The sequence below is a fragment of the Leopardus geoffroyi genome, chromosome B2 (assembly GCF_018350155.1).
Source record: "Leopardus geoffroyi isolate Oge1 chromosome B2, O.geoffroyi_Oge1_pat1.0, whole genome shotgun sequence".
Taxonomy (NCBI): Eukaryota; Metazoa; Chordata; class Mammalia; order Carnivora; family Felidae; genus Leopardus; species Leopardus geoffroyi.
This window is the reverse complement of record NC_059332.1, coordinates 134,805,070-134,931,298: the sequence shown is the minus strand read 5'-3', so window position 1 is coordinate 134,931,298 and position 126,229 is coordinate 134,805,070. Positions and strand designations below refer to the sequence as shown.

Genomic DNA, 126,229 nt, shown 5'->3' with positions numbered 1-126,229 from the left:
CAAATCCCACCGTGAGGGAATGCACGGAGCCAGGCCCAGCTACTTGTGGGGCCTTGTATGGATTTAAAATGCAGGGCCCCCCAAGGGCGCCCGGGTGGCTCCAGCTAAGTATCTGGGGCTCAGGTCGTGATCTCACGGTTCGTGAGTTCGAGCCCCACGTCGGGCTGTGTGCTGACAGCTCGGAGCCTGGAGCCTGCCGCGGATTCTGTGTCTGCCTCTCTCTCTCTGCCCCTCCCTCGCTCGCACTCTGTGTCTCTCTCTCTCTCAAAAATAAATGCACGTTAAGAAACAAATTTAAAAAAATGCAGGTACCTGTTCAAACGTGGTCAAGAATGTCAAGACAGCACAGCATTCAACCAAGCATGGGGTCCTTCTAAGTGGGGGTGCCCTGTGTGCCTGCCTACCGCCCACGAAGCTGCCCGGTGTGGAATTACCAAGTGTGCAAGGGAACATTGTGCACGCCCAGAGTGTCGGAGCCCAAGATATGATGTGCACACTTCATAGCTGGGAAAGGCCACATGTGTCCAGGGAGGGTCCTGGTGCCCCCGGGTCTCCCCCTCAGGGACTGTCTCCTGCACCCCCTGAGGACTGACTGAGCAGACCTTCCTTGGCTTTCTCTGCCCACCTCTGACAACAAGGGGCAGAAGAGGAGAAGTTAAGGGTCCTGGGAAACCAGACGCCGGACCAGCTCTGTCCGTATGAGTACGAGAAGGCAGTGGGGGTGGGCCCAGCTGGGCAGCGAGTATACTGGTTTGTATTGGGCAAGGCTCTTTGGGTGAGGGCATGGCTTACAAACCAAAGGTCAGGAGGCCAGGGGCGGAGGCGGCCTCGGGGTCGGCTGCAATGAGGGGCTTGAACCCTGTCTGTCCGAATTCTCTCTTTGGTTTTCTTCTGCATGTGGATTATTCTCTCCTTCTGAGGTTTTCTCTGCACAGCGAGGGCCACTGTGTTGGCAGACCCAGGCACGTGTCCTTCCAGCTGAAGGACTTTCAGCCTCAGAAAAATCCTGGGAAGAATTGAGTGACCTGACTTGGGTCATGTGCCCAGCACTGAACCAGTCACTGTGAGGTGTTGCCCTAGACGCAGCTGGGTCTCACGGCCCTGTCTGGCCCAGATGAGGGCACGTATTGTGATTGTCAGCTCCCGCCAGACCCCACACGGTTGGTGGGGGGGGGGGGGGCGGGAGGTTTAAGGGGATGCCGGGCTCTTCCCTCAGATCTAAGAAGCGGGAACGGTGTCCAGGCAGACAGAACGAACGCCAGGCAAAATAACAGCGCTCAAATCTGGACTCTGGGCCAGGGTTTAGGATGGCCGCACCGTCCTCCACCGCCGGCTCCGGTGGCACCGGAGAAGGGAGCCGCTGTGTGTCTTCTCTTTCTCGCTTAATCGGGAAAAACCTTCCATCCACAGTCAGCACAGCTCTCTGCGGGAGCAAGTTGGAGGGCCTGCTGCTACAGGGCCTGAGCGATCGTCGTCGTGCGCATCTCGCCACTCCCGGCTTGCAGCCAGATGAGCACTTAGGTGGGAGACTGCCAAAATGCCCCGCAGAGGAGGAAGTGGCTCTTCAGAGTCAAAAGGTGACCTTGTTCCCTTTGACTCACTTCTGAACCGATGCCCTCTAGAACTCAGGAAGCTCTCAGGATCGGAGCGCTCAGCCCAGCCGCTGGCAGCTTCGCTGAAAAGGGGGGGCGGGGGGGGGGCCCTGGCCCAGCTTGGTAATTACTTGGCTCCGAGTTCCTGGGGGAACAATGTCACCTCTCTGTCCTTATGGAGGAATGACATACTTAACCCCAATGCCCAGGAACAGGAAAGGTGTGGTAAATAAACAGAAAGGCAAGTGGGCCACAGGGCTCAAAAGCCAGTTGAATGCCATATATATAGCGACGGGCTGGCTGGCTGACGCTGAGTGACACTGAGTGACACTGACTGGGTGGCTGACAAGGTCTGAGTAATCACTCAAATCGGGTTAGTAAACCACAATAGTTGCGACTTTGCCTGAAGTCCAACTTACTGTTGAAAATGGCGTCTGTGTGACTAAAACAAGCTGCACCAAGCCTTACTGATGCTGTTCTTGTTGGGGCAGTGGATGGAGGCTTCTTCCCCCCAAAGGAGGGATGGGAAGCACAGGATGGAAATGAGGTCTCCCTCTTTGCGCCGGTGATTTTTTTTCCAGTCCGGCCCCCTTTTCCTTTCTCTGAGACTGTCTCTAGCCCTCGTTTTCTCAAAGCCCCTTCTTCCTACAGAACCACCTTCTCAGTGGTCTTTTGGGGGCCATGTTTCACTTGATTGTATGTAACTCCTCTGCTCTGTCCTCTTGGGTCTCCTGCTCCCACCGCTGCCCTCAAAGCTCTCCGGGCCTCAAAGCCCTTCTCTCTCCCCTTCCTCCATGAAGTCTACCGGGGCCATTCCAGCCCTTGTGACCCGGTTCTCTTCTCGGATTCTTCACCGCTGTCCTTTCCGGGGCTGGACATTTCCCACTGGCCCAGGGCACCCTTGGAAAGATTTTGCTCTGAGTAGTTATTTGCTGTTCATCACTGGACTCTTTCCTTGTATTTGGGTGTGTAGACCATGCACATTTGAGAGGGTTGGGGCTCTTGTCTTTAGCCTTGTCTTTCCATCAGCTCTGAGGCCAGTCAGGACCAGTGAGGTTGTGTCACTGAACCCAAACAGTCCCAGATCCCAATGGCTAGGACCACAGGGTTGTGCTACATTGTGCTTCAGGTCTGCCTGGAGGTTAGCCGGGGCTGTGCACGCAGAGACCCAGGCTGAGGGAGGATCTGTCTCCAGCTTCCAAGCGGGCGGAAGAAGAGAACGTTCTCAAACGTGCACCGATCCTTAAAGCTTCCAAGTAGATGGCAACACCTGTCTGCACGGGGCAGGAGAACGCGAGCCTCCTGCTTAGGGTAGGCAGAATGGCACCATGATACTTTGTCTGTGGTGGCCAACAGTGAATTATTGATTGATTGAAAGACTTGAAGGAAGAAATGAGTTAAATAAAACATGGTACATTCATTTAATGGAATCGTATAAGCCACTAAAATGATATTGCTGGAGGATGTTAATGACAGAAAACGTTGAGCATAGATTATGAAGTATAAAAGCAGATTATAAAAAAAGAATGTGCCATATTTCTCTTTTATTAAAAACGCATATTATATGGGGCGCCTGGGTGACTCAGTCAGTTAAATGTGTGAGTCTTGATTTTGGCTCAGGTCATGATCTCACTGTTTGTGGGATCGAGCCCCGCATGGGGCTCTGTGATGACAGTGCCTGGGATTCTCTCTCTCTCCCTCTCTCTCTGCCCCTCCCCTGCTCACATGCTCTCTCTCACTCTCTCTCAAAATAAAATAAACATTTAGTAAATGCATATTATACTTATAGAAAAGAAATTCTCGAAAAGGTCCACAGGTCCAGATGGTGAGATTATGAGGACAGGCAACCTCTCCTCCTTTTGGTCTTTATCTATTTTCTAAATCTTCTCCAGTTGATCGCTTTCATAACAAGAAAAAAATTTCTTGCTAAACAACCCAGCCTTTTAAAAAGTGGTAAAGTATACATTCATCGTAAGAGATGCAGAAAATTCAGGCCCCTTGAATTGACACGTGAAAACACCAAAGTTGAGATCTTTCCAGACCTCTTTCCATGTATGCGTGCATATTTCGTTGAAAGCGAATCCTCACCCGCCAGAGCCTGGAGCGCATGGGCTGAATGTCAGTGATCTGATGGTGCCCGTGAGCATTGTGCTGGTTCCATGGCCAGAAAGTCCTGTGCAGGCCCTGGCTCCTGGGCCACAGAAGTCTGCCAGCTTCTGTGGCTGCTCTGTGGAAGGCCCACCACGTGTGGCACCCTGGGTCCCAAACACGTACATTCGGGCTCGTGATATCGCAGGCAAGGAGGTGGCACTCGCTGTGGAGAATTTGGCCCTGGGGCCTCACGGCCTCGTTGCTTGGGAAAGGAGGAAGATGGACGTTTCCCCATTCTCCGTTTGTGTTCTTTGAGTTGGTTCTGCTCCAGGGAATTTTTTTGGCCAAGGCAAGTTCAAAATAACTCTTCATGATCTGTTTGGTGCAAATGCAAGTTGATTTATGGCTTTGCTGACCTTTGATTCACTGGCAAAGCACTGCCTGGGGCCCTGGGGAGATTTTCCTTTGCTTGTTTACCCGGGGTGATTTAGGAGCTACAGTGCCAAGAAGGTTTTCCTATTTCTTCCACCCCAGGACTTGACCTTGTGGCCCCTGCCCTCAGGGCTCACACCCTGGGGGACTCAGCCTCAGATCGTGTACAGACGGACAGTTAACCTTCAGATGCCCTGGACCATGCTACTCATTCATAGTCTCTGGCTTTTAACCCCTTTCAAGAGGTCCCCAGAGAGGGGTGCCTGGGTGGCTCAGTCGGTTAAGCGTCCAACTCTTGATTTTGGCTCAGGTCATGATCTCACGGTTCGTGAGTTCCAGCCCTGTGTCGGGCTCTGTGCTGACAGTGGGGAGAGCCCGACTGTCCTTCCCCCGCTTACTCTCTCTCTCAAAATAAATAAATAAACTTAAGAAAAGAAAAGAAAAGAAAAGAAAAGTTAAAAAAAAAAAAAAAAAAAAAGACAAAACAGGAGCGCCTGGGTGGCTCAGTTGGTCGAGCGTCAGAATTCGGCTCAGGTCATGATCTCATAGTTCGTGGGTTCGAGCCCCGGTTCAGGTTCTGTGCTGACAGCTCAGAGCCTGGAGCCTGCTTTGGATTCTGTGTCTCCCTCTCTCTCTGCCCTTCCTTTCCCTGCTCACACTCTCTCTCTCAAAAATAAACATTTAAAACATATATATGTATGAAGTGTATTTATAGGTCGTCTCTTTATTTTTTTAAAGTTTGTTTATTTTGAGGGAGAGAGGTGGGGGGCAGAGAGAGAGAACCCCAAGCAGGCTCCGCAGTGCCAGCACAGAGCCCAACGGGGGGGCTCGAACCCACGAACCATGAGACCATGACCCGAGCCAAAACCAAGAGTCAGACGCCCAACTGGCTGAGCCACCCAGGTGACCCAGTAAAGCTCTTTAAAAGCAAAAGAAACCTGTAAAGAAAATGTGTTCCCAGAAGAACTGACTCTGGAGGGTTCGAGGTGGACTGGCTCTCACCATGGGCTGGTCCCAGCTTCTCCTTGTCACCTTTCTGTCTTGTACCAAGCCCAGCAGGAGGCGACCCTGCCCCGTCTGTGCCCCCTGGAATGTGCTGTTCCAATGTGCCCACCTCAGCCTGAGGGGCAGCTGGGGTGGGGGGCGGTCTGTGGAGAGACCACAGGGCTGCTGGGCCCCCCTGTGGAGGGCAGTGGCCTGTTCTGGCTGTTCCACCCTCACTCAAGGAGGGTCCTCTGCCTGCTTCAGAGGTGGGCTGGTGCTGGGCCCCATCCAGGCTCTGGTCTTCTTCCGTCCCCTTCATGGACACCCCGGAGGAGAAATCCCAGACCGTGGCAGCCCCTCCTGTTTGAGTCCCAGCCACCAAAGCCCCAGAGGAGGTCGGTGGGGGGAGACGAGGAGAGGAAAGCCTTAAGTAGGTGCTTCCGGAACAACTGGAAAACGGAGATGGCGGTGGGGGGTGGGCATGGGAAGCGGAGAGGGGAGAAAGCGGCAACAGAAAAAAGAGAAGGCACGAGAAAGTACCACCTTCCAGTTCTGGCCCTGAGACAGACCACCGCTGATTTTATACCTACTTGTTTTTACCTAGCATTTTCCAAACAGTGTCAGTATCCGTGAAGTCCTGGGGCGATACGTTAGCTACAGTTTCCCCAGGAGACATTGAAATCAATAGGTAACAGAAGCCATTTCTACAGAGACAGAAAGATGAGCGGTTTCCTGGGGCCGGGGGCTTGCTGGGAGAAGAAGGGGATGAGAACTAAAGGCATGGGTTTCGTGGCGGGGTGGTGGAAATGTTCTAAATTTGACTGTGGCATCGGTTGTACAAGTCTGTGCTAAAAAGCATCGAATTGTTCACTTGAAAGGAGTGAATTGTATGGTATGTGAATCATACCTCAATAAAGCCATTACAAAAGCGAAACGAAAAAGAAAGAAAACAAAGCGCGTCTTTGTGAAGCCTGGATCTCCCTGCACCTCTCGGCGGGGCCAGGACCGCTTTGGAAATACTTGGCAACGAGAAGTCCACGGCCCTTTCCAGTTCTGACATCTCGGGGCTCTTGCTGAAGCTGTACCGTGAACGGGGTGAGTAGGGAGCCGGCGTGTGGCAGTGGAAGGGACCCGACTGCCGCCTGGCTTTTCGAGCTAAGCAAGCAGTGGCCAGCCGTCTAGGAACCAGAGAGAGCTGTGACCCACAACGGTGTTCCTACCACATCGAGGGCTCAAAAGCAGTGACCCAAGGCAGCTGCCAAACATCCGTCAGTATTGCACCACCGAGAAAACATCTGGGATCCAAAGTTGCAGCTGCCCTCGGCCTCAGAGACAGTCAGCCACGAGACCGCTGGATACTTCTGTGGGTCCAGGGCTGGCTTGGTATCGACATCGAGGCAGGAAAATAAACTGGAGCCTCTCAAAGCCCCTCAGATGGGGCGGGGCTCCTGGGGTGACTCTCATCCAGGTTGCCCGAGACTGGCCCGGTTTTAGCATCGAAAACCCCACACACCCAGGAAACCCTTTGTTTCGTCCGGACAAACCGGACAGCTGGTCACCCAGATTCCTCACAGACCCCTGAAAGCAAAGGGCCAGGCGGAAAGACTCCTGGAAAGGCCACGAGAACGGCTTTCACTCTCCCTCTGCTCCGATAGCCACAGTGACTGAAAGGAGTCCTGGAGAAGGGAGAGAAGAGGGTCTTACTGAAAGCCTGGCAACCCACTTTCCAGAAACAGAAAAAACAACAAGAAGCCAGACTTGAGAATCAGGCCCTTGGCCAGGGCAGCGTGGCCACTCCTGGCCTTTGGGGAGGGGTCTCCATCACAGAGCCACCCGTGGGGCCCAGCGGGCACTTGCTTCCTTCAGCTCCCATGCTCACCCTTGAGGGGGTAAACTGTCACTGATTGTGATGTTTAATTTCATATGTCAACTTGACTGGGCGACAGGGCACCCAGATATTTGATCAAATATTCTCAGTGTGCCTGTGAGGGTGTTTCTGGATGAGAGTTGGTAGACTGAGTAAAGGGAATCGCTGTCTCGAATGCGGGTGGGCTTCATTTAATCAGGTGAGGGGTCTGAATAGTCCAAAAGGGCTGACCATCCCCTGACTTACAGAGAGTTCTTCCTGCCTGACAGCCTCTGAAGGCATCAGGTCTTCCTGGGTTTCAAGCCTGCCAGTCTTTGGACTATACTTTGGCTCTTCATCTTAGGCTTTTGGACTCAGACTGGAATTAAACCATCGGTGCTCCTGGGCTTGTCAACTCAGCTGCAGATCTTGGGGCTGCTGGTCTCCATTATCATGCAAGCAAACTCTGTATAATCTCTCTCTCTCCTATTGGTTCTTTTTTTTTTTTTTTTTTTAATATTTGGTGTTTATTATCATTTATTATTTTAATTGTTTTAATGTTTATTTCTTTTTGAAAGAGAGAGGGAGAGATAATGCGAGTAAGGGGAGGGGGGCAGTGAAAGAGGGAGACACAGAATATAAAGCAGGCTCCAGGCTCTGAGCTGTCAGCACAGAGCCCCACGTGGGGCTCAATCTCACGAACCAAGAAATCATGATCCAGCACAAGTCAGACCATTAACCGACTGAGCCACCCAGGCGCCCCCTATTGGTTCTTTTTTTGAAAAGCCTTAATACACTGATGAGTCCAGTTCTCTCCCTGCCCTACTCAGTCAACGACCTTCAAATGAAGATGTTGATTTTTGGTAATTTTGAAAGACTCAGGCTGGTGATGATGTCAACGCCAAGGCAAGGAAGCAGTTTCACTAGGGGCTAGTTCTTGTGCCGACTTCACGAATTTATGAATGGCTGTGGCAAGAAAGGCCCGCTCCTCCCCTGGTCTTGCCTGTTTGGGGAGTGGGTACTCAGTATACTCACTGTCCTGTGTGGACGTGTCAAACGTTGAGTCCGTTTTGTTCTCAGTCTCAAAGCCTCTGGAAAGCTGGTAAGATAAACCCTAAGGTCTTGTGGGGCCTGACATACTGTGAGCTTTAGACACTGACCCCACACAGCTAGCGTCACTCACCAACTTGCTCTGAAACAGGAAAGAATACGAGTTCCGACCCCATGCAGTCTTTCTTCTTTTTTTTTTTTTTTTTTAATTTTTATTCATTTTTTTGATAGAGACAAGTGTGAGTGGGGGAGGGGCAGACACCGACTCCGAAGGGAGCTCCAGGCTCTGAGCGGTCAGCACAGAGCCGGACGCGGGGCTCGAACTCAGGAACCGCGAGATCGCCCAACCGACTGAGCCACCCAGGCGCCCCTCCCATGCAGTCTTTCTTACCCGACTGCAGAAATAGTTCTTGGCCTGAAATCTCACTTCAAATGTGGGTCTAAGGTGTTCTTTTTAGAGGACTTCAGACACTGCCAGGACGCCGGGAGCAACCTTTTTCAGGACGCAAACCTCGGTGCCCTTAACTCCCGGAAGAGCAGGAAAAGCACAATCTCTGAACTAGGTTAGGTCTTCTGGGGAGTGTTCATCGGCTTCAGCTCCCTGAGAAAGGAGTTGGTCAAATAGAAAATTCCCCAGTCAGAATCCTTCTCTCTCTTTCTTGTAAGAGCAGCTGGAAGACAAGCCACCCAGCTTAGTGTCCCTCCACCTCCCCACCTCGGCTCCCCAGACTTTCAGACCCAGGAGCGCACACAAGTACCGACCCTGACCATTAGGTGTCACTGTTGTACACGACATGGACTGACCTGGGCTCCGGACGATTGACCGCGCTCCAACTTGATCCGCCTTTCCATTTCTGCATGACCGTGGGGTTCCCCAAAGTCCAGCGGTGCCCAGCCTGAGGCCAGTAACCAGTCAACAGTTGACACAAAATACAGGTAAAGCCCACCTGGGCTTTGCACTCTGGCAGTTACAGCTCTTTGTGATGGAGGATGTAAAAGCAGTCGGTATGGTGAGCAGCCGGAAGGGCAAATAAAAATATTTTTTACCGTTGCATTTTAAAATTCATAATAAACTATGTCAAATGTACAGGAAAATTACAGAGAACATTACAAGAAACCCTTGAATTGAATTGCCATGTCTGCTTCAGTGTTTTGCTTTGTTTTATATATGTATTCACAAACATTGTATAGCAGCGTTCTGTGTGTTTTCAAATTTTATGTAAATATTTCCATTTCTATTACATCATTTTGCAAGTTGCTTTTACCACCTCAACCATTATTTTTCGTTTTGGGGGTTTATTACTGTCGCTGTAAGTAGCTCTGATTTATTTATTTGAACCACTGTATTGTATTCCATTGAATCTCCACAACAGTTTATAAAATCATTGGCTATTTCCAATTTTGTTATTACTGCAGGTAAGGCTGAAATGACAATGTAAAAACAACTTTATTTAGGTATAACTTACATACCATAGAGTTTACCCACTTTATTAAAGTATACAATTCAATGGCTTTCAGCGAATTTACTAAGTTGTGCCACCATGACCACAGTCAAGTTTCAAACGTTTCTATCACTCCCGTGAGACCCTAGAGCCCATTTACAGGTACCAACCCATTTTCTGTGCAATGACTGTTCTCACACAGGTCTCTGTGCTCATGTGCGAGAGAATCTTTCTCTTTCCACCCAAGAGTGGAATTTAAAAGGCCATGGACATACACATTTCAATTCTCAAATTCTGCCTCATTTCGCATTGTGTGGTTGAAACAATTTCCACTTTTAAAGCAGTGATGTGTATGGGGCACCTCAGTGGCTCAGCCGGTTAACTGGCAACTTTGGCTCAGGTCATGATCTTATGGTTCGTGGATTCGGGTTATGATCTCACGGTTCGTGGGTTGGAACCCCACGTCGGGCTCTGTGCTGACAGCTCAGAGCCTGGAGCCTGCTTCTGTGTCTCCCTCTCTCTTTGTTCCTTCCCCGCTCGTGCTCTCTCTCTCTCTCTCAAAAGTAAATAAACATTAAAAAAAGAAAATAAAATAAATTCTCTCTTCTTTAAAAAAAGAATAAAGCAGCGATGTGTAGACTTCTTCTTTGGCCACATTAACATACTTCTTTTGTCCTTTTCTTTAGTTTTGTTCTTTTCCTTGCCAATCTGATTTTAACCATATTGTTGCTTCAATTTGCACTTTCCTAATTTCTTTTTTTTTAAGTTATTTATTTATTTTGAGAGGAGGGGAAGAGGCAGAGGGAGAGAGAGAATCAATCCCAAGCAGGTTCCGTGCCATCAGGGCAGAGCCCGACATGGGGCTCAATCTCACCAACCCATGAGATCATGACCTGAGCTGAAATCGAGAGTTGGACACTTAACCGACCTAGCCACCCAGGCGGCCTTTCCTAACTTCTATCTGTTGATGTTTGTTGGCTATTTGGGTTTCCTCTCCTGTGAATTGCCTATGAATGCCCTTTGCTCATCTTCTAATGTATTACCTTTTCCCTATCGATTCGTAGCAGTCTCTTATGTATACTGGGTAATAATTTCTTTTTTCAGTTATACACTTTGGAAATATCATCTCCCAGTCTGTGGTTTATTTAAACTCTAGGGACTTCTGGACAGAAGTTATACATTTTTATGCAGCCAAGTAATCAACAATTTTCTTAGTGGTTTGTGCTTTTCATGTCTTAGGAGAAGTATTTCCCTATCGCAAGGTTACAAAAATATTCTTTTGTATTTTCTTCTAAAAGTTTTAAAGTTTTATATTTCACTTTAGGTCTTTAATCTACCTATAGCTTGTTGTTGTGTGTGGTGAGGAATTGTTTTCTCCAAGTAGACATGCTATTCCTCTACCAAGCCCCATCCTGTGTCACCTGTTCATCTGAGCCTGTTGCTAACACCACAGCATCTCGGTTACTATAGCTTTAGAGCGAGTCTTGATATTTGGAGTGTGACCAAGCTCGATGAGGGCAGGAATTGCTGACTGTTCTGTTAACTGCTCTGTTCCCATCACTTCCAGCTAGAGTACACAGTGTGTGCTTCCCATTTGTTGAATAAAGAAATGAGTGGATATATAGTAGGGCACGTCTCTTCTCTCCTTTTTTTCTTTTTCTTTAGGAGAGTCTTGGCTGTACTTGGTCCTTACTTGTTCTGGATAACGTTAGGATCAGCTGGGCAAGTTCTACAAAACACGTTACTGGACATTTTAGTAGAATTGTCTTGAGCTCAGAGACTAATTTGTGGGAAATTGACATCTTTATAGTCCTGAATCTTCCCAGCTAGGAACATGGCATATCTCTAGACTTATTTAGGTTGTCTTTATTTTCTTTAGTAGTGATTTGAGATTTTTCTCTACAAAGGTATGCATGCATATGTTATTGAAATCATTCCTTGGTGCCTTGTAGTTTTTGTTGTTATTATGAACTGGTTCTTTTTTCTTTACACTTTCCTACAGTTTTTCATTGGTGTTATTTATTTTTGTATGAACAAATCTTGAATTTCCTGAATGTTTTATCTACATCTACGAAGATGATTACATTTTCCCTTTTTATCTATTAATATACATTTCTAATTTTTTAATGTTGAGCCATCTTTGCATATGGGAAAAGCCAGTTGATTTTCTCCATTAGTGCTTACCAACAGAAGTTTCTGTGATGATGGGAATGTTCTGGTCTGTCCAAGAGAGTAGTCATTACACATAGGTGGCTATTGAGCATTTGAAATGTGGCTACTGTGACTGAGGAATTGAACTTCAAATGTTTATTTATTTTGAAAGAGAAAGAGAGTGCAAGTGGGGGAAGGGTGGAGAGAGAGGGGGAGAGAGAATCCTAAGCAGGCTGTGCACAGTTTGACACGAACCGTGAGATCATGACCTCAGCCAATGTCAAGAGTTGGATGCTTAAACCGGCTGAGCCACTCAAGTGCCCCAGCACGGAACTTCAATTTTTACTTAATTTAATTATAAATTTAAGTAGCCACCCGTGGCTCTGGTTGCTGTACAATGTCCAGCTGTGTGTGGTGCTGGCCTGGCATGTAGCTTTGGGTTTATCTTCTCTGTCCTCCTCGCTCGAATGGGCTCTTCCGGAAATGGGATAAACAATGCAAGGCTATGGCTTTCCTTAGGGAAATGATAAAAAAGCAACTGAAGCTGAACCCAAATCATGATGAAAAAGTCTCAGTGAAAAAGTCACATGATGGCTGGAAAAGCCACCACCCCAGGCTTTCCTGCTCTGTGCTCCTTCTCGTGAGCAGGGGACTCGTGCCCAACCTCACGATAACCGCACGATGCGCACATCCACTGAAGACGCCTAACATTGATTTTCCTCTGGAAAATAATGTGCGTGTACACTGCATTATGAAAGAAATACATACTCATTATAGAAAACACAGGAGACACTAGAAAATCAAGGAAAAGATCAACTGTTTAACATTTTGGTGTATTTCCTTCTGATACGCTTTCAACATACAAATTTTTGTTACTGTTGGTTTGCAGATGTATAGTTGAGATCATTCTCCAGATATGATTTAAAATTCTGGATTTTTCTCCTTATAAAATTATAACATGAGCCTTTTCTCAGCTTACTATGATCTTTGTAAACGTCATTGGTTAGAACGATAGCATAACTTCCATATACAATTTACTGAACATTATTTATTTCTTTTTTGCCAGAAGTATATATAAGTGTCTTTGGCTTAAAGCTCTTTCACCATTTCAAAAAAAATGTTTTTTAACATTTATTTAGTTTTGAGAGGCTGAGACAGAGTGTGAGTGGGGGAGGGGCAGAGAGAGAGGGAGACACAGAATCCCAAGCAGGCTCCAGGCTCCGAGCCGTCAGCACACAGCCTGATGCGGGGCTTGAACCCACAAACTGTGAGATCACGACCTGAGCCAAAGTCGGGTGCTCAGCCGACTGAGCCACCCAGGCACCCCACTTTTTTACCTTTTACCTTTTCAGAATTTACCCCTAGTGGAATTACTGGAGGCAAGCAAAGTAATTGATATTGGAAGCCCTGCTATGCCTATTGTCAAATTGCTTTCCAAAAAGGCAGGTGAATTTATACCCTCCCCAGAATGCACGAGGGCCTGACTTAATCACCCCCGCCAGCAAGAACTGATTAGAAACAAAACCGCCCACCCACCAGCAGCACCAGCACACCAACAACTTGATAGGAGAACAGTTTAAACTCCCCATCTTTGATCAACACGTGTTTCCTCTTTGGTGAACTGTCTATTCAAGCATTTTACCTACTCAGTCATCAAGGTCTTCGTGCTTTTTATTTATCATTGTAAGAATGCTATACGTGTTGAATATGGTAATCTTTTGTCTGCCTTGTTTGTTGTAGACATTTCCCTCTGTTTGCTTTCTAGAATTTGGCTGTTTTGATACACTGACATTTCACATTCTTTTCCAGCCCCTTTCCCCTGTTCTTCTTGACCACGACGTGCAGGGGTGCTGGTCAGGCCCTTCTTTTCTCACCCTTTCTGCTGGTGACCCCACTACGTGCTTGAATCGTCATTGACAGGAGCTGCCTCTCCAGCCTGAAACACACTCAGGGTTCAGCAACCCGCCTCCCCTCCCCCCCCCTCCCCCCCACTGCTCTGTCCCCAGGACAGCTCTATTCAGTGGTGCATGCTCTAAACCTGATGTCATGACTTTCCCTCCACACCTCTTCCATCTGTGTCCTGTCTTCACTGCCTACCTGGCTGCCAGAAATGGGAGGATATCCTTGACCTTCCCTTCTCCATTTCCTTGTTTTTTAAAAAAAAATAAATATATATTTTTTAGTGTTTATTTTTGAGAGAGAAGAGAGAGACAGAGTGCGAGTGGAGGAGGGTCAGAGAAAGAGAGGGAGACACAGAATCCGAAGCAGGCTCCAGGCTCCGAGCTGTCAGCACAGAGCCCGACACGGGGCTCAGACTCACTGTGAGATCATGACCTGAGCAGAAGTTGGACGTTTCATCTCCTGAGCCACCCAGGCACCTCAAACACTTTCTGCTTTTAACGTCAACTATCCCATCCATTCTGCTTCCTACCTGCCCTTTCTTTGCTTCTGCTGTGATTACACCCATGGAATTCTCTCCTGGACTCCCTGGATCACCACTCCAAAACTTTCTTTTTTTTTTTTTTCAACGTTTATTCATTTTTGAGAGAGAGAGAGAGAGAGAGAGAGAGAGAGAGCTCGAGACAGGGGAGGGGCAGAGAGAGAGGGAGACACAGAATCTGAGGCAGGTTCCAGGCTCTGAGCTGTCAGCACAGAGCCCAATGCAGGGCTTGAACTCATGAGTGGTGAGATCATGACCTGAGTTGAAGTTGGACGCTTAACTGACTGAGCCACCCTGGTGCCCCCCCCCCAAAACTTTCTTAATAAAATGTTTTACATGTATAAAAGTGCAGAATGTTATATCATATACTTAAGCATGCTAACATTAGCCATTAAATGTATCAAATATTTAAAAGGATGTGCGTACTATAGATATGGTTGAAGCCCTCTTTCTGACTTTCTGAATCCTGTCATCTGTCTTCTCTCTCTGGGGGTAACCACTATTCTAAAGCTGATGCCTACCCTCTCTTCTGTTTTTTTATAGTTCTACCATATACACAGAAGTCTGCAAATACATACTATTGTGTATTTAAAATAGTACATAAAGGGTACGAAATGCCATATCATCCTGCTTGCCACTTGCTTTTGTCACTTTGCCACGTGGCTCCATTAGCACAAGTGGCTCCGGGTTATTTCAATTGTTCTATAGATTCCATAGTATGAACTTACCCATTCACACATTGTTCCCCTACTGGCAGAATTTAGGTTATCCCCTCTATTCTTCTTGCATGACAAAGTATGCTTCAGTAAGTGTTCTTATATTCATATTCTTGGACTGGGGATGAGCGTCCACAGGGCACCTCCCTGGAGGAGTATTGCTGACAAGACACATCCTCAAACTCATTAGATTCTACTGATTTGTCCTCCGTCTGGGCTTGAGAGCTTTGTTCTCACATTCTCACCAAAAAGGTATTGACAGCTTTTCTACTGTTGCTAAGTCGATGGGTGTATGACTCTCATTTCTCTGTGGTTTTATTTATTTATTTTTAAAATTTATTTATACACTGTAAGTTTTTTTTTTAAATTTTATTTTTTTCAACGTTTATTTATTTTTTGGGGGACAGAGAGAGACAGAGCATGAACGGGGAGGGGCAGAGAGAGAGGGAGACACAGAATCGGAAACAGGCTCCAGGCTCTGAGCCACCCGCCCAGAGCCCGACGCGGGGCTCGAACTCACGGACCGCGAGATCGTGACCTGGCTGAAGTCGGACGCTTAACCGACTGCGCCACCCAGGCGCCCCTAAACAATTTTTTTAAATGTTTATTCATTTTTGAGAGAGATAGAGAGACAGAGAGTGAATGGGGGAAGGGCAGAGAGAGAAGGAGACACAGAATCGGAAGCAGGATCCAGGCTCTGAGCTGTCAGCACAGAACCCGACGTGGGGCTCAAACCCATGAACCGTGAGATCATGACCTGAGCCGAAGTTGGATGCTAAAGCAACTGAGCCACCTAGACGCCCCTATTTTTTTTTTATTTTAATTCCAGTGTAGTGTTATATTAGCTTTGGGTGTACAACATAGTGATTCAACAGTCCATTTATTAGTGTTCATCAAGTTAATTGTATTCTTAATCTCCTTCCCTTATTTCACCCATCCCTCTGCCCACCTCCTCTCTGGTTACCATTTGTTCTCTATAGTTAAGAGTCTTTTTTTTAAATTTCTGTCTTTTTTCCTTTGTTCATTTGTTTTGTTTCTTAAATTCCACATATGAGTGATATGGATATTTCTTTTTCTCTTACTGGCTTATTTCATTTAGCATTATACTCTCTAGCTCCATCCATGTTATTTCAAATGGCAAGGTTTCCTTCTTTTGCATGACTGGATAATATTCCATCACACACACACACACACACACACATACACACAGACACCCCACATCCTCTTTATCCATTCATCTATCGAAGGACACTTGGGCTGCTTCCATAGTTTGGCTATTATAAACAACGCTGCTATAAACACAGGAGTGCATGTATCCCTTTGAATTAGTGACTTTGTATTCCTTGGGTAAATACCCAGTAGTGCAGTTACTGGATCTAAGTGTAGTTTCTATTTTAAACCTTTTGAGGAATCTCCAGACTGTTTTCCAAAGTGGCTGCACCAGTTTGCACTCCCATCAGCAGTGCACCAGGGTTCCTTTATCTCTGCATCCTCACCAACACTTGTGTCTCACGTTTTTTATTTTAACTAGTCTAATAGGTGTGTGGTGATATCTCATTGTGGTTTAATTTTGCATTTCCCTGATGATGAGTGATGTTGAGATTGTTTCATGTGTCTGTTGGCCATCTGCACATCTTCTTTGAAGAAATGTCTGTTCATGTCTTCTGCCCATTTTTAAAATTGAATTCTTTATATTTTGGGTGTTGAGTTGCATACATTCTTTGTATATTCTAGATACTCTTTGTTGGTTGTGTCATTTGAAAATATCTTCTTCCATTCTGTAGGTTGTCATTTAGTTTTGTGGGTTGTTTCCCTCACTGTGCAGAAGCTTTTTATTTTGATGTAGTCCCAAGAGTTTGCTTTTGCTTTTATTTGCCTTGCTTCAGGAGACACATCTAGAAAGATGTTACTATGGCCGGTGTCGGAGAAACTACTGCCCCTCCTCTCTTCTAGGATTTTTATGGTTTCAGATCTTAAAACATTTCGAGTTTATTTATGTGTGTGATATAAGAAAGTGGTCCGGTGTCATTCTTTTGCTGTCCAGTTTTCCCAACACCATTTGGTGAAGAGGACTGTCTTTTTTCCATTGGATATTTTTTCCTCCTTTGTCAAAGATTAATTGACCATATAATTGTGGGTTTATTCCTGGGCTTTCTATTCTGCTCCGTTGATCAATGAGTCTATTTTTGTGCCAGTACCATACTGTTTTGATTACTACAGCTTTGTAATACAGCTTGAAGTCCGGGATTGTGATGCCTCCACTTTTGTTTTTCTTTTTCAGGACTGCTTTGGCTATTCTGGGTCTTCTGTGGCTCCATACAAGTTTTAGGATTGTTTGTTCTACTTAATGTGAAAAATGCTGTTGGCATTTTGATAGGGATTGCATTAAATCTGTAGATTGCTTTCAGTAGTCTAGACATTTTAACGATATTTGTTCTTGCAATCCATGAGCGTGGAATGTTTTCCCTTTTTTTGTGTGTGTCATCTTCAGTTTCTTTCATCAGGGTTTTATAGTTTTTAGGATATAGGTCTTTCACCTCTTTGGCTAAATTTATTCCTCAGTATTTGATGATATTTGGCACAACTCTAAATAGCGTTGTATTCTTTTTTCTTTCCGATGCTTCATTATTAGTGCATAGAAATGCAACAGGTTTCTGCACACTGATTTTGTATTCTTGCAACTTTCCTGAATTCATTTATCAGTTCTAGTAGTTTTTTGGTGGAGTCTTTTGGGTTTTCTACAGATAGTATCATGTCATTTGCAAAGAGTGAAAGTTTTACTTCTTCCTTACCCATTTGCATGGCTTTTATTTCTTTTTGATTGCTGTGGCTAGGACTTCCAGAACTGTGTTGAATACAAGCGGTGAGAGTGGACATCCTTGTCTGTTTATACTGACTTTAGAGGAAAAGCTGTCAGTTTTTCCCCATTGACTTATGAGTTAGCTGTGGGTTTTTCATATGAGGCCTTTATTATGTTGAGGTATGTTCCCTCTAAACCACCTTTGTTGAGGTTTGTTTATCATGAATGGATGCTGTCCTTTGTCAAATGCTTTTTCTGCATCTATTGAAATGATCATATGGTTTTTATCCTTTCTCTTGTTGATGTCACTGTGGTTTTAATTTGCACTTTCCTGTTTACAGTGAGGCTTAGCTCTTCTCCCTGGAGCCTTGGCTGTTGTGTTTTCCATGTCTGAGAAGTGCCTGTTTGTGGCCTTTGCTCATCCAAGAGCCTCTTGCCCCCCTAATTCATTCTTTATACTTGCCGCCAGAGCAGGCTTCTAGAAAAGGACCACTCTGTTTAGCACCCCCCTGGGCCTCTCAAAGCCCCAAACTCATGATGTGGCCACAGAGCTGCACATCCAGCCAGTACCTCCTGCTGTGACCTTTGTGCAGGCCACACTCCCTTCCTCTCTCTGGACCCCAGGCTGCCTGGACTTCTGTCAGTTCTTCAGATATGCCACATCTTTCCTGCCACAGGGCCTTTGCATCAGTTTTCTCTGCTCCTGCCCCACCTCCCCTCCAAACTCCTGAAATTCTCCAAGCCCAGAACAGCATGGAGTCCCAGGGTCCCTTCCCCGGTCAGCGGGCTCCTGGCAGCCTCCCTCCTCCGGGGTCCTTCCATCCCACCCCGCGAATCTGAATCCTGGAAGCCCGCTTGTCTTGTTTATGACAGAACAAGTGACTGGGCACACAGGTCCTGGATCTCTCCCCAGCCTGTTCCCCTCATTCAACTGGTGCCACAGCCACCCCATCTCTTCAGGCCCTTGCTGGATAAGAGTGGTAAGAGTTGGGAAGGTAAGACAGCGTCTCAATATATCACGAGATTTAAAAATAACATATAATGATGGGCACTGTCACCCAAGCCATCTGAGGTCCCTTACTGCTGTCCGTCGGTAGAGATTCTCTTTCATGGCTAATGAAGACCTTTCTGAGAAGGTGATTAAGTCTCATACACACTGTGCTTCCCAACAGAAAACAAAACGAAGCAAATCAGGGTGCTTGATTCCCCCTCCCCCGGCTTTACTGCTATATTAGAACATTGCGTGAGCGTAGGACACAGGATGTGATGATTCCATTCTCGTCTATATCGTGAGATGAATACCCCAGTAGGGCTAGGTAACACCACCACCGCCTCACATATTTACCCCCCCTTCGTTTGTGGTAAAAACATTTAAGATTTACTCTTTGAGCGACTGTTAAGTAGACAGTACAGTCTTGTAAACTGTCATCGCCGGGCTGGGCAGGAGATGCTCAGAACGGATTTCGTCTCAGAGCCGGAAGTCGGTGGCCCTTGACCGACCCACCCCTGGCTCCGTGTCAGAGTCTGGCTTTTTACGATTCCACCTGTAAGTGAGATCATATGGCGTGTGCCTTTCTCTGACTCATCTCACCTAGGCCGGCTCCGTGTTGAGTCCCCTTGCTCCCCAATGGCCAGGAAGAGCACCCTGTCCGACTGTCGGGGAGCACCCCCCGTGGGAGCTATCTAAATCTGCCTTTCTTTGACAGCCGGCCGTCCTTGGAGCTCAAGGTGGAGGTGGGAGGGGGATTTTTCTGCGACAGCCGGAGCCATGAACCCCTCGGATCTCTCCCTGCGGGAAGCACAGATGACAGGCCCAACTGCTCCCCTCTGGGTCCACCGCTGTGTTTGCCCGAAGGCCACTTTTCCAACGAGCTGCTCCCAGCCAAGGACAGCATGGCGGGAGCACTCATTCAGCCTCTTTCCTGAGAGACAGATCTCCTCCGTCAGAGGACTCAGCCCTCTTTCCTGCTCTCTCTCCTCCCGCATTGCCCTCCAAGGTTCTCCTGTCGTCTCCCGCGTCTTCCTTCTTTATCCTTCAGGGCTCTGCCCCCAGGATGTGTCTCACACAACTCACCAGTCTTTGTAGCTCCTTCTCAGAGGACCTGAACCAGCACAGGGGACACGAGAGGGGCTTAAGGACTGGACGGGTCACTCCCCAGAGGGCGAAGAGGGCACCGTCCTGAGGGGTGTGTGAGGCAGAGAGTCCCTGGTACGTCGTGGCAGCCCCATTATGAAGATCCCGCGGTGGTGACCCGAGGTTGTGGGACCCATCCTTCGGAGGGGGAGACCGGGGACCGTGTCTCCAGGGGGAGCCGTGTTAGCTGGTGACCGCTGCCCGTATTGAGGCCTTGCAGAAAGATAGTAAGGACGGAGGGCTCTTAACGAGCACAGAGAGGGTGGGCGTGAGAGCCAGAGGGCCTCCTTGCAAAGACGCCTCTGTCTCCTGCGGGGGAAGAACGGACACAGCTGAACAGTGAATGGAGGACCCGAACGTCACAGAACTTGAGAGACGTTTCAGAACTTGGTCAAGGCAGATCCGTCATGTCGCTAGACTCATTGCCCTCACTGGAAAACCTGGCCCGCAAGCATGGGAGGGGGACGTGGCATCCCCATGGGTGCCTCCAAGAATGTGGGTTCTGCAGAACACCCCCCGCCCCGAACCCTCAGGGCTTGCAGAGGTGGCCAGCCCGTCCCTAGTAAGAGAGCACGTCCCCTGTGCTGAAAGACGCTGCAGAGGCCTCTGTCCTACAGAGCTGACTCTTCTCCAGCCTGCAGACTGATAACTAGGGTTCGATCCCAGCATAATTGGGTTGTATACAGACTGCACTTGGCCAGGGAGGAGAATGATTATGTTCCAGAAGAAAAGAATTAGCTAGTATGCACAGGATGTAGGGAGTATCTCCGGCATTGGATGTTGAAGGGCTTGATTAAGGGGGCTAGAATTTAAAGTTGGAGAAGCGAGAATTTATTGATTGGGGGGCGCTTTATTGGACACAGGATTTAACACTGTAACAAGGCCTCCAGGGGAGAGGGCAAAATCCTGCTGAGGTGGCTGCTAGAAGCCTGGGAGTGTGGTGGCCAACACTGAGCGAAGTGAAAATGTCCGAGTTGCCCCAGACGGGAAAGGAAGGAATAAAGAGACAGAGGGGGTGGTCATACTAGAAAGCATATCTTATTTGAGGCAGGAAGACTGGGAGGACAGAGAAAATGTTCCAGAGAGGACTCCAGGCCATTAGGAAATGCACTGATACAGGGACCCAGCATCACTAGGAAGTTCAATGGTAGCTTTCCTCTGCAGCCCAGGGTTGATGGCAAAAGGGATGGCCACCCACCCCCATGAAGTCACAGAGGCCATGGAAGCACTAACCGCCAGAAGCTGGGAGGTTGCAATCACTATAATGACCAGCCAGAGGGAAGGGGTGGCCATGGGGACTTGGCTGGCAAGAATCACAGAGGTGGTTACTAGATCATGGGGACCCTAGAGCCAACTCTTTCTGTAACAGAAAAAGTCAAGAATGGAAGAGCAGAAAGCTAAGGGAAGTTGCCTAAATAGAGTCGTGATGTACTTTAAGTGGAAGGAGAAGTGGCCCAAGAGACTAATACTGATCTCTGGGCAGCAGTCAATGGCCTGGCTGTCTGACCAGGTGCCTGGAAAGGAAACGACTGGACGATGGGAAAGAAGGAGGTCTGGGGTAGAGGCACGTGAAGGGTACATGGAAGTCGGCATGAAATCAGATTTTTGTACCACCCATTATGTCCACTGGAAGAGGCATTGAACAACGGAGTAGACAAGTACGCAGCCAGTTGACATCGGTCAGATTTTGTTCTTGACCCCCTGGAACTGGCACGATGGGCACATGAATGGAGTGGCTATGGTTGCCACGATGGAGGTTATATATACGCCCAGCACAAAAACTGTCACTTACCAAGGCCAATTGAGTTACTTAACTGCCTCTGACTTTCTAACCTGTCAGCACTTGAGGCCGAAGTTGAGCCCGTGATGTGGCCTGGTCCTCTTCCTCAAGGACAACCACCAGCCCCATTTGGCCCATTGTGTGGGGAGGGCTGTCAAGGTAGATACACATTCTTGGTGTGTGTTTGCCTTCCCTGCCCCCAGAGCTTCAGCCAGCTTCCTCATCGGGGGCTTCCTGGATGCCTCACCCATGGGCACAGAGTCCCACACAGCAAACCTAAGACAAGGGGATGCTCGTCACAGAGTAAGAGCTGTGGGAGCTGATCCTCAGAGCCATTGGTCCCGTCACACACTGCACCAGTGCAGAAGCAGGTGGCTCCGGAGAAAGGACCCCCCCTGACTGCTCAGCTGGGCACTGGCTCGGGAGTAGCATTGGGAAAAGACGGAGCCATCTTTTCAGGCATTAAGCAGTTCAGGCATTAAGTCAGAAACCTGTCCAGGGCAGTGACCCCAGCTAGGGTACACAGGGCTGGGAAACGAAGGTGGGGGGAACAGAAGTGGCTCCACTCACCAGGAGTACCAGTGACCCATCCGAGATTGTGCCCTTCTCATCCCCCAACTTTGGGGTCTCCAGGCTTGCAGGTCCTAGCAGGTCCCACGGAACTATAAGGTACTGCCGTGGCAGGGCGCTGCGACCCGCGTCTCCAGCGACCAGCAGGTGAGGCGTCGCCGTCCCGATGCGCGGGAGGAGGCGGGGCTGCGTTTTACAGATGGGACCAGGGAGGTAATGTGTGTGGCGCCCCGACGATCCCTGCGGCCACCTCCTGGCACTCTCCTGCCGCACAGACGTTTGCAGCCCTCGGGCAGGGCCGCCAAGGAGAGGGGGGAGGTGCGGATCGCACCGCCGCGGCCACCGTGCAGACCTGCCGAGGTGACAGCCTTGGTGAGGGAAACTTAGAACGGACGGCGGAGGAGAAAGGGGCAGCCGTGGTTGTGGCCCCGGGACCTCCGCAGTGACAGGAGCCAACCTGGTCCTCGGGAAGGGCGGGTGGGAAGCGCGCGGAGTGAGGACACTGAGGTCTGCGACGCACAAGGCCGGGCGGTGACAGCGGCAGGCGAACCGGCCCCTCCGCGCCCAGCCTTCCGGCGCTTCCCGCCGGTCTCCGAGCATCCCCCGCCCCCTCAGCTCCACCCTTCCCGGGCCCCCGCAGCTTCGCCCCCCTCCCCCGCCCCGCCCGCCCTTCCCCTCCCCCTCGGCCCCGGCGCGCCCCCCCAACCCCACCCCCGCAGCAGCTCCGCCCCCCTCTCCCCGGGCTCCCCCGCAGCTCCGCCTGCCCTTCCCCCCTAGGCCCCGCCCCCTGCCCGCCCGCCGCAGCCCGGCCCATTCCCCCTCTTTCCCCCCAAGCCCCGTTCCCCTCCCTTTAGGCTCCCCTCGACCCCGCACCTCGCAGCTCCTCTCCCTGACCCCCCCCCCCCGCACTTGGTCCCCCGCAGCTCCTCTCCCCTCCCCGGGGCCGCGGCCCCCCACCCCCTCTCAGCAGCTCCGCCCGGCCTCTCCGCAGCTGGGGCCGCTCTGCTTGGGAAGCTCTACCCTTCGGCCCCTTCAGTGGGGCTGAGGGTCTATTGGGAAGTTTACAAACGTGGAAACAAAAAACAGACTTCAAGCCGAAATCCATTTTGCTTTCTGCGAATTCAGCGCATTGTTCTCGTTTTTCTCACGTGCCCTGGATCACCGAAAGAACCGGTGGTGGCTGGGTGGGGAGGGAGCTGGGGGCTCGGCATGTGGGAGCCACAGGCACACAGGGCACCGCAGCGGGCTACCCTGGGGGCCGCGCGCCGTGGGGGGCACCGAGCCGGTTACTTCGCCGCAGCTGCTTGGGTTCCAGTTAGCGCCTGGCGAGGGCGGTGGGGACGGGCCTCACTCCAGTTTAATGCCCCTCCCTCCACAGCTAACCGGTGGCGTGTGAACGCCTGTGTGCTCACGCAGGGGAGGTGATGGCTTCACGTGGGTTTTCAAACCGCCCCTCCTGAGATGGAGTTGAGAGGGGCCGGTGTGGGGGGTGCTGACGGCGCCCCTCGAACCCAGAGACCCCCCCCGCCCCCTCCCGACGAACCGTGGGGTCCTCTGCTTGGCATTCGTTGCAGCGTCAGGTGCTCGGGAACCCGCCCCACGGTGTTTGTGCCGTCTTTTGGAATTAATCAAAACTTTAATCCTCTGCTCTAGCAGCTTCTTTTGAACTGTGGAAACACCAACCTTGTAAGAAAACAGTTCTTCTGAAGGGAAAACTGAAAACAGCTTAAACTCCTCTCTGTCAAGTTTTTTTCCGGGTGAGCAATGTTTTCAACTTAAAAATTCCCTTGTAATTATGCCTCTGCGTGTACTGGTGCTTTTCTTCTTGCTTGCCTTCCATTCTGTTTATTCAGCAGTTAGGAACGGTGCCACATTGGACTCAGCTGGTGAAAGACGCCCTCATGATGTGCTTAGAAAGCAAGAACGTGGAGCCCAAGGAAAGAAACCACACGTGTGGTTTCCCCAACACAGCACTAGGTAGAAGGGAATCATCCCTTTGCGATGCCCTCCACTCTCCCTTCCTTATTAAAGACAACACTGACGGAAAGACGGCGAGAAAGAAACAAAAAAAGTCAGATTTAGGAATCCATCCAGCTTTCAAAAGAGAAAATCAGATGCTGCCCCGCGTACCACAAATGCAAGATACAGAGCGTGCAGTATTTAGAGCAACGTGGACGAGGCTTCAGGGAGCTGGGACACCGATGCTGCTACTTGCCTGCTTCGCTTGCCACCCCGCCTCACCCACAAACCAGTTCTCAAGTGATTAAAAGCTACTGTTCTGAGCATTTAGTAACACCCCTTTGACTAATGAGGTTCTTTACTATCTCACAAAGCAGAAGCCAAAGAGCCTTGAAGTTTATAGTTTTCAGTGAAGGCGATGTTCGCTCCCGTACAGAAATTTATTCTTCTGAATTTGAGCATTTGCTACTTAGGAGAGAACCTGAAAACAAAATCCTGTAAGACTACTCTCAAAGCAATTGGGCAGCGTATAGGGAAGGCACATAATGAGCCCGGCGCTGTGACAGCTCAGTCATGGGAGATCCCAGGGGACAGATGAGCACGGGGATTAACACTGGGGCTTCTTCACTGTTACGTGACCAGAACTCAGAATGTTTGGCACATAGGAGTGCGTTGTCGGGGTGAATCAAAAAGAAATCAAATTTCTAAGTCAAGGTTTAACTTGAGAAAGCAGGAACCTCTGATAGTTGTTTGGGATTTGTCAGCCTAAGATGCTGCATGGGAATGTTACCAGAGATGTTAATTTTACAGAGAAGAGAATTATAGAATTCAACATGTATTTTCATGAAAACACACCTGTAACTGGGAAAACTAAAGGTGGGTAGCTGCCTGGAGAATTCTGTCTGTGCTGAAGGCCAGAGGTGGTGCCTACAGTGGGAGCATCGTGGATGCTGGGGACGCTTTATGGGACATCAGACGGTGGCTGCATGGGCGTTGAAGCACCGCCAGAACAGAGCAGCTCTTACCTCCCTGAGAATGAACGATCCTGTGGAAGAATCAGAAGAACCAAAGTACTAGGCTGGTGCTGATGTTGGTCTACACACAGCAGGGTCCACTTGGCCTCTTCACAGAGCAGAAGCGCTCACCGATTTCACGCGAGCTCCCTAAAAGAACACGACGCTACCAACCACAGATGGCCCCATGCAGTTGTCTTGCTCGGCATTAATTCAGTAGTGTTACAGTTTGAGAAGAAACCCTGCCAGGTATATTGGTCACCAGGTAGCTAGTGGTGATAGAGACGAATTGGTATCTATCCTACTAAGACGAAATTGTGAATCAAATCCGAGTTAGCAACAGGATGGATCATGGACATTCCCCAACTGGATTATGTCGGGGAGTTTTTAGCTTTAGATATGACGGGGTTGTACTTTATACCCGATCATTACTAAGGAAGCATCTAGTGGTAACTTGTTTTGTGTTTCTGCTTTTCCACTTATTTGCCTTTCTCATACGTGTCTGTTTGTCAGGATGCAGGAAAGGTATTGAAATATATACCAGATGCTTTCCCTCCTAAAGCTTCTTTTAAAACAAATTTCTTATTTTAATTTATATACTCTCATATACATTGCATGATTTTTATGTAACAAAATGCACCCATTTAAAATTTTTTTAATGTTTATTTTTCTTTGAGAGAGAGAGAGAGAGAGACAGACAGACAGAGCACAAGCAGGGGAGGGGCAGACAGAAAGGGAGACACAGAATCCGAAGCAGGGTCCAGGCTCTGAGCTGTCGGCACAGAGCCTGATGCGGGACTCGAACCCATGAACTGTGAGATCATGACCTGAGCCGAAGTCGGATGCCTAACTAAGACACCCAGGTACCCCCAAATGCACCCATTTTTTTTTTAATTTTTTTTTCAACGTTTATTTATTTTTGGGACAGAGAGAGACAGAGCATGAACGGGGGAGGGGCAGAGAGAGAGGGAGACACAGAATCGGAAACAGGCTCCAGGCTCTGAGCCATCAGCCCAGGGCCCGACGCGGGGCTCGAACTCACGGACCGCGAGATCGTGACCTGGCTGAAGTCGGACGCTTAACCGACTGCGCCACCCAGGCGCCCCTAAATGCACCCATTTTTAAACGAATTTTGACAAGTGGATACACCCATGCAGGCTTGCCACAGCCAAGATGTGGAACATTCCCATCACCCCACGCAAGTTCCCTTGTGACCCTTTTCAGTGAATTCTATCCCCATTTCTCCTGTCACCACAGTTTTGTCCTGTCTGTAACTTTATATGAACGAAACCCTACAGATGTACTCCTGTGTCTGGTTTTTTTTCACGCCTCTCAATGCACTGAGATTCATTGATATTGTTGCACCATATTTGTCCCTTTTTGATGCTAACACCCCCGATGCAATGATAGACCACCATCTGTTTATCCCTTTACCTATTCATGGAAGTTTGGGTTGTCTCCACTTTTTGGCTCCTATGAATACAGCTGCTATCAACACTGATGGACTTACGTTTGCATTTCTCGGGGGCCAACCACCCAAATTATTTTCATGGCTCCTTTTGCTCACTGAATCAAGTACACTCTTCATCTTGTTTCGCAGAATGGTTCAAATGACCTCTCCCTCCCGTGCTCCCCTTTCAGCCAAGTGAGGTTACCTGCAGATCTCCGCGGGGCCCCTGCGGTTTTTGGGCTCCACCATGGTTCACTCTATTCTCTGCATTTTGGAGCATCTTCCCCCGCCTCCACCAGATCCTCACCCACCATTTGGGTCCCATCTCAAATGCTTCCATCATAAATTGTCCCGGAGTCAACCATTAGAAGTCATCTCTCCCTTCGCTGAACGCTGTACCTCTGTGGACAGCACTTGCCTTCCGCTATAATTCCGGTTGATTCTCATTATTTGTGGTGGTTGTGTCCTATATAGTCTTCACAAACACTGAATTAGCAAGTACTAAATCATTGCTCCTGGGGCAAATGCAGGCTGAGGTTCCCACAAGGCCCTGCTCACATCTTCATCAACCAGTCAATACATTGTTTTATATGTGTTTCTGTTTAATACATTATTGATTCACTAACCCTGAACTCACAGGCTGCACAGCACTATGGCTTAGGCCCGAACAAGATGCATTTTCTCTGTAAGACATGTCACAGCCTGCTTGCACTAAGGAGCCCTGGACAGCAGCAATATGCTTGGAGGTCATTTAAATTTTTTTTTTCAATGTTTGTGTATTTATTTGAGAGAGAGAGAGAGAGAGAGAGCACAAGTGGGGGATGGGCAGAGAGCGAGGGAGACACAGAATCCCAAGCAGGCTCCAGGCTCCGAGCTGTCAGCCCCGGGCTCAGCCCACGGCTCGAACCCACAAACCGGGAGATCATGATCATGACCTGAGCTGACGTCTGATGCTTAACCGACTGAGCCACCCAGGCGCCCCTGCTTGGGGCTCATTTTAAACAGCAAAATCGCCAAGAAAAAGCACCACAAACGTGCAGCACGTGTCACTGGCTAGACCGTAAACACGGACCCTTGTTTGCAGTAGGAAAGTCCAAGCAGGGAGGCAGAGCGTTGGAACCTTGTCTGACCTCAGCTGGGAACGTGAGCGTCAGGAGCCGGAAATGTTTCATCGACCTGCACAGGTCACGAACGGCTATAGCGAGCAGGCAAAGTCACAAGCTGCGCAACGGCAGAACGGTGAGGGCTGTGCGTGCACACATTTGAGTGGGGAAGCATTTGAGGGAAGTAACAGAAAAACAGTTATGCGAGCTCACCAGATTTACGGGCTGAACTTGAAATTTGCTGTGTGTCTGCTACGTGCCAGGCCCCCGCCGGGAGCAGGGTGCACGGTGGTGACCACAGAAAGAGACCTCGGCCTCACACATCAGAGGAAGAGTCGGAAGACTGGCCAAGGAGGAAGCAGCACAAGTTGGAAGTAAAGCGTCTCCTAAAATGTAAAGATGATTCTAGAGACTGAGAGCTGATAACTTACCGTAGCCACTTTGGAGGAAGTAGGAATAAATATCCATTCGCAGGAGACGGAGAAGCCTGAAGGCAGCATGTCGTGGTGGTTAAAAGCGGGACGGGAGTCAGAGGCCTGAGTGGGAACTCTGGGCCTGAGTCTTACCAGCTGTGTGACCCTGGGCAGGTCACTTAATCTCTCTGCCTCAGTTCCTGGTCTGTAAAATGGGGATATCAGAACAGCTAGCTCTTTGGGCTCTTCTGAGGATTACACGAGTTCATATTTGTAAAGCATCTAGAATCGTGCCTCACACAGTGAGCACGTTAGTCCTATCTAAAAAACCGTCAGTGCCTGGGTGGCTCAGTCAGTTGAGCGTCCGACTTCGGCTCAGGTCACGATCTCACGGTTTGGGAGTTCAAGCCCTGTCTTGGGCTCTCTGCTCTCAATGCAGAGCCTGCTTTGGATGGCTTTGGATTCTCCATGTCCCTCTGTCTTCTCCTCCCCCACTAGTGCTCTCTCTCTAAATAAATAAATAAACATTAAAAAAATGAAATACTGCATAGCAGACAATTTATCTGCTGAAGAAGGAGATCTTGTCAATTTGATTACATCCGTGAGAGGAAACAGGTAAATGAAACATGAGGTAGTTACTTCTACTTGGCTAGGAAAATGCGCTCTTGGCCACTCAAGGATGTGCTAAGAAGAGATGCTCTGACCCCGCAAGATTGAATCACAGTTTGGTCCTGGGGCTATGCATCAGGATGGCCATTCTGCTCCCTCACCAGAAGACAAGCATTAAGCCTATTCTCTACGCAAATCAGGATGCAAGAGGTCCCACGTCCCACCATACTCCATAAAACACGGTAGAGGAAGCGAGACCCTCACTAAAACAGATGGTGTAAGGAAAGACTGAAGGCAGTTCGTCATTCTGTCTAGAGAGGACAAAGCCGAAATGTTACCAACCTGCACTTTCTGAGAATGAAGGACTTTTTTCCTCAGTATCACGCCTGTAGAAAACAGAGGAAATAGAATCAGTGACACTCGTTACAGCAATAAAATCCTTTTACTTGTGGATGGACGGGTCTGTCAAAATGCCATGAAAATGAAAGCCTTGTACGACTCTGGGGAGGGGGTCCTCACGATCTCTGCACTGCAGCAAATGTGGATTCCACAGCACAGATGCTCAGAGGAAAAAGTGACAGTTGGCCTAAGGTTTTCAGTGAGTCCTGCTTTTTCTTTATTTCACTTGTCTTAGAATGTGGGGGCCATTTGTTCCATGTAATGTGAACCCACTGCATTTAACCATAGGTTATTAATGGTTATGAATGATGGAAGAGAGATTGTGGTTGGTATAGAGAGGAATACAAGTGTGCAAGTTCCAAACACTTTGCTGTATGTTTTTGCTTTTTGCTATTAAATATAATTGTAACTTTGGGACACTTCACAGTCTTAACAAAAATCACCTATGATCATTCACTGCAATGAGATTGTGTGTACGACTTCTCATTCAGTGGCTTCGTAGAGCCAGGTTGCCCGGGTTGGTAGTTCTAAGATGTGTAGACTGTTCTATGGAAAGAATCTGGTTCTTCAGCATATGGGTTTGTGAAATAATTCTATTAAAAACCCAAAAGGTAGTTAATTACTGTTGGTAATAGAACGTACATTTGATGGCACTCATCACACAGGCAGTGTGTTGGTCCTACATACACAATTCACAAATACACTCTCTGCTATCGTGCACGTGGTCAGAAGCCTGCCTTTTCACCTTTCTTGGGAAAAAGGAGGAGAGGGTTATGACACCTTCTTCATTCAATTTTCTTTTTTCACCCTTCTCTTGACCAGTGTTCTCAGAAAAAAAACAAAAAAAAAAACAAAAAAAACAAAAAAAAAAAAAACAAAACTCTGTCACGTCCCTCTGCTTCAGTTGTGAGTTAAAAAATTTTTTTGATCCTTATCATGTCTAAGAACAAGAAGCCACTCAAATATCTGACTCCAAGAAAAGGCAAAATTTAAGCTTTGAAGTAAAATCAGATAGAACAGAATCAGGGGCCTCAATTTCAAATGCCAATGTCTGTATTTTCCAGAATATCCACAAAGGTCTCTACTTCTCCACACAGAAGATAATTGAAACATCCTATTATTTTGTTACATTTACATATCCCAATAGCATTGTGCCATATCCTAGTATTTTAAATGCAAAGCATTCCTATTAACTACTGGCTGGCCTGGGAATCTGTAACTTATATCGGTCCTATGTGAAATATAGCGGCTGTACCCATCGTTTAAATGTTAGAAATGGCCCTCAATCATCATCATCACCGTCAACGGTTACGGACCTCTTTCTATGCATACGGGGTATTTACTGTGGAGACACAAAGGGCTACGTCTTAATACCTACCCTGTCAGTTTATGAATGGACAGGTCAAAGCAGCAATAAATGCCAAGTGGGCAAAAAATATAGCAAGTGCCACAAGAAGGTAGCTTGGGAAGGCCTCATGACCTTGACCCCTGACCTGATCCTTAAAGGTTTAAACTCAGAGAGAGGAAGTGGAATGGACAAAAGTACCTTGGTGGGGATGTGCCCTAAGGCTAAGGGAAGTGAACAGGCTGATTGTTCTAAGAGTATTCCGTTGGAAAGTTAACAAACCATCCTGAAGACAAGCTACAGAATTTTACAAGTAAACCCAGTCAGCTTATTGTCAGGAAACAATAAAGATTTCTCAACAGGGGAGCATGGGCATGGTGTTACCTCTAACCCTGGCTGCACAGTTCAAGGAAGAGTAAGAAACAGGAGGCAGAAGAACCAGTAAGAGCAGTGTGAAAAAGGCACTTAGCTGTAAGAAATGACGGGTGGGCTCACAGGTGGGAACGGAAGTCTGGTTTTTTGTTTTTTTTTTTTTTTCTTTTAAAAATCTCTGGAAAGCATTTCCATGGCGGAAGTATTTTAGTGTTTGCCCACTGTGCTATGAGGGTCAATAAACACTTTTGGAATATAGTTTGGGTCAGAGGAAGGATGTATTCCTGCCCTAAAGGGGAAAAAAAGGAGGTAAAGTAGGGGATTGGTAAAGAGAGAGGCTAGAATGGCGTGTACCTTCGGTCAATTTCAGCCTTGAGACAAATATGCAAATGTGCAAACAATGGAGTAAGTCCTTTGAAGAAAGTGTTTATTTTCCTGGAGAAATCATGTCATACTCCACCATAAAATACACGTTCTTTAGATAGCTGGACACACAACAGAAATATAAACACAGTTGATCTTCAGGTTAGCCTTTGATAATCTTGGCCAAACAAGTAACTTTTTGACATTAAAAGGCAAGAAGTAATTTAATCGCAGTGACCGAAATCCCAAATTCTGGTCCACCGTGATGTCCCTAGGCCACTTCAGACAAATAATAGCAAACTTACCGTTTCATTCATTCACACTGATGAGAAAAATGCATCAAAACCCATTCAAAAACATGACCCACTGCTTAAGGATAGGGAAGTTCCTAGTGAGAAGGGGTTGGCTCAGATAGTTTCACCTTAAGGCTCTCAGCACCCCTGTGAGGCAGGCTTAACATAATTAATATAATTATCTTCATTTAACAAGGCAGGGAAATAAAAGCAAGGAACTATCCTAGGGTTACAGGGTAAATCTAGGGAGATGCCAGAATTGGACCTCAACTGGCCTGATTCTTAAGATGCATGGTCTAGGGAACAAGGTGCCATAGTGCTAAAAATGCAAATGCACAGAGTATAGAGTTGTTAACTCACTATATTTTATCCCTGAAACTAATAGAACACTGTATGTTAACTATACCGAAATTAAAAAAATCAATAGCCTCCAAGTGCTTTCACAACCTTTCTAAAGAACTAGGTAAGTCAATCAACCATTATAACAGGGCAGTTCTATTTTTGAACCTAGAATATAGGAAGAAATTTATAGTTGCAAAGACAAGGTATTACAGCAAGCATTCCTGTATGATTAACTACATTCTCTTAAACAAAACAAAAAAACAAACCCAGTCTATTGCATACTGAGGGCTGGAAAATCCTCCTTTAACAAATATAAAGCTACAAAATTGTGTTTTCTTTAGAAGTCTTTTCTCTCAGTTGCTTTACTTCAGATGGAAGCAATAAAAACTAAAATGCAGCCTCAAACCATGTCATCTTCAAGTAACATGGATATAATAATTGTAGCTTCTAAAAACTGGAGTCAAAAATATGTCTGTCACAGAGAAATAGAAGTACTTTGTAATATCATAAGGGAAGTTATGCTAACACCCAGCATGAAGGTATTAAATCTGGAACGGCCTTCAGTGCCCTACAGATTTAACATCATTTTCTAAGGCAATACAGCCAACTTCAATCACTCAGGGACTGAATATTATAGCTTACACCTGTTCACTTTTTAAACCCATCACTGCTCACTGGACTGTCCCGTCAACATTTAACTGGGATAGAGGTATGATGAAATGTCAGGGAAGTCTGCGGTTTAAAAATGCTTTAAAATACGTTTAAAGTTAATAACCAACATAGTTTTGACTACCTATGGATATGATTCTGTGCACAATTTCAATTCTCCAATATAAAGTCAATATTAGACTGCAGATTCATCTAGATTGGTCACTTAAAAAAGTAAATGGGGGGTGCCTGGGTGGCTCAGTCGATTGAGCATCTGACTTCAGCTCAGGTCATGATCTCACGGTTTGTTGGTTTGAGCCCCGCGTCGGGCTCTGTGCTGACAGCTCGGAGCCTGGAGCCTGCTTCTGATTCTGTGTCTCCTTCTCTCTCTCTGCCCCTCCCCTGCTCGCGCTGTCTCTCTGTCTCTCAAAAATAAATAAATGTAAAAAAAAAAAATTTTTTTTTAAAGTAAATGTAAATTTTAAAAGAAAAATTAATTTTCATACTTTCACAAAAACCTGCAATATGACATGCATCTTTGCATAATGTATTAGTTATAAGAGCATATACTGGCCACTATTGTGTTAATATAAGCTTTTCTGAGAAATCCAGGCTCCCCGAACTAACTGCCCACCTCACCTTTAAATAAGAGAACGTCAACACCCAAGGATAACAGTGATGAGAAACAGAAGTCCATCTTTCCATCTGAGGTTCTTAGTGTCCGTAATTCTATTTTAGTGCAGTAATTCTTGAAGGTGGTTTCCAGACCACCAGCAAGTCCAGGCCTCATATTCCTTGGCAAAGGGTATTTCTGTCTCACTAGGTTTAAAACACAAATCGAGGCAAGGCAGGGCTTTCTACGGTTACGACATAGATCAGCAAACGCTACTTTCTTTTTTTCATGCTCAGAAAAACCGACTTACATTTTTCGGAAAGTCTTAATATAGAGATTCTCTTCAAGAGAAGCACCACTGGGATCCCCAGCACCTACACATTATGGGATAAAGTAGATACTAAGTGACTCCTCCAGCCTAATGGCCCAAGATATCACGCTTCCAATGAGGTAAACGGTAAAAACCCAAAAAGAAATGAAAGGAAAAGCAGTAACGACGAAAAAGAAGCAGTATCACATTGTTTTTGGCTCAGCTGAAACAGGGTCGCTTTCTTTCATTAGTTAAGAAGCCTGAGGAAATGGCGAAAAATCATCCAAGAAATGCAGTTGAATGCCATCTGTCACGAGAAGACTCTAGGGAATGAGTTCTCTCTGATTTCAATTAACTATCAAATGTTCGGCTGGGGTAGAAACTGTCTTCTGTCCCACAAACTTTAAAAACAAGTCACAAAATCCACATTAGAATATAAGTTTTTTAATTTTTATAAATAACTTATCTGTTACAAAGATAGTTTACCCAGCTAAATCACAAAACCATCAACTCAAGATATCCAAATTACGTTTTATTAATAAAACAAGTAAAAACTGATTTATCAATCTTCACATAGAACTGCAGATGAAGCTGAAAAACAAGGCCTAGTTTTAAAACAAAACGTATCAAATGTAAGGGCTTTGGGTCTATGGGCTAATTAACTAGGATTGTCCTGTTTCTTCCCATATACAAGATGCAAAGCCCGGAAGTCGAGGCTCTGACATTCATACAGATCACCTGTAATAATCCTGCCTATTTAAAAAATATCCATTTGCAGACATTTACAATGGGTGACAGTCAACATTATCTCCTACCTTTTTGCTACATTTCAGCACTTCCCTTAGCCCCGTTCTAAGCACTGATAGATAATTTCATAATTCTGCTCTTAAATGCATACTGTTATTTCTTTTTCTTGATTTCATTTAGTTATATACATTCCCGATCATCTGAATATTTATTTTCCTTATAAAAATAGATCATCAAAATAAAGAGATGCTTGAGGTTGCTTCAGTGTTCAAGTTTGCTTGTTTTTCTTTTTTCCAGCTTTCCTTCAGTTGTCCTAAATATGACTAGCCTCGTTTTATAAATACGCATGATACTGCCACCAAGTCAGGTTTAGAAATGGACTGCCCCAACAGTAAAGCATTTAAACTTCTCCCCACACCAGGGCTGTAGGTACGGCCGCTGTTGCTGGTTTTGCAACCTGTACTTTCCCGATCGTAATCTCCCGGGAGAGTTCTGTGGGACACCAGGCAGATGAAGCAAGCTCAACCTTGTTGCTCTGTCAGTGGGTTAAAAATACCTTTTGTTTTAAGCTTCCCTGTGGGAGATCAAACACCGTTGTGCCACCCACTGCCGAAGTCAGTACAGATAGTGTGACTTGTCGATGTAAGTCTTGGAACATTTCCTGCAATTCACTGGGCAGCATCTGAATGTCTTCACAGAACATCGGCACTCATGAGGGCAAAGTACAGAGTGAGTAGAGGAAGGTTATTTTGTGCACAGCTTCATTTCATTAATGCTTTTTTTTATTTTAAGGCATTGCTTCTCTCAGGTAAGGCTTAAAAAGGGACATGATCGTGCTTAATCACTAAAAGGAAAAAAGAAAATTAGTTAACAAAAGACTATTACACTATACATATAGAAATATAAGAAAATAATAAAGAAGAAAAGAAATCACTTAAAGCAGACTCGAGAGATCTGTACAGTAGGAAAAGCTTTGGGATATTTCACTGCATGTTTGTACAGACAATGCATGCTGCTTTCCTTTTCATCTTTAGAGCCCAGATGCTGGCTTCACAGAGTGGAGACGTTTTCAGGGAAGACAAAGACAAGGCCAAGAGTACCACAGATTCATGAAGTTCTTCCCCCATCCATTGGCACCATGCGGCAGCAAACAGTTTTTAAATAGTTAAACCTTGTTCCTTTTCTTCATGTTTGTAGTGTTTCACCGAAAGCTTTAAAAAAAAAAGCCATCGTTCTATTCCTTCCTCCTGTCAAAATTCAGTAGTGACATGAGGGGGAAAAGGTACTGGGAACACCTAGGCATTAATAGATTGAGAATTATCCATAACGGGCTACTGGTAACACTGTACATGGTTAGGCAGCGGGCAACCAAGTCTTTCAGCAGATTACCTTTCATGTGATGAATTTCAACTGCCCATGACATTAGACTGAGGTATTATTAGCTCTGTGGGCTGACATTTACCATTAGCACAACACCATCCTGTCACACCTTCAATTTGACAAAATCCTATGTAGCAGTGAAACTTTTCCCCTGATGACAGACTAGTTTCTTGAACTTCAGATGTGGTTTTAGAGATATAGGGCCTTTTGGCTCAGAAATGCCTTGGCATCTCACACTGTTCACAGCGGATTAAGGCTGGATGGTTCAAAAAAGTACAGGCAGTACAATTCCACTGAGCCCCCTCATCATCTTCTGTGTCTTGAGTCTTTGGTGTTTTGATGGTGGACCTTTGATCTATAAGGAAGCAAAAGAATGATTTTAGAAGCAAAAAGCACGAAGTCATCAATTACTGGCAACTTTAGACACCTGTAACTGCACAGCAGGAAAGCAGCCTGTCAAGCAAATGAAGCCTCGACCCGAAACTGACACAAAGCTCCGTTCTCTCCAACCTCTAGGGAGCCGGTGCTCTGTGCCGGGGAGCCAACATGGACATGACGGGGTCACCCCGCTATGTCCTTCAGGGGAAAAGAGCATCTTTTCTCCAATTTATATATAGCAGGAGAAAACCGAAATGAACTCACAGGGGACCCAACAGCAAATTCCCATGTCACCTTAAGACTGGGAAAAGATATCCATCGTACTGCAATACTGACAAAGTTTATATCTCATTAATGCTAGAGTTTCATTCCCCACTGAAGCAGTATTTTTATTTCTGTTTTCTTCCAGGAATGGACGTTTTTGTTAAACGTCCTCTATCTGCTAAGAATGTAAGCCTTGACCAACACAAATAAAAATAAAAAGATGAGCTAATTTCTCAAATCCTCACTATGTATCAACAATAGACTTGGAGAAGCAAATTGAGTATAAACATTTTACCATCCTTTATCTCTCGGTTCATTTTAAAATCCTACTTATTATGGAACAGTAGAAAGAACAGGAGGTGAAGTTCTGTTCCTGGGTCTGCTACTCATTCATGACTTTGTTCTGTGATCTCAGATAAACCACATACCCTCCAGGTCTGATCTTTCTCATAAACTAAAGCCACTGCAGCTCTAAGAGGCCGATGTTCTAGACTGTTTGAAAGGATTAAGGTATCTTAAATATCAAGAATAATTATATTCCTCCAAGGCTGTATCTAAGATGAAATTACATTTATGAAACTACTCTTGTGGGAATCCCATTAGAAATGTTAGGATAGAGTTGCTGCAAATTATTCAGGGAGGTTTAAGGTAAAAGAAGGGCGTGTTGCTTGCTGGAATCTCCTGCTGAGGTTTACGATGTAAAGATTCAAACTATGTTAAAATGCTGTCTATTAATTTGCAAATTCCACCTACTCTACTGAGTTGGTAACTAAATGATAGCTTTTCAGGTAACCTAAAATACACACTGCGGTATCTAGTAGATAAAATATAGGAAGTCAAGTTTTCATAACAAATTTAAAATAATTAAGTGATGTTTGGTATTCTGTCCCCCTTCGGCAGCATCTTTTTTACTGATTAGTCTGAAAGAATACTTACTTTATTGCAAAACTGTCGACTTTCAGGCATTGGTAGCAATTTTTAGGCATAATGACAATTTTTGCCATATGCACGAGCAACCGAAAGTGTTATTTATACAGTAATTTTCTTTAAATTGAGTAAGTTAAAAATATCTAATTAAGGGTTTTGTAAATGAAAATATTTGAAAAATCAAGGGTCTGAAAATACTAGTTAATGTTTCCTACCCACATTAAAATAAATAGTTAAGATTTATTTTGACATTTTACCATTTAAAATGATTTCACATTTCATACTTGGGAAACACTTTTATTGAATAATTGTTTTAATCTCGGGCTCCATCCTACTTATTAGAATCTTTTGGTCTCACTTAGGTGTTAGAAAACATTCCTACCTGGCACATTTAAAAAACTTTGTCTATCCTTTTTGTTTAACTACAAAAGTTTTTAGGAAGGGGTACTATTTGTATTAACATTTCAATCTATTATTAAACACCAGCATTATCTTCATTATTTAGATATCTAAGGTAATCAATAGGGGACCTACAAATTAAAAAAATTTTTTTAAAGCTTTATTTATTTATCTTGAGAGAGACAGAGACAGTAAGGGGTGCGAGTGGGAAAGGGGCAGAGAGAGAGAATCCCAAGCAGGCTCTGCACTGCCTGTTCAGAGCCTGATGGGGGCTCGAACTCACAAAACTGTGAGATCATGACTTGGGCTGAAACCAAAAGTTGAATGCCTAACCGACTGCGCTACCCAGGCGCCCCTAGGGACCTACAATTTTTTTTTTTTTTTTTAATGAAAAATCTCCAATGGTTTTCTTGTATCTGCACAATCTCATTTGGTACTTAAACTTACCAATCTTTTTATTAGAGGTATTTGGAAACCAGAATTTATTTTTTTTTAATTTAATTTTTTTTTTCAACGTTTATTTATTTTTGGGACAGAGAGAGACAGAGCATGAACGGGGGAGGGGCAGAGAGAGAGGGAGACACAGAATCGGAAACAGGCTCCAGGCTCCGAGCCATCAGCCCAGAGCCTGACTCGGGGCTCGAACCCAGGGACCGCGAGATCGTGACCTGGCTGAAGTCGGACGCTTAACCGACTGCGCCACCCAGGTGCCCCTGGAAACCAGAACTTAAAAGGAGGAAGTTGGATTGCAAAGGATGGCTTGTGATTTCCATACTAATTTTAGCCATTAAAAAAAACAACAACACTGCAGTGTAAAGCAGAACTGTAAAATCATTTCTAACTAAATAAACCTCTAAAAATGAAACTAATAAATAATTCTCTATTTTAGCCCTAAGGGAAGAATGTTTGATTCTATATTTCCCCAAAATAGCATACAAATTTTTATCTTTTGCGAACAAGCTAGTAAGAGTTTTTCTTCTTTCTTTTTTTGGAAATAATAATATGCCATATTTCATCATTTGACATGTTATGAATGTTTTAAATTGAAGGATAGTTGGCATACAGTGTTCTAGTAGTTTCAGGTATACAACATAGCGATTCAACAATTCTATATATTACACAATGCTCATCATGACGTAGTTACCATCTGTCACCGCACAAAGTTACTACAATATTGACTATATTCCCTATGCTGTACTTTTCGTCCCTGTGACTTACTTGTTTTATAACTGGAAGTTTGTGCCACTTAATCTCCTTTACCTATTTTGCCCATCTCCCTCCACCTCGGAGGCCATTAGTTTGTTCTCTGTATTTATTAGTCTGCATCTGTTTTGTTGTTGTTGTTGTTGTTGTTGTTTTGGACTCCACATATAAATGAAATCATATGGTATTTGTCTTTCTCTGATTTATTCACTTAGCATAATACTCTCTAGGTCCATCATATTTTCATGAATGATAAGATTTCATTCTTCTTTATGGCTGAATAATACTCCATTGTGCACATGTGCACGCGCACACACACGCCCCACATCTTCTTTATCCATTCATCTATCAATGGACACTTAGGCTACTTCCATATTTTGCTTATTGTAAATAATGCTGCAATAAACATAGGGATGCATGTATCTTTTCAAGTTCATGTTTTCATTTTCTTGGGGTAAATACCCAGCAGTGGAATTACTGGACTATATGGTATTTCTAGTTTTTGAGGAACTTCCATACCGTTTTCCATGGTAGCTGTACCAATTTAAATTCCCACCAACAGTACACAAGGGTTCCCTTTTTTCCCACATCCCCATCAATACTTGTTATTTCTGGTCTTTTTCAAATTGAGTTTTTAATTTTTACTTCTTGTCTTTTTGATTAGCCACTCTGAATGGTGTTACTTCATTATAGTTTTGATTTGCATTTCCCTGATGATTAGTGATTTGTAGCATTTGGAAAAAGTCTACTCAGGTCCTCTGCCCGTTTTAAAATTGGATGATGTGTGGGGTTTTTTTGGTGTCCAGTTCTATGGTTCTTTACATTTTGGATATTAAGCCCTTATCAGATATACTGCTTGCGAATATCTTCTCCCATTCAGTAGGTTACCTCTTTATTTTGTTGGTGATTTCCTTGCGGTGCAAAAGCTTTTTAGTTTGATGTAGTCCCAGTATTGCTTTTGTTTCCCTTGCCTGGAGTCACATCTAGAAAAATGTTGCTAAGGCCAATGTCCAAAAGATTATTGCCTGTGTTTTCTTTAAGGGATTTTATGGTTTCAGGTGTTATATTTAGGTCTATAATCCATTTAGGGTTTATTTTTAAGTGGTCCGGTTTCTTTTTTTTTTTTTTCCAGTTTCTTTCTTTAGACACATGTAGGTGTCTAATACTCTCAATACCATCTATTGAAGAGATTATTTTTTCTCCATTTATATTCTTGCCTCCTTTGTTGTAGATTAGTTGATGATATATGGGTGGGTATTTCTGGGCTTTCTATTCTGTTTCATTGATCTATGTGTCTATTTTTGTGCTGGTACCGTATCTTAAAATCTGGGATTCTGATACTTCCAGGTTTGGCCTTAAGATTCGTTTGGCTCTTTGGGATCTTTCAGGTTCCACACAAATTTCAGGATTATTTGTTCTAGTTTTATGAAAAATACTATTGGTATTTTGATAGGGACTGCACCGAATCTCAATGTAGACTGCTTTGGTAGTACAGACATTTTAACAATATTAAGTCTTCCAATTCATGAACATGATACATCTTTCCATTTGTGTTGTCTTCAATTTCTTTCATCAATGTCTTATAGTTTTCAGAGTATAGGTATTTTTTCCTTCTTGGTTAAATTTATTCCAAAGTATTTTACTTTTCTTTGATGCAACTATAAATGGGATGGTTTTCTTAATTTCTCTTCTGCTACATTGTTGCTAGTATATAGAACTGCAATAGATTTCTGCATATTAATTTTGTATCCTACAACTTTACTGAATTCATTTATTAGTTCTAACAGTTTTCTTGGTGGCATCTTCAGGGTTTTCTATATATAGCATTATGTCATCTGCAAATAGAGACAGTTTTACTCCTTCCTTATCAATTTGGATGCCTTTTCTTTTTCTTTTCTGAATCTGCAGCTAGGATTTCCAGTACTATGCTGAATAAAAATGGCAAAAGTGGACATCTTTGTCTTGTTCCTGATCTTAGAGGAAAAGCTTTTAGCTTTTCACCAATGATTATAATGTTAGCTGCAGGTTTGTCATATGTGGCCTTTATTATGTTGAGGTATATTCCTTCCAAACCCACTTTTGTTTAAAGTTTTTTTTTTGATGTTTATTTATTTTGAGAGAGAGAGGAAAAGAGAGAATCTCAAGAAGGTTCTGTGCTCTCAGAGCAGAGCCTGACACAGGGCTCCATCTCATGAACCATGAGATCATGACCTGAGTTGAAATCAAGAGTCAAACGCTCAACTGACTGAGCCACCCAGGGACCCCTTGTTCAAAGTTTTTATCATGAACAGATACTGAATTCTGTCAAATGCCTTTTCAGCATTTATTATGGTGATTATATGGTTTTTATGCTTCATTTTGTTAATGTGGTATATCATGTTGATTGATTTGTAGATTTTAAACCATCCTTGCATCCCTGTAATAAATCTCACTTGATTGTGGTGAATGATCCTTTTAGTGTATTGTTGAAACTGAGTTTGCTAATATTTTGTTGAAGATTTTTGTATCTATGTTCATCTGGGATACTGGCCTGTAATTTTCTTTCTTTCTTTCTTTCTTTCTTTCTTTCTTTCTTTCTTTCTTTCTTTTTCCTTCTCTCTCTCTCTCTTTCTTTCTTTTTCTTTCTTTCTTTCTTTCTTTCTTTCTTTCTTTCTTTCTTTCTTTCTTTCTTTCTTTCTTTCGTAGTGTTTTTAAAAGGTCTGGTTTTGTATCAGGATATAATGCTGGGCTTGTAGAATAAACTTGGAAGTTTTCCTTCCTCTTTTATTTTTTGGAATAGTTTGAGAAGGATAGGTACTACCTCTTCTTCAAATGTTTGGCAGAATTCACCTGTGAAGCCATCTGGTCCTGGACTTTTGTTTGTTGAGAGTTTTTTGATTCCGGATTCAATTTCGTTACTAAGTTATTGAAATGTTCAGATTTTCTGTTTCTTCCTGATTCAGTCCTGGAATAATGTTTGTTTCTAGGAATTTATCCATTTCTTCTAGGCTGTCGAAATGTTGGCATCTAATTTCTCATAGTAATCTCTTATAATCTTTTGTATATCTGTGGGTGTTGGCTGTTACTTTTCCTTTTTCATTTCTGATTTTGAGTCCTCTCTCTTTTTCCTGATGTGTCTGGTTAAAGATTTATCAATTTTGCTTATGTTTTCAAAAAACTAGATTTGGTTTCATTGATCTTTTCTATTGTTTTTCTTAGACTCTATCGCATTTCTACTCTTATCTTTATTATTTCCTTCTTTCTACTAATTTTGGTTTTGTTGTGTTTCTTCTAGTTCCTTTAGGTGTAAGGTTAGATTATCTGAGATTTTTCTTGTTTCTTGAGGTTATATTGCTATGTTGCTATAAACTTCCCTCATAGAACTGCTTTTGCTGCATCCCAGAGATTTTGAAACTGTGTTGCCATTTTTATTTGTCTGCAAGTATTTTTTTACTTCCTCTGTGATTTCTTCATTGATGCATTGGTTGTTTAATATGTTGTTCAGCCTCCACATATTTGTTTTTTACCCAATTTTTTCCCTGTAAATGACTTCTAGTTTTATAACATTGTGGTTGGAAACATGCTTCACATTTCAGTTTTAAGTTTACTGACACTTGTTTTAAGGCATAATATGTGATCTATCCTTGAGAATGTCCCATGTGTACTTGAAAATATGTACTCTGCTACTTTTGGATGAAATTTTCTGTTAAGTCCATGTCATCTAATGGGTTGTTCATAAGCCAATGTTTCCTTATTTTCTGTCTGGAAGATCTATCCATTGATGTAAGTGGGGTTGTAAAGTTCCCTACTCTTATTGTATTACTATCAATTTCTCTTTATGTCTCTTAATATTTGTTTCATATATTTAGGTGCTCTATTGGTGGGTGCATAGTATTTATAATTGTAATATCCTTTTGTTGATCTTTTTATCATTACATAACACCCTTTTTTGTCTCATTAGAGTCTTCATTTTAAAGTCTACTTTGGGGGCACCTGGGTGGCTCAGTCAGTTAAGCATCTGACTTTGACTCAGGTCATTATCTTGTGGTCCGTGAATTCGAGCCCCGTGTTGGGCTCTGTGCTGACAGCTCAGAGCCTGGAGCCTGTTTCGGATTCTGTGTCTCCCTCTCTCTCTGCCACTCCCCAACTCACACTCTGTCTCTGTCTCTGTCTCTCTCTCAAAAATAAATAAACATTAAAAAAAATGTTAAAAAAAAAAGTCTACTTTGTGTGATATAAGTATTGTTACCCCAGTTTGTTTGTTTGCTTCTATTTGCACAGAGTATCTTTTTTCATCCCTTTCAGTGTCTTTAGGTCTGAAGTGAGTCTCTTGTAGGGAGCATATACATGGGCCTTGTTATTTTATCTATCTAGTCACCCTATTTCTTTTGATTGGAGGATTTTGACCATTTACATTTAAAGTAATTACTGATAGGGATGTACTTATTGCCATTTTGTTGTTCTCCGGTTGGTTTTGTAGTTCTTCTCTGTTTCTTCTCTTGCTTTCTTCCCATGTGTTGATTACTTTCTTTAGTGTTGTGCTTGGATTCCTGTCTCTTTACTTTTTGTGTATTTATTATTGGTTTGTGGTTTGTGGTTAACATTAAGTTCATATGTAACATCCTAAGTATTTAGCAGTCTATATTAAGTCAATGATTGCTTAAGTTGAACATACTCTGAAAGCACTACATTTTTACTCCCTCCTCTATGTTTTATGTAGATATTATATTTTATCTTTTTATTTTGTGAATCCCTTAACTAATTTTCTTTAGATATAATTGATTTTACTTTTGTCTTTTAGCCTGCATACTAAGCTCTATAAGCAATTGATCAACTATCTTTGCCATAAGTTTGCTTTAACCTGGGAAATTTTTTCATTATTTTCTTATTTCTAGTTATGGTCTTTTCTTTTTTGCTTAAAGAAGTCCCTTTAACATTTCTTATGAGGTTGGATTAGTGGTGGTGAACTCTTAAGTTTTGTCTGGGAAACTCTACCTCTCTAATTCTAAATGATAATCTTGCTAAGTAGTATTCTTGGTTGTAGGTTTTTCCCTTTCAGCCCTTTGAATATATCATGCCACTCCCTTGTGGCTGCAAAGTTTCTGCTGAAAAATCAGCCGAGTCTTATGGAGTTTTTCCCCTACATACAATTAATTCCTGTTCTCTTACTGCTTTTAAGGTTATCTATCTTTAATCTTTGACATTTTAATTATGTGCCTTGGTGTGGACCTCTTTGGGTTTATTTTATTTGGGACTCCCTGTGATTCCTGAATCGGAATGTCTGTTTCCATCCCCAGGTTAGGAAAGTCTTCAACTATTATTTCTTCAAATAAGTTTTCTGCTCCTTTCTCTCTCTCTTCTCCTTTTGGGATGTCCATAATATGAATGTTACTATTTTTTTAAATTATTTTTTTAATGTTTATTTATTTTTGAGAGAGAGAGAGAGAGAGAGAGACAAAGAGAGAACAAGAATGAGTAGGGGAGGGGCAGAGACAGAGGGAGACACAGAGTCTGAAGCAGGCTCCAGGCTATCAGCATAGTGCCTGATGCAGGGCTTGAACTCACAAACCGTGAAATCGTGACCTGAGCTGAAGTTGGATGCTTAACTGAATGAACCATCCAGGCGCCCCTGAATGTTACTATTCTTGATGTCCCGGAAGTCTCTTAACCTATCCTCTTTTTTTAAAACGTTCTTTTTTTTCTTTTGCTGTTTAGTTTGGGTGCTCTCAATTACCCTGACTCCAGATGGTCTATCCATTCTTCTGCATCCTCTAATCTGCTCATTCCCTCCAGTGTATTTTTCATTTCAGTAATTGCATTCTTCAACTCTGATTCTTTTTATATTTTATATCTCTTTGTCGAAGTTTTCGCTGAACTCATCCATTCTTCTCTCAAGTTCAGTGAGCATCCTTATGGCTATTACTTTGAATTCTTTATCAAGTAGATTGTTTATTTCTGTTTCATTTAGTTCCTTTTCTGTAGTTCTGTCTTTGTTTGTTTGGAGCACATTCCTCTGTCTCATTTTGTTTGATTTTCTGTGTTTATTTCTATGAATTAGGCAAAAGAAAAAAAAGACCTTTTTCAGTCTTGAAGGAGTGGCCCTGTGTAGGAATGTCCCCATAAAGATGTGTGTGCCCGGCAGCTTTGGCTGGCTGGCTGGAGCCTGTAGCAGGCGTGAGCGGAGACCCAGGGTACTCCATGCAGAGGTGCCCTGGTAGGACGGCTGGAACTGCAGTGGATGCAGGCTGGGCGTCTACCAGTGCGCACTGCATTGGGGCCCTTTGCTGGGATGGCTGGAGCTCAGGTAGGCATAGGCGCATGGGGCCATTTTGGAAGGATGGCTAGAACTGGTGTGGGAAGAGGCCCGAGTCTTGCTGAGAGGGCAGGTTGGCTAGACTTTGCTCCCATTTGTGCTATCATAGTGGTGGGAGAAGGTAAACATGGTACTTGCTGGCACTTCTGACCCCAGAGAGTTGCAGCAGTTCCTTCACCATTTGGTGGATGCTCTAGGTTTGGTAAATGGGTTTTCCTCACTTATATTCCCGTTGCCCTTTAAACCACATCTTTGTTTTATTTTCTGTTTCTCCTCTGGGGCCAGGTGGGCAAATCTGTGCGTGGGCTCCTCAGTGCTATCTCCCCCTACTGCAGTTTGTAGTGTAGGGGGTGGGGTTCCCATGGTTCCTGTGTGTCTATCTCTCTTTCCAATCTCTATGTGGTCCTTCTACCCTTCTACCCTACCTGTGCAGAGCTGTTCAATGAGCCCCCCAGTTCTTCTTCAGGTGGAACTGCTCCATACATATGTAGGTATAGATTTGGTGTGTTTGTGGAAGAGGTAAGTTCAGAGTCTTCCTAGGACACCATCTTGGACCCCTTCCCTTGATATGTTGTAAATTTAAGGAAAGCCTTCCCATCCTTTGCTTTCACCGTTCCACGTTTCCCTACTTCATATCACGAAAAACTTCAAGCATATACAGTGGTGGAGAGAATGGTAAACTAAGCCCTCATGTACTTATCCTGCTTCAACAACTGTCACGACTGATTCCATTTCATCTCCTTTCCAACTACCTTCCATCTATACTCCCTCCTACCCTCAATACGTAAGTACTGGATTAAGTAGAAGTAAAACAGGAATCTTTTTATAAGAACAATTCTACTTTTTGAAAGAGAGTGAAAAAATTATATTAAAGCAACTTATTCAGAGTCTGAAATACCCACTTTGCTTATTTTAAGGAGCTAGGCTATGCCACTGTTTTCTTTACTCTATTTAATTAACATCCAAATAGCATGTAGTATTTTAACCACTGCTTACTGTGACAAATGCCCTAATCTCACTTTTGCTCCTCTGGAATAATAGTTCATTGCATTCCAGCTAACTATGTTTAGAAACGTTTAAATTAAAAAAAAAAATGATGATACAGCTAGGCCCAATACAATTATATTTAAACAAAAATGACGGAGTGGAGAGAACTCCACTGAGTGCTAATGTGAAAAGTCTTCTAACAAACCAAAGAGCTAGTAACATACCTATTCATTCTTGTTATCATTTCTCTCTTTTAATTCCTAGAGTAAAAAAATCCACACACCTATTTTGACATCTTAGTTTGGTGTGCATACGGTCTGATTATCAATGATGTAAAATGATAGTAGGTAAAAAAATTTTTTTTCACACCCAGCGTGGAGCCCAATGCAGGGCTTGAACTCACAAGCCTGAGATCAAGACCGAGCTGAGATCAAGAGTCAGATGCTTAACCGACTCAGCTGCCTAGGTGCCCCTTAGTTTTTAAAAATGATTCATTTGGAATTTAGAGTATTTTGATTATACAGAATTATGCATCAACAGAATACTCATGAAAACTAAACTTCCCTAAGGTATCTTCTTCATTTATCTAAAATTTTAAAGAGTACAAATTTTTGCACCTGATGATTTCTTTTGCCAAGACTTGCTGTTTTAGAGGGGTATATAATGAATCCTAAGGACCTGCATATTACTTTTAAAGAGCTAAGTACATAACACTTTTGAATCCTTTCCCATCCCCAGCATATAAGTGAAAATAAGCAACTATCTTCCTGATGAATTCATCCATGAATGCTAATGTTTGAAGCACTTCTAGAGTAGAAGGTTGCTAAAAACAAAATTTTCTAAAATCTTGTTTTTCAAGATGTAATGGTTTTCACACTTAATGGAGACACTAACCTTTGGGTTTTGGTGGCACAGGACCTACAAATCCAATATTGTCATAAAAGTTATGAATAGCGCTGGGATTAAAATGTGGTCCTGAAATATATAAAAAGTAAATATATCAATGTTTATAGCTCAAAAATACTTAATTTTATTTTTTCAAAAGCAAACATATTCTTTCTAAAAAAGATCACAGTATAAATAGAAGAAATGTCTTTCATTTATTTTGCACTTCTAATCTCAAATTACATGTAAGGATGTCAGAACAGCTGAAGAAGGTGTAATACAGTACTCACAACAGAGGTCTAAGTGGTAAATGAGGGAAGAAGCCAAATTAAACTGTAAGACAGTGACAGATGTAGAACTAGACCACTATTCCATGTGACAAGTTAAAATAACTTAAAATGTAACAATTTAAAATATAATTTCAAACAATCAAACATGGTCTTAAGCAACTAAATAAATAGCTTGGTTCCAAATAAGTATTAAAACCTTACACTAACGTAATATAATGGTTCAGATGTTAAATAAAAGGAACAGGTTCAAAAACTATAGTTGCTAGACCGGCACTAAATTCCTTTTTCTCTCTTTAAAGTTAAATATGGCATTTTCTATGAATGTCAAACATGACTTATTAACATTTTAAAAGGAAACACAACCACCATCTTTCAGTTTGATGGATTTTTGGCACACACTCAAGAGTAATTAAGGACTTCTTTTTTGTTGGCTTCCTTCCTTTTTTCTATCTTTTCCATTTCATACATTCTATTATTTCCCTAACTTCAGAATTAGGTTTAAGTTATAAAATTTCCTTTCAGCTGTCTATGGAACTGAATTAAACTGTCAAGATTTTTTTTTACTACAATAAGCAATTATGGCTTATCACTAATAGCTCAAGCTTCATAATAAGTTGTTCTAAAAAAGTACAGGCCATACTTTTACTCTCTTTTATTAATTAAGACAGTGCCATTAGGGTGGGGATGCCTTTTAATTACGTTTTTTAAAAAAAGCATGATTCTTGAGAGGTAAAAGGAAAAACAGCAATAGGAAAGAGACATAGGCATACCTCTATTTTAATCTTAATAAATATTACAATAAATATTATAGATTCTACTAATACATAACAGTAATACTTTTGATGGCACAGCCAGACATACTAATTACTGTCTTCCCTTAACACACGACTAAAGCGGGTTTGAATAATACAAATTTTATCAAATTACTCCTAAACCAAATACATAATTTCTTTTGGAGTGGGGGTGGGGAAGAAAAACACAACAGTTCTTTAGTACTATCTGGCTCCAAAGTCAAATCTGAGACAATAAGCTTACAACTGAGAAGTTTGTTTTCAGCCACAGGAAAAGAGTTGATAAATTAATACAATGAATTTCAGTTGAGTATGCACTGAACTTTACCTCGGGCTTGAAAAAGATCAATTTCTTTGGTTAAGCAGTCAATGTCAATCTGGAGTTGTCTATTACAACTTCTCAATTGCTGCATTTCTTCGAGCTGAAAAATAATTCCGTGTGAGAAGGATCTACATTGGATTCTCTTATCATTAGGTAAGAAAGCGTGGAGTTTGGCAAGGGAAGGTAAGGGCAAAGAAACAAGTATGAGTTAATAGGAGCATTTCTAGAAAACTAGATCAACTCTTTATACTTCTGACAGATTGCCTATTGTCATGTTCCCAAGCACAGAGGTCACAAGAATTACAGAAAGACTTACTGAAGGTATTTGGGATATGGAATTTGATCTTTTCAGGCGCCTTCGAGTTAGATTATTTTCCATTTCATTGACCTCAGATTTTAGTTTATCCAGCTTTTTCTTTTGAATCTCAAGTTCTCTTTGAAGTCGTTCCATTCTGGCCTTCTGGTGTACCAACAGAGCTGCAACACATATTAGCAAACATGAGGACCCACTCACTTCCGTCAATTAACCTTTAAGCAGCTTTGGGAAAACAAATAGTGTTTCTGTGACAATCAAGAGTATGCCAAGAATCCCAAAGATACACTAAAACAAAATATTTTGAGTTTGAACACTTAAAATTTAAAAAATTGTAACTTGAAAATTATTTTAATTATTTAAGCAGACAAATGTTGCTACTCATTTAAAGATTAGAAAAAAACCGGTTTGGTTAAACGCACTTTGTGGCTAAGGACAGCATTTATAGCCTATTACTTCTATAAAGTCTCCAGTCTAGTTAATTAACCTACTCACTCTTATTTAACTTGCGTCTGACCCTCTGAAAGATAAGACCTACTCCAAGAAGCCTGACATGTTTGGACTATGCATAAGGTATTCTAATGTGAACACTTTATGGACATTTTAGAAGAGAATGTGGGTTAAGCCAAATCCATTTTGATGAATGCCAACAAATAAGACAGACTGATTTCTTTTTTTTTTTTTAATTTTTTTTTCAACGTTTATTTATTTTTTTGGGGACAGAGAGAGAAAGAGCATGAACAGGGGAGGGGCAGAGAGAGAGAGGGAGACACAGAATCGAAAACAGGCTTCAGGCTCTGAGCCATCAGCCCAGAGCCTGACGCGGGGCTCGAACTCACGGACCGTGAGATCGTGACCTGGCTGAAGTCGGACGCTTAACCGACTGCGCCACCCAGGCGCCCCAAGACAGACTGATTTCAATCCACATGAATATTAACATTAAAGTGTTAAATGCTAACATTAAATTGTTCAAATCACGAAGTAAAAATGATACCATTTAAAGAAATCACTTCTATTTTGTGAAAATATTTTCCTAAGGTTTTTAAAGAAAGAAAGTATGCAATCAATCTTGTAGCATGAATGATAAGCTGCTTGGGAAACCTTATTAAGCCAAAAAATCAGTGTGTGTTCTTGTGATCAATCCTTGGGCAATGTGGGCCTTGTTTTTTAGGATACTGGGCTAGAAGTGAAGACGCCTTTATCTACTTCTATAAAAAGGCAATGTGGGATGATTCTACCACGAGAAAACGGGCAGATTTAGAAAAGTACAATTAACAATCTTTAAAAATGAAAAATAGTTATTAAAATGAAGACGTCAAGTAGATTAAACAGGTTGGATTAATGCTAAACAGTCATCTTAAACTAAACTCAGATTTCTTTATTTTACTTAATTTTTTAAACCTCATTTTCTAAGAATCAAAAAAATAAGGAAAAGGCTATGGCATATTAAGACATATTCAGGCCAATCGAGTACTGTATTCTAGAACCAGAATTAGGGTGTGGAGTCTGGGAGGCTGTTAGGATCAAGGACTTCAAAATTAACTTTAAACAGTAGAGAATTTTTCCCAACAAAATCTGACACTGTTATAATCCACAAATGCTTCCCTCTATAATTTTCCTTTCTTATTAATTGGAAGAAATAAATACTAGGGCATTATGTTTCAAGTTTTAAAAAGCATGGCTGATTCTGATAAACATGAAAACCCTGTTAACCTTCCTCCCATTTTAATATATATTCTGCAAATGCAGGGAGGTGTTCTTGGAGGTACACATGTTCCTGGTTGAAAACCCGCTGTGTCTATAGTACATCCCTACCTATCAAGCTTGTTCTGTCAGGCTTTTATCAATTTGACTTATTTATTTGAACTGCAGTTTTACCTCTCTATTTCCAAAATATAAGAATTCTACGGTAGGGTTTATTTTCTTAAGAGAAGATGAGGATGTGGGCTGTTATGGAGGGAGACAGAAAGAGAAGAAAAGACGGAGGCAGGACTGCAGTAAGAATGAAGGACAGAGCAAAGGAAAATGGGGAATAACATACTTTCTAAACTCTAACCACCTGCCAACAACATGTCTCACGGGGCATTAATTAGAAATTTGCTCAAATTAGTGATTATTTTACTTAAAAGTAGCATTTCTTAAATTTAATGATGGTTTTCTCCTTTAATAATTTCTCCTTTAATTTCTCCTGACTAAATCCTTTAATATCCTCTGATGACCAAATGATGGTTGATATTTATGCTGAAATTCTAAAACAAGATACATATCTGCGATATTCTTCAGTATTCTTTATGAAGCAGGGATGCGTAGCGATTTCCTGAGAAATTGAAACCCAAGTTAAAACACATCTGAGTGGTCAAAATTTATATCTTAAGGGCAGAGAGAGAACCTCAGGGTAAGAAATACTGACGACAATGAGCCCCAGGCTGGTGATTTGCTGGGAGGGGCGGGCAGAGGCAAGTGCAAGCTGCTGTGACAAGCCACTTCCACCGCCAGGAAGCTATTACCATGGGATCCGTGGAGGAAACATCCTTTCAATAAAGAGAAGCTTTCAAAAGACAAGTCTGACCAAACAAGAAAATGATCTCCCATGAGGATCCATGGCCTAGAAGGAGCCCCCCAAACTTAGAGATTATGTAATAGTCTGAAAGAAGCTATATAAAAGCCTAAGATGACTACAGTGATAACAGAGTACGTAAAAATACAGCAAAAGATAGTATGAGTAAAAGAGACAGATTTGCAAAAGTACCATCAACAACCTCTAGAAATAAAAAGTAGCCACTGAAATGAAAAAGTCAAACAGATTAAACAGTAGACTGTATACAGTCAAAGACACAGCTAGTGATCTGGAAGATAAGCCTAAGATCACTACCCAGAACACAGAGATAAAGTGACAGAAAACATGAAAGAGGGGTGAAAAAATCTCACATAAATCATAAAAGGAGTTCCTGAAGGAGACAACGGATAGGAAGGGGCAAACTTTGAAGAGATGCTTGCTGAAGAAACTTCTAAAACTATAACAGATTCTCAAAGATAATAGCATAACTTGATCATCTAGTTAAATTATCGGAGCATGGATGCATAAACATTTTCAGGTAAAGTTTGGGGGAATTCACCAACCACCGGCTGCTGCTGAAAGAACTACTAATAATGTTTTTTTTTGATAAGAAGGAGATTAATACAAAAGGAAAGAATAGATGAATAAATCTAAAGTTCTAACTCTAAAAAAAGGGGAAAGACCATGGCAGTGGGCAGGGTGGCATAAACTGCTTAAAACAAAGTAAAACTAAAACATTAAGAAATAACAAGAAATTGGAAATATGAAGCCCAGAGAAGCATTCTAAGGTCTTGAAAGTATTTAGGAAGAATACTTTAAAATGTTGCCAGACCAAACCTACATGTTAGGGGCACCTGGCTGGCTCAGTCGGTAAAGCATGTGACTCTTGAACTCGGGGTTGTGAGTTCGAGCGCCAGGTTGGGCGTGGAGCCTACTTAAACACACACACACACACACACACACACACACACACACACACACACTAAATGTGTAGGGATCACTATTAGAGAAAGCTAAATAGAATGTAGCTTCTAAATAAAAAGACTGAACAAAAGGAGAATGAAAATTTGATTAAACTTAGATGGCAGGAAAGGAGGAAAAAAGAGAAAGAAGTAGAAACAAAATATGACAAGAATAATCCCAGATATATCAGTAATCACAACTGCAATTTAATTAAATGTATTTGTTTAGATACAAGAGATCAGCACACTAAATTTTTAAAATTCAGCTATATGCTGTTCATAAGAAACACACAATATAATTCACTCACCCATTCTTTTATTATGCTGAGAGCCTACTTGTCAAATCAAAGAACAGGCAAAAATCCCTGCCTTTGCAGAGCTTACATTACAGAGGTAGGAAAGACTGGGGGGTGATGGTGGTGGTGGGGAGGGTGGTGATGGTGTGGAAGAACAAGGCTCTCAACGAGTGGCCAACAAACTATGGTCATTGGACAAGTATGGCTCACTGCCGGTTCTGTGAAAAAAGTTTTACTGGAATACAGCTATGCTCACTTGTTTACTTATTGTCTATGGCTGTTATTGTGTTACGACAGCAGAGCTGAATAGCTGTAACAAACTGCATGGCTTGCAAAATCAGACATAGTTTACTATTTGGCCCTTTATCAGATCATGTGGAGACTTGCTGATCATATTAGGAAGTCTGAGTACGTGGGGACCCATCATAGCACAGAAAGGTCGGAAGTAAAAGGACTAAAGTAAAATAAATATTTTGCACTTCGGGTACCACTCTAAGAGATGCAAAGTAAGAGCAGTCAATTGCTGGAGATATTTGAAGGCAGTGGTACACTAAAGATTAACAACAAAACCCAAATGGAGCTCCGGGCCTGACTGAATTGACTAAAGTCCTCACACTAATAACCTGAAAAAAAAAAAGAGCTGTTCTCATTTCCGGGTGCAAATACTACTTATCTCAGTCTCTTCTGTTTGTTTTTTTTTTTTTTTTTCATACAATACTGGCATTCAACAAAAAATTATGAGACACACAGAAAAGCAAGAGAAAAATCCAACTTCTCACCAAGAGATAAAGCAATCAATAGAACCATACTAACAGATGATCTAGATGCTAGAACCACCTGACAGGGAATTTTAAAATAACTATGATTAATATGTTAAAAAAAAATCCAGTTAAAAAGACAGATACCAAACAGGCAGGACCCAACAGATAATCTGACAAATGGAAATTACACAAAAAAAGAGTCAAATGCTGGCAATTAAATATGGTATCAGAGATAAAGCATTCCTTCAACAGACTTACCAGCATACTGGATACAGAAGAATCAGTTAACTTGGAAGACAGAAATTGCCCAAACAAGAGGAAAAAAGTGGAAAAAAGAACAAATATCAAATAGTCTAATATACATGTAATCAGTTAAAGAGAAGAGAAAAACAAGGCAGAAGAAATATTTAAAGAGACAATGCGCAAATATCTTCCAAAATTAATGAAAGACAATCAATCATAGATCAAAGGAACCCAGAGATCTCCAAGCAGTAGTTAAACAAAAACCAAACACATCATAGTCAAACTGCTGAAAACCAGACACCATCTTGAAGGCCACTTGGAAGTTTTGAAAGTGACATAGCAGGCAAATATGTAAAATTGAAATAAAACGAGTGTAGTAATATTCATTTCAGAAAAAGATGACTTTAGGGCAAAATATGAGACATAAAGAGGGTTCTTTACTTAGTGATAAAAGTGTGGAGGGGGAAGGTACCAACCATCCAACTTTATTTCTGTTTCAATTTTATTTTCCAACCAATCCATCTCAGAACATATATTCTAGGATGGGGGCTAAGCACTCTTCCCAGTAATTCTCTGTATTAGTAATCCTTTCTACCCAAATAGGAAAGTATACCACAGAGCTGAGAAGGCCAATATTGGTAGCAGAGATCCTTTAACAAGGCAGAAATCTGGTTAAAAAAAATTGAGGAAAAATAGAGGAGCCACAGTCACTGAAGCAGCCACAGCTGCTGAAGGTTGTGGGCATATTTTGAAGTTAAGGAGTAAATTCTTCCGAATGTTTCTGCAATAGAAAAATGTTATTTACATCCCTGGGGATTCACAAAGAATGGAGTTTCTGCAATGGCTGAAGATGGCTTGCCTTTGGGGAAAAATGGCAAGATACATTTATGATTAGACTGAACCCCAAAAGTAAAATACTGTGAATCCATGACCTCAAATTCTGTTTGAGGGATTTCTTTCCAGTGAAGACAAAATGTTAGAACAGAGTTATAATTATATTATGTTATATTACTTAGGAATGAAAAATGTAGTTTATAGACTCTTCAGGATCTCTTAAGTATGTCTGTTAATTATAAACAAGATAAAAAGTGCTCTGAAGATAGTAGGAAAGAGATATGACCCTCTACTTCTTAGCAATTATTTCTTCTAAGTGCCTGGATTTTTACGTGCCCAGTTCACTTTTCATTTGTGGCTTGGGAGTTTTAGATAGAAATCTCAGAAAGATGAATGACAAAATAGGGGTGTCAAGATGAATCACTATGAAAATTCAGCTAAAGGTAATAAACTTTTTCTCTCATTGTGGTCTGTCTGCAGTTTTAACCTTCACCATATAAACCATTACACAGTACATATCATTAAGAACCCTTATTAGACTCATAATGAAGAAAAGTCATTACAGTGTTTGTTTATAGACACTTTTGCTCTGATCAGGCCCCACGAAATGAAAAAAGGGTGAGTGTTAACTACAGAGCAAGAAACATGACAATTATACTTCTGGCGTCCAAAAGAAGGGAATTAGCTTAGAAAGAGAGTCAGGCAGGCTTACAAAATTGGGCTGCAGTCGTGGGGTGAGGCTAGAAAATTTCACCTCTGTTACAAGAAATGGCTTTGAAAAGGGATTTGAGAAATCCCTGAGACTGGTTTTTGGGTTTTGTTTCTTTGTTTTGACATGTTAAGAAAGTGTTACAAACACAATCACATCAACCACACATAAGGATAATTTGGGCTCATGTGCTATCTAGTAATATGTATTTATACGGGAGGAGGGGTGATTTGTTACACAGACTTCCATGGGTAAGCTAAAGGAAAAATTCTCTCTCCATTCTTGTCATTCATTTAGATATAGACAAATATGGACTTAAAAAGCCAGGCTATGAAGAATCGATGTTAGCCAGGACTTCCATTTAAAGAGGACTAAACATTGTATTTATATAATTTTCCACCTCCTGAAACCCCAAGACAATGACAGAGGAATAAAACCATCAATCCAACAACAACAAACAACGGGAAAAAGGCAATTAATGGACAAGAGATTTCAACAAATTTCTGGAAGGCTGAAAGTAGATGGAATAGCAGGCTAATGAAGGAGGGTGGGGAAAGCTACAATCTCGGACAACGAAGCAGCTCATCTGCACTATAGAGACCTACTGAGGCTCCAGACTGAAGACTGAAGGTGACACCAGGAGGCCTAAGTTAAGGAAATACGGCTTTAATTGGATATCTGTTTATGCAACAGTCGGCCTTACCCTATCCTGTGGGACAGACAGTTGCATGTCTATTCTCAAGGCCACCCAACATGGATTTCTCAAGCTGGTCCCCATATACCAACAACGTTAGGCCGTGATGGTAGTGTTCTCTCCTAGTAGCTGGCTCCTCACTCATCACATAGCAAAGTCTCCCAAGTGACAAGTCCCTCGTTCTCACGTAGGTTTCCACTTAGTTTTCTCAGTCTTTCATTCTCAGATATAAATTGGGGTGCCTGGGTGGCTCAGTCAGTTAAGCGTCCGACTTTGGCTCAGGTCATGATCTCGCGGTCTATGAGGTCAAACCCTGTGTCCGGCTTTGTGCTGACAGCCAGAGCCTGGAGCCTATTTCAGATTCTGTGTCTCCCTCTCTCTCTGCCCCTCCCCTACTGGCGCTCTGTCTCTCTCTCTAAGAATAAATAAACATTAAGAAAAAAAATTTTAAATATGAACCAACAGCCATGGATCACCATACATTTCAGAAACGTCTGACATGTCAAAGATCTATATAAACAAAGAGAAAGACTAAACCCAGATCAAGCAGAGAGGATTTAGGAGCTGGACGAAAACTTAAATTCTAATTAGCATCATTAAGAGATCTGAGACCTTCATGTACCCATGCAACAATAGTCTGCTATGAAAAAGGAATTAGAGAAATAGCTCTTAGACATTAAGAACATCACTGCTGAAATGAAAACTTCATACATGGGTTGGAACAAAAATTAAGGAAATCTCCTGAATTACCTAATGGGAAAGATAAGGAGGTAGAATATTTGAAGACAGGGCTATGAGAAGTAGAAGGTTGGTATAGGATGTTAAATAGCTGAGTAAGAGAAGCTCTAGAAAGAGACAATGGAAAAACTGGGACTCAGGAGGGGATTTCCAGAACTGAAGGGAGAAATAAGCCTTTCTTTTTTTTTTTTTTTTTTTTAATTTTTTTTTTTCAACGTTTATTTTATTTTTGGGACAGAGAGAGACAGAGCATGAACGGGGGAGGGGCAGAGAGAGAGGGAGACACAGAATCGGAAACAGGCTCCAGGCTCTGAGCCATCAGCCCAGAGCCTGACGCGGGGCTCGAACTCACGGACCGCGAGATCGTGACCTGGCTGAAGTCGGACGCTTAACCGACTGCGCCACCCAGGCGCCCCAGAAATAAGCCTTTCAATAGGAGTTCACTGAATATGAAACAAGGATGATTAAAAAAAAAACACCACACCTAGACATAACTGTGTCTATATACAGAGTATGTATATATACATATACAGAATATACACAATATACAGAATATAATGTAACATATATAAATGTATGAAATTAAAATATATCCAATCATGTATGAGTAAAGACTGTGCTGTAGTTTCTTTAGCAGTATTTGCATCGTAACAGTATTTTGTTTAGCCAAAAACAGATTAATTAAATTTTTAGTATTCTGAAATCCAAGGTAATTTTAGTAGTAAAGGAGCTTAAGTATATTTCTATACTACCTGTTCAAAGGGCATTAAATAAATTAATACCCTGAAGTGTGAAGTATGAAGGAAGTGTGAAGGAAGGAACAAATTAAAGGAACTATTTCAAGAGCATTTTTGTATTTATAAAAATACTATTACTTTGTATTTATAAATCGGTATCCCATTAGAGAAGCAACTTTTTTTGTTAGATGAGTCCATTTCATTTCACACTAGGAAAAATTCAGGATTTTAGATTTTTCATTATCAAGTACATCTCTCAACTAAACCTCAAGGTCCTTGAGGGTAAACACTGATTTTGTATCACCTGGTACCTAGTACTAAATGTCGACAATTGTAGGCACTTGATAAATATCTATTACATGTAAAATAGTGACAACAATTGACTTTTAATGAACGGTGGAGTAAAATACTAATTTTAGGCCCAAGAGACAGAAATACTGATAAAACAGAAACATGAAATTTATTTTAGAGTTCTCCCTGAATGTTTAGTTTTAGTATTTTTCACTTAACACAGATGAATACATTTTGAAATCTGGCAAGACTTTTAAGTTGCTCACAATGCAGAAAGGTGGCGTTGTTTTATATGCTAGTTCTGCCTAGGCAATAACCTAAGTGATGTATTTAACACCTCAATCACACACTGACTTTGGTTTCGAAACCTATCTACTTTTAGATATACACACAAAAAAGAGAAGGAATAACAGTAGTGGAAAAAACATTCAGTACCTTTTAAATCCTCTTTCAGGCACAATTACATTTTAACATATAAAGGTAATTTAAGCATACAACTCCCTCTTGTGGTTGTTAAAATAAGTATTAGTGAATTCAAATACTGGGGCCCTTAAACCAGTCCTATGGGCATTTTTTTAAAGCAGCAGTTTCAGAAAGCTTAGTCTTTACCCAGCTTTTGTCAACTTCCAGGAACGATGGACACAATTTCTTACTCAGCTTTATTGGTAATTAGAAAAACACACTTCAAGGTTCAGATGGTGTTAGTTTTACTAATTTTAGGTATTTTTTTTTAATTTTTTTTTAACGTTTTATTTATTTTTGAGACAGGGAGCAGCAGAGCATGAACAGGGGAGGGTCAGAGAGGGGAGACACAGAATCTAAAACAGGCTCCAGGCTCTGAGCTGTCAGCACAGAGCCCGACGTGGGGCTCGAACTCACGGACCGAGAGATCATGACCCAAGCCGAAGTCGGCCGCTTAACCGACTGAGCCACCCAGGTGCCCCATAATTTTAGGTATTTTTATAGTGTAAATAACATGTAATTCCTCCAAAAGTTAAAAAAAAAAAGAGATACTGTCTACCTACCATGTTTCAGGCACTGTACAAGCATTACAGAGAGAAGGGAGCAAGTTAGAAGAGATCCCATCCCTTGTGGCACTGACATTCAAAGCACGGTCAGATTTTTTTCTTCTTATGAAATGTGGGTATATGAATTAGTAATGGAAGAAAGAACAGTAAAAATGGTTAACCATAAAATGAACCAAAAATTAATTTTGATTTGTTCTCCTCCCAAATGGGGGGTAAGAGAAAAAAGGAAATGTCTGACTTAAGCTTTTAAAATAACAGCATGGAACATAGCATACATTCTGAAAACTGCATTTCCATTGTGTGTGTGTGGGGGGGGGGGTGGGAAGTAAGAGAAAATGAGGAAGAGAACAAATGCACTTGAGACGTAAGGTGAAGAGATACAGAATCACCACTGTTGTCCGGGAATGGTGATGACAGGGTTGACATTCAAGAAGGAAAAACTGTAATTCTAATTAAGGTATTCACAGTTTTTTTTTTTTTTTCAACTGCCTCTCTTAAGCCCCACGTAGGTCTCGCATCTGCATAACTATTTTACAAATGGTAAAGCACTAGACAAATGTGCAGCTTTTGTATTATTAACAAATGTCAAGTCTTTATAATTCTTACAGAAAATTCTTTTATCCTACAGTTTTTAAGGGTTTACCCCATCTCCCCCCAAAAGTAGTTTAATTCTTCAGTCATCATTCTTACATTCTATTTCTTTAGACAAAAAGTTTGACTTGAACTTGTGGGGAAATTACGCGATTTCTCAGGTGCCTACTCTTTTTAATTGGTGCCAATAAAAAAACTTGCTAAAAAAAAAAGAGGATGCAAAGTGCATATTAAAAGAATACCTTTGCCACTGGAAAATGTACCAGGTATTTATGGATATAAAGATCTTTGGCTTATTAGAGAGAGAGAGAGAGAGAGAGAGAGAGAGAGGGAAATTTGCAACTGGAAATCTAATAGGTACTTACTTCTAATATCTTTTATATTTTTGTCTGTCATGACAATTTCACATGCCAAAGTCAGTTATGTGCCTAAGTCACTGTACCTAACAAAGTACAATGTCAGCTTCTAAAATAAATCAAAACTGTTCTAGACTATAACTGTTGACAGCAGAGGTATTTGTTTTATATGCCAATGTATAATTACTGTCACTTATTTAGTGATGGAGTCACAAAAGATTGAGAGATGGCAATAACTCGTTAAAATTAAGTTTCCTGATGTTTTCATCTACTTTTGCCATTTTAAAAAAAAAAAAATTTTAACGTTTATTCATTTTTGATAGACAGAGAGAGACAGAGCATGAGTGGGGAAGGGGCAGAGAGAGAGGGAGACACAGAATTGGAAGCAGGCTCCAGGCTCCGAGCTGTCAGCACAGAACCTGACGCGGGGCTCGAACTCACAGACCAGGAGATCATGACCTGAGCCGAAGTCAGACGCTCAACCAACTGAGCCACCCAGGCGCCCCTACTTTTGCCATTTTTTTTTTTAATTTTTTCTTTTCAACGTTTACTTATTTTTGGGACAGAGAGACAGAGCATGAACAGGGGAGGGGCAGAAAGAGAGGGAGACACAGAATCGGAAACAGGCTCCAGGCTCTGAGCCATCAGCCCAGAGCCTGACGCGGGGCTCGAACTCACGGACTGCGAGATCGTGACCTGGCTGAAGTCGGACGCTTAACCGACTGCGCCACCCAGGCGCCCCAACTTTTGCCATTTTTAAAGACAGTTTGAAATCAGATCTTTCAACAGTGCTGAAACTGGGCCTCTAATGTGGACCACAGATGTAACAAAACTATAAGGAATGATGCCTAACTCCTATGATTAGGCTTCTGCTAGATAAACACTTTGTTGGCCTTTATTTGTGTGTATAAGTAAGATTCTACATATAATTTTACAGCATTAAGATAGAGACACTGTCTAAAACTTCTGTTACAGAGAAAAAGAAAACCAGGGCCTAGAGATACCAAAAGAGCCTCAAAGAAATACAACTGGATGAACCATTAAAGGAACTGGGGGATGTTTATAGCTTAGAAAAGTTTTGAAGGGTTGCCACAGGAAAGAGAAATGAGTCCAGTTCAATAGGGTTCCAAAGAATATCACTATAAAGAGAAGATATGTGCAAGATTTCTGGTCTTTTTTCAAAATCTTGGAATGGTGAAAGGTTTTCTAAATAAGACCTAAAACCCAGAAGCCAGGAAGAAAAAAAAAAAAGTCGATAAGTTTGAACATATAAAAGTAAGAAACTTTATAAAATAAAAAAATTTATTGACCAAGTTAAAACAACGTATTAGAAGAAAACAGTAGGTATCTTATAAAAACAGACAAGTTCACAAAATACAAACAGCTTAAAAAATTAACACATGAAAAGGTGCTCAACCTCACTCATATTCAAAGATGCAAATTTTAAAAAACCCCGAGCAATAAATTTTTACCTACCAAACTGACAAAGATGTAGTTTTTTTTTTCAATCACCTATATCGTGATGATACTCATCACGAGGGAGGGAAGGAGAAAAAGAACATTCTTACAAATGTTGTCAAAAGTGTTCCCCGTTTACAAATATGAGATTATAAACTGGTAGCTAGATAGAGTCTCAAAACTGGCAATATTTTCTGTGACAGTCATCGGTGTCCTTCACCAAATATTTCTGGCTCTCTGCCTTCCAGGTACATACAGTAGAATTATGCCTCCCCATTCTCCAGGAATTAGATGTGGTTACGGGTGGCTGTGTAACTTCCTTTAGCTAAAGAGTAACATGTGTCAGGGCAGAAGCTTAAGGAATCAGTGATTTGCTGATTTTCCTTTGTTTTATCTGAACAATCATGGAAACGTGGAATGGCGCTTCCCTCAACCTGGGTCCTTAAGTGAGGATGATATAGAACAGAGCCCACCAGCTAATCTACTGTGGCAAGTGAGCTAGAAATAAACTTTGGTTGTTAAAGACACGGTTTGTTACTGACGTATAACCAAGCCTAAATGATACATCTATCAAAATTAAAAATACACATATCCTTTGACACATCAGTTCCACTCCTGGTAATCTCTTCTGCCAACATACTTGGACATGGGCATAAATATGTATGTACAGGATTTTTACTGCAGTGGTTTGTAAAAATAAGACCTTAATGTCTATCTATCAAGAAAGGACTGGTTATGGATTATGGTACAAACTACTGTGCAGCCATTTTTTAACAAAGAGATCTATCTGCACCTGCTGTCATGGAATGCTCTCAAAGTGATAAAGAAAAAAAAAATGACAAACACAAAACACGAGATACGATATTTCATTTGTATAAAAATATATCTATATACATATATACCTTGATTTGCTACATTTCAGTTTCTAGAAGAATGCAAAATGAAATATTTGTGAATAGCTATCAGTTGCCTCTGGCGAGATGAACTTTTCACTACAAACCCTTTTGTTCTGATTGCATTTAAACAAAACAAAGCAAAACAAAACATCAAGTATATGTAGAAAAATACTCCAGTGCAATTTCTATTAGAATCCCAGCTGACTTCTTTGTAGAAATCGACAAGTTTATTCTAAAATTTATATAGAACAGCAAGAGACTGCAAATAGCCAAAATAATCTTGAAAAAGAACCAAGTAGAATTTACAGGTCTCTATTTCAAAACTTACTACAAAGTAACAATGATCAAGACAGTGTAGTACTGGCCTAAACACAGACTTATAGATCAATGAAAAAGAACTGAGAGTCCAGAAATAAAGCATGTGTTTATGGTCAACTGATTTTCTATGAGGGTGCCAAGACCATTCAGCGACGAAAGAAAAGCCTTTCCAACAAATGGTGCTGGGGCATCTGGATAAGCCCCAGGTGAAAGAATGAAATTGGACCCTTACCTCATACTATTATATAGAAATTAAGTCAAAATACATCAAAGACCAAAATACAAGCACTACAAAATACAAAACCACAAAACTCTTAAAAGAAAACATAGGAGTAAATTCTCATGACCTTTGATTTGGCAACTGATTCTTAGATATGACACTGAAAACAGGAGCAATGAACGGAAAAACAGATAAATTAGATTGCAGCTAAATTAAAAACTTTTGTGCTTCAAACAACAGTCAAGAAAATGAAAAGATAGGGGGCCTGGCTGGCTCAGTTGGTAGAGTATGCAACTCTTGACTGTGGGAATCATGAGTTCAAGCCCCACACTGGGCATAGAGCTTACTTGAAATAAAAACTCACAGAATGGGAAAACATAACTGCAAATCATCAGAGACTTATATTCAGAATACACAAAGAATTCATACAACTCAATAATAAAAAGACAACCCAATTTAAAAAAGGCAAAGGCTATAAATAGGCATTTCTCCAAAGAAAATACACAAATGGCCAATAAACACATGTCGTAATCCTCAACATCATTAGCCGTCAGAGAAATGCAAATCAAAACCACAAAGAAATACAACTTCATAGCTACTAGGATAGCAAGATTCAAAGTCAAATGATGGCAACTATTGATGATGTGGAAAAATCAAAATACTCACATACAGTTGGTGGGAATGCAAAATGGTACAGCCACTTTGGAAAACAGTCTGGCAGTTCCCCAATGGTTAGCCACAGAATTAGTATAGGAATCAGGAATTCTACTCCCAGTATATATTCAAGAGAAATAAAACCAAATGTCCACCAAAAAGGTGTACACGAATGTTTACAGCGGCATCATTCATAATAGTTAAAAGATGGAAACAACCTAAATGTCCATCAACTGATGAATGAACAAGCAAAAATGTGGTCTCCATCTATACAAAAGCACGTTGTTCAGCTGAAAAAAAGAATGCAAGTAGTAACATATGCTGCAACATGGATGAATTCTACAACAGTATGCTAGGTGAAAAGAGCCAGTCATGAAAGTCTCCATATTAGGTAATTCCATTTATTGTAAGAGTCCAGAATATATAAATTTAGAGCCAGAAAGTAGATTAGTGGTTGCTTAAGGCTGAGGGTAGGGGTGATGGGGCAGGCAGCTGATAGCTAAAGGGTGTGGAGTTTCTGAGGTGACAAAAATGTTTAGTATTGGTTGTGGCTATGGCTGTACATGTGCCTCTGCCCAAAATCATTGGTTTGTACACCGTAAGTAAGTGAATTTCATGGGTGTAAACTCTATCTCAATAAAGCTACTAAAATGAATAAAAATGTTTAAAAAGTATATTAAAAGAATGAAAGAGATTTGTACAGGCTGAAATGCAATGATCTTAAGCAAAAACTGTGGAGCATACCTCTCCAGTGTTTATGTCCTACATACGGTAGGTTATGTATGTATTATAAAATCCCACATGTGTGTATTTATGTATGCCATATGTGTACAGTGGGTTCCCGTTACAAAAAGTGTGTGTGTGTACGTGTATGATTACAGAGAGAAGGGGGATCAAGACTGTTAGTGGAGGTTACCTCTGATAGTTAAGTGGTGGGAGGGCCGGGGGGGGAGACACAGGCAGGTGTTGAAAGGAGACAGATTGTAATCCTATCTTTTTTTTTTGGGGGAGGGGGGGAGTTGAAATTTCTTTTATCATGTGCACATGTTACTGCATAATACTTTTTAAAGAGACCAGTTTAATACAAGAAATAACTTGCCGAAAGGCAGAACTGTGCAAAGTGGGATTTGCTACCTCGGGAGGCAGCTTCTCTCTCCTCAGGGATTGAAGTACGTACAGAATGGGTTTACAATGACTAGGGATCGTGAGGACTAAGTGTTAACTGGGCAAGTGGGCTGGATGACCTCTGCACAATTGTACACAGTTGTACAATTCTAAATGACTTTTGAAGTCTCTTCCAATCCTGAGATTTCAAATTAAGAAAGGTAGTAAGTCTTGAGACTGGAAAGAACCTATGAGAAGTAGGGCAGATTCAAAACTAATTTAAATTTTATCTCCTCTTGAAAAGAATATTTAGCCCTCTCAATTTTTGTCATGATTGGCATATTTATTGAATATTGTTAAATAGAAAGTGTGATTTGGAGGGAAGCACTGGTTAAAAAAAAAGGACAAGGAATGAGACATACAAAGTCCAAGGAGCTAAATTTCATCTCGTAATTTTCCTTATTTGTTTTTGTATTTCAGGTTCAAAGTCAAGGCTACTGCTTAACAGTATGATAGGACCATAAATATAATTGGGAAAAAAGTAGTAGGGAATCATTAAAAATGTTTATAACCTTATATATGTAAATTTAAAAAATGTTTACTTATTTTTGAGAGAGAGAGAGACAGAGAGTGAGTGGGGGAGGGGCAGAGAGAGGGAATCTGAAGCAGGCTCCAGGCTCTGAGCGGTGAGCACAGAGCCTGATGCGAGGCTCTTCAGAAATAGAAGAAGACATCATTTTTGGCACCAGTGGTAATCTGGTAAGAGCCTCTGCCTGCTATAACAAAACATAGAAAGCAGGCCTTTCCTCCCATCCCCCACAATGTAAATTAGTTTGAATCAATGAAATGTTTGTTCTTCACACCTAAAGAAGTTGCCAGTATTACTAAAAGTGTACATCTATGAATGCGAGAGGGCACCAGAAAGTCCCAGAATACAGTGAATGATAAAATATTTACTGGCACTTTTCAGAAGTTAGGTACAGTCAGGCAGTATGACTCAAGGGGGAAAACGTAGCTTGTGGCCACACAGTATCCTTACTACTGGCAAGCACTTTTTACTTTAACATTTGTTCTTAGCAGATAGGAGTCTTCTTTATATCCACAGACTTCAAAAGGGCATTTCTCTCTAACCTGAATTTGTCTTTTCTATTGGGCATTCATTTGTGTCTCTGGTTCCTGTAGTACTTTGATAAGGACTCAAGTGTAATTTAATTCCTTTAGCAGTGGTGTTGGTAGACTTGGGTGATGAAATGAGCAGGACCTGGGAAAGTTTCATTAATTTATCCCTTTTTCTTCTCATTCGATAGCAGAGGGCTTATCAATGTATGTTTTATAAACATAAATTCTCATTTTTGACATGTTTTTTTGTAGTATTTTTAGATTTTAAATGTTAGATGAAATACAAATGAAAAAGAATGCATTTAGTGTACCAAATTTATTTATGTATGTTCTGTCCTCAACTTGAGAAGAATATTTTCCTACGACTCTGGTACTTGGCTCAACTTCTCTTTCTATTCTGAAATAGTCTGTTCCAGGAGCTTTAGAGAGATCAATTTCACTGCAGGAGGCAGAGACACTTCTTTTCTCTTTATTACCCATGCCACATAAATCAGAATTCAGGTCTTTTCTTAAAGATCACTATTATTTGGGTCACCGCATTAAGTACCATAGTGAGTGCTGTATAAACTGTAGAGCGTCAAACATGTATAAGTTAACCTCACAAAAGATACATTTTCAGAAAAGAATAATTAAAAAAAAAACTTTTTTTTTTTAACATTTATTTATTTTTGAGACAGAGAGAGACAGAGCATGAACGGGGGAGGGGCAGAGAGAGGGAGACACAGAATCTGAAACAGGCTCCAGGCTCTGAGCTGTCAGCACAGAGCCCGACGCGGGGCTCCAACTCACCGAGATCATGACCTGAGCCGAAGTCGGCCGCTTAACCGACTGAGCCACCCAGGCGTCCCAAATAATCTTTTGATTTGAATAGAACCAAGTCAAAGAAACACGAGATCAAGAATTTTGTCACTGGATGATGCATAAATCTAGGTCAACAGCAGTTCCACACTAAACAGAGAGAAACAAGATGAAAGGGCTGGAGAACGGTACTCCCACCAATCCGGTGTGCACGCACCAGGTAATACAAGGATACGCAGCCACACGAATGTTATGAAATTCCACATGTATGTACATATGTGCAAAGCAAGCGAGTGCTGTTGTTTCAGCTGTCTGAAGGCTGTTAGTGTAGAGAAGTAATTTGAGCGGCGGATTCCGTGGAACCCTGATATTTGTTATTTGGGTAGGCTCTGGGCTCTCAAACCAGGGCCTTCACTCATCAGCATTTTTTTTTTTTTCTTTAATGTTCAGGTGCCTTTTGAAGTCTAGTGCTCCCTATACTTCTTTCTCCAGGGGACTGCTTTATTTTTTCAAGTCGTATTTCTAATTATATCTGTATATTGTGATTTCTTTCCCTATAGCTGCCTGTTTTTGTTTTACTTATTTTTATTGAGTGATCTTTTAGCTTCACGCTTCTTAAACTGGGGCACATGTCGCCCCCACAGTGGTGAACCAGGGGTTATGTGAAGCTACAAGACAAACTTGAAGCATCTATCCAGAGGGTTTATTTTTTAAAATGTGGAAAGAGGTTACAGTGCTGTGGTTTAAGAGTGTGGGCTCCACTGTCAATTTCCTAGGTTAGAATCTTGTCATTTGTCCTTTGGCAAGGTATTTACCCTGTCTGTTTCTAAGTATGTTAATCTGAAAACAGGAATAATACTAGTGTCTGCTTTATAGTTGGTTGTGGGAAATAAATGGGCATTCAGAAAAGTGCCTAGCACATAGTAAGCTTTCAGCAGGTATTTATTAGTTATTATGTATCTTACTATTAGATTATTCATTTTCCCCTCTCTGAGCAAAAATAAGCAAGGATGGAAAGATGGGAAATGCTGGCATGGAGATTTAGACAGGGAGACCAGGGATAATTTCACTGAAAAGGTGACATCTGAGTAAAGATCCAAAGGGAATTAACTGGATTCTGGGAGAAGAGAATTTCAGACAGAGAACAGCAAGTACAAAGATCCTAAGGCATCCCTTCCATTGTTTAAGGAAGGCCATTGGCAAGAAGACCAATAGGGCTGGAAGTGGTAAGCAGAAGGAAAAGAGATGAGCGATGGGCAGTGGATCACATAAGGCTTCATAGCTTTTACTCTGAATGAAATAGCCATCATATGCAGAAGAGTGATATAATCTGACTTACGTTTTTTAACAGCATCTGTCTGGCTGCTGAGCTGAAAGAAGACCGTAAGGAAGCAAGAGTGAAAGCAGGTCGGCTACTGCAATAATCCACTTGAGATGATGGTGGCTCAGACCAGAGTGATAATAATGGGGTGGTAAGAAGAGAGAATTCTTGATACACCTTGAAGGTTAGAGTTGATAGATTTTCAGATTAGATGTGAAATACGAAAAAAAGAAGGTGTCAAGGGTGTTTCTGAAGTTTCTGGCCTAATTTAAAAAAAAAAAAAATTAAATTGCCATGAACTGAGATGGGAAAAGTGATTACAGGGAGAGTAAGCTGGAGGGAATATCAGAAGGTATTTCAGACACGGAAAACTTGAGACGGCCAGTAAACATTCAAATGGAGATGTTAAATAAGTAGTTAAATAAACTGGCTTGAAATTCGGGATTAAGTCTAGGTTATGAATTAGGGAATTATCAGCACATAGTATTTATAGAGTCATAAGGCTGAATGAATCACCTAAGGAATGGTACAGACAGAAAAGGGAAGGGGCCCAAGGATTAAGCTTTGAGGCATTGATCCCACTTCTTTGAGAAGTGGAAGGATGAAGAGATGAGAGATGAGGGAAGGAGGACGAGCAAAGAATAAAAAGGAAGGTGGAAATTTTATAGTATCCTAGAAGTCAAATGAATAAAATGTTTCACTGTGAAGAGGGTGCTTCACTGGTAAATGTGGCTGTACGCACATCAAGGAAGATGAGGGCTGAAAGGAGACAGATAGGTTTTGTAACAATGCTGTCACTCATGACCTTAACAAGAGCTGACTATAGTGGAAAAAATCCTGACTAGAGTAGATTCCAAAGAGAATGAGAAAAACTGGGAGATAGCAAGTTTAAGCAACACTTTATATTCACAATCCAGTTAAATGTGATCATCATGTCTATCTCAATTGAAAATTCCCTTTACCAAATCGTCTTCATACAACAATTTATTCTCCATTTAAGAAATAGCAAACTATATGAATACAGGAAATCTGCTATTTTGATGGAAGGAGAGAAGGAGAAGGGAGGACTTTGGGAGAAGAGTAAGAATTAAGTATCAGTGGAATAAATAGTGGTATATTAAAATTCATATACCACTGAAAACAAACAAAAATGGTTCCAGTTTGGGGCACCTGGGTGGCTCAGTCAGTTAAGCACCTGACTTTGGTTCAGGTCATGATCTCATGGTTCCTGAGTTCAAGTCCTGCATCGGGCTCTGTGCTGGCAGCTCAGAGCCTGGAGCCTGCTTTGGATTCTGTGTCTCCCTCTCTCTTTCTGCCCCTCCTCTGTCCCTCTCTGTCTCTCAAAAAGTAAACAATAAAAACAAACAAACAAACAAACAAACTGGGTCCAATTTAGTCACAGATCTATGGAAAACAAACAGAAGTTTTAGCACAATTTTTAGTGCAATTGGAATCGCCCACAGACCTTTGAAAACACACATGTACACTAGGCTTCACCATTCAGAGATTCTAACTGAGCAAGTTTGGGTTAAGACCTGGGCATCTTATTTTGAAAGCTGCACAGGTGTTTATGGAATCTGAAAACAGCACAGTCCAGCTTGAGTTGAAAATCACAAGAATCTAATTGCTTGAAACATAAAATAAGCCAAAACAATCAGGCTCTTCTGAGAAACTCAGCAGTGAAATCATTATTTTTAGAATTGTTTTTAAGTTTATTTATTATTGAGAGAGAGAGAGAGAGAGAGACGGGGGGGGGGGGGGGAGGGGGGAGAGTATCCCAAACAGGCTCTGCGCTGACAGTGCAGAGCCTGATTAGTGGTTTGAATTCACAAAACATGAGATCATGACCTGAGCTGAAATCAAGAGTCGCAAGCTTAACCAACTGAGCCACCCAGGTGCCCCTATTTTTAGGAATTTTTAAAAGGACAAGCGGTACTAGGGGTAGTAGGTGGCTGCGTGGGAGTGATGATATATATAGTACTTTCCTGCCTACAGTACTTGGAACAATTCACTGGGGACACAAAGATGAGTACGACATGTTGTTACTCTAAAGGACTCGCAGCCAATCTACAAATTTACATCAATAGTCAAGAAGACACTTACCCTCCACTTTCTTATCTGAATGAATTTAACAGTTTCCTACTGAAGATTATGTAACTTAAGGGACCAAATAAAACATGTATGACAGAAATGATCTCTACTTGAACTAATACAGATACCATTTAGTATTATGTCAATATCAACTAGTCTATTTCAGAAAAGGATAATCAAGAGAGACAGACTGAAAACTAATGTTTTTATTCACAATTCCAAATAAAAAGAAAGGCTGCGTTCATGGATGATTAAGGCTGACTGAAAGAGACAAATATCTAGAATAGAAATCAAATCTCTGAGTTAAATTATTCTAGGACTTGAAGAAGTTAGCTTTTGACATAAAATAAGATGAACAACGTCATATTAGAAAAATGAAAATGCCTTAAGAGTAAGTAGAGAATTCGCCTGGTCGAAGAAGGCAGATTTACTGTATGAATTCACTCATCTCTTACTAAGATGTGTGTTTGTAGAAATTTTAAAGGGCAGGTAAGCATCACCACGGAGAAGAGAATTACCTGAAAAGCAAACATTAAGAAAGTAAACAGACCAGGAGCGCCTGGGTGGCTCAGTCAGTTAAGGATCCAACTCTTGATTTAGGTTCAGGCCATGATCTGGTGGTTTGTCAGTTCGAGTCCCGCGTCGGGCTCTACACTGACAGCGTGGAGCTTGCTCGGAATTCTCTCTCTCTCTGCCCTTCCCCCATATGCACTCTCTCTCTCTCAAGTAAGAAAATAAGCATTAAAAAAAAAAAAAAAAAGTAAACAAACAAGAGTGGATCGTTCTGAAGTTGTGATAACCCTATCGGTCAAACTTTAACTTACACAATAATAAAACTGAAATTCAAAGCTCATATGAACACTCTCAAAGGTTTTAAAAACAGTATGAGTTGGGGCAACACTTAAAAGATGCAGTAATCATGCGGACAGCCATGTCTATGGTGAAATCCAATATACACCAATAAGCCCACCATGGAAAGTGACCCCACCTTCCGCATTATTACCTTGCGTGTAGGCAGCATCATCAGATCCCATACTCAACTTCCGTGCTTCACTTATTCTATCCACATGTGCTAAAGTAGGGTCCGTGAGGTGCTGAATATTCTCTGTTTCTACATAATGATCAGGATGGTTTAGAAGGTTTGTAAGTTCAAAGGTAGGGGACACCACCCCTGGTGAAACTGCAGGGGGTTTATTAGGAGAAACTGTAATTTTGAAAGTATATTTTGTATTGGGTTGAGTGACCACCACTCGAGGAGAAGTTGCAGAGTTATTGCCTATTGCTCGGCTTTTGGGAGGGTGGTGGTGAATAAAGGCAGGACCCATGCTCACTTGCCCAGACATGTTCCTGGAGGCCGCAGATGCTCCGGAGTTTGTGGATATGAAGAGGGTGGGCTGATTCCTCATGATCTGTTCATCTCCTGGGGCGGCATTGGCCGAAATGTAGACCTTAGGTTGACTACGGGACATCATCTCATCGGTATTTGGGGGACTGGCAGCTATGTAAACAGTGGGCTGATTTCTATTTAAGGTCTGGCTGTTGACCGAAGAGGAACTGCTGGAGGTTCGAGGTCCAGAGGAACGCAATTTTGAAGAGCTGTTTCTTTGTGGGGGTTCAAGTTTGATTTCGATCTGGTTTTTTCGAGGTCCTGTCGAAATGTTCTGAATGTTGTATTGGCTATGGGCAGAAGACTGGGAGCTCCCAGATGAATGAATCGTCGGTGGCTGTGGAGTAGTAGGTGAACTGATGGGCATGTAGACGTGAGAGGTCTGGTGGCCTTGCTGGTTTGGCTGCTGGGCTGAGGTATGTGACATAGGATTAGATGCAGGATAAGGAGTCCAGGGGCCAGGCTGTGAAGGCTGATAGACTTGTTGAGGGTTCATAGGATTAAACTGAGATACCCAGCCAGAATGCTGTTGTGTCTGTCGAGCTGTACCACCAGGAGTCGTAATATAAGGCCTAATATAGATAGAATTTCCCTGTGGACTGTTCAGTACAGGGGGAGGTACACCATGTATGTGCAAAGATGTAGGAGTGTTACGACCAGTCTGGATGTTTGGGGCTAACGTCACCATAATGGGATTAAATCTGGGAGTCTGCTGAGAAAGGCTAGATGTTCCTTTGCTGCCTAAGTGAAATCCAAGATGCGGTGCTGAATTTGAAGCACCCGATGCACTAGACATTCCAAAAACGTTAAAGCCTTGAGGAGCTTGAGCTGGTGCTGTCTGTGGCTCCTGCTGAAATAGCTCGTTATTGGCCGGACCACCTGGAAGTTGTCCATCACTAATGCTGTGCGTCAGAGTCCTGCTTCCGTTCACTCGATGTCCTTCTCTCCCATGGTGGTAAACATTCTGCGACTGCAAGTCCAAGTTGAGAGAAGTCATGTGATTGCGTAGGCCAGAAACTCCAGAGTCATCCGAGAAGTTCAAGTCTCCTTCACCATAAAGATACCTTGTACTCTCCTGAGAGAGAACTGCACAGCAGGCATCCAGGTTGTTATTATTCTATAAAACAAAAACAAAAACAGCTTGATGTTAACAACCAGAAGCTCATGCTCACAGGCTCATCACTACTAAAATATTACGCGATTAACTAGCGACTAGTTAATACTATTCTAACAGATCTGTTGGAATCTTTAATTTGAGAAGAACTATTTTTGGTGCAAATGACGGAATTATAAAAATCCTCACTGCTAACATAATGGAAAAGCTCTCTAGCAATAGCTGACAGCAAACCAGGTCACGGTTCTGTTTTAGGAGCTGTTTTGTAAGTAAAATGGATTCATGCAAATACAGTAAAAGTATAACCTAATTAAAAACACGATTTGAATATTGAACAAAACATAACCACTTGAGTATTATATATTAATTAGATGTCCTGCATTCAAATGCTGTATCAATTGTTTTAAACTAATGACCTTTTAAAAAAATCACGTATGGAGTGTTTAAATATAAAAAGCCCGAAAATTCACAACAAAGTCATCTCAATTCCTTACATGCTTCCTCTTAAACCCACACATATATAAAACCCACACATATATAGGAAATGGAAGTTCCAGGGAGGCCCTAGAGTAATGGAATTCGTATCTCTGCCTTTAGACAGTACCATACAAATCTACTCCACAGAAATGAAAACAAAAACAGAAAAGCAACCAGATTATTTCCAAAGAATCCTCAAGAGACTGACCAATCATTACTCATAAATCATCCATAAAAATATTTACTGAACACCCAAAATATGCACAGTAGTCTGAGCCTGTGGAAAAACTCAATGACCTATAAAACCAAACTTTCCCTAGAAGAGTTCTGGAACTCGATTAGGGAGACAAACCATGGATTTATGAAAAGGTAACATTATTAAAACAGGAGTATGTGCCACGTGGTTTTGAAGTTCGACAGAGTCAGTACTGTAGGCTACTGTACAAAGAACTGTTATTAAGGGCCATGTAGTCTGATGGGTTTCATATACAGTAGGATATGTGTTTATACACGACTTGGATAGGAACAAAGAATTCCAGGTGAAGGGAATGGCAGGAGTAAAGACAGATGTAAGTGTGATCAACAAAAGCATATTTTCAACAAGGTAATTTCAACAGACTTAGTTGGAGCTAAAGGTTTTATTGGAGATTAAGATTTTAAGAAAAAAAAAGAGATTGCGATTAAATTAGGCATACCTCGTTTTACTGTGCTTCTGTGCTTTGCGGATACTGTTGTTCTTTTACAAATTCAAAGTCTGTGGCAAGCCTGCATTGAGCAAACGTATTGGCACTGTTTTTCCAACAGCATTTGCTCACTTAATGTCTCTGTGGCACATTTTGGTAACTGTTGCGATATTTCACACCTTCCCATACCATTATGTTTGTTATGGCAATCCATGATCCAGTGATCTTTGATGTTACTATTATAATAGATTTGGGTGCCACGAATTCTATAGATGTGCCACGACCCACATCCATAGAAGATGATGAACTTAACCGATAAATTTGTATGTTCCGACTACTCTCTCTCCCTATCCTTGGGCTTCCCTATTCCCTGTGACACAACAATACTGAAATTATGCTAATTAATAATCCTACGATGGCTTCTAAGTGTTCAAGTGAAAGGAAGAGCCACCCACATCTCTCACTTTAACTCAAAAGCTAGAACTGATTAAGCTTAGTGAGGAAGGCATGTTGAAAGCCGAGACAGGCCTCTTGTGCCAGAGAGCTAGGTTGTAAGTGCAAAGGAAAAGTTCTTGAAGGAAATTAAAAGTGCTAGCGCAGCGAACATACTAATGATAAGAAAACGAAATAGCCCTACTGCTGATATGAGAAGGTTATAGTGGTCTGGATAGAAGATGGAACCAGCTTCACCATTCCTTTGAGCCAAAGCTGAATCCAGAGCAAGGCCCTAACCTCTCTTCAATTCTGTGAAGGCTGAGAGAGGTGAGGAAGATGAAGAAAAATCTAAAGCTAGAAGGGGTTGGTTTATGAGGTTTAAGAAAAAAGTCATCTCCATAACATCAAGTGCAAGGTGCAGCAAGTTATACAGAAGATCTAGCTAAGACAATTAACAAAGGTGGCTACATTAAACAAATTTTCAGTGTAGATGAAGCAGCCTTCTATTAGAAGGAGATGCCATCTAGGCCTTTCATAGCTATAGAGGAGAAGCCAATGCCCAGATTCAAAGCTTCAAAAACCAGGCTGACTGTCTTGTTAGGAGGCTAACGCCTCCTAGTGACTTGAAGTTGAAGCCAATGCTCATATACTATTCCCCAAATCCTAGGGCCCTTAACAATTATGCTAAATCTGTTCTGTTTTTGCTCTAAAAAGGGAACAAAGCCTTGATGACAGCACATCTGGTTACAAAATGGTTTACTGAATATTTGGAGCCCATTGTTGAGACCTACAGCTCAGAAAAAGATTCCTTTCGAAATATTACTGCTGACAATGCACCTGGTCACCCAAGAACTCTGATGGAGATGTACAATGAGATTTATGTTGTTTTCACGCCTGCTAACATAATACCCACTCTACAGCCCATGGCTTACGGAATCGTTTTGACCTTCAAGTCTCATTATTTAAGAAATATGTTTTGTAAGGCTATAGCTGCCACAGACAGTGATTCCTCTGATAGATCCGGGCAAAGTAAACTGAAAACTTTCTGGACATGATTCACCATTCTAGATGCCATTAGACACATTTGTAATGCATGGGGAGAGGTCAAAATACCAACATTAAGAGAAGTGAGAGAGAAGTGGATTCCAGCCCTCACAGACAACTTTGAGGTGGTTCAAGACTTCAGTGGACCAAGTCACTGCAGATGTAGTGGGGACAGCAAAAGAACTACAGTAAGAAGCGAGCCCGAAGAAGTGACTGAAATGGGTCATCTCACGCTAAAACTCACAGATGAGGAAAAAAAGTGGTCTTTTTGAGATGGCATTTACTGCTGGTGAAGATGCTGTGAAGATTGCTCAAATGACAACAAATGCTGCAGAATATTATATAAACTTAGTTGAGAAACCAGTGGCAGGATGTGACGGACTCCAATTTTGAAAGAAGTTCTACTGTGGGTAAAATGCTCTCAAACAGCCTTGCGTGCGACAAAGAAATCGTTTGTGAAAGAGTCAGCTGATGTAGCAAACTTCATTGTTTTAAGAAACTGCCACAACCTTTAGCAACCACCTCCCCGATCAGTCAGCAGCCATCCACATCAAGGCAAGCTCTTCCACCAGCGCAGAGACTGACTCACAGAAAGCTCAGATGATGGCTCGCAGTTTTGGCAACAAAGTGTTTTTTAATTAAGGTATGCTCATTCTCTTTTTAGACATCACGCTACTGCATTAATAGGCTACAGTAGAAACATACTTTTTATATGGCACTGGGAACCCCCAAAATTCGCTTGACTGGCTCGGTTATGATATTTGCTTTATTGTGGTGGTCTGGAACTACACCCTTAATATTTCCAAGGTATGCCTATAATTGAGGGTTTTGCAAAATGAGTCACACTGAAGTTAGGACCAGATACAGGCCGTGGGGAGAGCCACCGAACGTGAATGAACAGAGAAGTGCAGACACAGGGTATTTTGGGAGGGTGGTCTGTTGATACTTCATATGAAAAGGAAAGGGGCAACTTCTTGATAAGACCACCACTGGAAGACATGAAATAAGGACTGTTTGACAGTAGACACAAATTATGAAGGATTACAAATAAACAGTCAACGCAGTTTGTCTATAAGAGAGAAAGAGACTTCAGAGAGGTTGGAAGATCAGGAACCTGACAGAAAGAGGTCAGTTTTAGACACAAAAAAGATAAGGAACCAAGTTAAAATGTTTACAGGTGGTTTGATAGGAGATAATACCTTATTAGAGAAAACTGAACTACTAAAGGCATCTTGAAGTCTTGTTAAGAAATGACAGTCCACAGTTTGAACAGATAATGCAAAACATAGTGGGCAAGGCTTGACTTATTTCCGCCCTGAAAGCTCAAATCTCTTATGCTGTAAAAATTCTTTTATCCTACTCATAACTCTGAATTGATATATATTAGTTTTTCAAATAAAATTTAAAAAGCCACCACAATCTTTATCAACCAATTACTCACTATAGTTAGACCTTACCTTTTGCCAAACCTAAATGGTGCTTTTTGCTTCAAGTTACCTTTATTGCTGTTCCTAGCAAATTCTCCCTACTAAACCAAAGCTCACAGAGACCCCATCTTCTCGTCTCTTCTCTGCCAACATCCCCAAATAAAAATGTGTCTACCAAATCCAATCCCACACTTCCTTTTTTAAAATAGATACTCCTATTTACAAAGTCTTTTTCCTTAATTCTCTTGAGCTCTCAAAAATCCCTTCAATCCTTCATAAAATCTGATTGTTTAATATGTTCTAATCCCAGCTATGTCATAACTCACATGCACTTAGGTTATTTACCCTCTACAGACATCACTTTCTTATCAGAAAAACACTGACAAGTAGTATACTTACAGGGATTTTATAAGGCCATAACAAGATAAAAGGAAATGTACCTTTTATCAAATGTATTAAAAATTAAAACATTAAAAACTAAAGAGTAAATACGATAAACTCATCTATATCATCATCCATCTGTAACAGTATCAAAATCTTTTTTCACCCAATGTATATGCCTCAGCTACTCCCCTCACAACGCTAGATCAAGTCTCAGACATTATTTCGCTTTCATCTGTAAATACTTCAATATGTATCTTTTAAAAATAGGGACTTGGCCGCCTGGGTGGCTCACTTGTTTGAGTGTCTCTTGATTTAGACTCATGTCATGATTGCAGGGTCCTGGGATGCAGCCCTAATGCTTGGGATTCTCGCGCTCTCTTTCCCTCTGCCCCTCCCCCACATGTGCAGGCACACACACTCTCAAAATAAAATAAAATAAGATGAGATAAGATAAGATAAGATAAAATAAAATAAAATAAAATAAAATAAAGTAAAATAAAATAAAAATAGGGACTTAACCATAATCACAAGGTCCCTATCACACCTTAAAATAATCAATACTTGATATCACTTAATATCTAAATCGTGTTGAAATCCCGCGTCATAAATGTCTTTTTAGTTAGCCTGAAGGAAGATCTAAGGAAGGTCCACATATTTAATTTGGCTGATATGCCTCTTAAATTTCTAATAATAATTAATCCTCCTGTCTTTAAAAAATTCTCTAGCCATTTGTTGAAAAACAGTCATTTGTCCAGTAGAATTTGCCATCTAGACTGGATGGGTGCACTCTCTGGTGTCAATATCCCCTGTATTTCATCGTGAATTAGTAGTTGTAACTCTAAGTATAAGCAGGTTCATATATAAATTTTTGGCAAAACTCTTTATAGCGTCTGTTACTGCATCACAAAGGGGGCATAATATTGTCCACTTGTCCTTTTATGACTTTCAAGCTGATTGGTAGATTCTGATATTATCAGCCTGATACAGCTAATGATTTCTAGCAGTTACTGATGATCGCTATTTAGAATCTTTATTTCATTAGGGGTTGCAAAATGCCGATATTTGGGATATCTCAACTGTAAGATTCCTTTTTTTTTTTAAAATTTTTTTTTTTTCAACGTTTATTTATTTTTGGGACAGAGAGAGACAGAGCATGAACGGGGGAGGGGCAGAGAGAGAGGGAGACACAGAATCGGAAACAGGCTCCAGGCTCCGAGCCATCAGCCCAGAACCTGACGCGGGGCTCGAACTCACGGACCGCGAGATCGTGACCTGGCTGAAGTCGGACGCTTAACCGACTGCGCCACCCAGGCGCCCCTGTAAGATTCCTTTTTTAAAATTTTTTAAAAAAGATTTAGTTTTGAGAGAGAGAGAGAGAGAGAGAGCACGAGCAGGAGAGAGGCAGAGAGAGGTGGAGACAGAACGTGAAGCAGGCTCCAGGCTCTGAGCTGTCAGTACAGAGTCCGACGCGGGGCTTGAACTCAAGAGATCATGACCTGAGCCAAAGTCAGATGCTTAACTGACTGAGCCACCCAGGTGCCCCTAAGATTCCTTCTTCGTGTATTAGCTGCAATGCTTCCTCAAAGAACTTGCTGTCTTCAACTATTTGGTACTCTTTGCACAGAAGAAACAGAGTAAATAATTTCTTTCTCTCTACTGGTTTTTAGAATAATGAATTGGTGTTCTAGCAACCCCTAAAAGTTACTAAGATTTATTTTCAGTATCATCACAAACTCCAGCATCTTTAATGTTTTGATGTTTACCGATTGTGGTCATTCTTATTTGATCTTTAGGCTGGTGGAAAGGACTTCAAGTTGGTCCATGTGTATACATGACATGAACCCAGTAGCCTTTCATAGCTTGTTTTGTCATATGACAAGATGTCCAAGATCATCTTGTACACTTCCTACCCTAGAGGAATCACCTATTTCTCAAAGACGCCCTAGTTACTTTTAGTGGGACTCCATTTAAGTGTAACAAGAGGTGTGGGGTAAGATTCTAAAAGGTTGAAAATCATTGCTTTTTTGTATATATGCAAATCTGCATTCTCTTCAAAGCTACAAAAAGGTCTGACTCATTATTTCCAGTTCCTCTTTCATTTTTCTTCAAGCTTCTTACATAGACACAGAGATTACAGATAGTGTCAAAATATCCTCTGTGATCATCCTTCTCTAACTGATTCATTCACTCCTTCAACCAATTTACTGAACTACCCTTAGGCAAACAGAAAGAAATACAATTACTGCTAAGGATCTCCTGGTCTGGTAGAGGAAATTAATGTGTTCACAAACAGAATAAAGAATGATAGGTGTAGGATAAGGACTATGGGCAGAGGTCACCTGAGAAGACTTCACCTAAGGGTATGTATGGTACTTAACATTAAGTCTTACAAATACTAAATAAACACTACTTAATGCATTACTGTTAGAATAGCAAATTTTAAACTTATAGATTCAATTGTCATTTTAAGACAACTGAAAAACTCAGATAAAAAAAGGAAGTCAGAGTGTTAACGATGCAGTATTTTTACACCATTCTCATATTTAATTAACAAATATAAATTTTAAAGATATGAATTATACCTGCTGATAATATTGTCATCTTAGAGAATCCACAGCACAAGGAAATGATACAGGCAGTTCCAAACAGAGGAATCTGAGCAGTCAATAAAGTCAAGAAAAGAACAGTAGATATTTCTGTCCTTAAGAAGCAAGATGTTTGGGGTGCCTGGGTGGTTCAGTCAGTTGAGTGTCTGACTTCGGCTCAGGTCATGATCTCGTGGTTCGTGGGTTCGAGCCCCGCATCGGTCTCTGTGCTGACAGCACAGAGCCTGGAGCCTGCCTCGGATTCTGTGTCTCCCTCTCTCTGTCCCTTCCCCACTTGTGCTCTGTCTCTCTCTCAAAAATAAGTATAAAAAAAAAAAAAAAAAAAAAAAGAAGAAGCAAGATGTTTAAGAGCATGTAAAAACAACAGTGGCAGCATGGCATGATCCTTTGACGACTAATTTCTTATATTTTCTTTACCGTGTTTTTTTTCCATCGAGGAAAGTTCTGAACCAGTGTATTTATTACAGGGAGGTTCCCTCCAGAGGAAGGACAGAAGCCTACCCAATTGGGAAAGGGACAGCAGCTCCCAAAAGAAGAGGCTGTTACCAAATAAGAGATGTTTAGAAGTACATTTAGAGGTGGCTAAATTTACTTTTACAGTTTAAAAATATCTCCCCAAATTTGGGAAGATGTGCACCCTAGCTGTGCTTTCAGAGGAGCTCTCCCCATCCCTTTCTTTTAACATTTCTTGTTCTAGCACATACAAATTACATTATTTGGATGCCCGGAATGATCATCAACTCAATTTAGAAGAACGTGATCTGTCACATGGGTAATTTGCAAGCAAAACCGATTTCATTTCAGTTATCATTAGGTGTTAGGAAGCTTGCCTTCGGGCACTTCGCTTTGTGAAACCAGATTAACACGGTAAAAGTGTTACTACTGGGCGCCCAAAAGGAATTCAAAATCATTTATTTTCTATTTTTTGGTAAAGTTGAATACATGCTTACTGACTACATTTTTAAAAAACTGGCAGTTCTTTCATACCAAGTCTTATAACATTTTATTGAAGAAATTGTATTATTTTTCTATTTTTCAATGACTTACTGAACTCTCTCAGCATAGGCTTATTTTATTATCTCTCAGTATAGCGTTATTTTATTACAAAAGTCTATTTGAAAAGTTAGAAAGAGGTACCTGGATTCTAGGGGGAAACACTCCCCACTATCTCTGCTCCTCCCCATATTTTCTTTAACTTCTGACTCCACTCTTAGTGGATTACTGATTCATTCACCAAATATGTATTATAGGTCTTCTACTATTATTATTGTTATTAGTAATGGCTGCCAACATTTATGAAGCACTTCCTGTGATTCAGGTATCCTACCGGTGGTTTTACTTTCTTTATCATATCTAAATTCACTGTTAAGTTTTTTATTCCCATTGTATAGTTAGGAAAATGAGGGCCAGAGAGGTTAATTAAATTACTGTTAGTAACGGTCAAAACTTGAACTCAAAGCTGTTTATCACCCCAAACATATGTTATTTTTTGATTATTTATTTAAAAATTTTATTATTTATTTATTTATTTATTTCCCCCCAATTTTACTAAGGTATGATTGATAAATGAAAACTGTATATATTAAGGTTGTACAATGTGATTTTTTAAAAGGTGTACAATGTTATGATTTAATATAGTTATACATGGTGAAATGATTACCACAATCAAGTTAATCAACACATTCACCACTTCACATTGTCTCTGTCTCTGTGCATTTATTTAGTGGTGGTGAGAACACTTAAGATCCACTCTTTTTGCAGATTTCAAGTATACAATACAGTATTATTAACTCAAAACATATGCTCTTAAACACTATATTATAGAAAGAGCGAGGCATGTTCAGAGAATTCCAATCAGCTGAGGACGTCTGCAGCATAGGGTGTGAGGAGGAAGGACTGGGCAAGAGACCAGGCTGCAGAAGAAGGCAGGATTCCAGATCACAGGCCTGGTATGCCCTCTTCGCAATATATGAACTTTATTCTGAAGGGTATGAAAAAACAATCATGAGGTTTTTAAGCAGGTAAAAACATGATAAAATCTGCACTTAGAAAGACACGCTGGCCGAAGTAATAAGGAGGACTGGAGAGACCAAAACTGGATTAGGCTACAGGCAGGTAGAGCAATTAAATGTACAGATAAAAGGTGACAGGAGTATGAACAAAATGTAGTCACTTGTATCAAGTAGATATCGAGCCTTTAAAAATTTCATACAATTTCAAACTTTTAAATTAATTTATCAAGAGAAAGTATGTCTGAGCCCAAATTACTTTTTTATATCTCTATTTTTAACAAGCTTGGAAAAGCAGTTTTTGATGGAGAGATTTCCAGTTTAATCAAATGAGAAGGCACAACTGTCACCAAATATTTACAATTATGGATTTCTAAGATTGTACACGCAAGAAAAACGCAAACATTTATTAGATGGTTAGTGACAACTGGAAAACCTACAGATTAAATTAAAACATGTAAAAACAAACTTTTGTCTTTAAAATTGGAACCTGAGGCACTGTTGAAGTCAAATTCCTTCATTTCACAGACAAGCAAACTAAAGTATAAAGAAGGCATATTACTTGCCAAACGCGCTTGGGGTGCTCATTTAGGATCAGAACCCAAGTTTCCTGACTCCTTATTTAATGATTTCCTGACTCTCATATGAAGATCTGGAATTTTTAAAAAGTGCAGGGGAAAAGTGAAGCGAGCTCAGAGTAAGTATGGACCACGTATCAGGGCTTTATACTGGGCTCTCATTTAGTCCTCACGTCTACTTCACAAGGTAGGTACTACCTGTATTCCAAAGAGCCTAAACACCTCGTTAAAGGCCACACGGCTATCAGACACCAAAGTTCATTTCTTTTCATCAGAGCACACGAGTGCCAACAGGAAGATAAAAGAGTTTTCTTCTAATTAAAAAAAAAACCCAACAACCCAGGTTTGTATGAATGAATGCAGAAATCGTGGCACACTGACCTGTAACATGCACCTGGATACAACAACTTCAGGCACTTCAGGGAATTTTTGTCGCAGGTCATGTAAAACCTGAAAATCAATTTGGTGGCTTCCTTGGGCCATTCGTATATTGCCTGATCAGGACTATTTGTACAGTAGGCAATTCTAGGCCTTAGTGGAAATAGTACTCATCTCTTCTGTCCAAGCATTTTCTGTGAAAGAAAGAAAAAAATTTTAATGAGAACTGATTAGAGAATGAATATTGTTGTGGATTTAAAATTTCAATACACAGGGCACGTGCTTTAGTACCTAACATTGAATATAAGTTATCAAAATATTATTTAGTCCTACAATGTTTTCCATGTAGTTATACTGTCTTTTCAATTTATAACTCCTGATGTCAAACTTTTAGACTGTTTAATCCCTATTTGTATGCCTTATAATGGCTGTGCCAAAAGGCCTTTAAGAAATTATTGTCAAGGATGTCTTCCCTCATTCTTCTAAACGGGGAAAATGAGTAACATTACTGACATTTTTCTTAATAATTAGAAGAGAATCTGAGGTGAGTTATCTTATTTACTCAAAATTTTTAAAGTTTGGAACCTGATAAAGTTTGGTTCTAAAAATGACTTTGCATGCTTTGTCTAATAATGAGCTATATAACCCAATACATTTTCTTAATTTCCAGATATACTTAATCCTCAAATGTGTAATGAATTCATTCTCAGGGGATCAGTGGCATTTTATTCCCTCTGTTTTAATAAAATCAGTATTTTAAAATATACTGTTACTTGAGGCTCAACCCCAAAGGTCTGGATTTAATTGGTTGGGGAGTAGCCCGGGCATATGGATTTCTAACACTTCCCCAAGTAATTCTAAGGTGTGGCCAAAGTTGAGAACTACCTACCTTCTTTTCATTCCTAACGGAAACCACGTTTAATTTTGAAAGCCCTTTTGGCATATAAATAGTATGTAAGTATATTAAACCTAAATAACATGAAAATATTTAAATATAATGCTATTTGTGTGATCATGTCATTTTATGATAAATTTAACAATAAGACAATCTCTTTGAAACAGGTTTCTTATCTGTAGTATTTCTCATTTAACCTTGCTAACTAACATAAGCTTAAAAAATACAAATCTATAAACTCCATCAATATAGAAATTAGGTCTCTTTTGTTCCCTTCATGTAGCTAGCACTGTGTAAGCACTGTTCAGCATAACAGTAGATATTAAAATATTTTTTATTAAATTTAGTTATGGTAGAACTTCTGAGTCTTCCACAGAATATATAGACATCACGCATAGTAACGCCTTTTAGCTTTTTATTATCATTTAATTAAATTCCTTAATTGTTTCGTCTATGTGATTTCAGCTTAGTTATGTCACACAGGTAAAAATTACAATGGGTTATAGGAGAAAAGAGGAGTACTGAAAATTAGTAAATGGTATTTTAAAATAGCTTAAGGGGTGATAAATGAGCTACAACACTGCTCAACTTGAGCTAGCCTCCCTTGATTTCACTCCAGCCATCAGCTCATTTCTCTGCCCCTTCCCTCTTCTGGGCTAAAACTCCTGGAAAGGAAGGGTTGTTTGTACTTAAGTGTCTTCCCTTTCTCCCTCCTAATCTCTTTTAGCCTACACAATCAGGCTTTCGCAGTTTTTCTCCACTGAAACTATACTTCTCAAAGCTGCCGCAGGCCTTCAGGCTGTCAGACCTCATAAGCAGTCCCCAGTCCTCATCTAACCACAGCTGAGGACCCAGTCAACCAATCTCCTCCTTTGAACAAGTTCCTCACTTGGCTTCTGAGGTTTCTACTCTTCTGGTTTTTCTCCTACCTGCTGGCAGCTCCTTCTCAGTTTTGTCAGATCCTCTTCCTTTCCTGCACATCTAGATGTTGGTGGACAATGGAGTTCGATCTAGGGTTTCTTTTCAACGATACCTACACTCCTCTGCAGCGTAATTTCATCCAAATATAGCGCTTTAAACAGAGGCATTTGTATCTCCAATGTCAAGGGAGCGCTCTCCCTTGAGTTCCACACTAATCTAGCCAATTACCTGCCTGACATCTCCTTCTGGACATCTAAAGCTCACTTCAAACTTACTATGTCCAAAAGGAAACTCTTAATTTCCCCCCTTTCAAGCCAATCCTTTCGCAGTCTTTTTCATCTCAGTAAATGGTGCCATCATTCATCCAGTTGATCCTTCTTTCAGATCCCAGATCTAATCCATCATCAAGTCTTGTTGGCTGGATCTGTAAAATAATATTCTGAATCTGACCACTTTCTCCCACCTCTGTTACTGCTCTTGTTCAAGCCACCACTGTAATTCACACAGACTGCCACTGCAAAGGTCCCTTACTGTTTCGTCCCTTGCCTTCATTTTCTGTTCCCCCTCTGCCCCTCATTCTATCGAGGGATCTTTGTGAAAAGTAAACCAGAGCAAAATCCCCTGCTCAGTCCTACAACACGAGGCCCGTGGCTAACTACCACCCCTCAGACTTCACCTTCTACCATTCTAGTCCCCTCGGTTCTGGTTAGTTCTCAAAAAAGCCACTCTTTCCTCCCTTATGGTTTTTGCACCACTGCTCCTTCTGCCTGGAACATTTTACCCTCAGATACTTGCATGGCCCCCTTTCTTAACTCATTAACATCTCTGATGGAATGTCACTTCCTCAGAGACAGTAGCTTCCTTGACCAATCTCTCAAGAATAAAGCCACAAGTCTCCTCCTCACATCCTCACACCCCACTTCTCTTCATAGCGTATCAATACCTGATATGTATTTATTTATTTGTTTTCCGTCTATCTGCAAAATGGTAACTCCACGGGATCAAGAACTTTGAAATTCACTGCTATACCCACCTCAGGACCTAGGTCAAACATGCAACATTTGCTGCATGAAATGAAAGTTTTACTGTATGGTTTCTTCACATTACTTTGCTTCTAAAACACTTTTCAAATGATCTAGATGTGGAAATTTTTGCACAATTTGAGGGAGAGGCAAATACATGAATTTTCAGTCTAACTCAGGACCACCTTTATTAGAAGAGGATGAATCATGAAAATAAATTTCATCTTATCCCATTATTAAAACATAAAGTTCCCAAATTCTTTGAACAAGTCTTATCACACTTGCTTTTCTAATAAAGACCATCGAGTACACAAACAACAAAATTTTTCATATGTACAACTGTATTTCAGGGATTTCATTTCCTGTAATGGCTGAATGGCTCCTACTAGCTCATTTCTCTCATAAACACTATAAACACTAGACAAAGTATAAAAACAACTACATGAAAGCAGAAGGCATAACCAGTAATAGAGATGGTGGGGAGGAGGAGGAGTCAGTACTTAGAAGGTTAACAGCATGGGGTGATTTTCCATTTTTTTTTAGTGGCGTTTAGCCAGAGAGCAGGCCTCAGCTGGTTCGGGTGGCTAAAACCTAGACAGAAAACCTACAGCCGTACCAGCTTAATGAACCAAAGGGTAGACTCTGGCATACCCACAACAGCTGAAAACCTAGTAAGTAAATCACAGCAAGGAGAGAAGCACCAAATCCTATGTATAAATTCTGCACACATCTCTGATCCCCAAACTACACATATGTGAGATTCCAAGCAGCCCAGCCAAAGCTAAAATAACTGAGATTTCAGAGTTTGAAGCTGGGAGTTCAGCCAAGTCAACTGCCTCCTAAAGCAAGCAAGCAAGGAAGGAAACCAACCAAACATCAATACTCACTACTGAAGGCACACAATAGAATCCAGAGTCTCTACAAGCCATTCATAAGAAGCAGGAAAAACTGACCCATACTCAAGAGAAAGGGCAACCAAGGGAGACCAAGCCCAAGACGACCCAGGTGCTAGAATTAGCACATAAGGATTTTAAAGCAGCTATTTTAACTATGCTTAAAGATGTAAGGACACACATGCTTGGATTTCAGCAAAAAACCACTCCCCTGAAACCCCAAAAAACCAAAAAGCCAGAAACTATATTCTTTTAAAAAAGAGAACCAAACATAACTTCAAAAAGTGAAAAATAAATGTCTGAGATAAATTCGCTGGGTGGATTCCCCATATATTGGAAATGACAGAATAGTCGGTAAACTCGAAGACAAAGCAATAGAAATTATTCACACCCAAGGGATGGAGGATAAAAAAATGACTGAGGGTGGGGTGGGGTCAGGTAGGTGAGGGTAGGAAGAGAACCTAAGGGTAAATATCAAAAAGTCTAAGATACTTGTAACTGGAGATCCAGAAGGATAAAGGAGAGAGAATGGGGTAGAAAAAACTATTTGAAGAGTAGTGGCTACAGATTTCCCCAAGTTAGTTAAGACTTTGGTCACCTTCTCAGACATGTGTGGCTGCTATTGGTCAGGGGTCATCCCACACAGCAGGCAGAAGATGGTGGCTGCAACACCGTCCAGAAGATGATGGCTGGAGTCCATCAACTCTAGGCTCCAACTCCTCATGAAAAGTGGGAAGTCCTTGCTGGGGTTGGAGCAGACTCTAAAAATGACCAGACAAGGCAAGGCAAAACTAGCCAATTGGCCAACAACTGCCCAGCCTTGAAGAAATCTGAAACAGTACTATGTCACATTGGCCAAAACTCGTGTCCATCTCTGCAGTGGCAATACTACTGAATTGGGCACAGCATGTGGAAAATTCTGCACAGGATGCCCTGACCCAGGTGATTCTGATATCACTAGAAGCCTGTTAGAACAGACTGGTGAAAAGTATGCAGAAGTTGTCTTTAATAAAACTGGCCAGAGCTTGTTTTAAACAACAACAACAACAACAACAACAACAACAACAACAACAACAGCAGCAGCAGCGGCAGCAGCAGCAAAAAAGATCTTACTTAAGAATATCAAAGCCTAAACAGGTTAGGCTCAAAGCTTAAACAGGAAAAGCCAAGGAAGACCACGCACAGGTATAAGTGTCAAACTGCTAAAAATCAAAGACAAAGAAAATGTTGAAAGCAGCAAAAGAAATGACACAAAGGGGAACAATTCTAATAATGCTGACTTGTCATCAGAAACTGTGGACGCCAGAAAATAGTCAAATGACATAATTTAAATGTTGAAAGAAAAAACATCAACCCACTTTCTATATCCAGCAAAAGTAAACCTTAAGAACAAAGCAAGATAACTATTTTTAATGTAGCCTTTGGCGGTGAGTAAATAAATTTTACAACTAAACACATTATTGAAACAAACCAATGTTAGATTCTGTATGAACTATAAAGCAGCTAACTATGGGCATTTATGAGGCAACTGGATACACAGAATATTGAAAACCAGACAATCATTTAGTCTAATTAGCCACGACCCACACACTTAAGGAGTGCCTAGAATGTGCAGATACAAGTACTAGTCAATGCCCTTGCTCTCCAGGTCATGGAAATTCTTGGATTAGAGGCACATCAACACAAGTTTGTAATTTAGGTAGCTATTCGAACTTGTGCACTATTTTACCTTCTGTCTGCTTCCTGCTGCCACCTCAGCCTAGCCTGTTGCTATCACATTGGTTCGTCTCTTTCACATTCAAAAAAGGATCAGAAAGGAGCACTGTGCACAAGGAAAAATTGTAGAGAGCAGAGAGCAAGAAGAAGGTAGGCTCCAAGTCATGATGTGTCTTGCAGGTCATTAAAATTTGGAAGTTTTATCTTCTGAGTAATGGGAAGTCACTGAAGATTTAAGTTCAGAGGCAGGGAAGGGGACATGATCAAAAAATCATGTATGTATGAAGAATAGCTACAGAATGGAGAAAAGGGCAAAATATATGAGAAACTCAGTTTGAAAACTACTGTTGTAGTCTAGCTGGCAAAGGTTAATAGCTTGTAACTACAGAAACAGCAATGGAGGCCGAGTAAAAGGAAAAACTGAAGGATATTTAGGAAGGAAAAATGAATAGAACTTGTTGATGGATTAAATATTGGGGTGAAGAAGTCGGTGTCAACACTGGTTTCTGATCTGCTCAACTGGATGGTGGTCTCATCTACAAATGATAGAACAGGCCCAAGAAGACAAAGGGGTAGATTACGGGTTTGGTTTTGAACATGCTGAGTCTGGGGCACCTTTAAAACATCAAAATAGATGTATCACAGAGGGAGTAAGGATATATGGGTCTAGGCTGTACACAAGTGCTACGTAAGTGGTATTAACTGAGCTGTATGTGTTTAAAGGGCTCTCTGGGCTGAGGGAGAGAGTGGGAGGCCATAGAATCATGGCTACTTTTGAAGTTTAAGAATATAAAAAAGAATGAAATCTTGCCATTTGCAACAACATGGATGGTCTAGAGGAACAATACTAAGTGAAATAAGTCAGTTAGAGAAAGACAAACACCAAATGATTTCACTCATATGTTTAAATTAAGAAACAAAACAAAACGGGCAAAGAAAAAAGAAAGAAACCAAAAACCAGACTCTTAATTATAGAGACCAAACTGATGGTTGCCGGAGGGAAGGTGGGCGGAGGGACGAGTGAAATACGCTTATTGTGAGGAGGCCTAAGTCATGTGCAGAACTGCTGAGCCACTATATTGTACACCTGAAACTAATGTAACTGCATGTTAACTAAACTGGAATTAACATTTTTAAAAAAGAAGGTTAAAAAAGTATGAAGCAAAACAACCAAATCTGAGGCAGATTCTGGAGATAGTCATCTGTCTGGCTAGAAGAAAGGAGGGACAGTAGGATTAGGAAGAAGGAGTTTGGGGTGAGGGGTAGTTACAGGAGATGAGAAAGGCCTTGAGATATAAGAACACTGAAGTTTTAATATTATTATGTAAACTATCATTTATCTTTGCCCTATTCTTGCATGGTTGAATTTTACTGAAACACATTTAATTATAGTTCATGTTGAGTATCAGAAAGAAATGGAATGAAATATACAAAACTAAAATTTACTTCTCAATTGCATTAGGATTCTCTTTTAGCTTATAGGACAAGAAGGTAAGGAGGTCTTCCCATTTTAACATATATACCATCCTAAAATTTAGTTCCGGTTAATAACCTTAAGAGATGATAATTTTTTCTGTAAACAATGTAATCTTGAGTGGGAGAGGACCCCATGAAATTATCTTGCGAAAGTATATAATTTCAGAGGTTAGAGAAAAGCCTGTTGTCCAATAGACTCCTTGCTAGACTTCCTCTTTCACCTGTGTGATTTTACTTCTTAAAACTGACCCTTGACAACAAAATTCTTTACAAAAGTACTGTTATTCTCAAAGTGGAAAGACTACCTTGTTCACTGTTGTGTCCTAAATACTTAGAAAGTGTGTGCTAAGTAGCAGATGCTCAGTAAATATTTGCTGCAATAAATCTCTACATATCAGAAAATGCCTAGATTTATTTTTTAAAATAATTTTATTTATTAAGTAGGCTCCATGCCCAACGTGGGGCTTGAACTCACGACCCCAAGGTCAAGAGTTGCAGTCTCTACGGACTGAGCCAGCGTGCCAGAAAATGCTTGGATTTTGAAGACTAGTATAAAAAGTGGTCTCTATCTATCCAAACAAGCGTTTCCCTTACCCTCAGCTTTAAGTCGGTGCTGCTTAGTACTTATTTTGAAACTGCAAATTTGTTCCAATGCAATTGAAATAATAGGGAACAATTTGAGCGTTAGTTACCAGCTAGAAATACTAGTTGGATGCGGAAAACCACGCTCAACTGAAACAAGCTGCATGTGATGAATACACAAAATGTAACACACCTCAAACATCCGCCAGCCGCCTCAGCTGGCCTATCAGCATGCGGCCCCACCTAGCCATACCTTGTGTTACAACTTTCCTTCTGATTTCAGAAAACCCTTCTTTGACCACTTCAGGATAACAAATTGCCACATCTATGCTCACTTCCATAAGCCAACTTCAGATCTTTTTCAAAGTACCATATTTGTTTGTACGTTATAGGAGTACATATTTCTTAGTCATTTAACATGGGTAAAACTATACTGTCATTTTTAAAGGATCCTATCTTTTTTAAAATGTTCTCTGATAAAGTTTTTGAGTGTTGTATCTGGAACTCCACTTTTTCCATAAACCCTGTGGCTTTTCTTTCTCATGATTTGCATAGCATGGTGATTTTTAGAAACACAGATGTTAAATTTTAACAGAACTGTCTGAACTGCAAAGCCCCTCTGACCTTAACAACTGTGAACAGTAACTTCCCCAGGATGACTACTGGGAAGGCAGAATGTTTTAACTTATCTATTTGGTTGTCAAAATGATGTTAATAGTTTCTTATAACTGATTATAATTTGTGTCTTTTCTGTGGATTGGCTGACATTACCAGACTGTGCAGTGAGTTATTCTTAAAGAGTATCATAGAACGAAGCATTGATCTACAGTAAGAGTAGCTGGATGGTGCTACAATTTTTAAAATTAAAGTTAAAGCAAATTTTGAAACCTTTAGCCCCAATAAGATTTCAGAATTAAACCTTAAAAATAAAGAAATCTATTCCATGCCTAATCATACACACACTATTCTAAATACCTTTTACTTTACTCATGCATTATCTAAGTATCTCATCAAATGCCAGTTAGGTAACAGTTGATGTACTTCACATTTGATTAACCTCAAAAGAATTTACAAATGTCATTAATTACACATAAAAACTTTCAAAAAAATTTTAACAGCAAATTATTGGAGTTATATTTCTTGGAGCATGATATGACAACTTTACTAAGGCAAAGCAAACTCTTCCCCCCCCCCCCCATCCACCCTCCACCAATCTATAATATCAAGATATTTTCCTAAGAGTTAAAAAATGCAAGAATTGTAGCCATGTAATCAAAATCTAAAATTCAAATACTATCACTGTTTAAGACTAAAAATAAGAATCATAATCCCTCTTTAGCATAAATTTTAGCATGAAAGAATTGTAATACTGAAACACTTTACATAGCTAGTTATTTGCAAAAGTAACAGTAAACATACCAAATCAGTCATCTAAATGCTACATGAAGTTAGCTATCATGTTCGGCTTTTATGTTATTTAAAAGCTTGAAAGGAGCAAGGGACTGGTAGCAGAAAATGGATTTCTCAACTTTATAACGCTGCAATAATTTACTTTGTAAAAGAAAAAGTTAACACTAATGGCTGAAGTACATAATGATCTATACTTCCTTCTCTAAACAGGAAAACTTCCCGACTTTTTCATTTACTACACTGCCTCAAGTCCATGAATGTTGGCCATTCCTTATGGATAAAAGTCTTACCAGTTTTAAGTTCTTCTAAAGGAATGTGCAAGTCAGCCACACTTGGCAATTTATGTACTGTGGTTTTGTGGTGAGTGCTACCATTTTCTAAGGATCAAGAAAAGTGCAATAAATCTAAGACAGAATGGTTATAATTCATCAAAACATATTATATAACTAACTACCTTGTGTGTATTTTCCAATTCATATCTCACTATTTTTTCCAATACATTAGGGCTTTAAGATGGAGACAAAGTTATTTTTCATTGCTCCCTTTTCCCTGTAATTTTTGGATAATCCATCCTGTGCATAAATATCTTGGAAAGAAAACATGATATAAACAAATGATATGACAAGAAGCTCCTATTATGGGTAAAAGGGAAAAAGAGAGGATAAAAGAAAATGAAAGCACTTGGAAGTACCAGTTTGCATCTTGTATCAACCATCAACATTTAGAACGAACCAATGAACTCAGTGGCATGTGAAAATTATAATAATCTGGTTAAAATACTAATCTAAAATGGCATCTTTATATGCAGATTAAGAGAAAGTTAGGAGAAGTTTTATCAACTGATCCCTGTGCAGTTCTAATCACTTACTTGGCCCCATGCTTTCTTTTTGTTCATCTCATATAATTTTGCCCATCTTCCTTCTAATGTCATGGCCCTCAGCTGACTTCTCCCCAAAGTGGACTTCTGGCTGCCTGGTAGATGTACGCATGTGTGTGTGTTATAGCACAGGGCACAGGTCGATTATGTTCATGAGTTAGACACAGTGTAAATGGACAGTTACTAGTCTTTTCTTCAATTTTAATTTTTTTCATGTTTATTTAATTTTGGGTGTAGAGAGAGAGAAGGAGAGAGAGAATGAGCAGGGGAGGGGCAGAGAGAGAGGGAGACATAATCTGAAGCAGGCTCCAGGCTCTGAGCTGTCAGCAGAGAGCCTGACGTGGGGCTCGAACCCACGAACTGTGAGATCATGACCTGAGCCGAAGTCAGGGGGCTGAACCGACTGAGCCACCCAGGCTCCCCATTAGTGCTTTCGTAATAACTACTAAAATGTTTTACTATCTAATGAAAAGTTAAATTGGCAATTTGAAAATTATACACATACACTTGATTGGTAATACAACTGTGGTTAATAGAGACTGCTAAGCCTGCTAATGGAGAAAATATATACAAATCTATATGTAAAGACCAACATTTAAATAAAATATTTCATTACTAGATTATTCAGAACCTTAAAAGGAAATCACAGAGAATTCAAAAGAGCAAAGTTAAAATTGGTAAGGCAATATTAAATGAATCAAGTTTCTAAAATACAACACCATGCTGTAATTTTGTTTAGTATGTGCCAGTGTTTCAATCTAACACTGTGAAACTGTAGTATATAGTTGGCTATTTGTCTTGTTATAGTTATGGTGAATGGATTTTTTATTAGATGGTCAAGAATAATCTCAGAACTATACAGAAACTTTTATCAGCAAATTTATTATATACAAATCTATTTCACAAATCTCTAAATTAGACACCCTTAGAGAATATTCAATTTAATATTTTTAGTTGTATAACATAATCAAATAAAGAAACAGAAATCACATCCTACAAATACCTATCCATAAATCTGCAGCAAAGGCTTTCCTAATTAAGTAGGAAATCTGAACTGTAAAAATATATTAAAGTGATCTTCTACTTAACATTTTTATTTATGACATAACCCATTTTCTAATTTATCATTTTTATATTTTTCATATGTACATTTTTCATATGTAGTTTTTCGTGTGTGTGTGTGTGTATATATATATGTGTATATATATATATATGTGTGTGTATATATATATATATATATATATATATATATACACATAGCTCAAACTTTGTTGAGTGCCTGCTACTTACTCTACACCATAGCGGGTGCTGAAAGTATTAAAATTAATAAAAGCACAGTTGCTTATGTTCAAGAAATTTACATTTTAGGGGTGCCTGGGTGGCTCAGTCGGTTAAGCCTCTGACTTTGGCTCAGATCATGATCTCATGGTCCGTGAGTTTGAACCCTGCATCAGGCTCTGTGCTGACAGCTCAGAGCCTGGAGCCTGCTTCAGACCCTGTGTCCCCCCTTTTCTGCCCCTCCCCTGCTCGCACTCTGTCAATCTCCCTCTCTCAAAAATAAATAAACATTAAAAAAATTTTTTTAATTTACATTTTAGTAGGGGAAAACAAACATTCAACAAATAAATGTAATAATGGATACAGATATAATATGCAGTAAACAGCAGAAATGAAGGAGGGACCAGCCAATTCTGGGAGAAGGGGAGGATTTAAGGAAAGGATTCATTAAACAAGGGGACACCTACGCTGGGTCTTGGAAGATAAAATGTGTTCTCTTGGTAGACAGGCGAGAGGGAAAGAGCAGCTCAGGCATAGGTAGTTGCCTAGGGAAAGACCTAATGGGGTGAAGCAGCGTGGCAAGTTCAGTGGCAAGTTCAGGAAACCGTAAGGAGCTGGCTAATGCTGACCTGCGGGGGGTGAGACTCACAAGGAGACAGCGTGACAAAAGACGAGGCTGAAGAAGTGGGGTAAGGAGGGGCACATCACAGAAGATTTTCATTGCTCTCTGCATCATGCATGCTGCCTCCCACAAGTCAGCAAAAACAAGCCTCTCACTTTCTCCGTTCAGGTCATTTATCTCTGAAGCTCCAGGTCCTGCCACAAGATCTACCATTATGCCCCAGCACACAGCAACAAGTACTCTGTGCCATTTACAGGTGTGTAAGCTGCAGTGAAGGTCAAGGGAAGAAGCGCCTAAAACTTAGGAACTAAAGAAAGGCAGGAAAAATGTCACAAAGAATGTCGTGCTTGAGCTTAGGAATTACAGAGGAATAATAAAGGTCTCGCAGGAAGGATATCCCTGACAACTGTTTGTGTTGAGGGAAAGGCCACGAAAGAACATGTAAATTAGAATCACAGCTGAGTAGAGTAGAAAAATGAGTGAAGTTTGAAAAGGTGGGAAAGTTTCAGTGAAAAATGTACAGATTCCAGATAATGTAGAAAATACATCTGAGAAAATTCCACGGGCCTGAACGACTTTTTGGCTCACCTTCATTTCTAGGATCCACTCTATACACATTGCGACTATAAGCCAGGCAATGTGCTTTAAATATGCAAAGATAAATAAAATACAGTCCCTGCTTTTGAGAAGATTATAATCTAGCAGAATTCAGATTTATATTGGGACTTCTTATCAGCACATGTCTATTATCTCACCTTATCCTCCCCACACGTGAGGCACAGAGGACAACTGTTATATTCCTTTTAACTGAGGAGCATCATGGAGAGAGACACTGAGACATCTATACACACACTTCCCACCAAGTTAGTCTGCAAGGCCAGCCGTGCACAACTGTGGTGTCAACCCCCACTGCGACTGCAGTCAGCTGTGAGACAGGCTGAATGAAGTCTGTTGCAAATAATGAAGTACCAGAGGTCTCTTTATATACATTAGAGCATCTCATCTAGAGACAAACACATGTGTTTCAAGAGGAGCAGAAAGTCACCTCCTTAGTGCGTATTACTAAAAACAACTGCTATTGGGAAGTGAATAAGTAAATTACCGTATAGCAACACTAATGAATACCAGGTAGCGTGTGTGTGTGTGTGTGTGTGTGTGTGTGTGTGTGTGTTTTGGTGGAATAAGATATCTAAATTAAATGGAAAGAGAAGATTTTAATGAATGAAAAAAGTAAGAGGCAGAATCTGTGTATTTAAAAAAGGGATACAAAAATGTATTTGAAAAAGGTATTTTGTATGTATCTACAGGAAAGACTCTGAAAGAATATACACTTATTTTGGAGACGGAGCGAGGCCAGGTACAAGGTTACATGGATGGAAGATGGTCCATCAGTATTTGTATTCTGATACCTGAGCAGGAGAGTAAAAGTAGAATAATTTGAAAATACCTATACTTAGCCAACTATATGTACTTTAAGATAACTTAAAGCCTATGTTATCTATGCTGAGACTGTTACTGTTAGACTTAACAGCTACAACAATTACCAATCTTCCAGATGTTTGACAAGATGAGATCTACAGTTACATTTTGATTTAAATGTTACATACGGGCTATATGTTTAGGTGCATGACTAGCTCTATGCTCAGTCCTGTTAAAACAAAAAAGCCAGTTCCCTTTGATTTTCAACCAAAGGCTAACTCAACGTGAACTAATGCTGAGTTACTCTCAAATGGAGGAAGAAATACTCATCCACCAATGAGATGGTTTAATTGTTTAAAAGAGGTAGGGGGTTGTAAAAAAAGAGGTTTAATGTTACTATCTTAAGCCTAAGAGTCCCTCAATAAACACAATACTTTTATAGAAAGTTATAACACATAAAGGTGGACAAGAACACTTTTCTCTAAGTTTACAGTATAAACGCTATGGTTCAGCATTACTGGTTCACCATTATTATGGGCCAGGTCCTATGCTAAATGCCTAACACGTATCATTTCAGTTACTTCGCACATTCCTGTAGTAAGGATTAAATGAGAAACTGCAGGAAAAACTCTTCACACGTTTGGCACATATAACGATAAGTGTCCTTAATGAGGTACCACTGCTGCTAAAATCTAACTTCATCAAGCCAATGATTCTAATACAGTTAGCTTTTCAAAAGACTCACGGACTTAAGTGCACCAAGGCTAAGAAATCTTCAGTGGATACCCATTCCCTGCTACTGAATTAAGTCCAAAAACTTTCACCTGACATTCAAAAGTATGACACAGCTCCGTCTTCTATCACATCCTGTACTCCACTGTTCTCTAGGCACACTGGACTGCTCACAATTTCTAGAACATGTGTTATACACTTAAAAAAAAATTTTTTTTTTACTTCTTAAAGAAGTAAATAACATTTAAAATGTTTACTTATTTTTGAGAGAGTGCAAGTGGGGGAAAGGCAGAGAGAGGGGGACAGAGGATCTGAAGAGGGCTTTGTGCTGATGGCAGCAAGCCTGATGTGGGGCTCGAACTCACCAACTATGAGATCATGACCTGAGCTGAAGTCGGAAGCTTAACCGACTGAGCCACTCAGGTGCCCCTATATACTTTCATTTCCATAACTTAGATTTCTAAGGTTTCTAGATTGTTGCCATTCTCTCCAAAGACTTTTATCTATCCCTCAAGGCTTAGTAGAAATGTTACCCTCCCCACAAAGTTGATTCTATCTGGTACTCTCCCGTATACTGTTAGCACTCCTATTATAGTACTTTCTTTGGTATTACTTGTCTGTGAGCTCACCGAAAGCAAAGTTTATTCATTTGCACATCCCTTTGGGCCTAGTACAGTGTTTTACACAAAATTTGCATTCAGTAATGTAGAAAAATTTCACCATTACTAACAGCCTCCCAGTGATAACAAACAAGACTTGAAATTCAAATGCAATTCTCTTTTCAATTTCTCCCCCAATTCACCCATCGGCAGTAAAGATCCTGTAATAACTCTGATAGTAGCTCTCTTTCCGGTCCTAATACAACACTCAGTGAGATTCAGTCCTTTCAATACCAAACAAATCATGTGGGACATAATCAGGGACCCAATGCTGACTAGACTGGCTGACATATTCATTATACAATAACAGTGGAGGAGAGAATTTCTGAAGCAGAAGCTAGGATATTAGAATCATCTTTTAAAATCACAGTTGAGGGGCGCCTGGGTGGCTCAGTCGGTTAAGCATCCGACTTTGGCTCAGGTCATGATCTTGCAGTCCGTGAGTTCGAGCCCCGTGTCGGGCTCTGTGCTGACAGCTCAGATTCTGTGTGTCCCTCTCTCTCCGACCCTCCCCCGTTCATGCTCTGTCTCTCTCTGTCTCAAAAATAAATAAACGTTAAAAAAAAAAAATTAAAAAAAAATTAAATCACAGTTGGGACATAAAATTTCTCTGATCAATTCTTCTAAACTGAACTTTAAAAACAAAAGATAGGTATGGTTATCTGCCCATTCAGTAAATAAAATCACCTTTCATGGATTAATCCAGTTTCTAAATCTATACAAATTGGTAAAAGCAATAAATGCCCCTAAAAGCTAACTGACCTCAGCCCTCGAATCCTTCATAAGTAGTTTTCACTCCATTAAAATCTTAAGCAACAGGAAACCTGTTTTTGGTTTTGTTGTTATATTCCAGGACAATTTAATCTACTTATGACTTTCTTACTGGATTTATTTTGAATAACCAAGTATCATTACAGCAAATATTAGTTACACACTTACATTTAAAATTAAACTCTTTATGTACAAGTACTATATAATGCATTATTTGGTTCTGCTTCCAACTGCTGAAGAAAACACTGACTCTGTGCGAAGACATGCATTGCGTGGAATGGTTGAGAGAACTAGTTTCACTTATTTAACTCCACGCACTACTCAGACTCTGTGTGAACCTCTTAAAGGAAGACAGTTTTGCTGTCGATAATGTTTACTTTTCATTGAAGACAGAGTAGTTTTTGCACATTTACAGGGTCTAACTCAATAGTATTTCCAATTTATTTTTCCTAAGTTGTTTTTGCATTAGTTTGCTACTACTAGCAAACAAGTTAAATCAGAAATATTCAGGCAAAAGTAAGTTAAAGTCAAGAGTGGCTGCATGTTACCTAGATGTTAGGAATGTTACCATACTTGAAAGCAAGAAGACCACAGATTTTGAAAGTAAAGTTTTGGTTATTATAGATGTCACAGTAAGGCAGTTACACAGGCTAAGCTTGACTGGTGCCGTGGACTTTAGCATACCTGGAAATAGAAAAATTCAAATTGTAGCTGTTCTTGGTTGGCCCATTGCCATTTTTGCAGCTTACAAATTTTTAATTAAGTAACTGCAGTGAGCTCATCTCTACCGGATACTTCTTTTCCAGGGCAGGTCCAGGAACTGGGTCTGGAGCCTTGAAAGCAGAAGAGAAACTAGAGTAAACTAGAGGCAGGCGGAACGAGAAACGTGACCAGGTAACACTATGAGATCTAATGGCAATGATGTAGTCCCCAGTGCGTCTCACAGGAGATATTCTGAGGTGGAAAAAGGATCTCTTAAGTTGTAAGTTCCCAGAAGATGCCACTTACATGAGTTAAGTCACTGTCTTTCTTTACCCAACTCTACTCTCGACTTCCAGTTCCAGCTACTGAAACAGTGGCCTTCGTGAGACCTGTGATCGCTTTCAGCAGCAGACTGTCCAACGTGGGACCACAGACAATAGCCGAAAGAGAAAAACAGCAAATCCACTTTCACTGGTCAAATTAAAATTGTAAAGTCCTCATTTTCAGGTCATTTTGCTCTTCTTTCACTATCTCATTTCCAATTGTCTTCTAGCTGCTCCCCTGATTTCCTACAATCAATTCTCAGAGGTTTCTTCAGAAATACATCCAAGCAATGAACTGAATTTCAAGTTCCAATTTTTAAAAATACTTGGTAATTCTTAAAGTGGGAGGCAAAAAAAAAAAAAAAAAAACCCAGCTCATAAGATGTGGTTCTTAACCACACTGGAAATTCTCTTTTTCCATTACCAAAATAGGTTCAATCTTTTTGGTATAAATTTGTTGGGTCCATATTAATACACCCACCCACACCCACACCCACACCCACACCCACACACACACACACACACACACACACACACACAACTACAGAGGTTACAGAAATGGTAGGATATTAAAAATGGTAGATTGTTGCATGAGAGCCTGGCAAGGATGCCCTTACACTTGGTGAGCTGGCACCCGAGGGAGCTTCTCTAAGAAACAAATGCCACAGCACTCAAAATGAATTGAATTCTCTGCTACTGTCAAATGATGGCAGATTGTGGGAACTGCTAACAAGACAAAATAATAATAATAATAATAATAATAATAATAATAATAATAGTGAAGACAAGGATTCAAAGAACTAACTCCCTGCATTTCTAGTGACTAGCAACACAGCAAAGCAAAACAGAATCAAAATAGTTTTTAAGAAAAATGTAAATTTTCCATCTTTCACGATGGCATATTGTCAGTGAAAAAATTCTGGCAGAGACAGATCTAGGTTCAAATCTTGTGTCAGCATGGCCTTGGACTAAAACTCTCTGCAGAAGTTTCTTTTCTATCAAGTTGGATACCACACCTCATTTTACTAGACTGTCAAGATAATTAGCTAAAGTACACAAGTGGCTAACAACGTAGCACACCGTAGATAATCAATTTTTCTGCATTACTACAGAGTGAAACACATTTTTTTATTCTAAACATACAGGTCTACCTAAGTTTTCATTTTCATATATACTAGTGTGTAACAAGCTTCAGGTTTAAATAACTCAACTGCATCACATCCTAAGAGACACAACTGATTTATCAACATTGATTTCAGCACTACAAAGGAAATGCGTCAGAGAGCTCAATTCTGAGAGCTGATAATGAATACAAATATAACAATTTACATTTAGAACATAAAGGGAATCAGTGGTAAGCAAGGTAAACAATGTAATTCTTCTCCCTCCAAATAAAATAGAAAGTACCTTTGTCAACACATCTCGTTAAAAAGTTACAGATCTGGAGTAGTGTACTTTAAAAAGCAAAAAGAATCCACGCATGATATAACTTGGTTTTTAAGTCAGGAAATGCTTTAAGGGCAAAGAAAAGCCTTACATTTGGGCAATAATTTTCCTCTTACTGATAGAACAGCGGAGCGGGTTCCATACAAAATTACTATTTACCAAATATGGTTCAAAGATCAGATTACACCTTTCCTAGCATTACCAAGTAATACAGCAAGTATCAAAAGTAACAAAGAATTAAAAAAAAAAAAAATCCTTCAAGTCATTCTACTGCTACAACTTTATTTCAAAATATTTTTTAAAAGTTAACATGGAAAGTGTCTATTCAAAACCCACTTCAATTTACTTAGAGATGATAGAATTAAATTGTCTGTGTATTCCCTAGAAGGAAAATAAACAAAAAAAACAAACAAAGTATTTAGGGGTGCCTGGGTGGCTCAGTAGGTTAAGTGAGGGACTTCTGCTCAGGTCATGATCTCAGTTTGTGAGTTCGAGACCTGTGTTGGGCTCTGTGCTGACAGCGCAGGGCCTGGAGCCTGCTTCAGATTCTGTGTCTCCCTCTCTCTCTCTGCCCCTCCCCCACTTGTGCTCTATCTCTCTCAAAAATAAATAAACATTAAAAAAAATAATTAAAAAAAGTATTTAAGAATGAGGATTCCTGGGGTACCTGGGTGGCTCAGTTGGTTAAGCATCTGACTCTGGATTTCAGCTTAGGCCATGACCTCACAGTTTGTGACCTCCAGCCTAGCATCAGGCTTCTCACTGACAGTGTGGAGCCTGCTTGGGATTCTCACTCTCTCCCTCTCTCTGCCCCTCCCCAACTCATGCGCACGCTCTCTCTCTCTCTCTCATTCTCTCTCTTGAACCCTCTCTAAGTAAATAAACTTTAGGAAAAAAAAAAAGAATGAGGATTCCCATTCATTAACCCATACAGATGGGCTTTCAGTTTAAAGAACCAAGAAAAATATGTATTTTTTAATGTTTATTTTTTTAAGGAGAGAGAGAGCACGAGCGGGGAGGAGCAGAGAGAGAGGGAGACACAGAATCTGAAGCAGACTCCAGGCTCTGAGCCGCCAGCACAGAGCCTGATGTGGGGCTCCAACTCACACACTGTGAGATCATGACCTGAGCCCAAGTCGGACACTTAACCGACTGAGCCACCCAGGCGCCCCTAGAAAAATACTTTAAACAGTTAGTTTTCATGTTTGGTATTTTATTACTAGCTATTATAATGAAACCTCATGATTCATAGTAATGTGTAGGTTGATTCTTTTTTTGTCTTTTCCAGATATACAAGATCATCTACAAATAATAAATTTGTCTCCTCCCTTTCAACAATTATTTTGTATTTTGGTCTAATTTTTGCATTGTATTCCAAAGACAATGTTATAGAATAGTAACACTGGCCAGATCTTCCTTGATTCATGACTTTAAAAAAGGAATTTAGTATTTCACTAAACACTAAAATAGAAATTCTAGTATTTCATGTCTAATAACAAAATGCAGTCTTGTGGTTTGAGGTATGTAAAATTTTAGATATATTCATTTATCCTGGTTTCACTAAGGATTATTAGAAATAAATGTTGATTTCCCCCTTTTTGGTATCCTTCAAGATATTCATAATCCCCTCTCACCCACTAAACATGAATGAATTTATCATTACATTTCTAGAGTGAATTCTACTTGGTTACGCTTTATTCTGTTAATGTCCCAACTTTTGGGAGATTGGTGTGTATTCTTCTTTTATGTTCATATTTTATTATCATATTATGCTGGCTCTGTACAAACAACTGGGAAGCTTACGTTTTTTTTCTCTAAGCTCTGAAATGGTTATCTGGGGCTTGGCGTTCTTCCTTCAACCTATGAACATGTTTGAGTCTTAACCATCTTAAACATACACCCATGTATAAACTCGTGGATGTATGTCCTTACCTTAATTGGTATATATAATATACTGGCATATACAATATACAATATACTGGAAATACACAAAGTATTTCCTTACCAGTTAAGCCCTGTAACAAGTATGTCTTCACAAAGCTATTAAAATTGCTACTGTAGTCAGGGCACTGAGGAAAGAGAATGAGCTACAGTTTCTGCCCCCTACATCCTCCTAAACAAGTGAGAAACACAAACATACATACCAAAATCTGCATTAGCAATGTAAGCAAAGAACACACTATGCTAGGCCACCTGTGTCTTACCATTCATGCCTTTTGCCAAACTCCTCTACAGAGTAGTTATACTATGGCTTCAACTTTCTTTTAATCTGCCTCCAAGTTTCCTCCCTTGATCATAGTTTTATTCAAATCATCAAATACAATACCCTTTTCAGGATCGTCATCCACCATTTTGCAGTAACTTAATTCCATAGTATATTTAAGTTTTCTTGAGTACTTTCTAATTCATCATATCATTTGATCCTCATGAAAAACCAGTGAGGAAGCCTAGGTAGTTATTATTCTCATTTTGCAAGGTTTAGAAAATTAAGTAATTTACTAATCAAAACCTCAATCAGTGGCAGAGTTAGGGCCAGAAATGTATCCGTGGCTTTCTAACTCCAGGTACAGGGTTCCTGCCTCTATGTTTTTGTTTTTTGTTTTTTTTTTTAATTTGAGAGAGGGAGGGAGGGAGGGAGGGAGGGGGAGAGAGAGAGAGAGAGAGGAAGAGAATGGGGGAGAAGGGCAGAGGGAGAGAAAGAATCTTAAGCAGACTCCACGCTCAGCATGGAGGCTGACGTGGGGCTTGATCCCATGACACTGGGATCATGACCAGAACCGAAATCAAGGGTCAGACATTCAACCAACTGAGCCACCCAGAGACCCCCTTTCCTCTATATTCTATTAACTTGACCGACTGATTACTAATTTGAATGATTACTAATCACTCTTTTCTTGAAAATTTTTCTGCTCAATAGTGTACACATTCTTCATTTTTCTAGGATCATTATTTCTGTGCTTCTGGTTTGTCAAAACTATGTGGTACAGAGTTTTGACACTCGTCCTTGCACGTCTTCCTCAGGCACCTTTTCTGCACTGTTTCCAGCATAATCGAAGGAGAATCTCCTGTAAGGTGTAGTTCAGTCCTTCTCTTCTACTGGATAAAATCTAAACATTCACAGCCGTAGAGTCTGATACTGAAAGGACGCTTATATATACTCTAGTCTGACGTCCTTACTTAATTAAAAACCTCAAGTTTGGGGGCGCCTGGGTGTCTCTGTCGGTTGAGCGGCCGACTTCGGCTCAGGTCACGATCTCGCAGTCCGTGGGTTCGAGCCCCGCATCGGGCTCTGTGCCGACAGCTCGGAGCCTGGAGCCTGTTTCGGATTCTGTGTCTCCCTCTCTCTGACCCTCCCCCATTCATGCTCTGTCTCTCTCTGTCTCAAAAATAAATAAACGTTAAAAAAAAAAATTAAAAAAAAAAAACCTCAAGTTTGTATTATACAAGTCAGTGGGAGAATCTGAATAAAGGTTTAAGACAAAATTTGCCTTCTTAAACTATGAATCGTAAAGTAAATGCATATATGTATGTACAGTAGATATAGCTAAGTAATTAAATTTTAAGAGTAATTATTGGACCTTATTTCATTTTTGCTAAAGACTTGTCTGTCCTTATTTCTATTTCTATTAAAGACTTGTCTGCTCCTATTTCTAAGAGATGTTATTTATGTGACAATATTAATAGGAGTTCATTTATCAAAGTAGATTAAAAAAAATCACAGAATAGCAATAAAGTTGAAACCTACTCAATTCTACATATTCATGAATTATCCATACTCTGGATTTTTATGTTTAAAATTTGTCTAAATGTATAGAATTTGAAGTTGGTCAGTTGTTTTTTTTTTTTTTAATAATATTTATTTACTTAGAGAGAGAGACAGAGAGAGAGACAGCGCGCGTGCGCGGATGTGAGTGGGGAAGGGAGAGGGAGAGAATCCCGCGCAGGCTCTGCGCGGTCAGCACAGAGCCCAGCGCGGGGCTCGATCTCACGCATCGTGAGATGATGACCTGAACCGAAACCCAGAGTCGGACACTTAACCAACTGAGCCACCCAGGCGCCCCTCACTCCAGATTTTTAAGGTGAACTGGGAATCAAAATCATACCGCTAGCTATGCTAACGCTTCCCACCCAGATGCAGTCATGACCCGGACTACAAGGCAGAGAGGCACGAGACTGCTTGCTGTAAAGCATTTAGAACAGTGCCCGGCCTGCGGTAAGCATTCAAAGTGCATCAGCTACCACGCTGCAGCTGCAGCTGCCATTTCTGTACGTGTTTACATCATTACAAATAGGGCCACGTTAATGGTTCAGCCACACAAAGAATCCTGTCATGGTATAAGTACCTTACTCTACTCCTTTTCAGTCTGTTTTCCAGGTTTTGTCCCAGTGAGCAGGGCCACAATTTTAATGCTCCAGGAACAACACCTTTCAACCACTCTCAACCCTGAAGTACTTTAATGTCTCAACATCAGAGACTGTGAGTTCTGAAAATTAAGAGCTTATTTTATTTTATTTTTAATTTTTTAAAATATAATTTATTGTCAAGTTAGCTAACAAACAATGTATACAGTGTGTTAAGAGCTTATTTTAAAAGGAAATTGTACATTCCACTTGTAAACTTTCAAGCTCATTCTACCAATATGGAACACTTGAAAAATAAAAGGGAAGTAAGCTTAAATTTAAAATCCTGCCCAAACTCGCTTCCCTCCTCAGCTTCCCATTTTTATCAGAAGTAGTAATTCTCTTTTTAGCCTGAAAACTGAAGTCACCTAAATGCTTCTCTTGCCTTTCTTTACCTCTCTTTCAAATTTCATCCATTTCATAATCAACATTCCTCAAAACACAACTCCTAAGACTCTCTTCACTGGATGTTATAATCAATACAGTTTACAATTACTTCCATAGTTCTGAAATCTAAAAGTACTTAAAAGATTTTTTCCATGAAACTTCATGCCGAAACTCCTCTGCACAGGGTGCCTGATTGGCTCAGTCAGGAGAGCATGTGACTCTTGATGTCGGGGTTGTAAGTTCAAGCCCCACATTGGGTGTAGAGATTACATAAAAATAAATCTTAAGAAAAAAAAACCTCATCTGGTAGTGGCAAAAATTTGCTTTGAACTGACTTACTAACTTAAGGCTATTTATAGGCTTAGTTAGCCTACTGTGACTATTTCCATGCTTCACTGCAGAAATAATTAGGGTTTAATAACTGGGTGATGCCTCAGACCTTGTTGGGGGCATTACATAATATACAATATAAATGTCATGTTTCCTTTCTAAAATTCAAAGAATTTCAAATTCTAAAACACAAAGCTGGCCTCGGGTTACAGATAAAGCACTGTGAACCTGTAGAGTATTATTCCAGGAATCCTAATTTAGGCACTCTCTTCTTAACTTTCTGGTACTTTCCCCTACACTACTGCATGCAATTCGGCCACCATGATTACCACCAACCCCTTTAAAGTTCTTTCTTAATACCTCCTGGCAATGCCAATTCTAGCCCACCCCTACCGCTACCCATACTATCCCAATCATCCAGCATCTAACTGACCAGACCCACAGCTTACCTCCCTGACACCAAAGTCTTCCCGCTTGACCCAGTGTAGTATAGCAGATTAAGAAATGCTCCTACCTAACCACTTTAAATATTTCATTCCTTTGCACAAAAACTTAACAAACTGGAACAGATACACGGTAAGAGGGTAAGGATAAAGAGTGTGGGATTATACAAGTTTTGGTTGCCTTGTAAACTTATGTTTATCTATAGTTGTAAAATAAAGAACTCCCTCTTTTTAAAACTTAATGAAAATTAAAAATTCTTCTAAGTTAACTTGTATTTATTCTGTAATTAAAAACAAAAGAAAAATTCATTAGGTTCCTCCTCTACTATTCACTTCAACTAAAACTCTTTGGTAGGGTTCTCAAGGCCTTTTCTTGTTTGGTTTCACTAGATCTGGTGCCATTGACCCCTTTGGCAGTCTGAAGAAAGCTACAAATATCCTCTCAGAATAGTTTGAAATGCATAAAATACAATACATAGGATTACAAAGAAAGCCAATTTCACTAAAGTGTAATTATTTTTTAAAATATGGATGGTTTTAAATGCATAAGTGATTACAAAGAAAACCAATTATATTGAAAGTTACCAAGTATTTTTTTTAAAACCTGTATTGGTGATGCATATAGATATATATAGATATAGATACATATAGATATAGATATATATTTGCTTCTTTATTAACACTCAACAAAATAAAATCTAGAAGTCTAATAACCATAATTTTTTATTAACCTGCGTAAATTATATTCAGAGATATCAACAACTGTAAAGTAATATGAAAATCCCTGTGCTTTTACCATTAGTAATAAAGTCATAGGCACTGCTTTACTGCTTAGAATCACAGTACAGATCTTCCTTGAGTTATGATGGGGTTACGTGCCAACAAACCCACTGTAAATTGAAAATACTGTTTGTTAGTCAAAAATGCACTGAATACACCTAACCCACCAACCATCACAGGTTAGTCCAGACTACCATGAATGTGCTCAGAACACTTACACCTCATTAGGGCAAAATCATCTAACACAAAGACTACTATATAATAAAGTGCTGACTATCTCATGTAATCTATTGACTACTGTACTGAAAGTGACAAACAGAATGGCCGTGCGGGTGCAGAATGGTTGTAAGTGTACCGGTCACTCACCCTCGTGATTGTGTGGCTGCCTGGGGCAGCGGCTCCCTGACACTGCCCGGCATAGAGAGTCCAGCACTGGGAATCGCTAGCCAAGGAAAAGATCTAAATTCAAACTCTAAAGTGAGATTTCTATTCAATGTGTATCTCTTTTTCAGAAAGTTGAAAAATCATTAAGTTGAACCACTGTAAATACGGGACTGTCAGAAGAAAATGCTAAATTGCAGGTACAGGTTTCTGTTAGTGAAAACATAAAGATGTGGAGTTTTTTTCTCATCTAAGTGCAGGGATCCCTCTAAATTCTATCCTCAGACCTCTTCGGTTTCATGGAACCTAGAGTAAAATTCTACTAAATCCACCTACCTTTATTTCCCACTCGTCCTCACACCCGTAGGAATCCAGTCGGGCTTGTCTGAACATGTTTAACCCAGTTTTCCTTCCTGATTACGCTACTGCCTTGGCTTAGAATGTCATTTCTCCATCTCGATGCTTATCAAACTCTGACTTACTCTCCAAAACCAATTCGTTTCATCTCCTTCTTGAATTCTTTTGCTACTGCTTCAACCCACATGGATCTCTCTATTCTTAGAACTCCCACTGTACCTGTAGGTCAGTGCTTCATGATCTAACATTTAATCAGTCTTCTAGTTTCACTTGTGTGTCTCTTCATCTAGGTTATAAGATCCCTGGGGACATGGGCTATATCCTTGTAAATAAGACACTGCTTACATATAATATAGACAAACAGAATGTAATCGGTAAGGAAACTTCTCATTAAATGAAGTATTAGAAAATCATCTGGGGGCGCCTGGGTGGCGCAGTCGGTTAAGCGTCCGACTTCAGCCAGGTCACGATCTCGCGGTCCGTGAGTTCGAGCCCCGCGTCGGGCTCTGGGCTGATGGCTCAGAGCCTGGAGCCTGTTTCCGATTCTGTGTCTCCCTCTCTCTCTGCCCCTCCCCCGTTCATGCTCTGTCTCTCTCTGTCCCAAAAATAAATAAACGTTGAAAAAAAAATTAAAAAAAAAAAAAAGAAAATCATCTGACAACTTTAAGTATATAAGAAGATACATCATGAAGGCGAAAAATTCCACGAAGCAACTAAAAGACAATATAAATTAAATAGTTCGCCTCAGTCAGAACCTAGATACTCCTATTATATTAAAAACTTAGAAGCTTATTTACTAGGTAGTACTGAATCCCAAGTAATAAATCAGGAAAGCAGTGCTAATGTAGACATAAAACAATGATTTATTCCACGAATATTTGCTAATAAGCACCTACTGCATGCCAGACACTATTCCAGATACCATGGATTCAATGGTAAAAAAACAAAATATCTCACACAGGAATTTACTGTTAGAGCTTGGACTAGAACCTAGGGTTTCTGACTCTTCATTCCGAAGCTCTGGGAACAAGAAGCCATTTCTATCTTCCAGAACAGGTTAAGTGTGGAGCAAGGGGAATGTTCCCTATTTCAGAAGGTAGTACATCATATAAAAACATTATAAAGAAACATACTTGTAGCTACTAAATACATGTATACATACACACACACACACACACACACACACACACAAGTAAAACCTACATAGCGTATATATATTGTAAAAATCTCTATACACAAAATCTATAAAAAAAAATTTTGGGATGAATATCAATTATCTTATGTAGCATATTTATAACCAATGAAACTAGATGAATGAAGTGTTACACTACTGATTAATGCTTTAATCACAAACACCTTACATAAAGTTTTGTTTTTTCTTCAAAGAGCTCTACCAAGTTGCCTCATTTATTTCAAGAAATATAAAAACTTATGTATCAATATCCCAGAGATGGGGTGGGGTGAGGTGGTAGGAGCGATGGTGGTAAATATTATTCTAAGTAATCTTTCTCACTGGAAGAAGAAGAGGATAATGGGAATGTGGGTAGGAAACAAAGATGGTTTCCATACAACACAATTTCTACTGTTGATTATAACCAAATAGAAACGACTTTTCCTAAAGGGAAGTTCTTAGACCAACAGCACTGGAATTCAGAGTGAATGAGGGGCAAGACTGGGGGGTGGCAGGGCAGGGAAACTGGAACAAGTAAAACTAAATAGCCTGACGATGCTATGCTAGGAACCCAAGTTCTCTGTCTAAAACTTATCTGTCTCCCACCCAGTAATTGCCTCTTCAAGACAGGCAATAGGTTTTCTAGAATTACACAGTACTGAGTTTTAGGAGAAGGTAGTGACAATGACCCAGGGAATTACAGAAAAGGTGCTAAGCAGGAAAAGAGGAGACTTAAAGACCAAGAATTTACAACAAAAGAGTCAAAGTTAGATACAATTCAGAAAAGAGTGGGGTCAAGAAAGCCAAATGAAAAGAAGCATAACAATAATTATTTTTATTTTTTATTTTTTCAACGTTTATTTATTTTTGGGACAGAGAGAGACAGAGCATGAACGGGGGAGGGGCAGAGAGAGAGGGAGACACAGAATCGGAAACAGGCTCCAGGCTCTGAGCCATCAGCCCAGAGCCCGACGCGGGGCTCGAACACACGGACCGCGAGATCGTGACCTGGCTGAAGTCGGACGCTTAACCGACTGCGCCACCCAGGCGCCCCAACATAACAATAATTATTATAAAGTTTTAAGTTTATTATTTTGGTAATAATTTTATAGCTATGTTATAATTGAAAAAGTTTTCTATAAACCTCTAACACTTATTAAGCATTTATCACATCAACAATTTCAGAGAAAGATTCTTCCTATAAACTTTATTAATTTGTTATGGACTAATGGGACATATATGTACATGTAGATACATACATACATACATATATATATACACATACATGTACAAACACTATGGATTTAGAGATAAAATACCATGGTTGCAAAAATAACTGTTCTCAGGGCGCTTAAATCTGCATTGGAACAGTAAAGGCTCAGGGTATATTTGTCTTGTAAAGCTCAAAGGAACAAGAGTATATGAAAATGCTTTTAAAAGTATAATTATTACTGAAGAGAAACATGGCCTATAATTGTACCATCTACTTGGAAATGGGGAGAAGGACTAGGTAATAAACGTGCACATGAAAATCCTATGAGGCATGTAACTAACTGTGGGCTAAACTCTAAGCTCAGCTTACTATCTGTAAAGTGTATGCCATTCAGTACAAGTCTGGGCCAAAGTTGAGATGATTTTGCATAAATCCATTACCACTAGGACAAAAAGAACAGATAACAAAAGGCAAAATGTGTGTCTCACTGACTTTGGGTTAATAATGTTGCTATGCGCATTCTGTCGGAGTATAATGTTCATTGAAAGCATCAACTGAAAATGCAGTACTCAGAAGAGACATATGACCATAACCCATATTCTGGAATCTCAAAAACTCATTTGCTTTCAAAAGCAAGGTTATTAGCTTTAAACTTTAGTAGTAGGTGTTCATGCATTCATTCACAAATACTTACAGACAGCTTAAGTGCCAAGGCATTGTACTAATGCTGTAAAACCTGACATTTAGTGGGAGAAACTGAAAAGTAAACAGAATATTGTAACACAATTTGGTAAATTGTACAACAGAGGAACTAAAAGTGCTAGAGACACATAAATTTCTTTATCAGTAAGAAAATATTATATTAGAGGGGCGTCTGGGTGGCTCAGTAGGTTGAGCGACCAACTTTGGCTCAGGTCATGATCTTGCTGTTCGTGAGTTTGAGCCCCGCCATCGGGCTCTGTGCTGACACCTTGGAGCCTGGAGCCTGCTTCAGATTTTGTGTCTCCCTCTCTCTCTCTCTGCCCCTCCCCTGCTCGCACTCTGTCTCTCTCTCCCTCTAAAGTAAATAAATATTTAAAAAACATTTTTAAGTATAAAAAAAGAAAATATTATTAGAGTTAATCAGTTATAACAAAAAAGATTGTGGCATTTAAAAAATATTTTCTGAAACACTTTTATATGAAGTAAACATATCTGAATGGAACTCAGAAGATCTGTCTTTTCACCAATTCTGTAAATTGAGGCTCACCCTCTCCCTTTACCGATTTAATTTTGGGCCTAAGTCAGAAATCAAAGTCTTTTCCTTGCTATTCTGCACTCCTGTTTTTAATTTTTGTTTTCGATTTGTCTCCCTGGCTGTCCTGTTTTACCTACAAAAGAAATCCTGCCACAGAAAGCCTATCAGGCATTTAAATAAGGTCAAACCCTGTTCACAATACACACAGAAATACTTCCTTTTATAAAGATTTAGGACAAACCTCTGAAAATAAGTAAGACACACTACTATTACAGTCATCTGCCTATCAAAAAGCATGGCTAAATACAGTATTATAGGGAATATATATCCCCCCCATCACATAATTTCTGGTGCACGTCACGTAATGTCAGATACACAGCAGTCTGGTGATAAACAGAACCAATCCAAATTTAAACAAAGTTCTTCACATGGTAAGAGAATACGGCATTTTGCTAATAGATAGATAAACTTAGATAACAGTTCAGTGAAAAGGTGATAGGTATAGTTTTTAATAAATATCACTATAATTTCTCATATGTCAACTCCATTGAGAATTCTCAAATTTCTAGTCTGAATCTCTTGCTAGAATTCTATTTTGTATACCCAATCACCTACTTGTTATCTCCAGTTACAAGTCTAATAGGCCTTTCAAAGTTAACATGTACAAAACAAACTCTCGATTGCCTTGCACAAACTGGCTAGACATCACTGTCTTCTCCCACTCAGTAAACAGCAACTCCATACTTCCAATTGCTTGGGCCAAAAATCTTAGGAGTCACCCCTGACTTCTCTTTTATGCCTCAGATCCAATTCATCAGCAATTCCTGCCCACACAAGGTTTGAAACATATCCAAAATCTGACCTCTTCTCACCCTTCCTAGTCCAAGTTACTACCCTCTTTCATTCGGATTACTGCAAAAATTTCCAATATGGTTTCCCTGCTTATATCTTGGTCCCGCTCCCATAGTTAATTCCACACAGCAGCCACAGTGTATCTTTAAAAAGGAAAGTTACCATCAGTTAACAGTTTAATGAAGAAAAACCATGACCTATTAATTGATGTAGAAAAAGCACTTGATAAAATTCAATACTTGGTCATAATAAAAATTCTTAAACTAGAAACAGAAAGGGGCTTTTTCTCAATCTGATAAACAGCATCTACACAAACTTTCAGCTAACATATACCAAATGGTGAAAGACTGAATGCATTACCCTTAAGATCAGGAGCAAGACAACCTTGTCTGATCTCACCACTCCTATTAAACATAATACTGGAAATACTAGCCAGAGCATCAAGGCAAGAAAAGCAAATAAAAGGCATACAGATTGGAAAGGAAGAAATAAAACTGTCTCTATTCACAGACACATTAGAAAACCCAATGGAATCCGCAAAAAAAAAAAAAAAAAAAGACACCTAGAATATTTAGCTTACTGAGGTCAAAGGATACGGGGTCAACTAACAGAAATCAATCATACTGCTAAAAACTAACAATGAACAACTAGAAACCAAAATTAAAAACACAATGTTATTTATAATTGCTCCAAAAAAATGTACCTAGGTAGAAGTCTAACAAAACATGGACAAGGTTTGAGTATTGGAAACTACATAATGCTGATGAAAGAAATCAAAGACTACCTAAATGTATGGAGAGAAATGCTGTGTTCATAGATTGAAAGACTCAAAATAAAAATGCAAATTTTCCTCAAATTAATCTATGCATTTAATGGAGTTCCTAGCAAAATCCAGGATTTTTTGCAAGATTTTTGTAAAATTTGATACATTTTACATGGAAAGGAACTGGAACAGCTACAAAAAATTCTGAAAAAAGGAGAATTAAACTGGAGGAACTTCGATACCTGATTTTAAGACATACTGTATATAGCTGCAGTAATCAAGATAGTTACTTGTGGAGGAACAGACACAAAGATCAATGGAACAGAATAGGGAATCCAGAAATAGACCCTCACAAGTACAACCAACTGATTTTTGACAAAGGTACAAAAGCAATTCAATGGAGGAAGGATAATTTTCAACAAAGGGTGTTGGAACAGACTGGATATCCATAGACAAAAATGAATCTAAATCTAAACTTCACATCTTAAATAAAAATTAAGTCAAAATGGATCATAGATCTATATATTCAAGATGTAAAACTTCTAGAAAACTTTTAGAAGAAAATTTGGGATCTAAAGTTAAGCAATGAGTTCTCAGACTTGACAACAAAGGCACAATCCACAAAAGGAAAAAAAAATGGATAAATTAGATTTCATTGAAATTAATTTTTTCTTGCTCTGCAAAGGCCCATTAAGAAGATAAAAAGATAAGCCACAGACCAGGAGAAAATATTTACAAATCACATACTTGACAAAGCATTTGTATCCAGAATATTTGAAGAACTCAGCTAGGGTAAAAAAGAAGAGAACAAAAAAATCCCATTGAAATATGAGCAAAAGACTTGAACAGATACTTTACCACAGAGGATATACAGAGAGCAAAGCACATGAAAGTATGTTCAACATAATTAACCATTAAAGAGATGCAAATGGACGCTTTAATGAGATGTTACTCTAAACCTATTAGAATTTCTGAAATAAAAAAATACAGTACCAAATGCTGGTAAGGATGTGGAGAAATTGATGTCTCATACATTGCTGGTAGGAATGTAAAATAGGGCAGCCACTCTGGAGAAGTGGCACCTTCTTAAAAAGGTAAACATATATTTACCACACAACCCAGCAAAAGCACTCCCGAGGACTGACCCCAGAGAGGTAACAATGTATTTTCACACACACACAAACTCTACAGTTTTATTTTTATAAACCAGAAACTCATAAGTCTATTAGTCCATGGTTGAACAACTTGTGGTACATCCATACAATGGTATAGTTCTTTGGTGTTAAAATAGAATCAACTATTCATACACTCGTTAACTTAGATGGATCAAGGGCATAATGTTGAGTAAAAAAAAAAAACAGTCTCAAAAGATAACATAATGGATGATTCCATTTACATAACCCTCTTGAAGCACTAAATTATAGCGATAAAGAACAGATCAGTGGTTGCCAGGGGTTAAGATTGGGGGAAAGGTGTGACTATATAAGGGTAACACAAAGAGGTTTTTTTGTGGTGACAGAAGAGTCCTAGTTCTGTATCCTGACTGTGATGGTTACATGAATCTTACATATGATAAATGATAGAGTCATATATATACAACTGCAAACAAATAGACATGTTCTAAGAAGGGAGAAAAAAAGCACATAGATCATGCGTAAAAACTCTTTAGGGCTTCCTATCACATCCTGAATAAAATCTAAAGTCCTTCCTACAATCTAAAGACACTATGAGGAATACATACTTGAATCTCATCTACCCTTCCCCTCGCTCTCAGCTCCAACTAGTGTGGCCTTCCTGCTCTTGGAATATGGCAAGCACTCCCCCCCCCGCAAACGCCTCTGCACTTGCTATTGCCTCTATTTGGACAGCTCTTTCCCTTTATCACTTCATCAGGTACCTACTCAAATGTCATTTAATTAGAGAAGTCTTCTCTGCCTCCCCGCAATAAAGCAATGTCTTGCTTCTCTTTTCTCTCCATAGGAACCTTGAAAACAACAAGAAGAACGCAGATATATTCCTCACTTGTTACTGCCCTGCTATGTCTTATATTGGTAAATGGCAGGCACTACACTATATACCCAGGTACTCACACCAGGCCATGTGTGATCATTATGACACTGTTTTACTTCACACTCGGTATTCGCTTCTCAAATTCATTTCCTACTCTGCTCTTTAATCCCTGACTTAATTCATTAATTCAGTTCCTTATCCAAAGACATGGTTATAAGGCCTGTCCCTGCCTTCCAAGCCTAGCTCTTTTCTATTTTTTTAAATTGATTTTTGAGAGAGAGATCACTAGTGGGGGAGGTACAGAAAGAGGGGGACAGAAGAGCCGAAGCGGGCTGTGCACTGAGAGTAGCAAGCCCGATGCAGGGCTCGAGCTCACGAACCTAGAGATCATGACTCGAGCCAAAGTTGGACGCTCAGCCAACTGAGCCACCCAGGTACCACGTCCTCGACCTTCCCAAGCCTGGCTCTTTTCTAAATATTCTCTACACTGCAGCCAGAAATACCTTTTTAAGGATGTTAATTTAAGCACTTGCCTTCCATCGTTTATAGAATGAAGGCAAATCTACCTTACAGAGCAGGCAGTATCTTCATGTCCTGTCTTCTAATTTTCCACCTCACTTCCAGTAACCCCTCACTAGTGCCTACACACAGTGAAACTACTCATAGTTACTGAATGTGTATGGACTTTCCTATTTTCACCCTTTACACATGTTGTTTTCTCTGAAATAGCCTCTCTCCTCCCAGCTTGTACTCGTTGTCTGACATACGCTTAGATTAAGCTTCACCTTTCCTATGACGATTTCCCTCTCCTATTCCTTTCTCACTCACTGAGTCAGATGTTCACTCCTAGAGACTCCTAATCTATAACTCTCTCATTGCACGTGTTACAGAATAGCATACTGGTTTGTATACATGTCTCTCGAAGGCAAGAACTGTATCTTACTCCTCTTTCCATCCCCCTCACCTAGGAAAGTACCTAGCACATGGCAGAAACTCAAAACTACTCCAAAACGATTGGATAAGTGAATTAGATTAACTAATCAAGAATGTAGAGATGAAGCATAATGGAAGAATCAGTCGGGCAAGATTCCTTGGGTTTTACACAGGTGTGCAAAGGCTGTGGAGTTTCTTTCTATTCTTTCTATCACGTGACAACCTAGAAAAGTTGAAGTACTAGTCCTGTGGTTTGGTTCAGGTGAAGATCACCCGTTCAACCTCCCCATGAACCAGCACTCCCAGAAGAGCACTCCCTGTCCCACTTGCACACATACAGGAACGGCTCTGAACAGTAATCCTGTCAATTTATGCCGTTGTTCGTGAAGGGAAGATGTGAAAAGAATGAGGATGTCTCACTCAGGCCAGCCAATCACTTCGCCTAGAAAAATCCTGAAAAAGAAAAAGAGAAGAAAAGAAAAAAGAAAAGGCAAGCTGGCAAGCCCAACCAACATGTCCACACATTTTCCTATGTAAAAAAGCGTAATTGTCCATGTGGAAATGAAAGGGTTTTTTTGAAACTCCAATTTCCACGTTTATTTTTCCATTTCCTTAGAAAATCATCATAAAGTGGACATCAGTACTTAGTCAAGTACCATTCGGGTACATGCTAGTTACAAGGTAAACTGCAAGTTACTGTCAATGCAAATATACGGTACTTGTATTTCCACCAACTTTTGTTTGACGATGATCATCTTAGGTATCTCCTAAGTACTTGTTCTCTTCAATTCTAGCAACTACTTGACTTCAATGCCTACACACATCTGCTTCAGTTCCAAAGAGTAAATGTCCGTGTTTATCAGGTCACTAATTGCCTTGTAAAAACTAGCCAAGCAACTATATATACAAAGTGCTCAATGAATTAAAGTGGAACATACACAGTGTTCTGAATTCCTGTCAAAAAACACGTGTTTTTTTTTGTTTGTTTGTTTTGTTTTTTTGCCTATATATTGCTATCTTCTCCACAATTATTTTCTAGGGATGACTCAGTACCAATAAAAACCTATGATCAGGAAATGCTGGTATAAAAGACAGGATAGTTCAGATAGTCAAGAATATGGAAGCCAGTATCTATCTTTATCTTATTTTATACCATAGATTTGAATGTTATAAATTTTTTAATGTTTATTTACTGGAGAGTGTGTGAGAGGGAGAGAGAGAGAGAGAGAGAAATGGGGAGGGGCAGAGAGAGAGGGAGACACAGAATCCAGAGCAGGCTCCAGGCTCTGAACTGTCAGCACACGCTCTCTCTCTCAAAAATGAATAAACATTAAATAAATAAATAAATAAACAAACAGACAAAGGGAGGTTTCTTCAATTTAAATTCTTATGCAACTGATTATTGATTTGCTACATGTAAGATGAACTCTGTTGCAAAGGGCAAAAAAGCAAAATTTGTTGACCTAATTATTACTAGCATTAAGTGATCCATTTAAACAATTTTGAAAACATAATTTTCAAAATAATAATATTTGAGGAAAATAAAAATGGAACCTTTGTGTATATAAATAATCCTACGCACTACACATGACTTTGCTAAAAGAAAAACTATTTAGCTATAGAAAGGACACTGGAAAGACCAACACAGATCTCATAATCCTCTCTGCAACAATGTTATTTATTCGATGATAAATGGTTAGATCTCTGCTATCCTTTGTGCTTCTAGGTTTATACCACAGACCTCACAAAAAGTGCACGTTTAGACAAAGAGTATTTATTACCTCTAGAGCTACTACCAAATGTTCTAAACATACTTATTAAAGTGCAGGCAATTATTGATGGATTGATTGATTGATTGGTACACACTGCTTAACAGTAACCACAGCAATTGGACTTACAGTTCAGTAACAGGTTATTTGTGTTGCTGCAATACCAGGAAAAGTTCTGAGGTTTACTGGATGATCAATAAACAAATGGTATTGTTAATATGTTAAAATATTACTTATGCAAATAGAACTGAATACTAATTAGTAGAGCAAAATATTCTACAACGATCACATCAGTTCTTTCAATAGATTAAAATAAAAAACTTTTAGGAAAAAAAAAAAAATCAAAGCATCCAGTAATAAACGTTGGGAAACTCAGCACTATATCCGTTTAGAATGTGAAATACAGACACAGAAGAGTATTATCGAAATAACTCAAAAAAACATTGACTAGGAATTTAAAACACAAAAGGTACAAAGATCATTCTATATAAAGTAACACAAGATTTTTTTTAGGTAGCACAAGTTTCATAGTATTATATTTAACCTCATATTTAAGGTGTTTTCAAATATGACCCATGCCAATTTTCTAATGCTTTTCATTAAAAAGAACTTAATTATGAGTGTGGACTACTTTCAAATGAAAAATATAGGCTTTTTCACAGGAATGGGTAAGGAAAACACAAAGAAGTTACACATTTATTTTGTAATGAAAAAATAACAGTGATGTTTATTTCATCCTTGGTCTAAAGAGGAACAGTAAATTAAACTGTATAGAAATTACTCCCTTTTCATACTATTTATTGAAAATAATAAAGGGAGTAAATACCCTGAAGGAAAAACCTAACAAAGCAAAATTCCAAAAGTAAAATTATTATTTCTAATTATAAGCTAGATGTCTAATGTAAGTACAAGAATTTGCCTTGTTCTATTTTAAAGATTAATACTTCAAAAAATTAAACTGACTAAATAGAAATTGCTCAATATGAAGCTAACAAAGTTGGAAGAAAAGCTGTCTTGAAAAGCACAGGATATCATAGGATATATTTTACATTTTGACTATTTATCGATGCCTACTAGGTTCCATGTCTGTATATAAGTAATATAAGAAATACAGATAATGTGATTAAAACTCCCATGCAAGTATTAGTGTACATACTTATTTTTCTAAAAAAAAGTCCTAGGCTCAAAAAGTCTGAGCGATTAATCTAAGGCCACATACTAACAGCAATACAACTTGGGAGCTGAACTAGGGCTCATGTGACCTTAAAGCCCAGGTCTCTTACTAAACCTCGCTGAACCTCACCATGGTAAAAGCTAAGATAATTAGCTAAAGGGGGTGGAGGTTGACAAGCTGACCAGTTAAGAGAGATCAACTCAAGTCAAAAGTAATATTTTCTTCAGTTGCAGACAGAATCAAAACTAAGTAAACTCCCTTCAGCTCCTATCTCCCCAGTTGATATCAGAATTAGTTTTTGTTGATTTATCTGACTAAGCACTTGCCTAGTGTGAGAACCAGGTTCTGTAAGGTCAAGTTGCTGATTTCAAGTTTTAGTTTGTCTTGGCAAGTATTTTCTCTCATTGATAGGGAATGGAAAACCATTGCACTGAATTGCCATTGGCTCTGTAGGGATGAAGCAGGCGGTTATCTCTGGCCTGCCCAGCTGGCAAGCTGACAAGAAGCAACCTGTGACACGCTCAGTTTTGCTAACATTGAAAAGGTTAACATTAAGGTAGGCCAAAAGAAATTTTCCTAAATATAAATGTTAAGAGTAAACCTGTAAGGTAAAACTCAAAATAACTGAATATTATGTAACAATTCAGATAGAGGTACAGTTAATAAACCAGGGAGAATTTACTAATTTACTAATTAAAATTTACTAATCAAAATTTACTAATTTAGAATTTACTAATCAAAAAGGACCCTGTCACATAGTTTTTTGGGGAGGGGGCAATAATTCGCTCATTCTCCCAGAACGTGTCTTCTGCACCAAGTAAGCAGGCAAGTTAAACGGTCAGAATTACCTCCAGAAATGTTTAAGACTCTGGTGGTAGCACTAACCCCTGTAATATATCTAGGAATGTGACACTGCTTTGAATTGTTTTCGTAGGACTGGCTGGGGGTACTGGTTGCAATGGTCACTCGCTTTAATGGATTAATTCTTTTGAATAATTTATTAATAACTACCAGTATTCATGTATTTCCACCAAAATCCTTGTTAAATTCTACATTACTCTTGCTTCTCTCCTGTCTTTCTCTGCAGGACCTTCCCAACCTCTATTTTTTGGCTTCTGTGACTTATACTAGGACTGTTTTTGTTTTTAAGTGAAGCAAGAATGTCATTTTCTTTAACAACGCAATTAAAATACTACAGATTCTTACAATGCCCTCGTCTATGTTCTACCTGTTTGTGGATAAATCAGACTTTCTTTCTGAAGCCACTCACACTGACACACTGTAGAAGTATCCCTTTTCAGTGGCAGGTTATTACAGTTCAAAACGAGCCAACAAACAAAAACCACAAGAATAGCAAAATACTCAATTGTATGTAGTTCTATCTCATTTCTAAAACAGTACTGTAACATACCCAATTTGAATATAAAGCAATGAGGAGCAGTTTTTAAAAAGCCAAGAAACAGTTTGTGTAAATGACTAAATGTCTTAGAAGTTGAAAAACTCTTGAGTTTTAAGAAAGGTAAAATTACTATTCATTAGGCAGAGGACAACTTGCCACAGAACAGGAAAAAGCTGGCTGATGGTAAGATTTAAGCATATGAAAAATGGTTACTGTTAAAAGTAGGGTGGGGTGGGTTGTTTTCTCTTTTCTGTGAAAACACCAATATTCCCCACATCGTAAGAGTGTAAGAACGTGACTGAGCCATTTAACTCATAAAGCCAGTATAAATCGACAGTTTCATCAAAAGTGCCCTAAGAGAGAAGCTTAACTTGTCTTTTAACAGGTAAGAGCATGTAATTATGCATGAATTATTTTTTCTGCTCTACTTGTAAACATTGCTATTCACTTTTTCACTTTAATGTCAACAACTTCATAGGAATAGGTTAACAAATGCCAATCTAGCTGCAAATAACTGATTTCTTCCTCTCAATTTCTAGGATATTTTTTCAAATTTTTGGCTAGATTAAAAAACATGCATTCAGAAGACCTTGCCTGACATCTGAGTCTGTGAAACTACAGATTCAAAGATTTAAGTCCAGTACTGTCACTTTTCAAACTCAGAAGTGGCTTACTACCAAAATGAGTTGTGATACAAAGAAAAACTAAGAACTATTCAACATCGAACACACATTTGTTGAGCTCTTAAGTAGAGGCCAGCCACTGAAGATATGGTGAAATTAAGACTGAAATGAAAATAAGCCGTGGTCCAGGGGTGCTGAAGTGGCTCGGTCGGTTAAGTGTCCGACTCTTGGTTTCGGCTCAGGTCATGACCTTCTGGTTCTGGGAGTTCAAGCCCTGCATCAGGCTCTGTGCAGGCAGCATGGAGCCTGCTTGGGATTCTCCCCCCTCTCTCTCCGCCCCTTCCCTGCTCCTGGTGTCTCTGTCTCTCTCAAATAAATAAATAAACTTTAAAAAAAAGAAAAGAAGCCATAGTCTGTCCTTGAGAAGCTCGGTTAGTGATCTCCCAGAATAAAAATGAAAAATACTGCAATTTGGCTATCCCACTCTTCCCTCAAAAAAACTCATCAACAATTTGCATTCTTTTATCCTTGTAAAAGTTTTCCTTAATACTTTCTGAACTCTTTGATTACACCCTTCACACAATAAGGAGTAATGAGTGAAAAAAGCAAACGTTTATTGAATACTTACAATATGCTACGCTGTACTAAATGTTTCACAAGTATTTGCATAAACTGGAATCTTACCCAATATTTGTATTTGTCAAAATGCTGTGATCCAGCTTGTCACCCTAAATGACAAGCTATGTCACAATGTTCCCTCACCAGAAAAACACTGTCGGTTTACTCCCAATATCACATTGACTAGACAACTGTACAAGTGTCCCGGATAGTACTAGTGACTATAGGTTACAGGTATATATTAATTATCCTTATGCTACCAGACAAGAATGCTTTAGCTGTTCAAATGAAATATATATTAAACAATGCCCCACAGAGTGCGAGGAGAGCTTCTTGGAAGGGTCACCAACTTCAGGTATATTTGTTTGACAGAACTTTCCCATAAGCAGTAAACAAAAAACGTTACAATTTACTGAACCCCTTCTATGTATCAGATAATTGACACAAAATGTGTAATTTATAATCACAACCACCTTATTGGTATCACAGGCATTTTAGAGAGAAGAAAACAAGTTCAGAGACGCCACCAAATTGTAATCTGCTCCAAAGCACAAAGCTAATCATTGGCAAAACCAGGATAGCAGATTCCAGATTTTCTACTGAGCCACAAAGCAGTTTTCTGAAGTCCTAACAATAGAAAATTGCTATTGGGGTGTGTGGGTTGCTCAGTCCGTTAAGCCTCTGACTTCCACTCACGTCATGATCTCACCATTCGTGGGTTTGAGCCCCGGATCAAGCTCTGTGCTGCCAGCTCAGAGCCTGGAGCCTGCTTTGGATTGTGTGTGTGTGTGTGTGTGTGTGTGTGTGTGTGTGTGTGTGTGCGCGCGCGCGCACGCGCGCCTGCCCCTCAACCACTCGCATTCTCTCTCTGTCAAAAATAAACATTAAAAAATTTTTGAAAATTGCTATCAACTGAACTCTAAATTTTTTTTTAACGTTTATTTATTATTGAGAGACAGAGAGACATGGAGCCTGAGCAGGGGAGGGGCAGAGAGAGGGGAGACACAGAATCCGAAGTGGCTCCAGGCTCTGAGCTCTCAGCAGAGCGCGACGCAGGGCTGGAACCCACAAACTGCGAGACCATGACCTGAGCCGAAGTCGGTCGTCCAACCAACTGAGCCACCCAGGCACCCCTGAACTATAACTCCAAAGTACAAACATAAATGTGTGCAGAAGTTATGAAGTATATTTTTAAAGAAAAAATTTATGTAGTGGATAGTTTTTGCTTTTGAAATCAAGGATAATGTTCATTGCACAGTTGTGAAAACAGCAAATAAACGATGTCCATTCTCCAACCCCCTTTTATTTTTCTCCACAGTACTTTTTTCTCCTAGACAATTCATTTTAGTCATCTGTCTTCTACTACTAAAATGTAAACTATACGAGGTCAGCTATTTTGTCTATGTCATTCACTGCTGCCATCACCTGCATCTCAAAGGTCCCTAGCACGCAGTAAGTGCTCAATAAATATTTGTGAACGAAAGCTTGGCATTCAGTAGCCATGTAGTAAATATTAGTTTCTTTTTCTTTCCTTTACTATGAAAGAAACACTAACAAGACTAACATAAAGCTATTAAAGGTCAAAAAAAAAATTCATCACTCCCTTGATACTAAATTTTGAACTGGAACAGATGATTAGAAATGCAGGAAGAATTTATTAAAATTTTACATTAAAAATGTTGAGCAAATCAAAAGATATTCAGCAATTTATCAGGCATCAAGAGATAAGGAAGGGGTCTATATAAATTATATTTTGAACAAATGCACTTTTTGGTGCCTAAACTTTAATCCAATTTCAGTTATATTTCATTGATATTAATATCTATGATTTTAGTTTGTGGCAATTGTGACCTGGATCTTCTTCTGAAATATCAAGGTGTCAGCTGACACTTTTTACTGTGCTTTTAACAGTAGCTCATTCCTTTTCTGAGGACTAAGAAATTAGAAACAAAGCATATTCTGTAAAATGAGTCAATAAAACTCAGAGTGAAAAGTCTAAGTGAAATGCTTAACTTTAATGCTAGAAGGCTAGTAGTTATACTTAGTACTAAACATTGTTTTGAGGGATGGAATAGTTAGAAAACAAAGAAAAAGAAAGCCATTCTTAATCTATGACTCTATCAAGATCATAGTCAAGTTTAGTGGTCAACAAAAGAGAATGCTAAAAATACAATACTGGCTACCCCTAAGAGTACTTCCTCTGGTTTTTAAGCTTTCTGATTAAGCAAGTGTCCTTGATTTCCTAGGACCAGAATCATAAGAAATGAAATGTTAAACTACTGTGTTTTGGAAATATGAGCCAGAGGTAAATAATATGAACATACACTTAAATTTCATACAATTTCAATGTCTCCAAATCCTTACCATGTCTATAAAATAAGATGACATACATGTGGTCAAAGTCTCTCAAAAGATTCAGAGCAAATCTCTTCAGCACAGTTCAGCATGATCATTTTCCTATGCTTGGTAGCCACCACTACCCACATCTACGTATTCCCAGCTGCCTCAAACTCTTCATCTAATAATCCCTTATCTCCTCATTATTATTTTGCCCCAATCTTCACGCTGGCCTCTGTTACTGCCTCATAATCCTTTTATTACAGACAGTCCCAGTCTCAGATGGACCAAACAGAGATGACAGAAGTGAAACAATGAAAAGTGCTACCACTATTCTCCTCTGGGTGATGGGAACCTGGCCAGGTAGAGATATACTGCAATCGAAGCCTTTCTGAATTAGTTTAATTTACAAACTTTACATATTGGCAAGATTACCAGGTACTTTTTCTCCAAAACATGTATAAAAGACAAAATTTCCGTTGATGATTGTTAAAAATAAACTTTTAAGTCTTGATCAGTTTACGTCTCTTAAAAATGTTTTAGAAAATTCTGACATTCCTCAAGGAACTTTTGGCATGAAACGTAGTTTCATGTAAATGGTCTACATCACACCTATTTTTCAAAATGCGGCATGTTTACAGATATATGTGTATATTTCATCCTAAACAATATTCTGAAAAAATAATTTTCCTTACAGAGAAAATGACAGAAATAGAATACTTTTACTTCTGTCAAGACACAGACTAATCACATTAAGACAATTTACCCATATTACTAATACTAATGAAGGAATACTCAAGGACATTAACTGGGGATCTGGGTAGCGCTTACTTAACGCCGCAGAGTTTAAAAACTTCATTTCATTAGATGCAGTAATTAAACAATCCTTAGTTGAAGGCAGGTACTTCTTTCCATTAAAGAGAGGACCAAATATAGATGTTATTTCAATCAAACAGGATTGATTTAAGTTAAAACGTATTTTTCAGGAAATCTGTATCCGAGGAGACTCCCATCATTACCCACTTCTTAATGAGTTACAAAAGCACAGTCTCTACCATTTGACAGTTCACTGAAGAGAAGCTGAAGGGCTGCATTTCATCATTGTCCTTTGAGAATACTTTCAAACTTAGACAAAGTTATTCCATGCCCCCAAGAGAAGAATGAAATAATGGAGTCTATTCGGGGGATGACCTATTCATCTAATTAACACATTCAACTTTCAGTTGATCCTTCAAAGATTTAAATCATAAGCACCCTATATTAGAAACTGATTAGATTTAAAGGAGAAAAAACCCCAACAGAAGTTCTGAATCACTGGAATTTTTGCTCTATTTCCTGTTAACACACTGATGGTACCATCACTCAATACATTTGTTCCATACACGTTTTTAAATGCTTCAGGATCCCTTTTAAAACTAACTTGGCCCTAATTTAATTTGTAGCTCATTTATCTGACAATTCCTTCCATTGTTTCTAATTTAAGTGTTCAGCCAAAACATACAATAAGATGAAAAGCATGTCTTCCTTTATTAGAAAATGCAATGGTTTCAAAACTAAAGTTTCAAACTGCAGGGTTTATTAAAACCAATCACGATTTCACGGTTACAAAAAAAAAAAGAAAAAAAAGGTGTCAATACTCTGCTACTGTATAAAGAAAAGTGTGGCAACCAGTTAATAGTGTAAAAACTGAAAGCAAAAAGTCTACTCCATGCCCACCAAAATTCTCAGCCAAGTCTGAAATTGCATAATAAGCAACATACTCTTTTAAGTGAGCTAAAGCACAGCCCCGATTCCTTTTATAAAATGTGAATCAACCTGACCCTAAAATTTGAACCTTTACAAACTTACCTAAAACAGACAAAATGGATGCAAAATCATACTGCCTTACCGTTGCCTCAAATACGACCTTAGTGTTCAAGAACTTTCCAATGAATAAAAAGGCTCTTAAAAACAGCCTCGCATGGGGGACCTGAATTTCACGAGCTACTGAGAAACCCCTGTGAAGCTGCAAACTCCCTCCGCTCTCCTGGAAACTCCTCTTGAAACATTTGAAGAATTTCTCCACAACAATTAAGCGGACTTGAAGAATGGAAACCTAACATCTCAAATATACTATATATGGAATGAAACGTGGCCAAACACATAAATACAAACTCACACGGTCCCCGAAACTTTGGTTTACAGCTCTGCCTGAGCAATCCGACAGCATCAGCAACAGAAAGATACACCTGTCACCTGTTCAGCAATATCCAGACCCTTTCAACCTCCCTGCTACAACCACAATCTTAGGGGTTGGAGATAGATCGGACAGAACACTAGAACTCTCCAGTGAAATCGAGGGGGCCGCATATTCAGAGCGGGGCTTGCTCCCCATTTCAAGAAGGCTGGAGAAAACCAACACTGCAAAGGGAACGAAGTTCTCCCCCCCACCGTCGCCACACAACTCTTTCAGTCTCTAACCCCAACACCCTGGCTAAATCATCTTGACCGGACTACGGCTCCCCAAAAAGGAGTTTTCCTTCCCCCACCCCCATCTCACACATGCCTGAGGGGCGGGCCGGGGGCACGGGTGCAGGCAGGGGCCCTCCCCACCCCCTGGCACCCTCCCCTACCCGGGGCTCTCCCCGGCTCCCGACTGCAATGAATGCCCCCCTCCCCCTACACACAAACTCCCCGGAGCCCAGGCCCGGCCCGAGACTCCCCACCCCCACCCGGTCGGGAGGACTTGGGGGGCCTCCCACTCTTCCTCGCCACTGGGGGAGGAAGGAGGCGGAGGGAGGAAGAGTGAGAGGAAGAAGCGGACGCCCCGCAAGGGCCCTGCGAGTCAGCGGAGCCCCTTCTAGACGAAAGGGGAGTGCGGGAAGCTGAGGGGAGAGCCGGGACCGGGGATCCCGCCGAGGCCCGGCAGCGCTGTCCGTTTACCCTTCGCCGCCGCCGCTTCCCCCTCCTCCTCCTCGGCCGCCGCCGCCGCCTCTCCCACTAGGGCAGCCGTCTCCACCGTCGCCGCTGCCGCCTCCACCACCACGGCCGCCGCCAGCGCCGCCGCCGCCTCCGATTCCACCCGGCAGGGGGGACACCTCAGCCCTCCCTCCCTCCCCGCTCAGCCCCTCCGATCGGCCGCCGCCGCCAACTCCCTCCGGCCGCCGCCGCCGCCGCTCGTGGCTGAGGGGGAGGGGAGGGGAGGGGGTCGGGCTGGGTCGCCCCGCCGGCGGCTGCTGCAGATCAAAAACGCTGGCTGGGTGGCGTCGCCGCTCCCCGCTCCTCGGCTCCGGCTCGCTCGGCCTCCCTACCTCCCTCTGCCCCCACCCCCCTCGCGCTCGCCTGCCCTCCCCCCACCCCCCCAGCTCTCGCTCGCTCTCGCCGCGGCTCCGCCAGCCCAGTGCAAATCAAAATACTGTCACACAATATGGCGGCGCAGCCGCCGGCAAACACCGCGAGATCTGCGGCCGCTGCTGAGGCGGCGGCTGTGACGAGGCCTCCCCCAGCCGGCCGGCGGCGGCCGCCGCCGCAGCGGCGGCGCGGGGATGCTCTTTCTCCGCCCTGCACCCCTCCCCCGACACTCGCAGACTCC

The 126,229-nt window shown here is 40.5% G+C and overlaps 1 protein-coding gene and 1 pseudogene across 7 annotated transcripts; one reads left to right on the top strand and one right to left on the bottom strand.

Annotated features, from left to right (window-relative positions):
- Positions 1-33,779: 33,779 nt before the first annotated feature.
- Positions 33,780-125,967, bottom strand: TAB2 (TGF-beta activated kinase 1 (MAP3K7) binding protein 2). Of its 7 annotated transcripts, none has more exons than XR_006717632.1 (8): positions 97,694-98,030; positions 81,740-81,930; positions 70,218-71,718; positions 48,442-48,602; positions 48,132-48,225; positions 46,732-46,812; positions 34,942-35,742; positions 33,780-34,851 (listed from the first exon to the last, which is right to left on the bottom strand). XR_006717632.1 is itself a non-coding variant. In XM_045499980.1 (8 exons), exons 3-8 carry the CDS (start codon positions 81,839-81,841, stop codon positions 35,600-35,602), a joined length of 2,082 nt encoding a protein of 693 aa, XP_045355936.1. In that variant the 5' UTR covers positions 81,842-81,930; positions 97,694-97,842; positions 125,581-125,967; the 3' UTR covers positions 33,780-35,599. The 7 variants fall into 7 exon arrangements, 6 of the variants coding, with proteins under 6 accessions (XP_045355936.1, XP_045355938.1, XP_045355937.1 ...); XM_045499980.1 differs by adding an exon at positions 125,581-125,967 and having other exon boundaries at positions 33,780-35,742; positions 97,694-97,842; XM_045499982.1 differs by lacking the exon at positions 97,694-98,030 and adding an exon at positions 125,581-125,967 and having other exon boundaries at positions 33,780-35,742.
- Positions 86,124-86,501, top strand: LOC123609965 (annotated as a pseudogene).
- Positions 125,968-126,229: the final 262 nt, after the last annotated feature.

Bases quoted from the DNA above. Each gene is read 5' to 3' on its own strand.
- TAB2 (XM_045499980.1), bottom strand. From the start codon at position 81,841: ATGGCCCAAGGAAGCCACCAAATTGATTTTCAGGTTTTACATGACCTG. The intron at 71,719-81,739 runs GTCAGTGTGCCA...TTTGTTTTATAG, and splicing joins TATCCAGGTGCATGTTACAG to AATAATAACAACCTGGATGC. The intron at 46,813-48,131 runs GTAAAGTTCAGT...TATATATTTCAG, and splicing joins TGATCTTTTTCAAGCCCGAG to GACCACATTTTAATCCCAGC.